We start from the raw sequence: 144,179 nt of genomic DNA on the forward strand, positions 1-144,179 counted from the left end.
AGTGACCCGAACAGGGGCACTTGTTTTAGAAGTTCTCAGGTTTTTCAGCCACCAGCCAGCTGGAGAGCTACTGCGCCATGAAACACACAGAAGGGGATGCTGAGTTCAAACCAGTAGGATGGGAGAGGCTCACAGAGCTGGTCATGTTTGTGCTGGACCTTCGGAGGCTGTGTGAGATTGGGGGATCATCTTTGGAGTAGTTATGCACACATGAAATAAAATTCAAAAGTTTAAAAGGATCTCTCTTGACAGGCTTATCTTCCTTTTCCTCCTGGCCCCTCCCCTGTCCTCCTCTCTGGGGCAAATACTCTTAGCAGTTCTTGTTTATACCACCGGAGATAGTCCACACAGTTGTCGATAAGGAACTTGTTGGTTTGGTAAGTGGGAAGGAGAAGAGAGGTGCAGGTGTTGTTTTCTTTCCTTTTTTGGGGGGGTGTCTAGCCACATGGCATACAAGATCTAAGTTCCCCAACCAGGGATTGAACCCACACTCCTTGCCTTGGAAGTGTGGCGTCTTAACCACTGGACTCTAGGGAAGCCCAGATGTCATTTTCTGTTGCACAGGTTTCCACCTGGCGCAGAATGGCATCTATGTGTAGCTTGATTGAGGAAGACCATCTAACAAAATAACACAAAGGTGATTTTTCAGAACAGTTTTCTTTTGTTTTTTTTTTTTGAGGAGTGAAGATTGTTCTTTCTTCCTGTCACAGTACATTCTGAGAAGCTTGGTGCTTTAAATCACACTTTTATTTTGAGATAATTGTTGATTCACATCAGTTGTAGGAAATAATACAGAGAGATCCCATGTACCCTTTGCCTGAGTGGTTTAATTTTAATTCCAGTATTAATCAAGGTACTTCAAATCCAATTCTCTTATGGTTTTGAAAAAACTGTACCCAGGAAATGAGAGCAAGCTTGCAGGGGACAGGTGGTGAGTAGAGAGGAACAAAGTATTTTCAGTTTGCCCTCTTGGTTGCTGGGAAATTGAAACTTAACATCTAAATGTGCTTTCTTCTCCGTGGTGACTCACACCCCTTCTTGATCAGAGTGAATGCTGGTGAATCAGGGCCACATCAGGTGAGAACACCAGGTGGAACAGAGACTGCTTTAGTGCAGCCCAGCAATTTCTAGACCAGGTTCTCTAGGTTGGAACTTGCAAGAGCACTGGGACTGCTTCTTTCAAAACTCACCTTCCTGGCTTTCAGATCCCAAGAGTGAACACACAGAGAACCATTCCACATGACTTTCTCTCGGGTTTCCAGTATCCTCTGTTAAAGGACTTTTACAAACAGATGACATGATAACAGTGTAGCTGTGATCCTTTCCTGGCCTCTTCCTCTCTGAACTGCAATGGCAGGGAGGAACAGTTAGTTGGCAAAATTGTGGGTGCTAAGTTGCTACAGTCGTGTCCAACTCTTTGAGACTCTATGGACTGTACCTGCCAGGCTCCTCTGTCCATGGGATTCTCCAGGCAAGGATACTGGAGTGGGTTGGAAAGACTCATCTTCCCTCCATTCTCCTTCCACTATTTACCCACGTCCTGCGTAGCAGGAGTTCTACTGATTGAAAATGCAAATTGTCAGGCTTGAGATTCTGTCAGCAAGAAGCTTCTGAGTTATACATTCTCACCCAATGGAAGAACCAAAGGCCCAGCTTTTGGTTCTTACACTGATGTCATTTGTATTCACACTTCTGGGTGCAATAATACTTCGTTTTATTAATACATGGCCTTCTTGGTGCAGGAGCAGCTACAGACATTGGTCTTCATCACGTATGTTTCTTAAGATATTTAAAGAATATAACAGGGGGAGACAGTGGATCACAATCATTAATAAACATGACCTGGGGCTTTGTAATTATGTGAAATAGAAGACTACGCATGTGTGTGAGATTTAGACACATTGTTTTCTATACTGATAATAGCTATCATTTATTGGATCTTAATATATTGGAGAAGACTCTTGACAGTCTTTTGGACTACAGGAGATCCAATTAGTCTATCCTAAAGGAGATCAGTCTCGGGTGTTCATTGGAAGGACTGATGTTGAAGTTGAAACTCCAATACCTTGGCCACCTGATGCAAAGAACTGACTCATTTGAAAAGACCCTGATGCTGGGAAAGATTGAAGGCAGGAGGAGAAGGGGATGACAGGATGAGATGTTTGGATGGCATCACCGACTCAATGGGCATGAGTCTGGGTGGACTTCGGGAGTTGGTGGTGGACAGGGAGGCCTGGCATGCTGCGGTTCATGGGGTTGAAGAGTCAGACATGACTGAGCGACTGAACTGAACTGAACTGAATATACACAAGCAGAATGTTAATGTTTTATATGCAGGATCTCATTTAATCCCCACAACATGTCTGTGATACTATTACTGTGTGCCTGCTAAGTCGCTTCAGTCATGTCCAACTCTTTGTGACCCTATGGGTGGTAGCCCACCAGACTCCTCTGTGCATGGGATTCTTCAGGCAAAAATACTGGAGTGGGTTGCCATGCCCTCCTCCAAGGGATTTTCCCAACCCAGGGATTGAACCTACATCTCTTACATCTCCTGTGTTGGTGGGAAGATTCTTTACCACTACCACCACTTGGGAAGCCTACACTATTATTATTTTTATCTTATTGTTGGATCAACCAGTGCTTGCAAAGGTGAAATAATTGCCGAAGGTCTGCATGGCTGGTAGGTGAGGCAGGGATTGAACCCTGATCTGTCTGGCATTAGAGTAGGATCTCTTAGCCTATATACATGCTACATATAGCTGGAGAAGGCTTTGGACCCTTTCTTAGAGTAACGATTTTAATGCTAAAAATAAAACACACTGAATTACAAAGAAAAACAATTGTGTTGAAATATGGTTATCAGTTATGCTAGGTTCAAGGGCTTCCCTGCTGGCTCAGATGGTGAAGAATCTGCCTGCAATGCAGGAGACCCAGGGTTTGATTCCTGAGTGGGGAAGATCCCCTGGAGAAGAAAGTGGCAACCCACTCCAGTATTCTTGCCTAGACAGTTCCATGGACAGAGGTGCCTGGTGGGCTATAGTCCACAGAGTCGCCAAGAGTTGGACATGACTGAGCAGCTCACTTTCACTTTCATAGTTATAAATTATGATGGCTTTCCGTTAGGGCAATCCTCAATGATCCTGCCCTTGGTATTTCATGCCCCCTCCCCTTATGTTTAGGGTGGACCTAGTGACACCCTTATGGCAGAAAGTGAAGAGGAACTAAAAAGCCTCTTGATGAAAGTGAAAGAGGAGAGTGAAAAAGTTGGCTTAAAGGTCAACATTCAGAAAACGAAGATCATGGCATCCGGTCCCATCACTTCATGGCAAATAGATGGGGAAACAGTGGAAACAGTGTCAGACTTTATTTTTGGGGGTTCCAAAATCACTGAAGATGGTGATTGCAGCCATGAAATTAAAAGATGCTTACTCCTTGGAAGGAAAGTTATGACCAACCTGCTGCTGCTGCTGCTGCTGCTAAGTCGCTTCAGTTGTGTCCGACTCTGTGCGACCCCATAGATGGCAGCCCACCAGGCTCCACCATCCCTGGGATTCTCCAGGCAAGAACACTGGAGTGGGTTGCCATTCTCCGGAGAAGGCAATGGCACCCCACTCCAGTACTCTTGCCGTATGGATGGAGGAGCCTGGTAGGCTGCAGTCCATGGGGTCGCTAAGAGTTGGATACAACTGAGCGACTTCCCTTTCACTTTTCATTTTCATGCATTGGAGAAGGAGATGGCAACCCACTCCAGTGTTCTTGCCTGGAGAATCCCAGGGACGGGGGAGCCTGGTGGGCTGCCGTCTATGGGATCACACAGTCGGATACGACTGAAGTGACTTAACAGCAGCAGCAGAAATGATATCAAATAACATTTAAGGCCTTTCATAGTGGTTTTTAAAATTTGCTATATTTATAAAAGAAAAATACAAATTTTCAGTTGAACTTAAACTCCTAAGGCAAACTAAGTTCTTAGACTCAACTTTAGTAAATTAACTATTAATTTTATAAACAGATGTAGGGACTTCCCTGGCAGTTCAGTGGTTAATACTCTGAGCTTCTAATGCAAGGGGTGCTGGTTCGATCCCACGTGTGGCATGGCGATAAATAAATGAAGATCACCATAGATCACGCACATTAAAAAAAAATGTAACCTCTGAATTTTTTTTAACACACAAAAAACAACCTCAAGAGCATCTACAGACTCACTGACAACTTATAATTTGACTCTGTGATCCCTGGATATTGTGCACAGCACGTCCTCTAGAATCAGAAGGACCAATGTATTGGGGTAAATTGCACTCAGGGGTCAGAAAAACATGGCATTCTTCTTTTCTATAACTATTCTCTCTTGTTCTGAGAGATGGTGTGATGGAATGAGGGTAGATCACCAAACATCAGCTCTCCATTTAAAGGTAACCAGAGGCAACTTTGTGTTCATCCAGTCTCTTTTGGGTAAGAGCTCAGGTTTTCAATCATGTTCCTCTTTCCCTCTTCCCCTAGCCAAAATGGTGCTTGGGAGAAGGAAGCTGTATGCATCCACATAGCATTGAGTGGAGTGGTGATAGGCCCACAGCAAGCTTCTGTCTGGCCCAGTGGGCCCTTCCTGGGCTCTGGTTGCAGGGTCTTGTCCCACTTAGCTCAGGACATGGGCATCTGCTCACACTGAATCCTCCTGGCCTCCAGCGGCATTTTTGCATTGACCTTACTAGTCTATTAGGTCTTCCGTGCTATTCCTGACTCATCCAAGGCACAAGGAGGCACTTTACCCAAGGATACATTTCATGGTCTCAGGGAGCTTTTCCAGGCTCTGCTTCCGAAATGCTCTGTCTGTCCTGCTTGTCTTCTACTCAAGACCTCTCCCTTAGGATCAAGTTCTGGTCTCCTTGGACTAGGCCCTTTATGTCAAACTGAAAGCTGCCTTATGTGGTGAGGGACTTAATTCTTCCTTGGCTCCCCTGCTGTAGCCCTGGGTCAGCCCTTCTCATTTCCAGCTGTCTTGGGCCCTGAGATTCTGGACTGGGTCTGCAGCTGGGCCCCTGTTTCTCAAGAAGTTGAAGTGAAAGACATCCAATCTGGGAATGTCCTGGATTGCTTAAAAATTCACACAATAGCTTTTGAAAATGATGCAATAAGAATTGTTAGGAACATGAAAGTTACAGGTACTAATTCTTTCAAAATAAAAATTTCTTCTTAATAAAATTTTTTCTAATAAAAGTTTAAATTTGAAATAATTTGGAAGAAAATGTAATCATAGATCAGAGCTACTATTAGCCAAATGATACTTTTATGAAAATTAGAGAGAAGTCCTTTCTTCTACAGAGGGGTATGGCCCTAAGCAGGACTCCTCTTGGCAAAGTAAGCAGCTGCTGCTGCTAAGTCGCTTCAGTTGTGTCCGACTCTGTGTGACCTCATAGACAGCAGCCCACCAGGCTCCCCCATCCCTGGGATTCTCCAGGCAAGAACACTGGAGTGGGTTGCCATCTCCTTCTCCAATGCATGAAAGTGAAAAGTGAAAGGGAAGTAGCTCAGTCCTGTCCGACTCTTAGCGACCCCATGGACTGCAGCCCACCAGGCTCCTCCATCCATGGGATTCTCCAGGCAAGAGTACAGGAGTGGGTTGCCATGGCACAGGCTAAATTCAGCCCCTATCCATCCAGCAGCTGGTTGCTTTCATGAAATGAACACCTGCCCAACAGTACAGGAGATGAGAGAGATGCTATTTCAATGCAGAGTTCTATTAACTGCCTGACTTGGGCAAACACATCAGTCCTTAAAAGCTTGGATGTCTCATATAACACATGAATGGGTCATTACTGATCTATAAGGTCCTTTTTATCTAAGAATGCCATGCTCCAGGGGCCACCAATTGTTTTCAAGTGGGAGTTTTCTCAGAGAGTAGAGGAAGTAAGTATCAAATGCTTGCCACAAGAAAGAACTGGGCAGAGAAGTGGAAGTGATATGAATTCATGGGAAGAGAATGACCAAGTTATCTAGAGTTCATGATAGTCAGGGAGAGTTGGATGTGGTCAGATAGATACTCTAGACTTTGGTAAGGCAGATCTAAAGTTTTTTTGATAAATGGTAGGACTTCTTGGATAGAGACCCCCAAAAGGAAGATGACAAATGTTTGGGAGAAGTACTTTGACATCCAATTCCAAATCTTGCAAACATGGATGATCTTGGATAGGAAGAAAAGGGAGAGTTATCTAAAGAGACAAACCTGGCAGTCTAGTAAATTCTCTACAAAAATCTAAGTTTAATTCAGATATCAAAGGACATGCACAAAAGATGGAAGAGGATTAAATTTAAAGTGTGGCCTTTTTGAAAGCCAAGTTTCAGGAAGCTCAATCTTCAGAAGGATATGATACTTGTGAAAATTTCCAAAGGCAATGGAAAGGAATTAAAAATCAAATTTATTGAGATACTACATACAAAAGAAGCATATTATTTAAATGAACAGCTTGATGAACTTCAACTAATGTACACACCTGTCAAGATATAGAATATTTTCAACAACCTCAGAAGTATCCTTGTGCCCCATTGCCATCAGTCAACCTTGACCCTGCCTTAGGTGTCCATGGATCTGATTTTTATTATAGATTCATTTTGCTGATTCTAGAATTCAATATACATAGAATCAAACAGTCTGAAATGGTATAGGTCATCTTATTTGGAAAGCAGAAATAAAGACACAGATGTAGTGAACAAACACATGGATACCAAGGAGGAAAGGGGGGTGGAAGGAACTGGGAGATTCTCTATTCATACTGAGATAACCTAGATAACTAATGAGAATGTACTGTACAGCACAGGAAATTCTACTTAATGCACTGGGGTGACTGGAATGGAAGGAAGTCCAAAAGGGAGAGGATATATGTACATGTATGGGTGATTCATTTTGTTGTACAGTAGAGACTAACAGTATTGTGAAGCAACGATACTCCAATAAAAAATTAATAAAAAAACCCCAGTCTGCATGCATCCTTGTGTTTTCTTAGAATAATGTAAAAGAACTATGAGCAAAGAAAGAGTAGAGTTTGTCCCTTGAGCTGAAGGATCCTGAGTAAATCAATAATGAGTGAATGTGGAATTCCTCTGTGATAGGCTAGAATGCTCTGCAATGAATGTTGACTTTTGGAGCCATGTGGGCAAAGCCCATAGACCTTAAAACTGGTGATCAATGTGTTCAACCTCTTAACACATCATCAGCCTATGGTCTCTGCTCCATAAACTTCATGATAAAGGAGAGGGAGGGGGAAGTAAGAGATTATTTATATAAAAAACAGGGTGGAACTACTAAAGTTGGCATTGGAGGGTTGGTTCGAGAGCTTTGGCTATAGACATCATAGAAGGAAGATGGCTGCCTAAGATTCACCAGACTTCAAGATCTGACTTGTTCTGTTTTCCTTTTTTGTCTACACTACTTGACCAAATCAACTGCAATTGAATGTGGACATTACTTTGCTATGAGTGTGTTCTAAGAAGTTGGAAAGTAATCTTGTGTTATGTCCCCTGCTCTGAGAGTAAGGACACTTAGAGTTGAGGAAACCAAGGTATAATCAGCTCTGGTGATGCTGGCTGAGGTAGCAAAAGACCTTGGACCTCCCTAATAGACTTCAAAGATTGTCAATGTGAGATTCAGCAAAAATAACTGCTATTATCCTGTGTGGTGGAGCAGGGGCCCTCCCTGTGACAGCTGGCTCTGATCTCAGGACCACAGGCCTCATAAAGGATTTGCTATCAAAAAAGTCAAAATATCTTCAAGTACAAGATTCAGGAATTTCCAAATATTCTATCCAAGTTATAGCATATCAATGAGAGGACTTTCCTTGAAGGAGAAAAATAAACAGACACCGAACAGAAATTCGTAAAAGTGTCACCACTGTTAAGTGTCTTGAGTCTATTTTGAGATCAGGAGACATGATTTTCTTATCTCACTGTCCCCTCTGACTTGAAGCGTGTGGTTAATGTATCAATGAGGACACGATGAACCATCTTGAGTGATGTGAATATCCTGCCATGATAGGAACCCAGACCTACCTCTGGACTAAGCATTGCAAGGAAACGGTAAGAGAATAATAACTGGGGATCAGGAATCTCTAAGATGTCCTTTGATAGAAAGAATTTCTCCTCCAATAAGTACTCATATGTGTGTAAGTGTGCTTCAGTTCAGTTCAGTCGCTCAGTCGTGTACGACTCTTTGTGACCCCATGAATCGCAGCACGCCAGGCCTCCCTGTCCATCACCAGCTCCTGGAGTTCACTCAGACTCACGCCCATCGAGTCAGTGATGCCATCCAGCCATCTCATCCTGGGTTGTCCCCTTCTCCTCCTGCCCCCAATCCTTCCCAGCATCAGAGTCTTTTCCAATGAGTCAACTCTTCACATGAGGTGGCCAAAGTACTGGAGTTTCAGCTTTAGTATCATTCCTTCCAAAGAAAACCCAGGGCTGATCTCCTTCAGAATGGACTGGTTGGATCTCCTTGCAGTCCAAGGGACTCTCAAGAGTCTTCTCCAACACCACAGTTCAAAAGCATCCATTCTTCGGCGCTCAGCCTTCTTCACAGTCCAACTCTCACATCCGTACATGACCACTGGAAAAACCATAGCTTTGACTAGACGGACCTTAGTCGGCAAAGTAATGTCTCTGCTTTTGAATATGCTATCTAGGTTGGTCATCACTTTTCTTCCAAGGAGTAAGAGTCTTTCAATTTCATGGCTGCAGTCACCATCTGCAGTGATTTTGCAGCCCCCCAAAATAAAGTCTGACACTGTTTCCACTGTTTCCCCATCTATTTGCCATGAAGTGATGGGACCGGATGCCATGATCTTCGTTTTCTGAATGTTGAGCTTTAAGCCAACTTTTTTGCTCTGCTCTTTCACTTTCATCAAAAGGCTTTTTAGCTCCTCTTCACTTTCTGCCATAAGGGTGGTGTCATCTGCATATCTGAGGTTATTGAGATTTCTCCCGGCAATCTTGATTCCAGCTTGTGTTGCTTCCAGTCCAGCGTTTCTCATGATGTACTCTGAATAGAAGTTAAATAAGCAGGGTGACAATATACAGCCTTGACGTACTCCTTTTCCTATTTGGAACCAGTCTGTTGTTCCATGTCCAGTTCTAGCTGTTACTTCCTGACCTGCATACAGATTTCTCAAGACTTAGCATGGATGAAACTATTTTTCTGTCACTCCAATTCTTTAGCATTCAAGTCTTTCTTAGAAGCAAGGTGGGGATTTTACTATCTTACTGAGAACTATCTTATTTTATGATACCACCAAAGATTACCCCAAAGATTAGTTTGTCTTTTAATTTTGCCATTAAGACCTCTACATCGGGGACTTCCCTGGTAGTCCAGTGGTTAAGAATCTACCTCTCAACACAGGGGATGCAGATTCAACCCCTGGTTAGGGAACTCTGCATGTTGGGCAAACTAAAAGCCTTTGAGCCACAACTAGAGAGCCCGCGTGCCACAACGAGGAGCGGCACCACCCCGGCCCCCAAAGACCTCGGTCTCATCTCCTTTCCTTCCAGTAAATGCCAGTAAAACGTGGACTTTTTATACAATTTGCCATCTCCCAAGCATACAAGTCTTTAAGGAAAAAAAAAAGCTTCCTCTTAACTCTCCTCAGAAAAAAAAAGAAAAAGAAGAAAATCTGGATGATGGCACAATGACAGGTAAGATATAAAACATAAATATAACTGTTGTTGTCCCCAAGGAGTTCATATAACTAGAATAGTAATACATATGGAAACAGTTTATCAGGTTAAGAACTGATATACTAACTGACAGAAGTACAATATTACTGACTTCCTTTCAAAATTATAAGTACTGAACATTTTAACCAATCCCTAGATTCTATTTACTACTTCTAGGGAAGCACTGCCAATCTTACATGAATTTATCCTAATACCAATCTTAAGTGCTGGATAAAGTTGATTTGGTAATGATCAAAAGAGATTGGGATCAAGCATTTATTAAGTAAATTAGCACCTACACTACTGGAAATGATGTGAATGGAAAGATCCAATGAGATGAAGGGGCTACTGGGACTTCCATGATGGTCCAGTGGCTAAGACTCAGTGCTCCCAATGCAAGAGGCCCAGGTTCGATCACTGGTCAGGGAACTAGATTCCACATGTGGCAGCTAAGAGTTTGCATGCTGCAACTAGGAGATCCTGCTTGCCGAAACTAAGACCTAAGGCAGGCAGAAAAATCAATAAGTATTAAGGAAATATTTATTTTTTAAAACTAAGGAACTATTTTTAAAAGTATATGCACTTGACACAAACTGAGATTAACATAAGTAACCTATGTCTCTTCCATCTTTATCCTCCCTCCACTCCCATCTTGGAGTGGGTAATCATCTAAAAATAAGCTATTTGCATACAACTGGGGGGGGGGGGGGAATGTAACACTAACAGAGGCAATTCTTTTTCCTCTCATTTTAGAAGCACAAAATCTGAAGAAGCCCGATGAGATAAATCTAAAGCAAACTACTAAATCTTAGAAAATAATAGACTTTGTCTCAGGTAGCTTGAGACAATTGAAACAAATTATCTTATTTTTAGAGTCTATCCTTGAAATGTGTACCAAAATGTTTAAATTCATAGGTAGATCTGCTTCAAAAGAGATATATTTACAGAAACATCATTATTGACTTATTTTTCAGTTCAGTTCAGTCGCTCAGTCGGGTCGACTCTTTGCGACCCCATGAATCGCAGCACGCCAGGCCTCCCTGTTCATCACCATCTCCCAGAGTTCACTCAGACTCACGTCCATCGAGTCTGTGATGCCATCCAACCATCTCATCCTCGGTCGTCCCCTTCTTCTCCTGCCCTCAATCCCTCCCAGCATCAGAGTCTTTTCCAATGAGTCAATTCTTCGCATGAAGTGGCCAAAGTACTGGAGTTTCAGCTTTAGCATCATTCCTTCCAAAGAAATCCCAGGGCTGATCCCCTTCAGAATGGACTGGTTGGATCTCCTTGCAGTCCAAGGGACTCTCAAGAGTCTTCTCCAGCACCACAGTTCAAAAGCATCCATTCTTCAGTACTCAGCCTTCTTCACAGTCCAACTCTCACATCCATACATGACCACTGGGAAAACCATAGCCTTGACTAGATGGACCTTTGTTGGCAAAGTAATGTCTCTGCTTTTGAATATGCTATCTAGGTTGGTCACCACTTTTCTTACAAGGAGTAAGCATCTTTTGATTTCATGGCTGCAGTCACCATCTGCAGTGATTCTGGAGCCCAAAAAAATAAAGTCTGACACTGTTTCCACTGTTTCCCCATCTATTTCCCATGAAGTGATGGGACTGGATGCCATGATCTTCGTTTTCTGAATGTTGAGCTTTAGGCCAACTTTTTCACTCTCCTCTTTCACTTTCATCAAGAGGCTTTTTAGCTCCTCTTCACTTTCTGCCATAAGGGTGGTGTCATCTGCATATCTGAGGTTATTGAGATTTCTCCCGGCAATCTTGATTCCAGCTTGTGTTTCTTCCAGTCCAGCGTTTCTCATGGTGTACTCTGCATAGAAGTTAAATAAGCAGGGTGACAATATAGACAGCCTTGTCTAACTCAATGAAACTATGAGCCATGCCCTGTAAGGCCACCCAAGACAGATGGGTCATGGTGGAGTGTTCTGATAAAATGCGGTCCACCGGAGAATGGAATGGTAAACCACTTCCATATTCTTGCCTTGAGAAGCCCATGAACAGTATGAAAAGGCAAAAAGATAGGACACGGAAAGATGAACTCCCCAGGTTGGTTGGTGCCCAAAATGCTACTGTAGATCAGTGGAGAAATAACTCCAGAAAGATTGAAGAGACGGAGCCAAAGCAATAACAACACCCAGCTGTGGAGGTGACGGGTGATAGAAGCAAAGTCTGATGCTGTAAAGAGCAATATTGCATAGGAACCAGGAATGTTAGGTCCATGAATCAAGGCAAATTGAAAGTGGTCAAATAGGAGATGGCAAGAGTGAACGTTGACATTCTAGGAATCAGCGAACTAAAATGGACTGGAATGGGTGAATTTAACTAGATGACCATTATATCTACTACTGTGGACAGGAATCCCTTAGAAGAAATGGAGTAGCCATCATAGTTAAAAAAAGAGTCCGAAATGCAGTACTTGGATGCAATCTCAAAAACGACAGAATGATCTCTGTTTGTTTCCAAGGCAAATCATTCAATATCATAGTAATCCAAGTCTATGCCCTGACTGGTAATGCTGAAGAAGCTAAGGTTGAATGGTTCTGTGAAGACCTACAAGACCTTCTAGAACTAACACCGAAAAAAGATGTCCTTTTCGTTATAGGGAACTGGAATGTGAAAGGAGGAAGTCAAGAAACACCTGGAGTAACAGGCAGGTTTGGCCTTGGAGTACAGAATGAAGCAGGGCAAAGGCTATTGAATTTTGCCAAGAGAATGCATTGGTCATAGCAAATACCTTCTTCCAATAACACAAGAGAAGACTCTACACATGGACATCACCAGATGGTCAATAGTGAAATCAGATTGATTATATTCTTTGCATGGAGAAGGAACTAGCAACCCACTCCAGTGTTCTTGCCTGGAGAATCCCAAGGATGGGGGAGCCTGGTGGGCTGCCATCCATGGGGTCGCACAGAGTTGACACAACTGAAGCGACTTAGCAGCAGCAGCAGCAGCAGCAGTAGCATATTCTTTGCAGCCAAAGATGGAGAAGCTCTAATCAGTCAGCAAAAACAAGATCTGGATCTGACTGTGGCTCAGATCATGAACTCCTTATTGCCAAATTCAGACTTAAATTGAAGAAAGTGGGGAAAATCACTAGACCATTCAGGTATGACCTAAATAAAATTCCTTATGATTATACAATGGAAGTGAGAAACAGATTCAAGGGACTAGATCTGATAGATAGAGTGCCTGATGAACTATGGACAGAGGTTCATGACTTTGTACAGGAGACAGGGATCAAGATCATCTCCAAGAAAAAGAAATGCAAAAGAGCAAAATATCTGTCTGAGGAGGCCTTACAAATAGCTGTGAAAAGAAGAGGAGCGAAAAGCAAAGGAGAAAAGGAAAGATATACCCGTTTGAATGCAGAGTTCCAAAGAATAGCAAGGAGAAATAAGAAAGCCTTCCTCAGCGATCAGTGCAAAGAAATAGAGGAAAACAACAGAATGGGAAAGAATAGAGATCTCTTCAAGAAAATTAGAGATACCAAGGGAATGTTTAATGCAAAGATTGGATCGATAAAGGACAGAAATGGTATGGACCTAACAGAAGCAGAAGATATTAAGCAGAGGGGGCAAGAACACACAGAACTGTACAAAAAAGATCTTTACAACTAAGATAATCATGATGGTGTGATCACTCACTAGAGCCATACATCCTGGAATGTGAAGTCAAGTGGGCCTTAGAAAGCATCACTATGAACAAAGCTAGTGGAGGTGATGGAATTCTGGTTGAGCTATTTCAAATCCTGAAAGGTGATGCTGTGAAGGTGCTGTACTCAATATGCCAGCAAATTTGGAAAACTCAGCAGTGGCCACAGGACTGGAAAAGGTCAGTTTTCATTCCAATCCCAAAGAAAGGCAATGCCAAAGAATGCTCAAACTACCACACAATTGTACTCATCTCACAGGCTAGTAAAGTAATGCTCAAAATTCTCCCAGCCAGGCTTTAGCAATATGTGAACTGTGAACTTCCAGATGTCCAAGCTGGTTTTAGAAAAGGCAGACGAGCCAGAGATCAAATTGCCGACATCTGCTGGATCATGGAAAAAGCAAAAGAGTTCCAGAAAAACATCTATTTCTGCTTTATTGACTATGCCAAAGCCTTTGACTGTGTGGATCACAATAAACTGTGGAAAATTCTGAAAGAGACGGGAATACCAGACCACCTGACCTGCCTCTTGAGAAATCTATATGCAGGTCAGGAAGCAACAGTTAGAACTGGACATGGAACAGCAGACTGGTTTCAAATAGGAAAAGGAGTATGTCAAGGCTGTATATTGTCACCCTGCTTATTTAACTTCTGTGCAGAGTACATCATGAGAAACGCTGGACTGGAAGAAGCACAAGCTGGAATCAAGATTGCTGGGAGAAATCTCAATAACCTCAGATATGCAGATGATACCACCCTTATGGCAGAAAGAGAAGAGCGACTAAAAAGCCTTTTGATGAAAGTGAAAGAGGAGAGTGAAAAAGTTGGCTTAAAGCTCAACATTCAGAAAACTAAGATTATAGCATCTGGTCCCTTCACTTCATAGGAAATAGATGGGGAAACAGTGGAAACAGTGACAGACTTTATTTTGGGGGGCTGCAAAATCACTGCAGATGGTGATTGCAGCCATGAATTTAAGAGATGCTTATGCCTTGGAAGAAAAGTTATGACCAACCTAGACAGCATATTAAAAAGCAGAGACATTACTTTGTCAACAAAGGTCCTTCTAGTCAAGGCTATGATTTTTCCAGTTGTCATGTATGGATGTGAGAGTTGGACTATAAAGAAAGCTGAGTGCCGAAGAATTGATGCTTTTGAACTGTAGTGTGGGAGAAGACTCTTGAGAGTCCCTTGGACTGCAAGGAGATCCAACCAGTCCATCCTAAAGGAAATCAACCCCGAATATTCATTGGAAGGACTGATGCTGAAGCTGAAACTCCAATACTTTGGCCACCTGATGTGAAGAACTGACTCATTGGAAAAGACCTTGATGCTGGGAAAGATTGAAGGTGGGAGGAGAAGTGGATGACAGAGGATGTGATGGTTGAATGGCTTCACTGACTCAATGGACATGAATTTGAGTAAAGTCCGGGAGTTAGTGATGGACAGGGATGCCTGTGTGCTGCAGTCCATGGAGTTGCAGAGTCAGACATGACTGAGTGACTGAACTGAACAAAATAAGAAGTTAAAAAAATCAAGAAATATGTTAAAAGAAACACTTTGAAAAACTAGTGAGGATGAACGGTTAAGACCCAAGGCGAGACTTGAGCAACAGAAGATGGCTGTAAAATTATTACCCATCAGTGAGGAGAAGTTATATTACTCCTGAGAGGGAGAAAGGAGAAAGGGGCTGGGGAGAAAGAGCAGGAAGAGAAAAAAAGCAAGCAAAATGGCACAAGGCAGGCCAGCCCAGCCCAGAATATTTGTGGATTGGGGCAGGGGTGTGGTGTGTCCCGGCCAGCTTAGGAAAGCCAGTTGTGCAACTCTGGCTGCGTCATCATGTTGTTAGCTTAAAATAACCCCTGGTGAAAGTGTTAGTGGTGTCTGACTCTTTGCGACCCCATGGACTATAGCCCACCAGGCTCCTCTGTCCATGGAATTCTTCAGGCCAGAATACCCATGGTAGAAGCGAGTATTTATTCCAAGGACACTGTGAGCACTGCACACCAGGGTCACCAAGCTCACCCCTCCTCCAAGAGCCTATTTCACAGCTCACGTCTGAGTGTGGGGCAAGTGTATGCAGGTCTACCCTCAGGGACATTGTGGCTTTGGTTACAGACCATCATAGTAAAGCAAACACGGCCGTAAAGTGAGTCACATGAATTGTTCAGTTGCCCAGTGCGTATAAAAGATACTTTTACACTATACTTTAGTCTGTTAAGTGTCCAATAACATTGCATCTAAAAAAAGTACTTACCTCACTTCAAAAATACCTTATTGCTTAAAAATGCTAACCATCATCTGACAACCCACAAGCCTTCAATTGTTTAAAAAAAAATGTAATATCTGTGAAGTGCTATAGAGTGAGGCACAATAAAACGAGGTATGCCTGTAAAGAGATGCCAACATAACATGTCTAAATATTTAAAAGCTATAAATCAAGGTAACAAACTATTACATAAAATATGTTTGACAAGTATACACTTACAATGACCTGAAAGTATAGATTCAAATTTAATTTCTGTCGGGGTTCACAGCAGAATAAAGAAACAGCTGGCTCCCTGACCACCCCTCCCTAGCCTAAAGCCAGTTCCTCTTCTAGTTTTCCCCGTCGCTTTGTCCCAAACCACAAAGTCCATAAAGCACGTTCCCCTTTGGCATGCATGAGGACTCTGGGCATGTATTTCAGCTAGCCATCTGCCCTTGGGAGGACTGAATCGGGAAACAGGCTGCACAAGTCCTGAAGGGCTGGTTCAGGGCTGTTGGGGCAGGTAATTGTAATTCTGGGTTCTCAGGCACCCTAAGCATTGTATAGAAGGGAGTGGCTCTGGGCCCAGTTGAGTATGTCTTCTGGGTCCAACAGGTTCCTTGTCCTGAAGGGAGGGTGTGGTCAGAGGAGGTCAGAGTACGTTTCCCTAAAGCGCAGAGCCCCGCCCAGGAGATCTTCCTATAGGTCTAAGGATTATATTATACTGGGCATTGCACAATGACTCTCTATGGATCCTCCAAATTCTAAGTACATTCTAGAAGAATTATAAAATATCTGGGTTACTAGATTTCCCCCACCCCCCGAACCAGTGCTGAGTCCCTGGTTGACAGAGAATGAAACAGGCCATGCGTCTGGGCATGATGGGCATGAGGGCTGGAGTGGCCAGCTGACATTTGGCTTCTGAGTACTGAGCTGAAAAAATTATTTCCCCTACCTGTGCTTCCGTTCCTGCTCCCTCAAGATCTTTAGTCCACCAACCATCTTCTCCTCCACATCTTCCACCCTAATTCTCTGATGGACTTTCCCATCAGTACTTAACATTTGCTCAAATTCCTTTCGTGTGAACTCACTACAAAATAACAACTTCTTTAGATAGAAAGTGAAAGTCATTCGGTCGTGTCCAGTCTTTGCGACCCCCTGGACTATACAATCCATGGAATTCTCTAAGCCAGAATACTTGGAGTGGGTAGTCTTTTCTTTCTCCAGGGGATCTTCCCAACCCAGGGACTGAACCCAAGTCTCCCGCGTTACATGTGGATTCTTTACCAGCTGAGCCACCAGGGAGGCCCTCTTTAGGGTTGGTCCTCCTCTATTAACTCTTTTCTTTTTTTTAATTAAAAAAATTTCTTTTTAATTGCATTGGGTCTTTGTTGCTTCGAGTGGACTTTCTCTAGTTGTGGCAATTGGGAGCTTCTCTTTGCTGAGAGGTGCAAGCTTCTTGTTGCAGTGGCTTCTCTTGTTGAGTAGCACAGGCTCTAGGTGAGCGGGCCTCAGTACTTCTGGTTCGCGAGCTCTGGAGCACAGGCTCACTAGTTGTGGCTCATGGGCTTCGTTGCTCCGTGGTATGTGGAATCTTTCCAGACCAGGGATCAAACTTGTATTCCCTGCATTGGTAAGCAGAATCTTATCCACTGTGCCACCAGGAAATTTCCTCTATTAACTCTTGTCCTATTTCTTTTCTCAAAACTCAGAGCCAAAATTCTTGAAAAGTAATCTCTCTTTCTTTTTCTTAATTCTCACCTTAAATCCACTGCAGCCAGGCTCTTGCTGCCACACCACCCATATTCAGCCTTTGCTTTGCTTACCCGCTCTCTGGCATCTGAAACTATTACCTGTTCTCTCACTCCTGATGGGTTCTCCTCTCTGGCTTCCAGGAAATCAATGTTCTGGTTCATCTCTAAATACGCCGCCTCCTCGCCATTTCCCCTGCAGACACCTCTTCTTCCCCCATCCACCAAATGCCTGCTCTCTGTAAGAGCCTAATCCTTCTGATCTCCTCGCTTCATGTCCTCCCCTAAGGTCATCTCCATATGTGGATGATTCTCAAACCTTTATCCCCAAACCAGATCTCTCTCTCTTCTGATTTCTAGGCCTAAAATATTTCACTCTAGATCCACCTGAAAATCTTGGTCATTTTCAACTCAGCATATCCCATACTGAACTCATCCTTTTTTCCCTTCATTTAGAAAATGTTGTTGTGTCCTTCAGAAACCTGAGTTAGTCTTGGTGTCTCCCTCTTTCTCACAGAGCTCTGAATGGGTGTGTTGCAAATTGACTTAAGTCTAACTGGCTGTTAACAACTGCTAGATTCTTACTGGGAGATGCTGGAGCCCTCCAATGGTTCAAGGTAGGTGAGGACTTCATGGGGCTTCCCAGGTGGCGCTAGTGGTAAAGAACCTACCTCCCAGTGCAGGAGATGTAAGAGATTCCGGTTCAATCCCTGGGTTGGGCAGATTCCCTGGAGGAGGGCATGGCAACCCCCTCCAGTATCCTTGCCTGGAGAATCCCATGGACAGGGGAGTACATATCTGAGATATCTGACATATGTCAAAGAGTCGGATATGACTGAAGTGACTTAGCACGCATGCATGCACCCTGTTACTGTGAGCTCAGCTCAATCCATTAGGCACTGTATTAGTTGAGGTAAGGCAGAGTTGAACAGATCCAAAAGCAGTCCAGTAGTTTAAAGCAAGAGCCTGAAAGGAACATTTCAAGTCAGCTGGTGGCTTCTATTCTGTGCAGTTACCCAGGGACTCGGGTTCCTTGTAACATGATTTTCCACCATCTCCAGGGCTTCGTCGCCTGCATGGTCAAGGTCGTAGCTACCGAAATGGCAAGAAGGGAAAGAGAACACGGAGGCATACTCATGGTCTTAAGGCTTAAGCTCAGAAATCTAGGTACACGTTCTCTGACATTCCATCAGACAAAACATAGCCATGTGATCATACCTATCCATTAGGTGGGCTGGAAGTATGGTGTAGCCATGTACCAGGAATGGATTTTTTTTCATGGATGACCAGTTGTTACCTTGCCTGTATAATGTGCTAAGTCACTTTAGTTGTGTTCAACTCTTAGAGACCCTATGGACAACAGCCCACCAGGTTCCCCTGTCTGTGGGATTTTCCAGGCAAGAATACAGGAGTGGGTTGCCATGCCCTCCTCCAGGGGATCTTCCTGACCCTGGGATACAGTCAGGTTCTTTACCACTAGTACCCCCTGGGAAGCCCTTTACCACCCCTGGCATATCGCCAAATATCTTACATGAAAAGGTTAATCAAGACAAGTGCAATAATATTCTAGAGGCAAGTTCAGCTCCTCACAAGTCAGAACAGGAAGCAGAATCTTCAGGTCTAGACCAGAACCAGAGCCAAGGGGGCTACTCTGAAATATTTGTTTTTCTCTTTCTGACTTACTTCCCTCCGTATGATAGACTCTAGGTCCCTCCGTGTCACTACAAACGACCCAATTGCATTCCTTTTTATGCTGAGCAATACTCCATTGTATTACATATATTATAGATATATAGCACATCCTCTTTATCCTTTCATCTGCTGATGGGCATTTAGGTTGCTTCCATGTCCTGACTATTGTAAATAGAGCTGCAGTGTAAACTGGGGTACATGTGTCTTTTATTTTAATTTTTATTGGCATATAGTTGATTTACAATATTGTGTTAGCCATGGGCATCTTTTTTCATAATTTTATTTTCGGCTGTGCTGGGTCTTCATTGCTGCTCGGGCCTTTCTTTCGTTTCAGCAAGCAAAGGCGACTCTCCAGTTGTGCTGGACAGGTTTCTCATTGCGGTGGTTTCTCTTGTGGAGCTCAGGCTCTCGGGCGCTTGGACTTCTTGGTTGCAGCACATGGACTCAGCAGCTGTGGCTCCCGGGCTCTGGAGCACAGGCTCAGTAGTTGTGGCAAAAGGGCTTAGTTTCTCTGAGGCATGTGGGATCTTCCCGGATCAGGGACTGAACCCTTGTCTCCTGCATCGGCAGGCGGATTCTTTACCACTGAGTCACCAGAGAAGCCCGCGTGCGTCTTTTTAAATGATGGTTTTCTCAGGGTATTTGTCCGGGGTTTCCTGGTGGCTCAGACAGTAAAGAATCTGCCTGAAATGCAGGAGATCTGGGTTTGATCCCTGGGTTGGGAAGATCCCCTGGAGAAGAGAAAGACTACCCACTCCAGTATTCTTGTGCTTCCCTTATCATTTTTAATATGTCACTCTCTCTATCTACCCATCAAAGAATTGCAGGGCCAGGTTCAGGCAGCTGTTGGGATTGTTTTGAAATTTAAGATGCTTAAGACTGCGATTCCAGCATAGGAAAAAAATTACTTTTTTCTTGCCGTTTATCAGTTGTCTGCCTTTTAGATATTTAACTGATTATCAGCCTTTCAAAAAAAGAGAATTGAAATAATTTTTTTGAAAGGAAAAAAAGTCAGTAGGCAGCTGTTGAAAGAAAGTCTAAAAGAGAGTTTTCAGATCACCCAGGCATTGAATTTATGTACATACTATTTGTTCCTCTCATTTTTGTTGTTTAGTCCCTAAGCCATGTCTGACTCTTTGTGACCTCATGGACTGTAGACCACCAGGCCCTTCTGTCCATGAGATTTCCCAGGCAAGAATACTGGAGTGAGTTGCCATTTCCTACTCCAGGGGATCTTCCCAACCCAGGGATCGAAACTGAGGTTCCTCTCATTACATTAACATTAGACTTTACTGATGTTAAGATATTCTGCAAATTCTGAGGTAGTTATTTTTAAGTCAGTTGTCTATGACAGATTTTGTAATTTTGAGCTTCACATTAACTATTTGTCCACCAAGTTTCTAGTAAATATTTTACCATCTTCTGACTGGAATCAATACTAATGGCCAAAAGATACATAAAATTTTTGTTGTTGTTGTTTAGCTGCTAAGTCATGTCCAACTCTTTGCAACCCCATGGGGTGTAGCCCACTGCAGGCTTCTCTGTCCATAGAATTCTCCAGGCAAGAATACTGGAGGAGAGGGCCATTTTCTTCTCCAGGGAATCTTCTTGACCCAGGGATTGAACCCATGGTAGTCTGCATTGCTAGGCAGATTCCTTACCACTGAGCCACTAGGCAAGCCCACGTAAAATTTGGAGGATAGTTTATTTTAAAAAGTTCCACATAGACTAACGTACTTGATTATATCACAAAGTGGAGCCAAAATTGGGTAAGCTCAATTCATTGCTTACCCATTGTTCAGGGAAGAGCAATTCATCTTTCTGTTTTCCTGTACTCCTAGGCAATACAGCTGCTAGAATATAGCTGGATTACTGGGATATCGGGATTCTGGTTTGCCTGGGATTTCCATAGTTGCAGCATGCAAAGTCCCAAGTCACAGGAAATAGCTCAGTTCTGGTCAAGCCAGGATGTTTGCTCATCCTAGCTGGGGGGTAAGGAAGTTTTATAAGCCTAGAAAGCCCTGAGTACTAGCAGCACCTCGAACACACAGGTGACAAGCACTATCCTCCATCTGCAAGCTCCTAGGAGCCTCTCCTCCCAGAGAAGAAGCAGCCCCAATCACTGTCCGACAGTTGCAGGTCTGCCGCTCAGCACCTAGAATGCTGTGTGCAATCCACAACACGCACAGCTCGGTGAGCTTCAGCTGGACTCACACGTCATTCAGACCAAGGCTGACTGTCTCATTACCTTGTGTCCCGTATGGAGATAAAAGATAATCATGGCTAAGAGTAGGAGCTGGGGCTTCCCTGGTGGTCCAGCGGTTAAGCATCCACTGGCCAACCCAGGGGCCATGGGTTCGATCCCTGGTCCTGGAAGACACCGTGTGCCATGGGACATCTAAGCCCTCGAGCTGCAACTACTGAAACCTGCGTGCCTAGAGCCCATGCTCCGCAACAAGAGAAGCATGAGAAGCCCATGCACGGCAATGAAAAGAAAAGCCCGAGAGTGCATCCCGTTAGCTGCAACTCGCAAAAAGCTGGCACAGCAACAAAACCCAGTGCAGCCACAAATAAATACATCTTAAAAAAAAAAAAAGAAAAAAAAAAGAGAGCAAGAGTAGGAGTGGAATTCAAGTCCCTGTTCTGCTCCTTACTGGGAGTGTTGGCCCAAAATTTCTTTCCCTGTGAAGCTCCGGTTAGAATGTGTCATAAGGGAGCTTCTTCCTTCAAAGATGTTCAAAGAAATAAATTTATGTAGGTCAAGAAACCCAAAGTGAAAGGCAATGACTTGGCAAGTTTTGGGCGACCAGTCCTAGAGTTTTCCCTGTGTTAGAAATCAAACCATATGGCAGGCTGTCCATTCTTTTCCATCAGTTAACCACTGCCAAAGACCTCTGTGAACCAAAGCATTCTGACTTCTGAGACATCACTGCCACCTTTTACCATGGGTATGCCCACACATCTTGTTTTTGATGGTTAAATGCTGTCACTTGGCCTCTGCTATCCTGGGGTGCCCTCAGCCCCATTCAAATCAATGGGCCCCTCTTGATGGTGACACCCTCTTCAGTCACACCTAGCCTATGAAAGAGAGCAAGGACAGAGATTGTCAAGGATGTAGGTGCCTTAGTGAAGGGACTGATCTTCTGGGCCTTTTCCTGGAACAGAGCTGGGAGGTGGATGTGACGATCACACGTGATAAATTAGGTCCAACATTCCTGTCTCCTTAAGCTTTTGCAGCCCCTCCTCCACATTATGCCAGGAAAGCCTTCTGGTAAGCATACTTGGGTCAATACATCTGGCCTGAAAAGTGAAAGTGTTAGTCGCTCAATCCTGTTTTACCCTTTGAGACCCCACGGACTGTAGCCCACCAGGCTCCTTTGTCCGTGGAATTCTCCAGGCAAGAACACTGGAGTGGGTTGCCTTGGCCTCTTCCAGGGGATCTTCCTGACCCAGGAATTAAACCCAGGTCTCCTGCACTGCAGGCAGATTCTTTACTGTCTCAGCCACCAGGGAAGCCCATTTGGCCTCACCTAGGGTTGTATCACATTCTTCTGGTTTTAACATCTCTAAAATAAATTCCCACATGTGTTTCTCAGGCTTCTGATGAGCTATATTAGAAAATGTGGCAGTTCTGTTGGCATGGAAACCATTTCTTCCTGGGTTATAATGTGTACCTGTCCTGTGGGAACATGTTGAGGTTCAACCTGACTTATGCATCTAGTTACAAAACTGGGCTACTGGGTCTTGAGAATGAAAGATCCCTTTCAAGACATCTTGAGTGGCCTCAGGTGGGTTTCCCACAGGTATTTAAGCAAGGGAAGGCTTGTTTGCTCGACTTAGTTTGCAAGCTGCTGTTATAGGAAAGAGAGGCTCAGAAACTAAGTTCCACCATTGTAATAATTCAGCAACTCAAACAATTAAATTTCTTATTTCTCAGTAGTGCCAGCATAAGCTTCTTTTAGGGCTGTCATGGAAGAGTTCTAGTTCTCCAAATGTGACTTTTTTGTTGAAGTTGTTATTTGGCTGTGCTGGGTCTTAGCTGCCACACACAGAATCTTCTATCTTCATTGGAGTACAAAGGATGTTTTAGTTGCAGCATTCGAACTCTTGGTTGTGGCATGTGGGATCTAGTTTCCTGACCAGGGAGCGTACCTGAGCCCCCTGTGCATTGGAAGCCCAGAATCTTAGCCACTGGACCAGGGACGTTCCTCTCCAAGTGTGACTTGAGCTCAGAGTTAAAAGATTTGAGTTGGCCATTTTCTTTCTGTAAAGTGCTCAAGTGTACTCTGAAATAATTGATATTGCACCACATTTCTTATTGTCATCACTGACTGCTATAACAGGTGCATCAACCACTTGGGATGCTAAGACATTTGTTACAGTTTGCACTTTGATACCGTCAACCACAGGTGAGAGTTTGGTTGTGCTATCTCAGCATGCCAGGAATTATTAGCTTCCTATACCCCAGTGGGCTGCAATGCAGGAGACCCCAGTTCAATTCCTGGGTTGGGAAGATCTGCTGGAGAAGGGAAAGGCTACCCACTCCAGTATTCTTGGGCTTCCCTGGTGGCTCAGCTGGTAAAGAATCTGCCTGCAATGCTGGAGATCTGGGTTCAAGCCCTGGGTTGGGTAGATCCCCTGGACAAGGGAAAGGCTACCCACTCCAATATTCTGGCCTGGAGAATTCCATGGACTGTACAGTCCATGGGGTCACAAAGAGTTGGACACGACTAAGCGACTTTCACTTTCACCCCACTGGCAAAGAGCTCAACACTGGGCTCAAATGCCAGGACATCACCAGACAAATTTCCAAATCCCATCTCTGCAGGTCTGCCTCTTAGGGCAGCTTCCAGCACTAATTCTGTAACAGACTGTAGCAGTGAGTGTCCACTTATAATATGAAAGTGAAAATTTAAGATCAAGAATTACTAACTGTAACAGAATAATAACTATGAGAGGTAAAGAGAACTCTACAGAGTACCCTGCTGCTGCTGCTAAGTCGCTTCAGTCATGTCCGACTCTGTGCGACCCCATAGACGGCAGCCCACCAGACTCCCCCGTCTCTGGGATTCTCCAGCCAAGAACACTGGAGTGGGTTGCCAGTTCCTTCTCCAATGCATGAAAGTGAAAAGTGAAAGTGAAGTCGCTCAGTCGTGTCCAACTCTTAGCGACCCCATGGACTGCAGCCCACCAGGCTCTTCCGTCCATGGGATTTTCCAGGCAAGAGTACTGGAGTGGGTTGCAATTTCCTTCTCCAATGCATGAAAGTGAAAAGTGAAAGTGAAATTGCTCATTTGTGTCCAATTCTTAGTGACCCCATGGACTGTAGCCTACCAGGCTCCTCCGTCCATGGGATTTTCCAGGCAAGAAGTAGAGTCGGGTGCCAACGCCTTCTCCGAAGAGTACCCTAGGTCTGAGAAAAGTACCTGAGGAGGAAGCGAACTTGGAATGGTCCCTGTTCTCAGGCTGGGACTCAAACCTGTGGAAGCCTAACCCTAACCCTAGAGGAGTGGCTGCAGCCCATGGGATGGCCTTCAGCATAAGCATCAGACAAGCAGGAGGAGGGCTAGCCAGGGAATCATGGTCAGCAGGACTGGCAAGAAGAAACACCTCTGGGATACAAACAGGCAAGGCTGGCAAAGACTCTGGCATCCAGGAGGACAGAGGCTGGCATGTGGGTCTGTGTGGAGATTTAGGGCACAAGAACCCATTTTCCAGCCAGCAGCCATGAGGCCTGTTGTCAGGAGGGCTGCAGCTTAGCTGTGTTGGCACCGAGAGCTTACCTTTCTGTGCACAGCTGGTGTGTTCATTCACTAGGACTGCCACAACTGGGTACCACAGACTGGGTGGCTTCAACAATAGATATGTATTTCCTCACAGAAAATGTGTATTTCCTGATCGCATGCCACTGACAGCCACATGTATTGAAAGCAAGAAGCAAGCAGAAACACACCTGAATCAGGAAAGGGAGCCCCTTCCTCCTGCGATGTCCCTCCAGCACCCTCTACTGGCAAAGTTTAATATCAGGCTGACTGCCAAGGAGAAACGCTTCCAGGGTCCAGCTCCATTATTGTAGAGCAGGTAATGCGGGTTGAACTTAGAGCTGGGAGGCAATAACTTAACTAGCATGCCAGTTCTTCATTTCTGTGAGATTTCTGATGTTCTCTCGACAAACTGTCTGATGAGATTGACCCGTTTGCAACTAAGAACTGACACCCTTGTGTTTTTGACTTTTTTGACAGTAGTTGGGCATGATTGTACCTTCAAGTTATCACTTTGGGATAAATTGATCAAATTTCCCCTAGTATATTATTATTTTGATAAGTGTAAATTAAAATGATCTGAATTCATAACGGGGCATGATTATGGACTATGGAAACAAGACCAGAAGTCCAGCAATCTGGTTGCTCCTCATATCTGCTTGATTTCTCCAGTTTCAAGGCCGATACTCTTGCTGTCCTCTCTTCCTGGAGCAATTGTCCTGCAGCTATTACATAGTTCCTCCATCACACCATTTAATCCTCTGTTCAACTACTGCTCAGAATCTCCTCCCAGACATTCTAACAAAAATAGCCTCCTTTACCCTTAACCCTCTTTCCCTTTACCATGCTTTATTTTTCTTTACAACTTCACCACTATGCCAAATTATATTATTTTAAATAGTATATTTATTTCTTTACCTATGCATTCCTTCATTTATTTGTTATTAAAATGCAAACTCTACCTAGGTAGGGAGTCATCTTGTTCATTGACAGTGCATGGCATATAGTAGGTATTTGAGAAATATTAATTAAATGAATGACTCTAGGTGTTAACAGGTGGTTCTTCTGGAACATAAATCCATATGCAGACAGATAGAATTTTAGCTTCTAGCTTAATTAGCATAACAACAATGTGATTGCATTTGGATTATTTTCACCTCAACTTGATAAAAATGACATTCGTTTACTTTGTGTGTGGTATAATTAACAAGTAAAATTCACCTTGGTGTGTGTGCACATTTCTATGAGTTTTGACAAATGTATACAATTGTGTAAAATCTTTGCAATCAAGATATAGAAGAGGGACTTCCCTGGTGACCCAGTGGTTAAGATTTCACCTTCCAATGCAGGGAGTGCAGGTTCAATCCTTGGTCAGAGAGCTAAGATCCCACATGTCTTGTGGCCAAAAAACCAGAACATACAACAGAAGCCATATTGCAAAAAATTCAATAAAGACTTAAGAAAATGGTCCACATCAACAAAAAGTTTTAAAAAAGATATAGGACAGTTGCAGCATCCCTCCAAACTCCCTCATGCCTTTTTATGCTCAACCTCTCCCCTGACCTCCAGTTTCCAGCAACCACTGATCTGTTTGCTCTCCCCATAGTTTCACCTTTATCAGAATCTCATATAAATGGAATCCTTACAGTACATTGCTTTTGGAGTCTGTTTTCTCTCACTTGAAAGTGTTAAGTCTCTCAGTCATGTCTGACTCTTTTGTGACCCCATGGACTGTAGCCCACCAGGCTCCTCTGCCCATGGAATTTTCCAGGCACGAATACTGGAGTGGGTTGTCCAGGGGATCTTCCCAACCCAGGGATCGAACCTGGGTCTCCCACACTGCAGGTAGATTCTTTACCATCTGAGCCACTAGAAGCCCTTCTCTTACTTGGGACAATGCATTTGAGAGCCATGCCTAGATCAGTAATTACTTTTTATTGCTGAGTAGTGTTCCATCATGAATACGTGCCACAGATTGTTTACCTTTTACCAGTTGAAGGACATTTGTTTTTTTTTTTTTTCCCAGTTTGGGGCGATTATAAATTGAGCTACTGTAAACCTTCATGCACAGGCTCCTGTGTGAACCTGTTCCCTTTTCTCTTGCGTAAATATCTACGAATGGGAATGCTGAGTCAAGTGGTAAAAGCCGAGTTAACTAGCAGAAAGTGCCAAACTGTCTTCCAAAATGACAGCGCCATTTGCAAGTCCATTGGCACGTGGGCACCATGAGTTATAACGCAGCATGGCACTAGGGATAAATAAGAAATGTGACCTTCTTGTTCCTTGGATTGGCTTGGTTTTTCTCTACTTCCAGGCTTTGCCCTTGCTGTTCCTTTTTCCTAGAGCACAGTCACATCTGTCGCTGTAACTTCATGCATGTCTGACTTTGGAGGAGGGTCTAGCTACACACACAGTATCTACCAGCCAGGAACAAACTGAAGAAGCTCAGAAACATGAATGCAGGAATGGGGAAAAATTATGAAACTGTATGCCTTTTTCTTACAATCTTCTGCACATCGTGAGATCGTAATAATTTTCAACTAGAGGTTAATTAATCTGCTGAAAACTTTGTTTTCAGGAATTCCCTGGCAGTCCAGGGGTTAAGACTGTTCTTTCACTGCCAAGGACCTGGGTTCCATCCCTGGTCAGGGAACTAAGATCCCACAAGCCATGTGGCCAAAAAAAACACCTTTCTTGTTTTCAAGTGAATTTATTTAAAATATTCATTGAGAATTCAGTATGTTATGTCAGAGACATAAACTCATTCTTGATGCTAAAGTGTTATGGTTGCCCTTGTCTCTCTTCAAGGAAATAACACAAACAGAAAGGAATTAGTGTTTATGAGGCATTCCTGAGAGAAGACGTGAACTTGGATCCCAGTAGTTTTCACTGATACAGTGCAAGTATTTCTGATGCCTAAGCATAAAGGAAGTAAGAGTCACGACCATGTATTTTTGCTACAATGCTCACTGTTGCCTAAGGAAAAATTAAATGATACTTTTAATTTAATTTTGTATTTCATTATTTTAAAATGTTATATACAATTTTTAAAGGTTACTTTCCATTTACAGTTATACAGCCGGTATTTTGTAATAACCAACAGTATCTTTAATTTTTACAAGAAGATTCCTAGAATTTTAAACTCTGAGTAAACAAACAGAAATCCAATTAGCATTAGCATAATTACTTTCCATTTCTTTACACTTGTACTTTATTAGTGGGTAGGATATTTCCTTTAAATTTTATCTATAATTTCAACAAGTTCTCTATTTTCTGTTCCCTGTTCTCCCAACCCTGAAAAATTGAAACCATTTAAGAAACTCAGGCTTAGGAACTGAATGTGAAAATCATTCTCCTAGAATAGAACTTTAAAATCAGCTATCTCTTGAGTAGTTCCTCCTTGATGATTTCGAGAAAGAGGGAGTTCAGGAAGAAAAGGAAAGCTGAAGATGCCTGCAAACAGTCACAATATTTAATAAACATGTTCCATGCTATAAAAAGCTTTACATACATGATTCATCCAACAAATATTTATTGAGGGCTTGCTCTGTGTTAAACACCCTTCCAGGCATTGGATATAAGTACTGGTAAAACAGGAAACATCCTTGCCCTCATGAAATTTAAATTCTAGATGATGAGGACAGACAATAAGTAAAATCAAATTATGTATGGGGTTTCCCAGGTGGCTCAGCAATCAGGAATCCACATGCAGAGGCAAGAGACACAGGTTTGATCCCTGGGTTGGGAAGATCCTCTGGAGAAGGCAATGACAACCCACTCCAGGACTCTTGCCTGCAGAATGCTATGAACAGAGAAGCCTGGTGGGTTACAGCCCATGGGGTTGCAAAGTGTCAGACATGACTGAGTGACTAACACTTTTAGGTGGCTCAATGGTAAAGAATCCACCTGCCAAGTCTGGAGATCCCTGGTCCAGGAAGACCCCTTAGAGAAGGAAATGGCAACCCACTCCAGCGTTCTTGCTTGGGAAATCCCATGGACAATGGAACCTTGTGGGCTCCAGTCCATGGGGTTGCAAAACAGCCAGCCATGACTTAATAACAGCAGCAAATCAAATTACATTGTGTTTTACTATGGAGAAAAATAAAGCAAGAAAAGAGAAAAGGAAGTTTGTCTATTTTGAGTGTGTACTTCGAGAAAGGGAAGACAAACATGTAGGCTTCACTGAGACGGCGATATTCGGGCAAAGCCTGAAGGAGGTGAGGGAGCAGCATTGATGGAACCCGGGGGAAGAATTCCAGGAACTGCAAGGAGGCCTGCAGAGCTGGAGCAGGGGAGCAGGGAAAGACCGGAAGGAGAGTCGGGAGGAAACAGGCAGCCTTATCACACAGCACCAGAGGGCCATGTTTAGGACATTGGCTTTACACTGAGATAACTCGGGCACCCCTGCAAAGTTCTGAGAGGCTCAACAAGGGCTAGCTTGTGTTGTCATAGGATCACCCGGTGAGAACAGAACGAGACGGAGCAAGAGGAAAGGAGGGAGGCCAGTTGGGAAGTACCAGTATATTCAGGGTATATCACAAAATACTTGTAGCCTATAAGTATGTAGTTCAGAAAAAGATGGTGCCGTGGACCAGGGTGGTTGAAGTGGAGGTAAGGAAAGGTGGGCTTCTGCACCAATTTTGAAGGTGGAGCCCAGAGGTTCTTGTGATGTCTTGGATGTGGAATATGAGAGGAGAGGAACCATGGGCAATCCCAGGGTTTGGCCAGAACTGGGAGAGTGGATGCCATTACTGAGGCGGTACAGAGGGTGGGAGGAGGTTTGAGAGGGAAGACGGACAGCTCAGTTTTGAACATGTTGAGCTGGAGGTACCTATTTGGAACTCAAGGAGTAGCGTCAAGCAGGCAGTTTAACAGTCAATTCTGTTCAAGTTCAAAGGGAAAGCTTAGGCTGCAAGTACATTTAGGAATAATCAGTATACAGATGACATTTAAAGTCACGAGACCAGATGAGATTGTTTTCTTGTGCAATCCTTATACCACTGCCACGAGGTAGGTAGTATTTTACTCATTTTAGATATAAAGAATCTGAAGCTGGAAAGGTTTAGTTGGCTCTTGGGCAGTTAGTAAACATGTGGACTTAAATGTTCATTCTTATCTCAACTTTCATCTGGCAATAAATTGTTCTGTTGCTGCTTAGTCACTAAGTCGTGTCCAACTCTTTTGGAACCCTGTGGACTGTAGCCCACCAGGCTCCTCTGTCCATGGGGTTCTCCAGGCAAGAATACTGGAGTGGGTTGCCAATTGCCTTCTCTAGGTGGTCTTCCTGACCCAGGGATCGAACCCATGTCTCCTGCATTAGCAGGCGGATTCTTTAACACTGATCTACCAGGGAAGCCCTATGGGTAAATCACTGTAGTTAAATTCTTTCTTTTCCTAGTTTCCTTTCTGTAGAATTAGAGGAGAAACAGTTTTCTTACTGGATGGTGTGAAAATCCCAAAATCTCCCCAGAAGTATAGCAGGGACGCCACTGAATGAAAAAGGGAGGCTCAGAGGAAGGACTCAGGCACCTTCACAGGTCAAAGGGCCAAGTCTCTGTTTTAATCTGTAATTTATATATTGGGACTTTATGTAAGCTTCTATTTGCAGAATGCATTTCTGTTGCCTATTTAACAAAAGTTAGAGTCACTGGGCTAGGTAGTCTCTATGGACACTGCTGCTGCTGAGCTGCTTCAGTTATGTCCGACTCTTTGTGATTCTATGGACTGTAGCCTGTCAGGCTCCTCTGTCCATGAGATTCTCCAAAGAATACTGGAGTGAATTGCCCTGCCCTCCTCCAGTGGATCTTCCTGACCCAGGGATTGAATCTGCGTTTCTTACATCTCCTGCATCGGCAGGCGGGTTCTTTACAATTAGCACCACCCGGGAAGCCCTTCTATATCCCCTACCTATTCCAATAGGTCCCATTTATTCATCCAACAAGCAATTAGTGGGTGTTCCTACTGTTCTGGGTTCTGTGCACTGCTTTTATGTTTCTAGCTCAAGGTTGAGAAGGGAAGGAAAGCTAGGAAGTTTTTTCCCATTTTCTGATTAAAATGTCAGTAGATGAGGTGGACTAACTGAAGATGTATGTTTCTACTGGCCGGTTTATCCATACGTCCATTATCAATCTTCTATGTATCATCATCTCTCTCAACTAATTCAAGAAAAAGCATCCAGACAAATAGAAAGACAATACTGCTGGTAGCACTGAGCTTTGAAAGCGCTGACATACTGGTTCGCTTCAGTGTTTTTCTTTTTCCATAGCTGCTTACCTTTCAAACAAGGGGATGGGGGAGAAAGGAACTAACGTTCTTTGAGTTTTTACCATGTGCCAGGAAATTTATCAGTTTTGCCTCACATCAACCAAGTGAAGTTAAATTTGTTCCCGTGTTTAGAAGATAAGGAAACTAAAGCTGAGTTTATGTAATTGTTATAGATCAAATATTTTGCATATGGATGATCCCATATAGTGTGTTACTGTATATCAGAAATACGTTAGTGACTAGTACAATACAATGTTTTTCTAGTAGCCACATTTTAAAAACAGGTAAAATTAATTGTAATAATATATTTGACTCAATACAAAAAAATGTGATTTCAGCTTGAAATCAGTAAGTTACTAATGAGATATTTTGCACCTTTTATACTAAGTCTTTGGAGTCTGGTGTGTATTTAACACTTACAGGATATCTCAGTTAAGCCACGTGTCAAGTGCTTGAGCATCTCATGTGGCCAGCAGCTACACTGGGCAGTAGAGCATACACAGCAGAGCCACCAGTTAAGCCCAGAAATAACATCTTGCTGTTGTTGTTCAGTCGCTCAGTTGTGTCCAACTCTTTGCGACCCCATGGACTGCAGCATACCGGGCTTCCTTGTCCTTCACCATCTCCTGGAGCTTGCTCAAACTCATGTCCATTGAGTCGGTGATGCCATGCTGCTGCTGCTGCTGCTAAGTCGCTTCAGTCGTGTCTGACTCTGTGCGACTCCGTAGACAGCAGCCCACCAGGCTCCCCCATCCCTGGGATTCTCCAGGCAAGAACACTGGAGTGGGTTGCCATTTCCTTCTCCAATGCATGAAAGTGAAAAGTGAAAGTGAGGTTGCTCAGTCGTGTCTGACTCTAGTGGGGTGCCAGCGCCTTCTCTGCGGTGATGCCATAGAACTAACGTTTACATTCATTTATTAGTTTAAAACATGAAATTTAAGACCAGTGCCTATCTAATGTTATTATAAAGCCATATTATAATAACCTATTACCCATGACATATCTTTCTTTAGTCTTAATTATATATATGTTTATGTAGTTTAATCATGTGTACATGACAATCTGAGCTTCCCGGATGGCTTAGCTGGTAAAGAATCTGCCTGCAGTGCAGGAGACCTGGGTTCAATTCCTGGGTCGAGAAGATCCCCTGGAGAAGGAAATGGCAACCCACTCTAGCAGTCTTGCCTGGAGAATTCAAAGGACAGAAGAGCCTGGCAGGCTACAGTTCATGGGGTCGCAAAAGAGTCAGACATGACGAAACAACTAAACAACATGAAAATCTATGTTTTTACTATGGTGCCTCACATTGTGAATTTTTTAATGTGTTGTTGAACAGCATTCATAATTTCTAACAGTGGCAATTAACCCTGGTTCTGGCATGTATTCAAATGTTGGCTCACTGATGTATGATAAAATACAATTATTTATTGAATGCCTACAGTGTGCTATACTGGGGCTATTTTAGTGGATAAGACAAAGTTCCAGTTATCATGGACTCTGCTTTCAGACAGATGATTCTGAAATCTACAAGATTACTTTTAGCCCCGTTTGGGAAACTGAACCGCAGGAAGATCAGGTAACTGGTGTGTGTTAGAGGAGAGACTCAAACCCAGGTGAGCTGTCACCTGGACTTGCATTCTCAGCCACTGCTCCAATGGTACCAAGAGTTCGGAGGACAGGTCAATAGAGCTCAAATAATTGTTCTATTAGTTTACATGTTGAAGCGGCAATAAATTACCAAAAATTTAGAGCTTAAAACAACACAAATTTATGATCTTACAGTTCTGGAGGTCAGAAGTCCAAACTCGGTCTCATGGTGCTAAAGTCAAGGTGTCAGCAGGGTTGGGATCCTCAAGGGGCTCAGAGCGGACAAGCTGTGTCCTTGTCTTTCTCTGCTTCTAAAGGTCACCCACATTTCTTGGCTTGTGAACCCTCTATTGCTTCTGTCATCACATCTCCTACTACTGACTTGACCTTCTTGCCTCCTTCTTGTAAAGATCCTTGTGATTACACTGCAGCCGCCTGGATAAGCCAGGATAATCTCCCTGCCTCAAGATCCTCCTCAATTATATCCGCAAAGCCCCCTTACCATATAAGGTGATATATTTTCTGGCTCTGGCATTAGGACATGGACATCTTTGGAGGGTTGTATTCCGATTACTACTACTATGGGTACCATATGAGTTAACACTTGTACTTTGAGTGAAAAAAGTCACGGTTGGGGTGGAAAAGGGAGTGCTTTCTAGGAACTGCATTTGTAAAGTATCTTTTCTGTACAGTTCAGTACTACAGCTTGGTATGAAGTTTGCTTGGGCTGCCATAACAAAAGGGTGGTTAAAAACCACATTTGCTTTCTCATGTTCTGGAGGCCAGAAGTCTGAGGTCTAGGTGTTGAACGGGCTGGTTTCTGAAGCCTCTCTCCCTGGCTTGAGGACGACTGTCTTCTCCGTGTGTTCAGTCATCTCTCTGTGCCTGTGTCTCTGTGTGTATCCAGATTTCCTCTGATAGGGACACCAGTCACAGTGGTTTAGGGCTTACCCCAACAACCTCATTTTCACTTACTAACCTCTTTAAAGACCTTGTCACCAAATATGGTTATGTTCTGTGTTACTGAGGGTGGGTTACAAGTTTACGATATGAATTTTAGGGCAAAACAATTCAGCCCTTAACAGGTTTTAACATATACCAAACTCTATCTAATGGGGGCTTCCGGGTGGCTCATATGGTACAGAATTTGCCTGCAATGCAAGAGACTCGGGTTTGATCCCTGGGTTGGGAAGATTCCCCCGGAGAAGACGAGTCATAGATAAGGCCAGATCATGGCGGGCTTGCCAGGTACTCGGTGCCTGTGAAGGTCCTGGAGGGTTCTGAGCAGAGCAATGACATGATCTGATAGAGGACTTAAAAAAATGATTGTGGCTCCTGTGTTGAGAATATTCTGAAGGGGGCAAGGAAAGAAAGAGTTATTACACTTAACCAATATACCACTATCCTATAAATTACAATCAGCTGAGATAAAAAATAAACAGAAACTAAAATAGTCCCTGGTGACCGCCTGCCCATTCTAGTCCCTATGGCTGCACATAGAGGCTTTGCAAATAAATGTCAGGGTTGAAAATAACATCAGCATGTACAGGTAGTGTAGGTAAAAACAAATTTTATTTACTTACTTAAATTCTCCTAAAATATAAAAACCAGAATGGTTTCCTGAATTATAGCTTTTGGCAGTAAGTAAAGGTCAATGCAAAGAACAGTAAGCCCCAACTTTCTGTAACAGTTTTTATTCTTTCCCCTAAAAAGTGCCCACTTTCCTAGAGACATTCATTTAGATGAGACATATATGAGTTTTTATTGCTAAAGTGCTAAAAATCATGTAATTCCTGTGACTCTAGATGAGGATTACAACAGGAAGAAAGCATTAATTTAAATACTCCAGGTCACTGCATATCCTAAACAGCCCCTGGTTCCTGTGACAGGAGAAGAATCTGACATGTACATACTTGAACTAAAATCTAGGCCAAAATGCTCTAAAACTTCATCCACCGGTCTGTAATTCAGTTACATACCATAAGACTTATTCAAATCTAATTATGTGGTAACAAGACCTGAAAGTGTTTTGTAAAAGTTTGTTTTAAAAATCCCTAGATAAACTTAATCTGCTAATTTTCTATTTTCTATATTTTTATTTGTTTTATCTGTCTCCTTTGCTTTCCACAAGTTCCCAAGGACAACCCCTAAAAAAATTATAAGTCCTATTGTTCGGTTGGAGGTGAACTTTTCCCAACAGTCCTCAGGTCTGTGGATGTCCAGAGTGTAAATCTAGAAGGAAAGAGCACACGCCATGTGAGACCTCAGCATCACAGATACACATGTCACTATGAAGAAGATAACGTTGTAGAATTTTAAGCAATAGGAAGCCTTTAATGCACCTGAGACTATTTCCCAACGTAGAAAACAATCGACCATATCTTTCAATGGATAGCCTCTAAGCTGTCCTAAAAACCAGCTCTTGACAGGTGGAGGAACACTTGGAGAGGCAACACATGCTATTTTTAGTTCTTCTTAGAAAGTTCTTCCTTACACTGATTGATCTAAGATCTGCTTCCCCCAGCTCCTACCCTCCATTTTAGCTTTATCCTTTGGAGCAATGTTTCTCAACAGAAGAGCAAGTTACATTTGGGCAGGACAGCTCTCTATTGTACAGGGCTGTCCAATGCATCAAGAGATGTTTAATGTACCTGGTGGCCCTCACTGTCTACATCTTAACATTTCGTGTCTTATCTTGCCTTGGTCTCAATGCCAGTGGGACCCGAACATGTGAGTGATTAGTTTGCTAACCATCAATAGATGCCCACATTTAAAAAACGTGGTTGTGTTGATCAGTTTGCTTTCAGAGTAATTCAACTCAAGTCACACCCTTAAGACATTGCTCAAATTTTTCTAGACATGCAACAGAAATAATCCCAAGAAAATCAGAAGGAAAAAAATATCTAGGTTTAGGTTCATACTGTTTCTCTAAAATAATACAGCTAGCTTTTTTATATGGCATACTAGGGCAAAGAAGGGACAGTCAAATCGGTATAATCCAAGCAATTGTTTTAGGAAGTGTCTTGCTTGGTAAAACACAGAGGGCATTTTGTTTAAATGATTTTTATAATTTACGCCAAGGGAAAAAGAGGGAAAGGAAAGAAAAAGACCAAACCTGGTGAGCCAGATGGGCTCCTACAGCAGCCAGGGCAGCGTAGTAGGGCGCAGTCTGACCAGTGTTCACTCCCACCAGGCTCAGAGCCCCCAGCATGGCCACACCGAAGCCACTGAGCCACTTCTTGGTGTCTTCACGGAACCGCAGTGCCGTGGACTTGAGCCCAATCAAAGCATCATCTTTCTTATCCTAACGTTGGAAAGCAGTAAGAAATTGATTTTGCTGAGATTTAATTCACATACCGCAAAGTTCACCATTTTGAAGTACACAATTCAGTGCGTGTGTGCGTGCTCAGTCACTTCAGTCATATTCGACTCTTGGCAACCCTATGGATTATAGCCCACCTGGCTCCCCTGTCCATGAGATTCTCCAGGAAAGAGTAATGACGTGGGTTGCCATGCCCTCCTCCAGGGCATCTTCCTGACCCAGGGATCGAACCTGCATCTCCTGCACTGGCAGGTGGGTTCTTTACCATTAGGGCCACCCGAGAAGCCTTGTGCAACCATCACTAACATCTAATTCCAGTAGAAACTGTGTTTTAAAGACCACGCAGGGACTCCCTAGTGGTCCAGTGGTAAAGAACTTGCCTTCCAATGTAGGGCGTATGGGTTCAATCCCTGGATGGAGAACTAAGATCCCACATGCTGCACGGCAACTAAGACCATGTGCTGCAATAAGAGAGCCCGTGAGCCTCAACTAGAGAAGGCCACGTGCCGCAACAAAGACCCAGCATAACGAAAAAATAAAACCATAGAAACCATGCAGATATACCGTAAGTTGTAAAAAATGGCAGTAACTCAGAAACACAGTTGACCAAATATGAATGTGCAGGCCAACTCGAAGTTAAATGTAACTGCTAAAATGATCTTCCAGGTCTATGCATCACTGTACTTCTACAATCCTACACTGACTTTTACTAAATTAGAAATCAAACTCAAGTCTAATTCTTCACATAGCTCTTCTTTACTTCAGAGTTCTCAAACCTCAATGATTTCCTATATATTTCAATCTTGCGAAAATCAAACATGTAGAAAAATAATCACTTGCTACAGCCATTCAGATTTCACTTCCGGCTCAGTTTATTCCTTGCTTCTCCTGTCAAACCCTTCCTGTTTAAGTAGAGCTAGGTCTTGATGAAACACTCACACGTGGCAGACTGGTCTCTTCTAGCAACTTTATTTGTAAGCATTTCTATTGATTGTTGTAATCACAGTCATGTGACATTAGAGACTGCATGCAAAGTGGGCATGGAGGGAATGTACCTCAACATAATAAAGGTCATATAAGACAAATCTACAGCAAACATACTCTATGGTGAAAATCTGAAAGCTGTCCTTCCAGGGTCAGAAAGCAGATGAGGATATCCATTCCTGCCACTTTTATTCAACATAGTACTGGAATTCCTCGCTAGAGCAGTTGAGCAAGAAAAAGAAAAGACACCCAAATTGGAAAGGAAGAAGTAAAACAATCACTGGTGGCAGATGACATGGTTTCACATATAGAAAACCCTAAAGACGCTGCCACGAAACTATTAGAAATTATAAATGTGTACAGTAAAGCTGTAGGGGACCAATTTGATATACAAAAATTTGTTGTATTTCTATACACTGAGCATGCAGAAAGAGAAATTAAGAAAATAATCTCATTTACAGTCACAACAACAAAATACCTGGGAATAAATTTAACCACGGAGGTAAAAGACCTATAGTCTGAAAATATGAGATATTGTTAAAAGAAACGAAGACACAAAGAAATGGAAAGTTGTTCCATGCTCATGGATTCAAAGAATTAAAATTACTAAAATATCCATACTTCCTAAAGCAATCTACAGTCAATCCAACCTCTATCAAAATACCAACAACTTTCTTCATAGAAACAGAACAAAAACTCCTAAAATTTGTATGGGACTACGGAAGACCCTAAAAAGCCAAAGCAATCTTGAGAAAAAAGAACAAAGCTGGAGATATCATATGTCCTGATTTCAAATTATACTACAAAGCTATCGTAGTCAAAATCACATGGTATTGGCAGAAAAACAGACACATCTCTGTCAGAATTGAGAATTGAAACAGAATTGAGAGCCCAGAAATAAGCTCACCTGTACATGGACAATTAATTTACAACAAAGGAGCAAAGAACATAAAATGGAAACAACTTTCTTTAATAAATGGTGTTGGGAAAACTAGACAGCCAGGTGCAAAAGGAATGGAACCAGACCACTATCTTATATCATACATTAAAAATTAACTCAAAATGGATTAAAGATTTGAATGTAAGACCTGAAGCCATAAAACTCATAGAAGAAAACATAGGCAGTACACTCCTGACTGATGTCAGTCTTAGTAATATCTTAATGGATATATCTTCTCAGGTAAGCAAAACAAAAGCAGAAATAAATGAATAAGACTGCATCAAACTAAAAAGCTTCTGCACAGCAAAGGAAACCATCAACAAAGTGAAAGGACAAACTACCAAATGGGAGAAGATATTTGCAACTCATATATCTGGTAAGGTGTTAATATTCAAAATATATAAAGAACTCAACAACAACAACAAAAAACCCTAGTTAATAAATGGGCAAAGGGTCTGAACAGACATTGCCCTGGAGAGGTTTTCTAAAGAACACATACAGACGGCCAACAGGCATATGAAAAGATGTTCAGCATCATTAATCAATAGGGAAATGCAAACCCAAACCACAAAGAGATATCACCCCATGCTTGTTAGAATGGCTATCAGAAAGACATGAATAACAAGTGTTGACAAGGTGAGGGAGAAAGAGGAGCCCTCGTGCACGGCTGGTGGGAATATAAACAGGTGCAGTCACTGTGGAAAAACAGAAGGGAGATGCCTCAAAAAGAACAGAACAGAACTGCTGTATGGTCCAACTAGTCCACTTCTGGGTATCTACCAAAGAAAACGAAAACACTAATTCAAGAAGATACATATGCACCCCAGTGTTTATCACAGCACCATATACAAGCTAAGATATGGACGCAACCTCAGTGCCCATCAACAGATGAACTGACAAAGATGTGTTATATACACACACAATGGACTACTATTTAGCCATAAAAGGATAAAATCTTGCTATTTGCAACAACATAGATGGATCTTGAGGGTATTATGCTAGATAAAATATTATATTACATAAAAAGTCAGACAGAAAAAGACAAATACCATACAATTTCACCCACATGTGGAATATTAAAAAAATAAATGAACAAACAAAACTAAAACACATAGATACAGAGAACAGATAAGTGGTTACCAGAGGGGAAGGGGCTGTGGGCAGGGCAAAATGGATAAAGGGAGTCAACAGTACGGAGATGGGTGGAAACTAAACTTCTGGTGGTCAGTACCCTGACGTGTATACAGAAGTCAAAATACAATGCTGTACAAATGACACACATAACGTTATAAACCAATTACCTCAATTTTTTTTAAAAAGCCTAAAGAAAAAGCTTTCCTTTTAATTTGCTTATTTTAAAGTTCTTAAACAAAACAAAACAAAACAAAAAACAACCAACAGTTAAACCAAAGTTACAAAAAAGGATATTTTTTTACCTGATGGGCATAGATAGTATCGTATATCAGAGTCCACATAATTCCAGAAAAATAGAGAGGAAGGCAAACAGATGGATCACAGGAGCCCTTGACAGCAGACCATCCAAGCAATGCTCCCCAATTAAATGTCAACCCTACAATCAGTGAAACAGAAAGAGAAGAAAAGTCTAAATGTACTTTAGAATCCACAGGGGAGGAAGGCGGCATCTGCATGTATGAGGCGCTTCCATGTATCAGGCTCTGCGTGTGCTGCTTTCTCACGCTTCTTTCTTAAATCCTCCCAAGTGTCTGGTAGTTATTAGCAACACTTTACAAAACAGGAAAACAGAACCCGAAAGGGTAATTAAAAATTACATTGCTAACAGAGAGAATAATATCCCGCGATAAACGGGGTTTCGTGGGAAGAACATGTGTCCTACCTAGTATGACGCCTGGCACAACCAATAAACAGGAGATGCCTTAGGGTTTGCACTCAGACCTGTCTGAGTGCAAACTCCTGTGTCCTTTTCTTTATTGCTGTATTTCCCCTTCAAGTTACAGAAACAAAGAGCACAGACAGAAACACTGGTTCCTTACCCCCTCTCTAAGGACTATAAACAAACATCCGCATGGCGACAACTCCTAAGTATCTCTGTGTCAGCCTAATCACTTCTCTCAGCTTCAGATCAGATACTGAGCTGCCTGCTAGACATCCAACCTGCAAGTCCCTCAGGCACGCCGACACGCATGCTCTGTGGGACCGCAGACGAGAGGCACTTCATCAGCTGAGGAAGAGGGATTCTAAGTGGAAATAGGCAACGTCGGAGGGAAAAAAAAAAAAGGGTGTCTGAGCAAAGATGTCTGGGACTCACTGAGTCTGAGGCACCTGAGGGACTTGCTCCTTCAAGATGGTGAATGTGTTTCAGTCATTTTTATTTTTCTAGCACTTAGGATGATTCCTGACACAAAGTAAAAGTCACGGTTTCAAGAAATACTTAAATATACTAGCTTTCTTAATACTCTTCAAGATTATTCTAGGAATAGAATAGAAAAGTCGAGGAACCGTTCTTTTTGCAATAGATTTTGTTACGTACCTATCTTCCTCTTTCTACCACCTGATGTGCCGAGTGCTACGTTAGACGCACCACCATCCATATATAGAGAATACTCTATGCCCCAGGCGTCTACAGTTTATTAGCGGGGACAGAGGGCAGGCTCTCAGCGTCTTCCTGTTGAACTGCTGCTGTTGAAATGAGTCGTGCCACATGACAGTGCTGTGAGAGAGACTGGCTAAGTCTAAGGAAGCGTCACAGAGAGGGAGGGAGCTCTCACAAACTGTGCCCCTTCTTCTCAGTCCACGGCGTCCTTAGGACTCGTGGGCTCGAGGCAGCTCGTTTTTTTCTTCATGACATACCCAGATTTTTAAGACCATTTCAAGAAATAATGACGATGACCTTGGTAAACGTCCAAGATTTTTTAGCCAAAAAAGCAGCTAATTGCCCTTATTAAAAATATGACAATTTATTCCTGGTTTGGAAAATTTCACGACTGACCTGACATGTTATCTCTGTCACATTACACACATGTGTGTATGATATTATATATAAAAGCATAGCTTGAGGGTATTGAAGGAGATACTTAAGTAGTTATTTCAAGCTCACCCAAGGCTAACTGAGGCCAGTATGTAATTCGTTTCATTAGTGGGTAGGTGATGACAAGAAGTAGGGATGCTGCTCCAAGAGCTATACTGAAATCAAGAAAACAACAAAATTAAAAAGATTAGTGTCACCATCTCTTAAAAATCACTAAAAGATAACAACAGTAACACTAATTAGGAAATGATTTATCTTAAATTATACCTTTTTATTTGGTAAAATTTTCTTCCTAGACCTGGATTCCTGAACTTTAATTAGTATAAAGGATGATTAGAAAATACTTAAAGTGCTATGCACAGGGAGCTCAGCTCAGCGCTGTGATGACCTAGAGGGGTGCAATGCGGGGTGAGGGGTGAGAGGGAGGCTCGAGAGAGGGTCTATATGTATACTTGTGGCTGATTCGCATTTATGGCAGAAACTAACACGACATTATAATGCACTTATCCTCCACTCAAAAATAACGTAAAATACCTTCAGTGTTATAAACAACCAAACAAAATAAGAATGGCTAACACATATATTGCTTTCATGTATTAGACTTCCCTGGTGGCTCAGATGGTAAAGCATCTGCCTACAATGCGGGAGACCCAGGTTCAATCCCTGGGTTGGGAAGATTATCTGGAGAAGGAAATGGCACCCCACTCCAGTACTCTTGCCTGGAAAATCGCATGGACGGAGGAGCGTGGTAGGCTACAGTCCATGGGGTCACAAAGAGTCGGACACGACTACTACTCTAACGGCTCTACATATGGTTAAGTCATAATAATCTTCACTACAACCCTAAGAGATGGGCAGTTTTATCCTTCTTGGTTGGTTGGTTTTTTTTTGGGGGGGGGGGCATAGGGAAAAACTAAAGCACAAAGAGAAAGTAATTTGCCACGTGTCCTAACAGCTAGTCAGCAGCGGGGCTGGACTCAGGCCTAAGGCATCTGGCCCCAGTATCCAACACGATATTCCCCATATGCTACTGCCTGTCCAAATTTCACTTTAAAACATCGAGACAGCAGGTAAACTGAGATGTCCTAACAGAGAATGGGAGTCCAAATACTCCTCCCTGTATGCACGACAAGGCATTATTTCTCTGGAGGATAAGGTCACAAAGCACCTAGGAAAGGAGGAAGACATCAGATGTTCTCAGGATGCTCACAGCTCACCCGGCATTACCCCTCCAGGAATAACCTTTCAAAGTGTTATCACTCGACTGGTAAGATACCACTAGACTATCAGGATAAGATATGCAGTAAGTCTTGTCTCCATATGCTTACTCGCTGAGCTCCTCCTCTTTTCTGTCTTATTGAAGCACTATGTAGTAAGCAGCCATCTGATACACAAAAGTTTAATTCTGTCTGCGTTTAAGAGGTTCACAAATGAGTCCTTTTTCTTCTGTCGCTGATTAGGAATACGACTCTGGGAAAGACCTTTTTTTTTGCAAAGTGAGTACAATCGTTCCTGCCTCTCCTGCCCCTACCACTTCAGAGACACTACGTGGACAGGAAAAATTCCACAAATGGGTTTATACACACACTCCCATGCATGCACCTAGAAAACCTAGGAAAGTGCCTTGAGTCCTTGAGGGGACACACAGCGCAAGTCCTGGAGGTGGTGTGAGCAAGTGAGTGAGTGACGTCGCTCAGCCGTGTCCGACTCTTTGCGACCCCATGGACTGTAGCCTGCCACACTCCTCCGTCCACGGGATTTTCCAGGCAAGAGTACTGGAGTGGGTTGCCATTTCCTTCTCCAGAGAATCTTCCTGACCCAGGGATTGAACCCCAGTCTTCTGCATTGTAGGCAGATGCTTTACTGTCTAAGCTACCAGGGAAGGATAAATGACATTGCTGATCTCATCATTCCTTTGGCCAAAAGCATTCCTGACTTTATACAACATGCGGTGATTTACTTAGATTGTTAACTTTACAGATGTTTGATTAGGTACTAAACAACTTTGTGATTCAGGTATTTTGATTCTATCTTATATCTACTTCTGCACCAAATGAGAGATTTTATGCATGATTATGAAAAACACATTTACTGTACCTGTAGTAATTCAGACACAGAAGAATGCCCAGGGCCAAGGTCAGCTGTCCCCCAAGAAAAACAAAGGATTGAAAAGTTGAAATGTCTCCAGCAGCTATTGGGCGACTTGCTGTTCTTGTAACCTTAACACATAAAACAGATCCCTTAGCGTTGAGAAATAGCTCAATTATTTACTTAAACATTGACTCAAGAGACTGGCTCATGGTACCCACTAACACAGATACATGAATAAAAAGTGAACACTGGAAGTACTGCCAAGAATCAAAGTTCCTATTTAAAACAGCTTTGAAAAGAACTAAAAACTCCCACCGTTCATTCCTCTTTCTGTCGCCCATCCCCAGCTACAAACAAAACAAAGCAACTTCCCGATCTAACTATTGAGCTACCCAGCTTAGCAAGTATATGCTCAATTTCCAGAGAGCAATGAGGGACAAAATTAACGGGACTGTCAGGAAGGGAAAGTGCAGAGCAAGTCAGATAAGGGTGCTATCATGTGAGTATGGGGAGCACTACAACAGATGTCAGATACGAAGAAAGAAGACAGATTATGTGAATCTGAAAGTGGGAATGGGGCTTCCATGGTGGTCCAGAGGCTAAGACTTCAAATTTCCAATGCAGGGAGCCAGGGTTTGAAACCTTGTGATTATTCTAAACTCAACCACAAATAAACAGCATAACCAAAATTTTCAGCACTGCTGGAAGTTGAGAACTCAGGGTCTGGTATCAGAGAGCCTAGCATTTGAATCCAATTCCATCACTTATTGGCTCTGTGGATTCTGGCAAATTACTTGACCTCCCACAGGTTTAGGTTGCTGCTGCTGCTGCTAAGTCACTTCAGTCGTGTCTGACTCTGTGTGACCCCATAGATGGCAGCCCACCAGGCTCTTCTGTCCCTGGGATTCTCCAGGCAAGAACACTGGAGTGGGTTGCCATTTCCTTCTCCAATGCATGAAAGTGAAAAGTGAAAGGGAAGTCGCTCAGTTGTGTCCAACTCTTAGCAACCCCATGGACTGCAGCCCACCAGGCTCCTCTGTCCATGGGATTTTCCAGGCAAGAGTACTGGAGTGGGGTGCCATTGCCTTCTCCAAGGTTTAGGTTACTTACTTACTAAAGGAAAAAGAGAAAGAGAGGGAGAGGTAATAATAGTACCTACTTCACAGTGCAATGTCTGATGCCATAAATATAATTAATATATTTTTGTATGACTTATATCAAGGGTTCAGCAAACTATGGCCTGTGAGCCAAATTCAGCCTTCTGTTTTTATATGGCACTATGAGGTCCAACCAGTTCATTCTGAAGGAGATCAGCCCTGGGATTTCTTTGGAAGGAATGATGCTAAAGCTGAAACTCCAGTACTTTGGCCACCTCATGCGAAGAGTTGACTCACTGGAAAAGACTCTGATGCTGGGAGGGATTGGGGGCAGGAGGAGAAGGGGACGACAGAGGATGAGATGGCTGGATGGCATCACTGACTCGATGGACGTGAGTCTGAGTGAACTCCAGGAGCTGGTGATGGACAGGGAGGCGTGGCGTGCTGCGATTCATGGGGTCGCAAAGAGTCGAACACGACTGAGCGACTGAACTGAACTGAACTGATGAGCTAAGAATGGCTTTTACTTTTTTTGGTGATTGAAAGTAAATCAGAGAAAGAGTAAAGTATTGTGCCACATGCAAATAGGCTGAAATTCAAATTTCAGTATCCACAAATAAAATTTTATTGAATCAGTGAGATGCCCATTTCCTTACATACTGTATGTGTCTGCTTCCATGCTGCAACAGAATGCAGCAGTTACAACAAAGACTACATGGCCCACAAAGCTAAAATATTTACTATCTGGCCCTTTAGAGAAAAGTTGTGCTGACCAGATTTAGAGCATGCCTCACTGTGCAATGAAACAGTTTGTCAGAAACTGTAATGATTCATCTTGGTCAGTGCCAGAACTGGATATTTTATCCTCGATTTGTAGTTTCAAGTAATAATAATATTTATGTTCTTATATTTGACTTAGGATATTATGCTTATTCCTGCCAGTATTTGAGTGTTACAGTAGGCTACTTAATCTAAGAGTTATATACGCATCGCATTGTTGAGTCCTTATAACGACCGTTTTTAGCCACTTGAAGTCCTTGCCACTTCTAAGTTTTGGGAAACTGAGACAGAGAGGCTCAGGAACTCCCCAAGGTCACAGACATGAAGGCAGCACAGTCAGTCCAGTCCCACCAAGCACGGTACTAGTCACAAGATTACACTGCCCCTTCAGGACAAGGGAAACTGCCTGGCTACACGTGAGAGCTGAAAATAAAGCACCCATCAAAAGACTAAAAATGATGTAACATGATAATCAAAAAACATATTCTATGTGGTTTTTATGAAACTAGAATGCTCACAGCTGACAAAACCAAATCATTAACACCTGTGCACTGAGATTTTTGGACATAATGTTTATCACATGACTAGCAGACTACATCCATTCTGAAGGAGATCAACCCTGGGTGTTCTTTGGAAGGAATGATGCTAAAGCTGAAACTCTAGTACTTTGGCCACCTCATGCGAAGAGTTGACTCATTGGAAAAGACTTTGATGCTGGGAGGGATTGGGGGCAGGAGGAGAAGGGGACAACAGAGGATGAGATGGCTGGATGGCATCACTGACTCGATGGACGTGAGTCTGAGTGAACTCTGGGAGTTGGTGGTGGACACGGAGGCCTGGCGTGCTGCGACTCGTGGGGTCGCAAAGAGTCGGACACGACTGAGCGACTGAACTGAACTGAACTGAGCAGACTACATACCTTATCAACAAAACACATTTGGTCCATATAACCTGATAGCAATTCACTTATCATTTAATGTATCAGCAATTTACTTAGTCATCTACTATATTAACCAAATGGAGAAGGAAATGGCAACCCACTGCAGTATTCTTGACTGGAGAACTCCATGGACAGAAGAGCCTGGTGAGCTACAGCCTATGGGGTCGCAAAGGGTCGGACACTGAGCAACACACACACACACGTATTAAACAAAACCTTCAGCCATAAACATATACTTATAGATATACAGCCTTTAAGAAACTGTAAGGTAAGCATTACAATTTGACCAAGCTTTTCAACCCACTCCCTCAAAGAGATGCTCACAATATTTTAAAATTCATGTTAGCAAAACCAGAGCTATAAAACACTCACTTAAGTGCTCTGCTGTATGTCAACACAGACTCTGGATTCTTCTAATCAGTGAAAAAGGCATGGGGGAGATGTAAGATATCTAATCAATTCCCTTTTACCTAGGGAGAAAAAAATTCACTTAAGAGAAAACTAAAATGGCTCTATTTTGTTAATTTTAGAAGCAGAAAATGTTGGTTGGTTTGATTATGTTATTTTAAAGTTAATTATGTTATTTTTAAATTAAATTTTTAATTAAACTTTTAGAGATAATTTGTGGATTAATATGCAATTTAAAGAAAAACTCTGTATTTTAAGAAATATAGAAACCCTTTGTATCCATTATCCAGTTTCCTCTAAGGGGAATATTCTGTAAAGCTTTACAATATCACAATCAGGAAACTGACACCAAGCTGCTCGAAATGTGTTCAATAATTATTCGAAGGGATATACACTAGTATATCCTTGTTCATACGGTTATACAGAATGAAAAATCGACCAGGAAGCGCAACCTCCCAAATTAAGAGAGTATGCATCGCTTGGCATGGATCACGGCATCCCAACCGGGTCAGTGAGACATAGAGATGCCTTTACTGTGGATCAAGTGACTCTCTGCTACTGTCCTACCCTCCAGCCACACACACAAACCCACAGTTGCAGCCATCAAGCATCACAGACTTTAGCTCACAGCCATGCCTCTGGATCTGCTATTCCCTCTATCTAGGGTGGCCTTCACCTTCCAGCCAGCCTTTATTTTTGGCATTTTATTCTGTCATAGTTTGAAGGTCACCTTACCCTACCTGAAAAAGTCTCTCTAACCCCATGCACGATGCTAAGGTAAGGTAGGTGGTCTTCAGTAAGTTTCTTTATGGACACTATCTCTTGATAGCTAACAGTACTAAACTGAAGTTAGCAATGTTATCTTTCATCCATGCAATCCCAGAATCTGTCACTGTGTCTCATTCACAATAGGTATTTGATAAATGTTTTTGTATTAAAAAATATACTAATGTGAACTAAAAATCTAGATAGCATATTAAACCTAGATAGCATATTCAAAAGCAGAGACATTACTTTGCCAACAAAGGTCCATCTAGTCAAGGCTATGGTTTTTCCTGTGGTCATGTATGCAGAGAGTTGGACTGTGAAGAAAGCTGAGTGCCAAAGAATTGATGCTTTTGAACTGTGGTGCTGGAGAAGACTCTTGAGAGTCCCTTGGACTGCAAGGAGATCCAACCAGTCCATTCTAAAGGAGATCAGCCCTGGGTGTTCTTTGGAAGGAATGATGCTAAAGCTGAAACTCCAATACTTTGGCCACTTCATGCGAAGAGTTGACTCACTGGAAAAGACTCTGATGCTGGGAGGGATTGGGGGCAGGAGGAGAAGGGGACAACAGAGGATGAGATGGCTGGATGGCATCACTGACTTGATGGATGTGAGTCTGAGTGAACTCCGGGAGTTGGTGATAGACAGGGAGGCCTGGCGTGCTGCAATTCATGGGGTCACAAAGAGTCGGACACAACTGAGCGACTGAACTGAACTAAAAATCATTATAGGTATGCTTTACTTAAGGAAAACTCAGACTTATAGGAAAGGCAAACCCCAGAAGATTATTCACTTTATGTGTTATATGATTATTTACTTTACATAATTCATCCTGGATTTCTTACAAATTGAATATTTATTTGATTATTTACTCAAGCATTTAATGAGCTTGTACTTGTTATAGTATGGCTGCTGGAATAAAAGGCAAACAAAATGGACCTTTCCCTTGGGAAAATAAATATAATGTATCAAGTTTTAAATGAAGTTTTCTCTGGGGGCTTGGGGAAGGCAGATAAGGAACACTGGCATTTTCTATCCTTTCTATTTTTTGTATTGAGTGTTTCAGAGTAAGCATGTATTGTTTTTTCTAAGGAGGAAAAAAAGATGAAATTATGTTTTGCAAATGCTAGTAGGGCTGCCTTGGTTCATTTAAATTAAGGTTTGATTTACACAAGAATGGTTATGGTCCCAAAAGTTCTCAAAGGAAGGGCTGACAGTTCTTTCAGGCACCCCCAGGTTCAGGATGGAATTTTCACTTTCACTTCCAATATCCTTACTCTGGCCTTCCAAGTTTGAATTCATGTTGTAAAAAGGAAGTGCACACGGCCCCCGCAGCTGCTCCTGGGTTAAGAAAGGTAGCTCTCTGCACTTTACAACACCAGCTATTCAGAGGATACCGGCACTTGTTATTTCAGTGAGGACACTAAGTCATCCTGTCCCTTTGTGTGGCATTCAAAAGGCAGGCCACGGTCTTACTCTGCAGAACTGAGAGGAGTCCCTGTGCCTTTCTGGGATGAATCTACCTTTTTATCATAGTCCTGGTCCCACATGTCGTTAATAGTACAGCCGGCTCCACGCATCAGAACAGCTCCAGTGCCAAACAGAGACAACATGTACCAATCTGGGAGACAGCCTGGGTCTGCTGCCAGACCGATGCTCCAAGTACATGGCAGATACAGCAGCCAGGTTCCTGAGCAAAAATAAAGAGACAAAACAGGGTACAGATTCAAGTTAGTTAACTGCTTTCGTTTGCTTGAACGCTGCAGCCACAAGAAGTAAGGAACACAAAGTCAAAACCACATGACAAAACTGGGAAAATAAACTTGAAACTCATGTCACGGAGCGCTATTCTCCCTAACATGTAGGGTTCCCAGAAACTGGAGAGACATCAACAGCCCAACTGAAAAAAATGGACAAAAAACATAATGGAAAATGCAAACGGCTTTTATACCAATGAAAAGATACTCAACCTGCTAAACACACATCAAAACTACATTGAGATAATATTTTTCACCTATCAGGTTGACAAAAACCAAAGTCTGACATACTCTGGGGATTTGGATACTCATGTATTTCTGATGAGGTTACCAACGATTCTATGGAGGACAAGCTGAGAATTTTTACTATATATGTGTGTGTATGTGTATATATAGGCACATGCATACACATACTACACAAATATATACATTCGAATGTATGTTCATAAACTATGCCAGGAAGCACACATTAGAAACTGATACTAACAATTGCTTTCAGGGAAGAGAACTGGTACGGAAAAAGGAGCGGAAGACTTAGTTTTCACTCTATATACGCCCTTGTACCTTTTGAATCGTGTCATACGCATTATTATATGCGTGGATTACCTGCTCAAAAAAGTGAATAAAACTATTTATTGTTGTTAATACAATATAATAAAATGACTTGGGGAGAGAGGGATTAACCTACTTTTTTTAAATAAAATATTTTGCTAGAACAACACATGCACAAATATGAGTAGTTCTGGTACCCAGCTCCTAAACTAGATGAAATTAAGCTAAAACCAAGGAGACTATAGGGATGGATATTTCACACATCAACTTTAGTAGATATCCAATTTTCAAAAGAATAGATATCCAATTTTCAAAAGAAAATCTTTCAATGACTGTTTGGATATAGCACCTATTAGATAAGTTCTAACAATAAACTGTGGAAAATTCTGAAAGAGATGGGAATACCAGACCACCTGACCTGCCTCTTGAGAAACGTACATGCAAGTCAGGAAGCAACAGTTAGAATTGGACATGGAACAACAGACTGGTTCCAAATAGGAAAAGGAGTACGTCAAGGCTGTATACTGTCAGCCTGCTTATTTAACTTCTATGCAGAGTACATCATGAGAAACGCTGGGCTGGAAGAAGCACAAGCTGGAATCAAGATTGCCGGGAAAAATCTCAATAACCTCAGATATGCAGATGACACCACCCTTATAGCAGAAAGTGAAGAGGAACTAAAAAGCCTCTTGATGAAAGTGAAAGAGGAGAGTGAAAAAGTTGGCTTAAAGCTCAACATTCAGAAAATGAAGATCATGGCGTCTGGTCCCATCACTTCATGGAAAATAGATGGGGAAACAGTGGAAACAGTGGCTGATTTTATTTTTTGGGGCTCCAAAATCACTGCAGATGATGACTAGAGCATGAAATTAAAAGACGCTTACTCCTTGGAAGAAAAGTGATGACCAACCTAGATAGCATATTCAAAAGCAGAGACATTACTTTGCCAACAAAGGTCCGTCTAGTCAAGGCTATGGTTTTTCCTGTGGTCATGTATGGATGTGAGAGTTGGACTGTGAAGAAGGCTGAGTGCCGAAGAATTGATGCTTTTGAACTGTGGTGTTGGAGAAGACCCTTGAGAGTCCCTTGGACTGCAAGGAGATCCAACCAGTCCATTCTGAAGGAGATCAACCCTGGGATTTCTTTGGAAGGAATGATGCTAAAGCTGAAACTCCAGTACTTTGGCCACTTCATGCGAAGAGTTGACTCATTGGAAAAGGCTCTGATGCTGGGAGGGGTTGGGGGCAGCAGGAGAAGGGGACGACAGAGGATGAGATGGCATCACTGACTTTATGGACGTGAGTCTGGGTGAACTCCGGGAGTTGGTGATGGACAGGGAGGCCTGGCGTGCTGCAATTCACGGGGTCGCAAAGAGTTGGACTCGACTGAGCGACTGAACTGAACTGAATTGAAGCTTTCCTTTCCTACTAAGAAATATAAGAGTACAACACCCACCCCTCCCCCCTCCCCAATCCCTCAAATGTGTCCCTCTGGCATGACGATTAATTTAGGCTTATTATCTTCAAGAAACAGAAGATTGAGGAAGTTTTCTTGTTATAGAATAGTGCTATCATCAGATAACTGCCAAAAACATGGGCTAGGTGTGCTGTGGGAAACTTGGTAGGACCTGGAGACCAGAGATAACTGTTTTATTACACATTTGCTTTTCTATCTCCAGTGAATTATCTTCCTCCCCACCCCTTTGAGGTTCCAAACCACTACCCGCAATATCCTGCCATATCTTTAGCTGAAAATGTTATTTACGATGAGGATATTTTGACCATTTTGGTGAGCTGCTCAGTCTTCTTGGGTCTCTCTCCTGCATTCATACAATTAAACTTTTGTTTGATTATCTCCTATTAATGTGTCTCATGTCAACTTAATTCTTAGACTTAGAAGGGTGGAGGATAATTTCTTCCTCCTCAAAAAGTGAAATAGGACATGTGGCTAAAGAAATCAGATACTGCACAAAAATGGTCAGATGGCAAAGTCCTTAGGATCATGTTTAAGCCTCATTAAATTCAAGCTTTATTCATCTGCAAATATTTATAAAGCACATATTTGTACTAGAGATGTTCCAGGAATTGTGAATACAATGGTGACTAAGAGAGAGATGGTTTCTCCCTTCCTACAGCTTGTAAATCAAAAGGGAGAAACCCAGTTAAGCAAACAGTAACAATAAAATAGACCAATTCAACAACAGGGCAAGTACAGGATCCTACAAAGGCATAAGACAGTGCCATCCAAGTTAACTGAGGACGGAGCAGGGAAAAATCAGGAAAGCTTTTCCAAAAGGGGTATAAACACACATTGCAGAAAAGGCAAGGCAAGGAGAGGCTAAGACACAGGAAGGACCAGTCTAGAGCTAAATTTAGGTTGTCCTGGATAGACTCACATTCAGTATGTCCCATCTCAAACAGTAACAACAATAACGTTCGGTAAACATTTGTGGAGTGTCAGGCAGTGCTCCTGATGCTCTCTCCATACAGACTCATTTAATCGTCAAAGACACCCTTATAAAGCAGGCACTGTTATTACTCCCATTTTACAGATGAGGAAACAGATGCACAGAGAGGTTAAGTAATACACAGTGGGTTTCAGAACTTCCTTTTCCCTGCACCTACCAGTAGAGTTCAGAGGGACAGGAGTGGCTAGCTGAACCTGTTCTGATAGAAAAGAAAGGCCACTACTCCACAGGCATTTTCCTGATGCAATAAGAACTGAAGGTTTCACTTAAAGAAGAATTCTAAAGACAAAGATGTGTAACCACCTATAGCATTTCATGTTGGTGTCAAGATTTCCTTGGCCGTAAGTCTGTGTTATAGGTTCTGCATGCACTGATGGGAAGCTGTAGGGTACTCCTACAGATGAGGAAGGTTTCTGTAATGAAGGTTCTAGTGTCTGCTCCTACCAAGTGATACCAGACACAGAAGTATATTAAATTTGAATGTTCAGTCTTTCTTATCTAGAAAAGAGGGGAAGGAACACCTACCTCTTAGAGTTGTTACGACAATGCTAATGACAGTGATAATGGAAAACAATTACAAATTCAGTGTTTACCTGCGACAGGTGCTGTCATCTAATACTTTTGATTCTCACAATAAACATATGCTGTAGGATATTATATTTACTTAACAAACACAGAAACTGAAGCACTGAGAAAGTAATTTGCCCAAAGCCACACAGACAAACCTAGCCAAACCTGAAAGTGAAAGAGTCAGTCGCTCAGTCGTGTCTGACTCTCTGTGACTCCATGGACTAGCCCACCAGGCTCCTCTGTCCATGAAAATTCTCCAGGCAAGAATATCGGAGTGGGTTGCCATTCCCTTCTCCAGGGGAATCTTTCCAACCCAGGGATTGAACCCAGGTCTCCTGCACTGCAAGCGGACTCCTTACCTTCTGAGTCCCTGCTGCTGCTGCTGCTGCTAAGTCACTTCAGTCGTGTCCGACTCTGTGCATCCCCATAGATGGCAGCCCACCAGGCTCCGCCGCCCCTGGGACTCTCCAGGCAAGAACACTGGAGTGGGTTGCCATTTCCTTCTCCAATGCATGAAAGTGAAAAGTGAAAGTGAATCAGTCATGTCTGACTCTTCGCAACCCCATGGACTGCAGCCTACCAGGCTCCTCCATCCATGGGATTTTCCAGGACTAGAGTATTGGAGTGGGGTGCCATCGCCTTCTAGGCAGCACATTAAAAAGTAGAGACAACACTTGCTGACATAGGTCCCTAGAGTCAAAGCTATGGTTTTTCCAGTAGTCATTTACGGGAGTGAGAGTTGGACCATAAAGAAGGCGAGCGCTGAAGAACTGAAGCTTTCAAACTGTGACATTGGAGAAGACTCTTGAGAGTCTCTTGGACTACAAGGATATCAAACCAGTCAATCTTAAAGGAAATCAACCTTGAATATTCATTGGAAGGACTGATGCTGAAGCTGAAGCTCTAATGCTTTGGCCACCTGATGCGAAGCGCCGACTCACTGGAAAAGACTCTGACGCTGGGAGAGATTAAAGGCAAAAGGAGAAGGGGGCGGCAGAGGATGAGATGGTTAGATAGCATCACGAACTCAATGGACATGAATTTGAGAAAGTTCTGGCAGATAGTGAAGGACAGGGGAGTCTGGTGAGCTGCAGTCCGTGGGGTCACAAACAGTCCAACACAACTTAGTGACTGAACAACAACATAGATAAAACATGGCAGAATTCAACGTGGCTGGAATTCAAATCCAGGCAGTTTGCCTCCAGACTATCACTCTGGATATCTAAATCTCTACATAACCATGAATTCCTTCTTTTTCTTTTGCCCTCCTGATACTCAGCAACATGTCTTTGTCTTCCCTATGACACTTTTGCGACTGACTGTCAACATGATATTTCCATTCTGTTCTCTCCCATGAAGAAAGGTAGTGAGAATACAAATAAGTTTTAGAAAGACATATTCATTACATAAAAAGTAAAAACTCTCTGCACAACAATGTGAATTTACTTAGTTCCATTGAACTGTACAGTTAAATATGGTTAAAATAGTATGATTTATGTTATGTGACTTTTACCACAATAAAAATTTTTTTTTTAAAAAAAGAAAAGGTAAAAACTCTCTGGGAAACTACAAATAAATTGAGCAAGCATTCTGAAAGGTGATGAGTGGACCAGGAGCTTGTATAAACTGAGTCTAAGATTCATGTGCTAATAGATAGTATTTCAAGACACCACCAACAGCCATAAACGCAGTAAAACCAGTTACACCAATTGAGTGCAAAGAGCGCCACCTGCTGAAACTTCCTGAAATAATGTAGTCTGTGACATGGTTGTAGGAAGTTGTAATCCTTTCCGAAAAACAGTGAAACCCACTTTTTAACAATAGCAAACTTCAGCAAATTAAAACATCACACATAGGGGCTTCCCTGGTGGCTCAGTGGTAAAGAATCCACCTACTAATGTAGGAGACGTGGGTTCGATCCCTAATCCAGGAAGATGTCACGTGCCACAGGGCAACTAAGCCTGTGCGCCACAACTACTGACCCTCGAGAACGCCCATTACTGAGCCCACGTGCCGCAACGACTGAAGTCCGTGGGCCTAGAGTCTGTGCTCTGCAACAAGAGAAGCCACCACAGTGAGAAGCCCCCGCACCACACCTAGAGAGTGGCCCCTGCTCGCTGCAACTAGAGAAAAACCCACGTAGTAACCAAGACCCAGCACGGTCAAAAATAAATAAAATTATAAAACCATACACATAATACCCACAAAAGAAGAATTTAAGCAAAGAAAAATCAAATCTGGAATTCTACTACTGTCAATTTATCATTCCTGGCATACAGTAGGGGCTCAAAACGATGCTTGCTGAATGAATTCTAATAGTACTGAGAGTGCCCAGGTGGGGCTACTGGTAAAGAACCTGCCTGCCAATGCAGGAGATGAAAGAGACCTGGGTTCAACCCCTGAGTCAGGAAGATCCCCTGCAGGAGAGCATGGCAACCCACTCCAGTATTCTTGCCTGGAGAATCCCACGGACAGAGGAGCCTGGCGGGCTACAGTCTACAGGTTTGAAAAAAGGCAGACACGACTGAAGCGACTTAGCACACGGCACAGTACTGAGACTGTTAATAGGTTGTCTGAAAAGTCCTACAGTCATCTTATTTAGAACCAAAGCAAGCAGGCAGGTATCCTCCTAACATACTTAATACTACTTACCCAATCTTCTCCAATTCCAATTTCTCAAGTAATGGCTAACATTCTCATGCATTTATTATGTCAAGCACTGTTCTAAGGACTTGACACTTATTAAATTCTCATGACAACTTTACGAAGTCAGTATTCTTAGTATCCTCATTTTACAGATGAGACATGAAGGCCCAGAGGGGTAAAGTAACTTACCAGAGGTCTCTCAAGTGAGCAGAGTGAAGATTCAAAGAAGAAGTCTGGCTCTAGAGTTTTACTCATATATAAACTCTTTACAGTCTCTTATTATGTGGTTGAGCCTCTAAGGGAGAAGCCAGAGATTTATGGAAATGGGACTTAGAGCAGTTGCTGATATTAGATGCCCATAAGCCTACACTACGTACGGCTCTGTGACACATGTCACAACAGAATAACGATTAGGCTTCAGGTTAGAATTAGGCTTAAAATTTTATGCCTATCAACTTGAATCTGGCCCCAAATGCCATGGGTCATGATGACAGGACTGTGCCTACCATTTAAGTGACTTTTTCACTTTAACTGCTGATTGCTATAAATTCTTAGTGCTCTGATCTCAAATTGGTAGTGCATAAATTTAGAATACCAAAAACAAGGCCTAATTTGGGGGTCTTAGCTGAGCAAAGGTGGAGGGACTATATCTAGGCATTTGAATGTATTTACCATCCACTGCTTAAAAAAAAAAAAGAAAAAGTTGGCTTAAAGCTCAACATTCAGAAAACTAAGATCATGGCATCCTGTTCCATCACTTCATAACAAATAGATGGGGAAACAGTGGAAACAGTGGCTGATTTTATTTTTCTGGGTTCCAAGATCACTGCAGATGGTAATTGCAGCCATGAAATTAAAAGACGCTTACTCCTTGGAAGGAAAGTTATGACCAACCTAGACAGCATATTAAAAAGCAGAGACATTACTTTGCTAACAAAGGTCCGTCTAGTCAAGGCTATGGTTTTTCCAGTGGTCATGTATGGATGTGAGAGTTGGACTATAAAGAAAGATGGGCGCCGAAGAATTAATGCTTTTGAACTGTGGTGTTGGAGAAGACTCTTGAGAGTCCCTTGGACTGCAAGGAGATCCAACCAGGCCATCCTAAAGGAGATCAGTCCTGGGTGTCCATTGGAAGGACTGATGTTGAAGCTGAAACTCCAATACTTTGGCCACCTGATGTGAAGAGCTGACTCATTGGAAAAGACCCTGATGCTGGGAAAGATTGAGGGCAGGAGAAGGGGACGACAGAGGATGAGATGGTTGGATGGCATCACTGACTCAATGGACATAGGTTTGGGTGGATTGCAGGAGTTGGTGATGGACAGGGAGGCCTGGCATGCTGCAGTTCATGGGGTCACAAAGAGTTGGACACGACTGAGCGATTGAACTGAAGTGAACCATCCACTGCAATGGTACATGCCGTCAGCCAAATTACCTGGAGTTCAGCCTCCACCCCACCCTCCCCTCTGTGTATTCTTATTCCATCCAGCTCTTATCCAGCCTTGATGCCCACTATTTTCTATGCTCAACTGGGGTTCCAGATGAGCTTATATCCTTAGTGTACCAACACTCTATACTTGAGTCTTTGCAAAAATAATTCCCCCACCAATGAGGAACTCTTTCCTCCTCTGCAAAATCTACCTGTCCTTTGAGGCAGGGGTCCCCAGTCTCTCGGATCTAATGCCTGATGACCTGAGGTGAAGCTGATGTCATAATAATAGAAATAAAGTGCACAATAAATGCGATGCGCTTGAAAAGTGAAGCGAAAGTGAAAGTCGCTCAGTTGTGTCTACCTCTTTGCGACCCCATAGACTAAATAGTCCATGGAATTCTCCAGGCCAGAATACTGGAGTGGGTAGCCCTTCCCTTCTCCAGGGGATCTTCCCAATCCAAGGATAAAACCCAGGTCCCCACATTGCAGCTGGATTCTTTACCAGCTGAGCCACCAGGGAAGCCCAAAATGCACTTGAATCAACCCAAAACCATGTCAGTCCCCCACAACCCCCAACATTGGGAAAAACTGTCTTTCTTGAAACCAGTCCCTGATGCCAAAAATGTTGGGGACCACTGCTTTGAGGTACACTTTCTTCTCAACTTTTTTCCAGCAATGAACATTCACAATAATTACTCTTTTCCTGCTGTACTTACTATCTGTATCACTTATATTTGATCCCATACTTTCCCAACTCACCCAATACTGTTACTTTTTTTTTAACCAGACTGGGAGTTCTCTGAAAGGACAAAGTTGCCACAGCTCTTTCTATTCCTAAGGCTAGACGATGTATTAGGACTTCAATCTTTCAATATTACTGCCAGGGTCTTCTAGACACTAGAAATAAAAGTCCCATATAAGTGGAGTTTATGCTGTATTGGAAAAGTGTATCAACCAATAAACGCATAAGGCTAGCAGCGAAGGTTATGAAGAAAAATGAGAGGTAAAGAGATAGAGACTGCAGTGAAAGGTGAATATGTTACACAGAAAAGTCAAGGAAATCCTCCCTTAGGAGGCGACCGTGAGCTGATAAGTAGCAGACAAGTACAATGCCTGCAGCATTCGAATGAATTAAATCTTTGTGCTACAAACAGTGCAGGGCAAAGAGCTAAGAAACTCAGCATCATCCGATCTGCTCTCCAGAGAGCCTTGGTTTCCTCTGCATTTGCTTTGGGGGCCTTGCAGCATTATGGGAAAGATGAAATATAATGAATGTGGAAATGCTTGCACACTGTGCTACTGCTAAGTCGCTTCAGTCGTGTCCGACTCTGTGCGACCCCATAGACGGCAGCCCACCAGGCTCCCCCGTCCCTGGGATTCTCCAGGTAAGAACACTGGAGTGGGTTGCCATTTCCTACTCCAATGCATGAAAGTGAAGAGTGAAAGTGAAGTCGCTCAGTCGTGTCCGACTCTTCGCGACCCCATGGACTGCAGCCTACCAGGCTCCTCCGTCCATGGGATTTTCCAGGCAAGAGTACTGGAGTGGGGTGCCATCGCCTTCTCCGCTTGCACACTGTAAATCTGCGCAAATGCAGGGATGCGGGCACGGAATTTCCGCTCGATTCACAACTTGCAAACACGGTCTGTAGGATGAGCGGAGTTTCTGCCCCGCTCAGGCGCCCAGGATTCAGGGAGCGGGTGACAGCCGACCGGGCACTTCGGAGATCGCCCTGTTCGGGTTTCCCGAGGGTAACGAGCACCTGGAGGCCAAGCCGCGGCTTTCGGGCTTCATTTCCAGCCCCCGGACCGCCGCGTCCGTCCGCACTCACCTATGGGCTTGTCCAACCGCATGAGGCGCAGGTAGGGCTGCAGAGGGCGGGGCGCCGAGTTCACGACCGCGGCGGCCGACAGGCTCAGCGGACGCCCGCGCGGCCCCCGCCCGGCCGAGGGCTGCCAGTTCGCCGCGTGGAGCCCGCGGGCCGCGTGCACCAGGGCCAGGGAGCGGCCGCGCGCGCCCCACAGCCATGCCTGCGTCCCAGCCCGCAGGCTCTGCACGAGTCTCGCGCCGCCAGCGCCCAGCATGGCGCTCGGGAGAGCCTGGACCCGCAGGGGCCTGACGTCATTCACGAGCGTCAGGTCAGCGGCAGGCTGCGGGGTGACGTAAGCGGGATGACCGCCCGCGCCGGTCCGGCTCCATGGCCCAGTGGCCTGATCCTTTCGAGTAACGTGAAATGAAAAGTGTCGCGGTCACCTAGCGCTGTGAAGGAGTTCCTCAGAGGAAGGAATTCCTGGTATCAAAATACGTAGCAGTTGTTATAGGGAAAAGTAAAATAAAATAAAACCACCTGAGAAAAACCTACGGAAGCCCAATACTGGTTTGCAGTAGAAACTACGGAAGCCCAATACTGGTTTGCAGTAGAAACTGTTTCCTTTTTAAAGCTAAAAGGTCACCAAACGGCCAAAAGCCAAGAAGGTAAACTAAAGCCATATTCAGGGTTAAGGGACGTTCACTGCGCAAATGAAAACCTTAAATTTGATAGTCAATTCAGAGTTCGCATAACCCAGAGGCAGCGAGTGTGTGGGGTCCTGTGAGCTTGCAGCTGGAACATCTGGTCTGAGCACTTCATTCTAGTCAACTCCTGGGTGGCCCTCTGTGCCAGGCCCCTTGACAGGCACTTTACATGTATTATCCCATTTAATCATTACTGAGTGACTGTGGGCAAGTCTTGCGTTTGAATTTTAGTGTTCCAGGGAATTAGGTTAGTCTTTAAGTGCCTATCTTTAAAACCCTGATCAGTAATTCAGTGATATCTTGAGTCTCCAGTGGTGGTGGTCAAGGAAGTGTCCTTAATAAATTTAGGAAACTAGTTCACACTAGTTCAGTAACTACCGAAGCTTGCTCAGACTCATGTCCATCCAATCGGTGATGCCATCCAACCATCTCATCCTCTGTCTTCCCCTTCTCCTCCTTCCAGCTTTTTGGGGAAGAAGAAACATAATGAATGTGGAAGGGCTTCCATACTGAACACTCTGCTTAGTTGTAGACAGTGGGATCCAGGCACTGGGAAATGTTATTCTATATTTGTAAAGGAAAAGACACATTCTCCTGTACCTATTTATTCTCAACTACAGCACTATATGACTTGTGACACCAGACGTGTGGATTTTCCACACATCAAACACTTCTGCAACACTCAAGTGTCCTGAAATTTTACTCAACCCTGGCGCTATCTAGCTGGAGTTTGCATCAGCTCCCACAGGTTTTAGGCTGAGTCCTGTAAGATTGTTGATAGTCCCCTTTCAGTGAAAGTGGCTCAGTTGTGTCTGACTCTTTGGGACCCCATGGACGGTAGCCCACCAGGCTCCTCCTTCCATGAAATTCTCTAGGGAAGAATACTGGAGTGGGTTGCCATTTCCTTCTCCAGGGGATATTCCCAACCCAGGTACTGAACACAGGTCTCCTTCAGTGCAGGTGGATTCTTTACCTTCTGAGCCACCAGCAAAGCCCGTCAAAACTCTGGATTGTTACCTGTGCTTCTGAGCTATCCTTGTGGGGGAGGAAAAAAGCTTTCCTCTGCCTCTCTAGGTTCTTTTGACTAGTCTCAGACTTAATTGACATGAGACAGATTAATAAGAGAAAGTGAAATTTAATTACATTTGTAGGAGGAATCCTAACATGAGAGCCCCCAGAGACAGGTAAAATGAGGTATATATGATCTCCTGGACTAAAGAGAAAGGGATAGGGGTCTGGGACTTCAAAGAGAAAGAAATTTCACAGAGGGAACAAGAAGAGCAAATGTTTGGTAAACAAATATTTGCTGGCCATATAGAAATAATAGGACACAGAATTTCATTTTTTTTTATCAAATGTTTTTTAAATGAAGTTCTATTTATTTATTTTTATTTTATTTTGGTCATGCTGCATGGCTTGTGGGATCTTAGTTCCCTGGCCAGGGATTGAACCTGTGGCCCCTGCAGTGGAAGCTGAAGTCCTAACCCCTTGACTGCCAGGGAATTCACCAGACAGAGAATTTTAACAAACAGATTTTGCTAGGTTCCTCCCTGTCTACCAAACCTAGCTCACATTGTACTGTACTTATCTATGGTGATAGCTCCCTTCCTGGAACAAATCCTCTTTCTCCAGTTTGTAGGCAATTGAAGAGGGAAGGAGATAAAAACTCTTCCTGATCCATTTGTTTTTTTTAGAAAACAACCAGTCTACAGTAATCTTCACGCCAAAGAGACATATTTTGGGGTGATAAATTTTGCTCCCAGGTGGCACAGTGGTAAAAGAATCCACCTGCCAACGCAGGAGACTCAAGAGACACAGGTTTGATCCCTGGGTCAGGAAGATCTCCCCGAGTGGGAAATGGCAACCCACTCCAGTATTCTTGCCTGGAAAATCCCACGGACAGAGGAGCCTGGTGGGTTGCAGTCCATGGGGTTGCAAACAGTCAGACATGACTGAGGATGCATGCATTTGCCATCCAGATTAATTTACTAGAGTGACTCAGAGAACTTAGGAAAACATTTCACTTACCAATTATCAGTTTTGCTTTTTTTTCTTAATAAAAGAACATAACTATGAAACAGACAGATGCAAGAGATGAACAGGGCAAGCACAGAGCTTCCACTCTCTCTAGACAGATACCACTCTCCCATCACCACCATGTGTTCCCAACCCTGAAGCCCTTGAACCCTGTCCTTTGGGGTTTTTTGGAGGCCTCATTATATTGGCATGATTGACAAAATCACTAGCCGTTGATGACTGAACTCAGTCTTTTGTCCTTCTGCCCCCTCTGGAGGTCTGAGTGGGAGTAAAAATTCCAACTCACTAACAGGTGGTTGGTTCTTCTTGCTGCTAGCCTCCATCCTGCAGGACGTCCCACTCCAGTATTCTTGCCTGGAGAATTCTATGGACAGAGGAGCCTGGCTACATACACTCCATAGGGTCACATAGAGTCAGACACAACTGAGCGAGTAACACAGTCACTTCTAAAAGTCCCCTCTTTAGTATAAATTCTGCTGTGCTCAAAGGGGGTTCCTTATGAATGAGATAAGACACTCTTACCACTCAGGAAATTCTAAGGATTTCAGGAACTTTGTGCCAAGAACTAGGGGCAAAGATCAAATCTTTTTCTTATATGACAATATTATATAAATATTCATACATATGTGTTCCATATGTAAATGTTATAAACCCACTCCAGTGTTCTTGCCTGGAGAATCCCAGGGACGGGGGAGCCTGGTGGGCTGCGTCTATGGGGTCGCACAGAGTTGGACATGACTGAAGTGACTTAGCATGTATATAGAAGTCAGAGGGGGACTTAAAGGTATAGCCATTCTAGTCCTAATAGAAACTTAACCTGCATAAACTTCTTCCTTCCTTAAAGAAACAAACAGGCAAGTGTTTGCAATCAGGTCACTAGACTCAGCTTAGGACATTTTCTGTGAAAATAAAAGACATGCTCCAAGGACGAGAGAGCAGTAGCGTGCTGAAGCGTACTTGTTCCAGCTGGCTATGCAACTTACTCTTTCAGAAGCTGGAAACAGATGAGCTCACTGTTAAAGACACATAACTGGAGGGCAGTGATAAATAGCAACCTAGAGACTGCCATTCATTTGCAGCCAAAACAAATAGACTGAGACAGATAAGCACTTCAGGTAAAGGGTCATACGCTTGCCTCTGGGGATGAGGTACATTCTAAAGTGGCTGCCTTTGCTGATCTAGCCATCCAAGATGGACTTTTCCTACCTATCCCCCCGCCCCCTCCGCCTGCCCCCAGTTATAAATGTTACAATAGTTTGCCAGTTGGGATCTGCTACAGAGGGATAGGCGTTCTTGCAACCCTGATTCAGTGGAGGACAACAGAGAGCTTCTGAGGATGCACTGACCCTAGGATAAGGGTACTCTCTGAGGATGTGAGTCTTCATAGGGTTTCTGGGGCACAAGTATGATGTTTAGGCCAAGGGTCAGCATTGCCAGAGAATACCTCGTGATCACACAACCCTCCTCCTCCATGTGTTCTATTACATTGATTCAACAAGGAAGTTATTAGACTGATGTGATTCTGTGCTGTGGTGGTCTAAATGCGTACCTGCTCAGTCATTTAATTGGTAATTACCTCAGGGTTAGGCGATCAAAACACTAAGGATAACCAGTCACAAACAGCCAAACTAAGTTTCAAATGATAGCCAGATAATTTCTTTTTTCCTGTTTCCACACTTTCTTTGTATGTCGTTCCCTTGGCTCCTCTCTGAAGAGAGTTCCTAACCGCTTTCAGTTTGGCCTTAAAACTATTTTATGTGAAGCAGATGTTCTTTGTGAAAATTATAATTGACAATAAAGTGAGTATGAAATGATACCTGCTAGGAAACATGAGAATAATAAGAGAAAAATTATGAAAGGCATCCCTGTTTCTCAGTGGTACTGGTGGAGCTGAACTCTCATTGCCTATTGCAGCAAATTCAACAACAAACTTCAATACTGGCTTTTCCTTTTCCTCCATCTCACTCTCCCTGGTCTCTCATGCCTGCTTCCTGAGATCCCAAATAAACTACTGGACCCCCAAGTCCTTATCTCAGACTTTGCTTTAGATGACCCCAACATCTGCTACCTAAGCATAGGAAGGGGTTGAACCCAACACACTAGTGGTTCTATATCCTGTTTCTAGATTCTCTAATCAAATGCTAATGGTTACCGTACTTGGTATAGAGCCCCTGAACTGGTAATTCTGTTAACTCTGGCTAGGATAGTAAATTTGTAACTTTGGCATGAGAAAATGACATTTTCGTACAAATTGTGTTTATATAGGTTTTGTAATTAATGTTGTTTTTAAGGTGTTTAAATGCTTAGGGAACTTGATCTACTAAATTTTTGTGTGATTTTTTTTAGATGTATAAGAACTTTTTTTAAATTGTGTTTTAAATTTTTTAAGGTATGTTTAGAATTGTTTTGTTAAATATGCAGATTTGCCTTATTAAGTTTGTTGTGCTGCAGTTTCAGGTAAACTAGCCTTGTTAGTGTCCTTTGCAAGGTCTATGGGAATGTAAATAAACATGTAAGTTGCATTTGATAAAGTAACCTAAGAACTAATTTAAAAACTAGTGGACTATCATCAACCATACAAAAATAAATGTCTAAACTGCTATAGGAGGAAAGAAATATGACTAAAGCTACTCATATGATGGGGAAGGCACTGAAACTGCTGTTTGAGCTGGGTCTTTTTCCTTTTTTAAATATTTTTAAATTTGATGTGCCAGGTGTTAGCTGCAGCATGGGGGATCTTCCATCTTTGCTGTGATGTGTGGGATCTTTGGGCTTCCCAGGTGGCACTAGTGGTAAAGAATCTGCCTGCCAATGCAGGAGGCATGAAAGACTCGGGTTCAATCCCTGGGTGGGGAAGATCCCCTGGAGGACAGAATGGCAACCCACTCCAGTGTTCTTGCCTGGGAAATCCATGGACAGAGGAGCCTGGTGGGCTATAGACCATAGGGTCGCACAGAGGTGGACATGAACGACCCTGAAGCAACTTAGCACGCACGTGGGATCTTTAGTTGCAGCATGTGGGGTCTAGTTCCCTGACCAGGGATCGAAGCTGGGCCCTCTGCCCTGGGAGCTTGGAGTCTTAGCCACTTGACCACCAAGGAAGAACTTGGGTCTTAATAAACATAAAAGTTTGCCGCATAGAGAGGACGGTTAGAAGAGTCCAGATGCAGAGCAGAAGGAGCAGCACTAAAGGTCCAGAAGCAAAAGGTGAAGGAGGCTGTTTGTCCAGATTGTTCAACCAGCGTGTGGGCGGGAGAACAGAATTCATGGGGCAAGCAGCAAGAATTGAGGCCAAAGAGAACAGCCCGTGCTGTTCTGGAAGGGCCTATCTGCTAAGGGAATGGAGAGCCATTTTAATTTTTAAGCACATTTTAAGCCCATTTAAGCCCATTAAAATTTTTAAGAATTTTAAGCAAAGTCAAAGAGACCAATTAGGAGATTATAACAATACCAGTGAAAAATTGGGCCTTGAATTTATTAAGTGGCAGGAGGGACAGGGAGAAGAAAAATAGACTGGATTGAACTTTGATCATGATCCGATCTCCATGATGAGGGAGGGAATTATGTTTGTGCCTGATGGTCTCTTTTCTTCAAGGTCAACTCTTGGTGTAGGGAAGGCTGAAAGGACAAACAAAGGTTGGGTGTAAACAAAGTGGTGAAGGAAACAAGGGATCTGTAGGCTTATGCTTTATTAAAAGAATAATCATTGTAACATTAGGTTACAAAAATTACTTTATTTCAAATGTGAAAATATAAAAACCACTGACATATAAAATTTAAAGATATTAAAGCATCCAAACTTTAGGTACCAGCTTTAGCTCCTTATAAACGTACTTAAATGAGACAATATTCATAACAGGCATAAATATAATTATAGGCTGCAGTCCATGGGGTCGCTAGGAGTCGGACACGACTGAGCGACTTCACATTCACTTTTCACTTTCATGCACTGGAGAAGGAAATGGCAACCCACTCCAGTGTTCTTGCCTGGAAAATCCCAGGGATGGGGGAGCCTGGTGGGCTGCCATCATCTATGGGGTCGCACAGAGTCGGACACGACTGAAGCGAGTTAGCAGCAGTTAGCAGTAGAATTAAGATACAGGAGAAAATAATACATTCTGTTACTGATAAAAGCAGGGAGCTGTAGTGGTCAATGTCACAGACTTCTCAACACCCTTCATTCCAAAAGATTATTAGGAGACAACTGGAGGACTCTCACTGATGTTGGCAGTTGGAGACAGTGGCTATGCAACCCTCTCTTGGCCAATATGACACAAGGACACAGGAAGAGAGGTTTGGTGAGAGAACCTCTGAGACGTTCAAAAGTCTATGAAGAAGACAGAAAAAGGGCTCATCTTTCTCTGGCTACTTCCAGGTCTGAATGGGCCCATGGAATAGCTGCAGACATCATGCCTCCAGCTTGAGAATGAAGCTGGTGACAGAGCAGAGAGATACAAGCAACCTGTTTCTTTGGTGACATTTTCAGCAGTGGAGCTCACCCAACTTGAACTTCTCATTATGTGGGATTATGAATGTCTGGTGGTTCAAGCCACTGGAATCAGGGTTTTCTGTTACTTGCAACCAACTAAAGCAAGAATTTAAGGTAAAGTAAAGGTAAGCATGGGGCTTCTCTGGTGGCTTAGACAGTAGAGAATCTGCCTGCAATGAGAGAGACCTGGGTTCAATCCCTGGGTCGGGAAGATCCTCTGGAGAAGGGAATGGCAACCACTCCAGTATTCTTGCCTGGAGAATTCCATGGCCAGAGGAGCCTGGTGGGTTACATACAGTCCATGGGGTTACACAGAGTCGGACACGACTACGTGACTAACAGAGATAAACATGAACAGATGGTTGTAATGTATGGAGTTAAATTTTCTCCTCCTGGTAAATCAATTTCATTTGCAGTCATTTTTTATTTCATTTGAAGTGTATATAATCCCTTCCCTCTGAATTGTCATTAATCTTTTTAAAAAATACTATCACATCGAGCCATCTGTCTTCTCACATGGTATTACTGACAAAGACAAACAGAACAAAGGGAAGGGAAACAGCAACTGAACTCAGTTCTCCGTTAAGATGTAAACAGATTGTCTCTCTTTCATAGACGATTTGGAGCTTGTAATAGCAAACTTTTTCTATAGCAGTCAGTAGAGATAGCATATAAGGGAAGAATCTGACAGTTTCCTAGTAACTGTTTTATTTTAAATAAAAACAACTAAATACTTTCTTGAAACTAATAATATATCCTTCACATACTTGGCTCCTGGCTGTATTATATTATGTACATTTTTAATAACTTTAAAATACTACATGTAAACATATAACCATGGTGTTTGGCCTTATTAGCAGGGGTCCACTTAGAACAAAATTCTGTGCTAAATCTCATACTGAGTCTCTCAAGGACTCGAAATCTCCCACCCATTGGGTCCGTAATACATCTGCTCGCCTTCCTATAGTTTGAATTTTGCTTTTCTCTTATCAATACACTCAAAAATTCAATCTCCAGGCTAGTACATGTCTTTCACTTTCAGATACAAGCAGCAACTTTGGCATTTCTTATCACAAAAAATCCGTATGAGAAAGGTGGCATGCCCAGTGAACTTCCTGGGTGGAGAGGTTTTCCTGTCAAAGCTGGCAGGGTTTGTTCGTCCACCATCTTCAGAATTTGGTCATTGAGCTGGACAGATCTGCAAAGGGGAAAGATGCATCCAGGTTAGCCAAGCTGTACATCTTCCATCTACTCTATAAAAGTCCTGAGAACTTTTTAAGGCCCCAATTTTTTTCCTGTGGCAGTTTATATCATGTAACTTGTATTTGAACACTATGTCAGGTAGGTATTTGACCGAGATGACCTTTAAGCTGCACTGGTAGAGCTGAACAGTTGTGACAGAAACCATATGGTCTGCAAAGCTCCCAAATATTTACTATCCGGCCCTTTACGGAAAATGAAGCACATACAATCCATACTAGGCAAGATGACAGAGGTGTAAAAAGGATGAAGATGACATACTTCTGGATTTGTGGCATTTTGGGGGGGAATGGTAAGTAATTGTAAACATCTAGATATGAAGCAAATATATAGGATGGAATATGACTTGCACGAATTTAACATACAAAGTGATCGTCAATTTCCCACTTGTAACTATGTCTGTAAACCCTCTTACTTCCATCTCCCAGGAGGTATGTATTCATTTTCTTAAGCTGTTAAGCTACTTTGGTAGAATATATATTGCTGTGGTGAAGAAAAATGATTTTCTCTAGCTAAACCATGGATTTAAAAAAATAATTGTTTTCTTTGCATCTCACTATTAAAATTTAAATTAAAAACTGAGTCAAAAATAGAAAAAAATCAAGGACAAGTGTTATGTATATTTATTATTATTGAAATCAAATTAATATATACTTGTGCTTCCCTGGTGGCTCAGACGGTAAAGAATCCGCCTGCAATGTGGGAGATTGCAACCCAGGGATGCAATGTTCCATCCCTGGGTTGGGAAGATCCCCTGGAGGACGGTATGGCAATCCACTCCAGTGTTCTTGCCTGGAGAATCCCCATGCACAGTGGGGCCTGGTGGGCTACAATCTATGAGGTCACAAAAAGTCGGACACGACTGAAGCAACTAAACATAGCAATATATTCTTACGGCAACAAATCTTATATAAGTAAGAGCTTAGGAAGAAAAGCTTTAGTCTACTTTTAGTTTTATTGATACTTACTTCCATAATTCTAAATGATATTTTTATCTCTTTTATCTTTTTATTAAGTGGTTTTTATGTTATGAATTTTTTATAAAGAAAAAGTTTTATATTGTTGAAAATTTAGGTTAATGCCAGAGTTTATGTCATACCTGTAATACATATATTATATGTAGAATACTTATAACAGTGCCTTGTACATAATAAGCATGTAAAAGTATTATCTATCATCATCCTTATTATGCAGATAAATAAATATAACAGAAGCAAACTATCTCATGACCATTTTTAAGATTTTGATGTATATTTCTTCATCTCTTTTTAATGTATGTATGAACATACATATTTTCATATGGACAAAAATGAGCATACAGTATATAGTCTCTTAAAACTTGATTCTTTCCCCCTTAACATATCCTAACATTTGCTCACACCATTAAACATTCATCCACTGCATCATTCTAATGACTGCACAAGATTCCATTGTACCAGCATTTTATTTACTAAATTGTCTAGTGTTAGACACTTGTTTGTTTCCAGTTTAGCATTGTTATAAAGTTTTCATTTTTAAAGAGCTCTCACACTCTATCCTTACCAAGTATCAGTCAGCAGAGAAATTAGTTTCCATTATTCCTTGCTTAAATGCCCAGCTGTGGGCTCTGTACCTAAAGATGTAATAAGATAACCATAATTGTGCTGAAGGCTAACAAGCCTGCATTGCAGTTACACTCAGCTCACATGCACCCGAGCTTTGTCTCAGCACCTATATCACAGCACTTCCTGCAAGGGGTGGAGGAGGAAACACCACGACCACCATCAGGAAACCGCAAACAAAAATAGGTCTTGACAACATCTCTAAATGGTGATAGTTAGAGCTCTTCTGCAAGAGATTGAGGACTGTGACAGAGGTGCACAAAAACGTTTCAGAAAGTCTTTGAGAGAGGTCACAGGGTTTAAAGGTAAGTCTGATCACTGTAAATTAATGCTGCTCTGGGTTAAGATGATGAAACATGGGCAAGATAATATCTAATCTACCTGTCTACACTGTTTAATCAGCTATGAATATAGCTAAAAGGTGTTATCCGCATACTGAGTGTAAGCTTAAAGCATGTGGAATATTTCCTTATTGGGCGGGCCAATAAGGGTAGGGTTTTATTTGAAGGTAGTGTCTTATTTCCTATTTCTAAGTTAGTAATATGGTGACAAGAAATAGAAGACATGCTTGTCAAGTTTCAGACCAAATAGAGCTGGAAGGAATTAGCAAGCAACAGATTTGGTAGAATTGGAGAAGGTGGGCAAAATTCATCTGAGATAACTATAAAATACTGCTTTTATGTTAACGTATATTCAGTTCAAATATTTATTAAATACTTATGATACAGGACCTTATATGGGCACTATAGAAGTTATATAAGAGAAAACTAACTTTTTAAAGGTAATCATTATTTAACCCCCTGAGGTCGTTAGCATGAGCATGTGTGCAAACTGTGCATTCATTAAACATATCTGGGATACTTTTGCAACATTTTAAAGAGAGAAAAATATAAGTAATATATAGTCATCAAGAAGAACTTAGGGTAATACAACAATGTCCACAATTTCACCAGTTTTCCAAGTATAAAGCATGAAATATATGATCAGAATGCAACAGGGTCTGGTAAAAAAGCATAGAGAAGAATCACTGAAAAAACTGGGCATATTGAGCCTGGAGAGAAGACAGTCCAATTGTCCCTCAAATATCTGAGAGTTATTCTGGAGAAAACAGAGCATTCTGTGTTGTTTCAGATTAAGAGTAGCAAACTCAAATGCCCTCGGGGTCAAGGATGTGATGTACCAGCAGTAGGACAGGCCTATGACAGCAGGGTCACATAGGAACTAAGGGGAACAGAGAGCTAGATGAGTTGCCTAAAGTGAATAATCCCAGTTCAGCTCCATCGAATTGGGAAAACACCCCAGAGTTGCCAGGGCACCTATTTTCAAAGGAAAGCTAGAAATCCAGATATTTTAATACTTGTCAATTTTTACAACATTGACACCTAATTGGAAATAAAAATTAACACAGAGTGTATGCTACTCTCCCCTACCAGAAAGAGAAGAAAAAAAAATCCTCTAAACCCACTTGTCCGCAGGCATGAAGTGCAGATTCCATCCTCTGCTCCAGAGAATAGAACTAAGAGCAGCAGATGAAAGGTCCAAAGGCACCTTCTCCTTGCCACAGAGAACAGTCACCAGCAGAGGCTGTGAGATCCAACAGAGAGGAAACAAACAGGGCTAAACGGCCCTAGATACCCATCTAAGGCTAAACGAAAATGATCTCGAAGACTTTGCTTTTTGCTGTGCCACTCAGGATCTTAGTTCCCCAACCAGGGATCGACCCTGCGACACCTGCATTGGGAGCACAGAGTCTCAACCACTGGACCACCAGCGAAGTCCCTCTTAAGATACATCTAACTCTACAACTGTTATTCGGTAACTTCAGAGTTTTTCCCTTCTTGGCGTCAGACACAAATATGCTAAGAACTTTAAAAAGTGTCAAAATCCCCAAAGAGAGAAGTATCTGTTATTCAAATATACATTATTTATAACGGGGGAAAAAGTATGGGAGAAAACAGTAGGAAAATGAGTAAGCAAACCATGGTATTTTATAAAACATGCAGCCCATTAAAATGTCTACAAAGACTATAAATGGAAAGATACTTGGGAAAACTTGTGGGTTCTCCTTCAATTTCTCCTATTAGAAATTGTATGATTACAGTTATATATAGTAAAATAAAGGACAGGAAAAAACTCATGGAATGATAGCCATTGTTAATGATGTTTGTCTGTGGGGATAGGCGGAGAAGGCAATGGCACCCCACTCCAGTACTCTTGCCTGGAAAATCCCATGGATGGAGGAGCCTGGTGGGCTGCAGTCAATGGAGTTGTGAAGAGTCGGACACGACTGAGCGACTTCACTTTCACTTTTCACTTTCATGCACTGGAGAAGGAAATGGCAACCCACTCTAGTGTTCTTGCCTGGAGAATCCCAGGGACGGAGGAGCCTGGTAGGCTGCCGTCTATGGGGTTGCACAGAGTCGGACACGGCTGAAGCGACTCTGCAGCATGGGGATAGGACTTTGGAGAAAGCACGTTTATGGCCCTTTTTCAGGTTCTGATGCTGTCACTGAAAACATCACTCATAGAGCATTTGCAGAGATGGGAGAGCCACTAGAAGAGGAACTGGCAACCCACTCCAGTACTCTTGCCGAGATAATCCCATGGACAGAGGAGCTTGGCGGGCCAGAGCCCATGGAGTGGCAAAGAGTCAGACACTGAGCAACTGAGCACACACACACATAGTATGAGAATAGCCATGAAGAAAAGAGATCCTTCCAACACACGCTGGACAGAAATATTTGTCATGCCTAACTCATTCTTGGGTATTCTGGTTTTAGAAGACTGTTTATTTATTTGGCTGCACCTTATTTGCACATGCAGGGTCTTCAGTCTTTGTTATGGCATGCAAACTTTAGTTGCAGCATATGGGATCTAGTTGCCTGACCGGGAATTAAACCCAGGTGCCTTGCATTGGGAGCATGGAGTGCTAACCATTGGACCACCGGGAAAGTCCCTTGGGTATTCTGTTGCATATAAGCTTTTTAAGACATATTCAATCATGGGCTTTTAGAAGTAAAATGTTTAAGAACCAACTTTAAATAATTCACCTAAAAGGCACATTTCTGACCACTCTTTTTCTTCACTCTAACCAATAGAAAACTATTCTGATACTGTAAGAGAATCACATCCATGACACATGATATTTTATAGCAACTCCTATGCCTTTATATAGCAATTACATACAGGTATTTTTGCTTTAGTGACTGTATTACCAAGGATTATTTTTTTGGAGCAAATAATCTAAATGCATTGAGTGGATCCTGATATACACCAAGTTGTCTTGAAATGAAAACATTTCTGTAAGATAACTGCCATTTGTCTTCCCATCCTTCTGCTTTGATTCTCCAAATGAGTTACACCTGTATTGGTGTGTATTCACATATAACTTCCTGAATATTAAGAATTGTTAGAACTTGAAATAGTTGATTTTTTTCTTTTGCTCCCTGTCAACACACAGTATTCTGGCAAATACCAATAAAATTCACTTTGGGTGAAAGTTGGAAATGAACCAAGAAAATTACTCACTTAGAGAGTAAGCCATCGGGTCCTGAAGGTTTTACGAGGTATTTATCCACTTGATTGTTAAAAAAGTGACGTGGTAAATTCAAGTGCTTGGTGACATTATGGAGGTTTAAGGCATAGAGAGTTAAATCTCCTTCTTTATACCTAGGGCTGAAAGCAAATACATGAACTCAATAAAAGTGTTTATTTAATTTAAGCAATTAAGTAGTTGGTTACAATATAATCACGGATAATACCAAATGTATTTAGTATTTTTAGTGATGCTGCACCCTCTTTGCATCTTCCAGTTATGATAGTATCAGACTGCTGATGTGGTCCTGTTTTGAAAATGTGATAAAAATATTGCTCTTTACACAACCATTTCCTGGGCTTTAGCACTTTGCAATCTTTGCTGCTTTGCCAGACTGACTTGTGAGGAAGTCAGTCAGCTCATACATGTTCAAACTTAGGAAAGCTAAATGATAAAAGGAAAATTTTGTGGGCTCATATGAATTCATATTACAAACCATATAAACCAAGACTTTTTCTAACCTTATGAAAAGACCAACACAAATAAGAAAGTTAAATCTACCAACATTTTACAGAATTTATCCACCTAAGTCATTTCCCACCAGTCCTAATGGGGCCACTCACCAAAAATAGAGTTCCCACTTAGTGAAATAGGAAACCGTGGATAGCCTTTGTAGTTAAAATTAATATTTTAGTATTATTCTATCAGGAAAGACAAACTGAAACTAATAAGAGAAAAATTTCAAACTTAGGAATATTTTTTGCTACCTAAAGCCAGAGTACTATAGTATAAAAATCTCTATGGCTTCTCAATTCCAGAAACTGGGTTAAAACTTCTGAAAACATGAGAGTTGTTATCAGTCACCTTTTAATTTTTCTTCTTTATTAAATTAATCAGATATGATTCAAAATGATAAGTATAGTCACATAATTATTCACTCATATGAATTCATATTTATATTCATCCATAGTCATTCAATTGATTAATCATGCATATGAAATCTGTTTTATGTGCTTATATTTGTACTATTCTTTATTTAAATTCAGGATATATTTTTATTATGTATTATGTTAAATCATTGTACAAATCTTTGCTGGACTGTAAATGCCTACATTTAACCTCTTTTTTTTTTTTAGCTTGACTCTGGCACCATATCACTATGAGAATGAAAACAAATAAAGGACAATGAGACACCTTAGATCCACTGTATAAACAGAAGACAGCAGGGTGTTAGAGTAGGAAGTTGTGTGCTTACTTATTAAAACTTGATTGGTAAATGGTGTGTTACACACTTACTGGTTGATGTTTGTGCAATGAAGATATACTCGAAGTTTGTGTCTGTCTGGACCTTTCACACTTGCTGTTAACACTTTGTTGCCCACCAGTTTCTTGAACAGAAGAGAGAGCCAATAATCCTAGTTGGAGTGATTGGAAAGGGGAGGGACAAAATAGATCTTTACTTACTTTTTAACAAAAACAGTGTCAAACAAATAGCTATCCTACAAACAGTGTGATTGTTATCCTGGAGGTATTTAAAAAGGATTCATCTTTTGGTCTGTGTTGCCACCGTGAATCTGAGGGCAGTATCTTGTTGCTGCTGTTCATCACCAGAGGACTATATTTCCATGATTCAGAGGGCTATGTCTGCTAGGAGGTAGATCTCAAGAATATAACTGATTGCTCAGAGGCAGTTTAAATATTCTGTGTTGTCTGTCATCCAAAAATTCAAAACTCAAAGCAAAAATTTTAGATACACACTCACATACACATTTACACATACAGAGCCAAGTTTGAAAGATAAAAACTTCTATCTGTGGAACAGAACTGCCTCTGAAACCTTAGTAAAGTGCAGAATGTGGAAAACATTATAGAACAAATTACCTGGTTTGTTTAATTAATCAATTCCAAGGAACAAAAAAAGGAGGGAGGGAGAAGTTAAAGATTAACAGACTTAAGAGATATAATAAATGCTTAAAAAAGAGACATAATATACGCAATATATGGACCTTGTTTGGATTCTGATTTGAATAAACCAACTGCTAAAGACAGTTGAGACAGTAAGGAAAATGTGAAACACTGACTAAATATTTAATGATATTAAGAAGTTATTGTCAATATTTTAAAGTGTGATAATTATATTGTGTTATGTTTTTCCAAAGGAGAAACATACTGAAATACTTACAGATAAAATGATATACCTGAGGTTTACTTAGAAGTAATCCAGTAAGTGGGAGGTGAGGGACAGGTAGGATTATGGATTAAACAAGATTAGGGCTTCATATATTTTTCCCTTTACTTTGAAATTTTTCATAAGAAAGTTATTTTTTAATTCACTAGATATATATAACGTCAACCCTTCCTCCCAGGTCTCCCACATTGCAGGTGGATTCTTTACCAGCTGAGCCACAGGGAAGCCCTTGAACTGAGATAAAGCAGATTTAATAGGCAAACAGCTTTTGTTTCTCTGCTTAAGATTTTACACTGGAGACTTGAGATTTTACAGAGAAGAATCAATTAAATGCTTTCAAAAGAGGCATAACTTTAGCACAGTTCTGTGAGGGGAGGTGGGTGGGTGGATAGAAAGCAAGCAGGTTAAGAGCCAGGATTTGTATAGGATTCTTTAGAATAACAAGACAGTGTGACCTCCAGCAAATCCCACAAGCATCCCTTAATTTGAACGTCCCTGTGTGAAAAATGAGAAAGCAAATCCACCCTGAATATTCGTTGGAAGGACTGATGCCAAAGCTGAAACTTCAGTAATTTGGCCACCTGATGCAAAGAACCAGCTCATTAGAAAAGATCCTGATGCTGGGAAAGATTGAGGGCAGGAGGAGAAAGGGACGACAGAGGATGAGATGGTTGGATGGCATCACTGACTCAATGGACATGAGTTTGAGCAAACTCCAGGAGATAGTAAGGGATAGGGAGGCCTGGTGTGCTGCAGTTCACGGGGTCACAAAGAACAGGAAACAACTTAGCCACTGAACAACAAAAACATTTGAAAAATGGGGAGTCAAGCCTGGCGTCTTGTGATGACCTAGAGGGGTGGGATGGGAGGAGAGAGGGAGGTTCAAAAGAGAGTGGATATATATATACACACATACATAAAATTATGATTTATTTGCACTGTTGTACAGCAAAACCCAGCACATTATAAAGAAATTATCCTCCAATTAAACAATTAATAAATAGAAAGATGAATCTAAGACACCTGTGTTGCCACCTTCCAGGACTGTTATGCAAATCAAATAAGAAAACAGACATGTACAATAGCTTTAAGGCTGATTCCCTAGGATCCTGCAGATGTCAATGGTACCATTTACTCCTTCAAGTTTTTCTAGCTGACTTGTAAACCTTGAGGAAGAAATATATTTAGCATATATACAAAGAATTCTTAAGTCAAAAGTTTGTGTTTGAAGCTTTAGACAACATTATAAATAGCTGGCATTAGTTATAAAGAGTGACAGGGTAAGGTAGCGAACTTCCAGATATTGTACTTAAAGCACATCGTGAAGAAATTATTAATTTCTCTTCCTTGTTCAAGGTCCATTTAAGAAATGGCCAGTAGTAGATTTTGGATATTTGTTCAATGAAATGATCATACTTGGTTTAACTCATTTTATAAATGACTTGGGGAAGAGATTCCATTTTGTAGAAATGTTTTATTATGAACAGTGTGCTCCATGAGCTTGGACCACTATAGATTAAAAGCAATTTTAGGGGGATATCTATAAACCACAAAAGCCTAGCTTATATTTGGCATGTGCTTTTTGCAGACCTTCTTAGCTTTCCTACAGTGTTCAAATAATTCCCGTAGGAATTATTCTTAGAAAACAGATATTCTCAAATGATATTTTAGACAACAAAAATCAAGGTCATACTTCTCAGAGCTATATCTATACTATTCATATATATATCTTCAAGGTGGTTTTTATATGGAAGGCTACAGTTCCTGATTTAGCACCAGAAGTAGTTGGAGATAGGGTGGAAATGAGACTTTATTTGTAAATATCTTGAAGATTATTAACAAAATAGCCAATCTGAGGGTGATATTTTTGAACACATACATGGTACTAGCTTACCTAAAAGTTAAATAAATGATGATTTCATAACATAAAAACATTTTGAAACTTTGGATACTAATGGCAATTTCAACTTTGATTTACTTTGAAAAATAGTTGATTCAACTTTGTTATCGTATAAAATTGAAGTCATAAAATTTCAAATTACCCCCTTTAAAAGAAAAAATCTCATGACACAGCCCCAATGACTCATGTTGAAATCATTATTTCTGGGTCTCTATCTCTTGAGACACAAAAATGTTACAGTGGGTTTCTTCTAAGAGTTCTTCCAGTCCACCTTTCCATGGTTTGGCTACTTACTAAGAGCCCTGAATTTAACGAGAGAATTGACTCCTCATAAAAGCTTAAAATGGGCGACCTCAGTAATTTAAATGACTCACAATAATAGGAAAATAATGGTCACTTACAGGCAAAGGTTCAAAATTTCCATCCACTAGGTGGTAGTTTCCGGCTCCAAACAACACTTGCCTCATCACCACTTCTATGCCCATTCTGGCCGACAGGCCCAATTTATCCAGCCACCTGGAACAGAGTGAGGCCAAGCTTTCTTCAGATTTGGAAAACAAAATAACTCAATTTTACCTCTACACTGTTCTGATTTATTCCTCTGTGTGGGAAGAGTTGACAGAAAACCAGAAAAGTGGTATTAGTCATGAATAAGACATTCCGATGAAATAGAGACTATCCTTTTCTTCATGTGCTCTCACACTTCTGCATGATAACAAAGTCTTGAAGACTGTTAATATGCCATAGGAGTCCCTATCAGGGTAGGACAACGTCTACAAAGCCATAGATGCCCACAGCTATAGACAATTAGACAATACGGACAATTGTTCTCCATCCTGTTGGATCCATGCTCCTCCCACCCGCCACCTCTCCACCACCATCCCCATGTTGAGGATAGAAGTAAAGGTTGCTGGTGGTCAGTGAAATGCAAAATAATAAGCTTCTATGGACACCTCTTTCCTCCATCTTTTGTTTTTTTTAATGTGGACCATTTTTAAAGTCATTATTGAATTTGTTACAGTATTGCTTCTGTTTTACGTTTTGGTTTTTTCTTTTTTAATTTAATTTTTATTTATTTTAATTGGAGGCTAATTACTTTACAAGATTGTAGTGGGTTTTGCCATACATTGACATGAATCAGCCATGGGTGTACATGTGTTCCCCATCCTGAACCCCCTTCCCACCTCCCTCCCCATCCCGTCCCTCTGGGTCATCCCAGTGCACCAGCCCTGAGCGCCCTGTCTCATGCATCGAACCTGGACTGGCGATTGGTTTTTGATCTAGAGACATGCGGTCCCTAACCAGTTAATCGAACCCACACCCCCTGCATTGGAAGGCAAAGTCCTAACCACAGGACCACCAGGGAACTCCCCCCTCATCTTTATTTAGTGGCAAAACAAACACTTCCACTGTTTTCTCTGTTCCTCATGCCCCTACATAAGGATAAAGATGTGTGCTTTATTCGGGCCTTCTAAGAATGAGGGTAGGAAAGGAAAGAGAATAAAGCTCAGTGAGGATACAGAACGTTAGGTTAAGAGCTTTAACCGAGTAATAGAATGCAATTCATGGGGTTGCAAAGAGTCGGACACGACTGAGCGACTGAACTGAACTGAAACAAGTTGGTTTTCAGGCAATCAAGTTTGTGGAGGTTGGACAAGGTGGTGATTTAGTAAATCTTTACATTCATTGGCAGCCCCTCGGGTGTGACCTGCTACTTCCAGGCTCTAAACGGTCTTGAGAATCTATGAATAGAGCTATAAGTACTCAGCATCCTTCTCAGGGTCAAGGCTCTTGATACACTCTTTTACCATGTACTTCTTTAGAGAAAGGAATGCGTCACATAGTTTTGGGCCATAATTAAGGAACAAAACTTCTAAAGCAGTTCAGTCATACAATGATTAATCTGGGGCATGCATTAAAGATGTCCAACTAATTTAGTAAATCACTTTATTGGAAAATCTGGCATGAATTTTGGAGTTCTGCCATAGAAATTGTCCTTGATTTTTGGCCGATGAGTTATTTCAGCTGAATAGAAGAACAGGAGAGTACTATATGGTCCCTGAGACAAGTGCAGGGTCACTCACATAAAGCCAGCAGCAAAGGTGTTGGACAGCAAGGGTGCTCCACCCCCAAATGCAGAACTGGTCTCTCCTAACCAAACCTTCTTGTGGGGTCTTATCTTCTCAACAATCTGTGGAACAGAAAAGTCTCCTTTGTAATTGCAAGTGAGAGGGCCAAATATGATGCTAAAGATTACTCCACATTCAAAACCTTGCATTCCCAAGACCCACCATCCAATACAGTTATAAAATATTTTATTTCACAGTCATTTAGGTTTGGGGCAATTAACTTTTATTGGAATACTTGGTGTGGAAGGAATGCAAATAACCCCATTCTTACAGACTATGAGAGTTTATTCTACCGAGCGGCTGTGGGAAATATTTTTAATTTCTAATCAATATACATGGGTAAGACCCAAGAGGAAGGAACTGAAGGTAAATAAGACCTAGTGCCTGTTCTCTTAAACTGGAAAAACATGTAAATTTATATACCCACAGAATTTAGGACTAGCTAGACTACAAAGTACTTTGGTTTTACATTAAAAAGAGAGGGGGAAAAAAAAAGACTATTACCTGGAAAGTTTTTTGCACAGATGAAATAAAAGTGTCCAGTATATCAGGGTTTAGGAAATCTTCTTTGGTAGCAATTCGCCCATTCACATAGTAGCTGAATTATTCAGAACATATTCAGGAAGAAATACCAAACTTTACTTTCTGCTTTTAAGTTAACTAGCAACCTTTGTCCTCCTTTCTACTTCTTCCCACCCCTGTGCTATTAAAAAAAAAAAAAGGCAGAGGTTCTACTAAGGAGAGAATAAGATGGGAGGAGCCCAGTTACTCTGTCTTGAGAAAACATAGTCATAAGTGTATGTATTGTGGGTTATCCATTCATTGGCAAGTATATTCATTTTAGCCACATATCGGTTCTATGGCTTAAATGAAAGTGTGCTTTGATCTTGTAGAAACCACCATGTTACTTAAAATTAGTTAAAATTGTTGCTTTATTAATATTAAAATCCTAGTACAATGCTGCTTGAGACACTATAAAGTCAATTAGCACTTAATGAAAACATTGTTTTAAGAACTAGGTCATAAGTAAAGCTAGCTGTACTTTCTTAGTATTAACAGTAGGAGACATACTTACTGATGCCAAGTAACTGAATCAATCACTTCTCCCCCAGCTTTTAGGAAACTAGAAAAAAAAATCTATTATATTATCACTTCATTCTTATATGGATAATATATGCACACAAGTTATTTTCCCTAGAAATGGGCTGGTTACTACTTTAGGATAAAGCAACACAAACTTCCTAATTCTAATACAAATTTTTAATCACAGGTGCCATTTGCCCCCAAATCTTTGATATTCTGAGCCAGTCAGTGTTTGCTCTTTTGGTAAACCATCTAGTCAGGCAACAAAATGGCTTACTTATTTATTGGCTGTACCATGTGGCACGTGGAACTTCCCTGACCAGGGACCAAACCCAGGCCCCTCTGAAATGGAAGCACAGAATCTTAACCATTGGACCACCAGGGAAGTCTAAAGATTATTTAATAACAGGTGGTTTATGGAGGATCCTCCACCGAAGAAAAATATTTTTAAGAAAAGTGGTTCTGCTTCCTCTAGCTCTTACCTCTTCAGCATCTTAACAGTACTTCTTCTAGGCTGGCCAATATCAGGACCATAGAGTTTTGCATTTTTGAAAGCAGATTTTCCTAGAAGTTTACGCAACTCAATAAAATCTTCTCCTAACTGCCGTCCATTGATGAAAATACCAGCTTTCCTCTGGAAACTGTTAGGTTCTGAAAGAGCAATTCTCAAAATAAATGCTCACCTAGAATTTTTTTCTATTTAGAGGCAAACATAAAAGCAACAGGGCATTTTTCACATTACAAAACCTTAGAATCCAAAGTCAAGAAAGGTAAAATACCTAGTTATAAAGGAGATGTTACAAGAAAACAAAAATTTAAGTTATATAACTGAAGTATGAGGGGGTAATAAAACAGCTGGAAATTAATGATGGGTATATTAAACCAATGGATATTCAGGAAATAGTCTGTATCCAGTATTTAATAGCCTAATTTACTTTTAAAAAAGATTGTGCGAGGAGAAGGCATTTAAAAACCCATTTCTACAATGTAATTAAAAGTCTTGTCGAGCTTATATTGTTTATCTGTGAAATGCCATACGCATGTGTCATCTTCACTAATTAGAAGTTTTTGAAGCTCTGCCTTGCCTCTATAATGTCAAAAGTTATCTTAATAGCAGATAAAAATTAAGACAGATTCTTTAAAAAAAAGTCTTATTGAGAGTTATAAGGGCAAATTATATATGAAGTAATCTGGAAGTAACAAAACTGAAGAGATGGGAGGAAGGCACAGGAAATGTCTAATCTACTTCCCAAATTACTTTACTCTTCTTTACCCTGAAAACCAGACCTTCTCTTTGCAAAATGGAGCCTAAGGAAGAGGGACACATGATGACATTACTGTTTTATCTTGCCCTGAAGATCAGAAGGACTTGGGGATGGGTAGGGTAGAAAAGTTGGGAGGCAGGGATGTACAGAGACAGGTAAGGATGACCTATGGTTCACATAGTTGCTGCAGGAAGCCTGGTCAGCAGCATCTAGCTAAGACATGGTTGCCTCTATCCTTCCATTTTGCTTCAGTGCTTCACCTTGTTAGTTATCCTTAGCCACCGAGCCCCCAAATCTGTGGCTGGAGTTTCTCATAACACATGCCACTATAGATATGTATCACTTCTTTGCTTGCTTTCTGGTAGGTCTGGCTCCTTACCTCCAGAACAGAAGTCTCAAGAGAGCAATGACCTCGTTCTAGAGCCAGACTGCCTGGGTTCAAATCCTAACTCCTCTAAGATTTCTCTAACTCATAACTGCCTAGCGTTATTAGTAAAGAATCTGCCTACAATGTAGGAGACAGGAGACATGGGTTCAATCCCCGGGTTGGGAAGATCCCCTTGAGGCGGAAATGGCAACCCACTCCAGTATTCTTGCCTTGGAGAATCTCATGGACAGAGGAGCCCGGTGGGCTACTGTCCATGGGGTCACAAAGAGTTGGATATGATTGAGCAACTAAGGACAGATGTACACACACAGCTATATATTTAGCTAACACTTTTCGTGCCTCTTTGGTCATCTATGAAATGAAGGTCAAAACTGTATTCACCATCTCACTTTCCATTTTATGTTTAGTTCCATTAGCTGATGTATAGACAAAGCACTGTAAACGCTTCAATGAACGTGGCTAATTAGCACTTTAAAAGTGAAAGTGTTAGTCACTCAGTTGTGTCTGACTCTTTGCAACCCCATGGATTGTACCCACCAAGCTCCTCTGTCCATGGAATTCTCCAGGCAAGTATATTAGAGTGAGTTGCCATTTCCTTCTCCAGAGGATCTTCCCCACCCAGATATTGAACCCGGGCCTCCTGCATTGCTGGAAGAATTCTTTACCATCTTAGCCACCAGAGAAGACCCACTTTAATTAGAATTTATAAGTTCTTGCAAAAAGAGAATGAAGAAGGAGATACTCAAGAGCTTGACCCAGAGGGAATTCAGTCCTGGAACTTCTAGCTTGAACCTATGATGAATGTCAGGATGGGGTTGCCGAGATTAAATGACAAGCGGAGAACAGAGGAAGAGAAGGAAAGGCAGAAGCAAACTGCTTGAGTCCAACCTGCCAAGCGACCTGACAAGTAACCCCAAAGATCTCAAAGGAATCAGGGAGCTGTGTGTGCTAAGTTTCTACAGTCGTGTCCAACTCTTTGTGACCCCATGGACGGTAGCCTGCCAGGCTGCTCTGTCCATGAGATTCTCCAGGCAAGAATACTGGAGTGGGTTGTCATTTCCTCCTCCAGGGGATATTCCCGACCCAGGGATTGAACGCTCATCTCTTACAATCTCCTGTACTGGCAGGCAAGGGAGCTGTGGAAGTGCTCGAATGTAAACTGGGATGAGCCATAACATCTGGGCTATGTAAGGAGTTTTCTGCCACAATTCCAAACTTATACCATTGAGCACTTATACAAATATTCCAAGAGAAAAGTCATATTTACTATCATTAAAAAGGTCATAAATAGGAACAAATAATGCCAAAGGGGAGTCTCCTTATTACTGAAATGTTTCTGGAGGTGGGAGGCACTTACCGTTGCCTAGTTCCCAAGAAATGTCATAATTCTTGGAAGAGCAGTAGTCCAGGAGTAACTGAGCGTTGGAACTGTCCCAGTGCATATCTGCAGTTCGTAGTAATGCATTTAGACCAAAGATCAAGTTCAGTCCTGAGCAACTGGCAAAAGTGTACAGCATATCCACTGAGTGTTCTAAAAGAAAAATGTTGCCATTTCATAGTTAGGTCGGCATCTGAATGTCAAAGTGATGAAGGCTTCCAGATTTGCTCCTCGTAATGAATTACTATTTCTGTAGTTAAATGGAAGGAATTCTAGTCCTAATGAGTCCTTATAATTATGAATAGGAGTCCAGAAAAATTGGACTAAAAAAAAAAAGCCAATATGACTTTGTTTGCTTTAGCTGCTGAATCAAGTCCAAGGAAGGTACCAGAGACTCTGGTCTGACACTTGGGTTTTGCTCAAGTGACCTCAGGTGAACTGGGGAAACTCAATGCTCAGCACGCACAGGCCAGACTTTTCATTAGTCAAAACAAATCCCACTCTTCATAACCTAAAAATCTTCACTCACAAAATAACTTGCTTATTTTGATTAGCTTTTTAAAACATTGTTTGAAAAAATCATGTATATAATTTATTAATCCAAAATATTAACAAATGAAATTTTACATTTAAAAAACTGGTTTGGGGCTCTAGGGACATGGTTTCCAAACTCAGTGCCAAGGTAGCCTTTCGTTGTTTTTCAGTCGCTAAGTCGCGTCTGACTCTTTGTGACCCCATGAAGTGCAGCGTACCAGGCTCCTCTGTCCTCCACTATCTCCTGGAGTTTGCACAGATTCATGTCCATTGAGTCAGTGATGCTCTCTAACCACCTCAGCCTCTGTTGCCCCCTTTTCCTTTGGCCTTAAGGCACCCTGAGGAGTGAATTTACTGAGACAGTTTGGAAGATAAATATACAGGACATCTGACATCAGTTAAATTTGAATTTCAGATAAATAATGAATAGTTTTTAGTGTATGTCAAATACAATATTTGAGAAAAACCTGCAGTAAAGAAATGATTGTTCATTTGAAATTAAAATTTAACCAGGCAACTCGACTTACAAGGGTACTGCAGGATCTTTTAAATTTGCAAGGGAACACATCAACATCTGTTGGACATGATGAAAACTATTACTATTAGGTTGTTCAGATCTAACAGTTTAATTGAAAACTCTTAGGCATTTCTTTTGGGCTAGATGTGCTGTGAAAAAAAAATTACAGCATCACTAAGGGATTATTAAAGCTTTGGAACTTTTGAACTCAGTTTTTTAACGATTAGCTAGCCTCTAACCTCTTTCTGTGGAGAAGGCAATGGCACTCCACTCCAATACTCTTGCCTGGAAAATCCCATGGATGGAGGAGCCTGGTAGGCTGCAGTCCATGAAGTTGCTAAGAGTCGGACATAATTGAGTGACTTCACTTTCACTTTTCGCTTTAATGCATTGGAGAAGGAAATGGCAACCCACTCCAGTGTTCTTGCCTGGAGAATCCCAGGGATGGGGGAGCCTGGTGGGCTGCCGTCTATGGGGTCGCACAGGGACACGACTGAAGTGACTTAGCAATAGCAATAGCAACTTCTTTCTGAGAGTGGCAACAGTGTATTTATTTTATTTACTTATTTGTTTTTATTTTTGGCTGTGCTGGGTCTTTGTTGCTTCGAGGGCTGTTCTCTAGCTGAGGACAGGTGGTTACTCTCTAGCTGTGGTGAACTGGCTTCTCACTGCCGTACCTTCTCTTGTTGTGGAGCTCCGGCTGCAGAGAACTGACTCAGTTGTTGGTGCACGTGGACTTAGTTGCCCCGTGACATATGGAATCTTCCCAGACCAGGGATTGAATTCCGTGTCTCCCACCTTGGCAGGCAGATTCTTTATCATTAATCTACCAGGGAAGACTGCCAACAATTTTTGAGTGTCATCTTTAAATCAGTTAGTATCTGCAAAAATCTGGTGATCTTAATGTATATTTAGAGTTATCTATTAAACAGAAATTCACTCCTTTAGTTCATTTTCCTTTTTTAAAATTTCTATCTTTTCTGGCCATGTCCTCTGGGTTCCCTGACTAGGGATTGAACCTATACCCCTATATTGGGAGCTTGGACTCTTAACCATTGGACTACCAGGGAAGTCCCTCCGCTAGTTTAAAAAAAATCTGTATCTGGCAAATTTACCACCTTTCTCCCCAAAAGCGGTTTTGTCTTGGTTTTGTTTCTGAGTCTGGACTTCCCTGGTGGCTCAGAGGTTAAAGTGTCTGCCTGGAATGCAGGAGACCAGGGTTCGATCCCTGGGTCAGGGAGATCCCCTGGAGAAGGAAATGGCAACCCACTCTAGTACTCTTGCCTGGAGAATCCCATGGAGGGAGAAGCCTGGTGGGCTACAGTCCATGGGGTTGTAAAGAGTCGGACATGACTGAGTGACTTCACTTCACTTTCACTTCTGAGTCTTCAGGCTGAACTACTTGGGTTACCATAGCAGTGAAACCATAGATTTAATACTGCCCATAATAGCTGAGGAGCGGTAATGACACTAGCAAGCTATTTTCGGTGTTTTTGATATTTGCTCTGTCACCCGCTTCCACGAAACTACTGCCTATCATCAAGGACTTGCAGACATCGGGGGCTGAAAAGCTCTCTGAGTCTTGCAGCTTCTTCCTGGGCTCTTGGGGCTGCAGTGGAGGACAGTGTGGGCCTTCATGGCCTTATGGAGTCTTCCCCAAGTGTGGCAACGTCCATGAGCTTGTTAGATACTTACTCCTACAATGAGTTGGGGCCCATCCTCATTTTTCTATGAGGAAACTGACACCCAAAGAGATAAAGAGCTCTGCCCAATATCACAGAACTATCTGGGGACAGTGCCAGATTACTAGAGCCTGTTATAAAGGCCCTCTGACTGTCATTCATGGTCACAGCTGTATTTTACACATCTATAGCAAATCAAGCGGAGAACGTGTCCTCAATCAAGAATCATATATCTGGGTTTGGGCCTTACCCTCCCACTTAAAGACTGAGTCATCAGCAATGACCCTTCAACCTGCATGAGCCCCAGGTACTGATCTACAGACCTGGAACTAGTCCCGTCATCCATCTGCCTCACAGAACCAAGCTGAGATAGCACATGGGAAAACCCTTGGTAAACCACAGAAAACTCTTATAGATGTAAAGCCCTGTGATTGCCTAGAACCACAACAAAGCTTATAGCGTTTTCAAGAAACCTAGAATGTTTACATTTTCAAGTATTTATTCAGTTCATACCTTACTCTTCCTCTATCTCCTCTTTCCAAATACACTTTAAGTAGCTTCAAATTCTATAGCAGTAACTCCTCCTAGGATAAGGGCTGTATCTTACAGAGTTCAAATCCACTCTTGACCAATAAAACTGCAGGAGTTCTCTGGTGGTCCATTGGTGAAGAATCCGCCTGCCAATGCAGGAGACACAAGTTCAATCCCTGGTCAGGCAAGATCCCACATGCTGAGGAGCAACTAGGCCCATGTGCCGTAACTATTGAGTCTGCACTCTAGAGCCTGAGTCTAGACTTCCGAACCCCTACCTCACAAGTGCTGTAGCCCTCGTACCTAGAGACTGTGCTCCCCAACAGGAGAAACCTCTGCAATGAGAGGCCCTCGCACTGCAACTAGAGAAAGCCCTAGTAGAGCGCAAAGACGCAGTGCAGCCAAAGAATAATTAAATAAAAAACCCACCAAGTGGCGGGGTGGGTGTGGGAGGGTTGTGGGGGATGGGGTGAATTAAGAGACTGAAATTGACATATAGACACTGTTGATACTTTGTATAACATAGATAACTAACGAGAAAATATTGTGTAGCTCAGGGAACTGGATGCACTAAGGAGAAAATATTGTGTAGCTCAGGGAACTCGATGCAGTGCTCTATGGTGACCTAGATGGGAAGGAAATCCAAAAAAGAACGGGTATATGTATACACACAGCTGATTCACTTTGCTGTACAGTAGAAACTAACACATTGCAAAGCAACTACACTTCAATAAAAATTAATTTTAAAAATAAAATAAAACTCACCCAACCTATTCCCTCCTCAAAATAAAAATAAGAAAACTCATAGTTAATTATCCAATTCCCAGACATTATCCAGTCTCTTATCTCTCACTGTCTGAGAGGGTGGACACCTCCCCGGGACCAAGATAATCTAAATGAACTGTTAAACATAGGCACTGACTATTGTACCATTTCCATTTGTGTAAGTGTATCCAGCATCCAGTCTGGGAGTGGAACAATGCGGAAGGTGGAGAAGAAAGAGAGAAAAAAAATAGCTCGTTAAATATGATTATTTTAATAAAGGAATCCTCCTTTCTGCAGTCACACCCAAAATCACACCTGTAACACTGCTTCCTTTTCCTGCCCAGACAGATTTACAATGTGAATTTATATTCTCATGACAAATGTTATTGTCATCTTCTACTTAAGTAAAACACAGCATCCGATGTGGCCTGTAATTAGAAAACTTACCTAGAGCTTCTAGGACACCTGTTTCAAAGGGACAGGCCATTAACTAAGCAAAAAACAAAATAGACTTTTGCTACCTCTTCCATCACATGATACCACTCTCAGTTACTCAGAAATTACCAGCCTTGGCCATGGATACAGAACCAAGTGTAGCAACATCTATGAGCTTCTTAGATACTTATTCCTGCAATGAGTTGGTGCCCAGACCAAATGCAGTAAATTTCCTATCTGTATGTTTCTAAGACATGCAGATTAAAATAGAAATTTTCAACTCAGAAGTCAAAATCTTTCTAAACACAATTAACTATCTGTAGTATTTGTTATACACTGTAGCATTGCCAACAGGGTGGCTGGGATTATACTGACCCTGTGACACAGTTAGTGAAAGAAGGGCTTTCCCCTGGTGTAGAAACTAGGAAGGTCCAAGTTCCAGAGGCAGGGAAAAGATGTCGAAAACCTACCTATGGTTCTAAAAAGATCATGTGAGGCAGCAAACACTTTTAAAGAAAAATTTAAGGTAAATTGGAATATGTTTAAGATGACCAAGAAAACATGTGTGACTCTATATGCCTAATACTGTGGCATCTTCTCTAGCAGGCCTATATCAGATGATTTATTACAACTGAGATCTTACTGCGTGGGCCTCTTGGACTTGTGTCATTCTTTAATGGGATCTGAGAAGGCCCTGTTATGCCAAATTTTGTTCAACCATGGATCATATTATTTTTTTAAATCTTTTTTTAAAATATATTTTAATTTTTGACCACACCATGAGGCATGTGGGATCTTACTTTCCCAACCAGGGATCAAACCAATACTCCCTCCGTTGGAAGTACAGGATCTTAACTACTGGACTGCCAGGGAAGTCCCATAGGTCATATCAGTAAAAGATTAGAATATTTCCCCCACAGCCCTCTGCTTCAAAATGCAAAGAATAATTTAGAGGACTACATTTTCTATTAGCATATAACCTATTTTCTCATTTCTTACATGTTAATTTCCTCCTGTACCTTATATATTAAAAATATTTTTAAAAATTCATTGAATACACTGGAATTCAGATAGTTTATAGTAAAATCTTACAAAGAAATAATTTAATGTCAAAAATATACTCTTAGAAATGTTGACTACCCAATTTAACTTCAGTTCAGTTCAGTTCAGTTGCTCAGTTATGTCAAACTCTTTGTGAGCCCATGAACCACAGCATGCCAGGCCTCCCTGTCCATCACCAACTCCCAGAGTCCACCCAAACCCATGTCCATTGAGTCAGTGATGCCATCCAACCATCTCGTCCTCTGTTGTCCCCTTCTCCTTCTGCCCTCAATCTTTCCCAGCATCAGGGTCTTTTCCAATGAGTCAGCTCTTTGCATCAGGTGGCCAAAGTACTGGAGTTTCAGCTTCAACATCAGTCCTTCCAAAGAACACCCAGGGCTGGCCTCCTTTAGGATGGACTGGTTGGATCTCCTTGCAGTCCAAGGGACTCTCAAGAGTCTTCTCCAACACTACAGTTCAAAAGCATCAGTTCTTCAGCACTCAGCTTTCTTCACAGTTCAACTCTCACATCCATACATGACCACTGGAAAAACCATGGCCTTGACTAGACAGACCTTTGTTAGCAAAGTAATGTCTCTGCTTTTTAATATGCTGTCTAGGTTGGTCATAACTTTCCTTCGAAGGAGTAAGCGTCTTTTAATTTCATGGCTGTAATCACCATCTGCAGTGATTTTGGAGCCCAGAAAAATGAAGTCAGCCACTGTTTCCACTGTTTCCCCATCTATTTGCCATGAAGTGATGGGACTGGATGCCATGATCTTCGTTTTCTGAATGTTGAGTTTTAAGCCAACTTTTTCAGTCTCCTCTTTCACTTTCATCAAGAGGCTCTTTAGTTCTTCTTCACTTTCTGCCATAAGGGTGGTGTCATCTGCATATCTGAAGTTATTGATATTTCTCCCAGCAATCTTGATTCCAGCTTGTACTTCTTCCAGCCCAGCGTTTCTCATGATGTACTCTGCATATAAGTTAAATAAGCAGAGTGACAGTATACAACCTTGACGTACTCCTTTTCCTATTTGGAAGCAGTCTGTTGTTCCATGTCCAGTTCTAACTGTTGCTTCCTGACCTGCATGTAGGTTTCTCAAGAGGCAGGTCAGGTGGTCTGGTATTCCCATCTCTTTGAGAATTTTCCACAGTTTATTGTGATCCACACAGTCAAAGGTTTTGGCATAGTCAATAAAGCAGAAATAGATGTTTTTCTGGAACTCTCTTGCTTTTTTGATGATCCAGCAGATGTTGGCAATTTGATCTCTGGTTTCTCTGCCTTTTCTAAAACCAGCTTGAACATCTGGAAGTTCACGGTTCACGTATTGCTGAAACCTGGCTTGGAGAATTTTGAGCATTAGCCTGTGAGATGAGTCCAATTGTGTGGTAGTTTGAACATTCTTTGGCATTGCCTTTCTTGGGATTGGAATGAAAACTGACCTTTTCCAGTCCTGTGGCCACTGCTGAGTTTTCCAAATTTGCTGGCATATTGAGTGCAGCACTTTCACAGCATCATCTTTCAGGATTTGAAATAGCTCAACTAGAATTCCATCACCTCCACTAGCTTTGTTCATAGTGATACTTTCTAAGGCCCACTTCACTTCACATTCCAGGATGTCTGGCCCTAGGTGAGTGATCACACCATCATGATTATCTGGGTCATGAAGATATTTTTTGTATAGTTCTTCTGTGTATTCTTGCCACCTCTTAATATCTTCTGCTTCTGTTAGATCCCTACCATTTCTGTCCTTCACTGAGCCCATCTTTGCATGAAATTTTCCCTTGGTATCTCTAATTTTCTTGAAGAGATCTCTAGTCTTTCCCATTCTGTTGTTTTCCTCTATTTCTTTGCATTGATCGCTGAGGAAGGCTTTCTTTTCTCTCCTTGCTATTCTTTGGAACTCTGCATTCAAGTGAGTATATCTTTCCTTTTCTCCTTTGCTTTCTGCTTCTCTTCTTTTCACAGCTAAGGCCTCCTCAGACAGCCATTTTGCTTTTTTGCATTTCTTTTTCTTGGGGATGGTCTTGATTCCTGTCTCCTGTACAGTGTCACAAACCTCCATCCATAGTTCATCAGGTTCTCTGTCAATCAGATCTAGTCCCTTAAATCTATTTCTCACTTCCACTATATAGTCTTCAGGGATTTTATTTAGGTCATACCTGAATGGTCTAGTGGTTTTCTCCACTTTCTTCAATTTAAGTCTGAATTTGGCAATAAGGAGTTCATGATCTGAGCCACAGTCAGCTCCCGGTCTTGTTTTTGCTGACTGTATAGAGCTTCTCCATCTTTGGCTGCAAAGAATATAATCAATCTGATTTCGGTGTGGACTATCTGGTGATGCCCATGTGTAGAGTCTTCTCAAGATCATTTATTTTTCAGAAGTCAAAAGAAGACAGGTGTAGAGTATCTACACAGGACATTTTCTTAACTGAGATCTGGGGCAACATCATCCCTTAGTTGGGTATAAAGCATCAACTTTCAGGTTTCACAGTTAGATAAGGACTGCTTGTTTGTTTTAGAGACCTGCATAAGAACATCAGGTGGCAGAGTGGTAAAGAATCTGCCTGCCAGTGTAGGAGATGCCAGAGACATGTGTTTGATTCGTGGGTTGGGAAGATGCTCTGGTTTAGGAATGACAACCTGCTCCAGTATTCTTACCTGGAGAATTCCACAGATGGAGGAGCCTGGCAGGCTACAGTTCATGCGGTTGCAAAGAGTCAGACACAATCGAGCACACAGCACACCCACAGATACACGTGACAACATCATCCTGTTTAAACACTGGAAAACTTTTTCCACGAATGGAAATAAATTCCTGGTTAGCTGAGCTAGTCCTGTGTTTTCAAAGCCATGCAGGAAAGAAAATGAGAAAGCTGTCCTGCCAGTGATACACAGTTCATCACAGGGGCTGCTTCTGAGAGGGGAAACAGTATGGACAATGAGGTGTGAATGATTCCACATTTCACTCTTCACACTTTGGTATTTTACTTTTTCTCAAGAAATGTATTCATGTCTTCCTTGACTTCTTAATTCTTCAGAGCAGTTAATGTCATTATTAGCTTGTGAATGAATGATTCATTTTTAAAATTGTTATTGCTTTACCATGTTGTGTTAGTTTCTGCTGTACAGCAACGTGAATCAGCTATACGTATCCAGATACTCCCTCTTTGTTGAATTTCCTTCCCATTTAGGTCACTACAGAGCACTGAGTAGAGTTCCCTGAGCTATACAGTAGGTTCTCATTAGTTATCTACTTCAAAAAGCAATATGCGTGTGTGCATGCATGCTAAATTGCTTCAGTTGTGACCAAATCTTCGCGACCCTATGGTCTACAGCCTACCAGGATCCTCTGTCCGTGGGATTCTCCAGGCAAGAACACTGGAGTGGGTTGCCATGCTCTCCTCCAGGGAATCTTCCTGACCCAGGGATCGAACCTGAGTCTCTTATGTCTCCTGCAGTGGGAGACATGTTCTTTACCACTAACACCACCTGGGAAGCCTAGAAAAATGGTATAGATGATCTCATTTGCAAAGCAGAAATTGAGGTACAGATGTGGAGAACAAATGTATGGAGAGCAAGAGGGGAAAGCTGGGGCTGGGGAGGGATGAACTGAGAGATTGGGATTGATATATATACACTACCGATACTATGGATAAAATAGACTGAATGACTCCCTGGCTAGAAGGCAAAGTCAGGTAAAGAAAACAGAAACTTGAGGTTCAAGATTGTCCACTAACTCTTGCTAACATTTGAAGATTATGCAGCCTTCAATGACTGCTATAGGGCTTCTTAAATTTTAGTCCAAGTTCAAGCCATCCAAACATTTCGGGGGCTGGGACACCAGGAGGGTGCCTTTCATTTCTTACTTGAGTAGGTATTGTTTGTGAACTTTTTCTGATACTGTTCTCTGAGCAGCACTTGCTCCTGGAAGGGCCATTCCAACTGCAGCTTCTTCTCCACGTCAGAAGGGATGGATCCGGATTTGCAAATATCTGCAAATGAAATGAATAATTCAGAGAATCTACTTTTACAATGATAAGGTTGAAATCCCATACGCTTATTTACCTAGCTATATATGTGAACTAAAGCAGGATAGCTGAGTTTCTGGTTTTGGGGTCTAAGATCAGAGAAAGATGTATTCTGTTATATATGTCAAATTTGCTGCTTGACCAATCACCACAAAAAAAAAAAAAAAAAAAACAAACCAACAGCCAAAGGCATGTTTCCTAAGAAACACCGCACATATACTGGACACAGATACACTGCACATAACTTCAAGTTATTTGGCAATTCAGGAGGCTCCTCCGAAACTTGAAATTACTAGATAACCCCTCTGGAAGACAGAACATTGTTCAGTTCTCTTAAAGTTCACTTTCAAAATACATAGTAATTTGCTTTGCATGGATTATATCTGCTTTGTGGCAATCTCCTCTTGCCAAAATGGTAGGACAGGGAATGCTGACTTATATTCCTTCATATCTGGTATCATCAGAGCTCCCGAGACCACAGCGTGTATACTTGGACAAATCCACCCCATCCTGTCCGGCAGGACAGTACTTGTTATACTTCTTTATCATGAGGCAGCAGGGCTGCCAGGCTCGGGCTGCCAGGACTGGCTGGCCCCCCGTGACTTCCTTTCTTAGAAGCTTCACATTCTGGCTTCCTGACAGCGGGTGCCTCATTCATCCTGTGTTCATAAAAAGGATGTTTCAGAAAGTGTTGGTCGCTCAGTCAGGTCTGACACTGTGACCCCATGGACTGTAGCCCATCAGGCTCCTCGATCCAAGGAATTCTCCAGGCAAGAATACTGGAGTGGGTTGTTCAGTCGCTAAGTCGTGTCCAACTCTTAGAGACTCCATGGACTGCAGCATGCCAGGCTTCCCTATCCTTCACCATCTCCCGGAGCTTGCTCAAACTCATGTCCATTGAGTCAGTGATGCCATCCAACCATTTTGCCCTCTGTTGTCCCCTCCTCCTCCTCCCTTAAATCTTTATGCCTACCATAGTTTGGCCTCAGGCTGAACTATAGGGAAGGAACAGAGCCCCACCCATTGGCAGAAAATTGGATTCAAGATTTACTGAGCATGGCCCTGGCCATCAGATCAAGACCCAGTTTTCCCCACAGTCAGTCCTTCCCATCAAGAAGTTTCCACAAGACTCTTATCCTCATCCATCAGAGGGCAGACAGAATGAAAACTACTGGAGTGGATAGCCATTCCCTTTTCCAGGAGATCTTCTTGACCCAGGGATCAAACCTGGGTCTCCTGCACTGCAGGCAGATTCTTTACAGTCTGAGCCACCAGGGAAGCCCCTCATAAAGGGTGTTTCAGAAGCACTTGGATAATCCCAGTGATCCTCTCTCCCCACCAGGATGAAGAAAGCTGATGAATGAAGGACAGTCTCCTATGTAAACTTATGAGAACTTCAAAACGCATATGACTGACTGGGGAGAAAGGGCCAGGTCTAAACATATTCCAGTGTGTTATTCCAGGAAAACCCTCCTGGCTTTTGTTCATTTTTTCTAATTACTATTTTATCAACTTTGGCCCAGTTACTGATTAACTGTTCTAAACACTTCCTAAGCACAAAAAAATGTAATATATAAAATAGCAAAATATTGTTCATTAATATATATATAATACATTGTTGTCATTCAGATGTCATTCAATAATTGTTAAGATACTAATTTAACTTCCATTTGATGTCTGTATAGCAGTTATGAAAGACAAGGGCAAATCCTCGTGGTGCCTTAGCGTGTTTCTCAGATGAAGCCCACAGACTCCTAATATTTAGAATCACAAGGAGGATCTGGCTCAACTTGTAATCTAAGGTTGGCGCCCAGGAATTCAAATATTCAAACTCCCCCTGGGTGACTGTGTATAGTCAGTAAAGTCTGAGAACCACTGCCCAACAAATCAAGCCTTAAAATCCATTCTTAGACGCAGAGCATATCTCCACATCCCCTTATTACACCTTCCATCCACATTTTCTGGAATACATGAGCTTCAATCAGTGCTGTCTCTTCAGCAGGGAATACTCTCTGTTTTGGTGCATTTCTCCCCACAGGTTCCTCTAGGCAGCTCTGCCTTTAGCTACAATCTTTGTTCTGTTTACAGCACAATTAACTCTCTTAAGGGCTTCCCTGGTGGCTCAGATGGTAAAGAATTCTCCTGCAATGCTGCAGACCTGGGTTCGATCCCTGGGTTGGGACGATCCCCTGGAGGGCTGCAGTCAATAGAATCACAAAGAGTCCAACAAGACTGAGCGAGTGACACTAACTCTCTTACAGCCGTGTCCAGCACCTTCCCAGTGCCCCCCATGTCTCACATTCCTGAGAACATCAAGAGGAGGAAACCTGCCCACTGCTTCTTCCTTTTGTGTAGGCATCCCCACAGTTCCACTGGGAGCCCTTCATCTCTTATCAATTGGTGATATGACAAACCACTCTTCTCTGAGAATGCTCGTGACCGACTCAAGCGAACTCAAATAAATGGGTAATCTTTAAAAAATTTCACCCTGGTTGACTTGAGATAGCCAGTAACTTCTCTCTTCAAATGCTGGTTCCTTCTTGGGGTCAAAAATGAGAAAGTCTGCCTTGGTGCCACCAAATCTTAGGTATGCAGGAGACAAACCTCTGGCCAAGGTACGAAGCTTTGAAGAACTGTTATGAAGACAAGCAAGAAATTAAAATTATTTTTTTCCCCAAGACAATTACGTCTACACATTGACTCCCCTCTCTCGGTGGACCCATTTTCTAACATCTAGCTGTAAGGGCATTGGAGAAAGAAGTCATAGCACTCTATCGGGGACATCGTCTCAATTGGAATCTTCCTAATTGCAAGGCTGCTCTTATAAGCATCTGAAGGCAACTGGGAGTGCTGACTCAGCCAAGAGCTTATATTTCAACCTGACTAGCAGGATAGTGTTTAGTGCTTTCAGAGAATTCATAATCTTCTGTGACTGATGGAGGAAAAGACATAAGAGAGTGGAAACTACAGGAAAGATGACTCTGTTTCTTTGAAAAATATATTGTCTTCAAAAATTTCTGTTCCCAGAGAAGTTCATAAATGACTTACGAGTGCTTTTCCTCTCCCTCACCAACCTCCACCTCCACCCCAAGGAAAACTATCCTTTTCAATATAAGTCAAATGACTTAGAATAGTGTAAGATTCTAATTCCTACCCACCAAGGACACTTCCAATTCAAGCAATTCTAAATGCATAAGTCATCAAGCCAAAAATGTTCCTGTTAGGTGCTCAGAATAGTACAGAATGTTATAGAACCGAATTCAAATGATTTATAATACATTCTCTCAGAAAGATGAAGATGTCATGAATCCTTAGTGAACAAAACTAAGAAAACAGAAGACACAGGTAACAGGAACAAGCTGCCATGTATTTCTGAAGCCTCGCATATGGGATCCTGGCCACCATGCTCTCTGGATAGCTCTTAAAATACACGGGACTGACTCTGTGTGTTCTCAAAATGGCCCAGTTAATTAGTTTGCATGTGGGTTTGTTTCAAATTGGAAAATCATGCCAGAGAACTATCTAATTGCCAATATTTCTTGACATCCTGTTCCCCCTTCCTACAGTTTAGTTTCATTTGGGTTCATAGCAAAGCGGAAATGACTTTCTTCTGAATCCTTACTTGGTGCGAGCTAACATTCCCATTTGTTTTCAAGAGGTTCTGAGGATTTCCTGGCAGATGCCACCGTTCCCTGAGTTCTCTCGTGCTGTCAGGGATTTCAATCAATTCCTCATTGGTAACATCCTTGAATGAATTTCACTCTGCGCTTCATCTCCTTGTGCCAGGACCCACCGTAGGTTCAGGGACCCTTGAAAATACTTCAAGTTCTTTTAAGATGCTCAAGGTGTGGCTTGAACCTAGGATACTGGGGGCAGGGAGGTGCTGGGAGAGGATAGACTGGCAGGGCAGGCAGGTCCATATCATGGATGGCTGGTGAGCTGCCATGCCCTGGAAGGAGATCTGGTTTATAAGATGGCAGCCATGGGAGGATTTAAAGCAATGGAGTGGCTGCACCAGACTTTTGTTTTAGAAAAGAATCCCAGGCTGCCATGTAAATCACTGAATAGAAGGACCAAGACTGTGGTTGTGTTAATATTGAAAGAAAGTGACGGGCTGAGGTCAGGTAACAAAAGTAGGGATGAAGCAAGGTGGATAAATTCAAGACACGAGTGGAGATAGAAATACTAGTGTGCATGCATGCTCAGTCATGTCTGACTCTGTGACCCCACAGACTGTAGTCCACCAGGCTCCTCTGCCCACAGAATTTTCCCAGCAAGAATACTGGAGTGGGTTGCCATTTCCTCCTCTGGGGGATCTTCCTCACCCAGGAATTGAAACTGCACCTCATGCATTGGCAGGCAGATTCTTTACCACTGAGCTACCTGGGAAACCCAGAAATACTAGCTTGAGTATTTAATGGAATGTTGGAGAAGCCAAGATTACTCCTGGGAAGCATCTTGGAAGATGGAAATATCATTTGATGAGATGAAAAATAAATAGGCATTAGACTGGAGGCAGGGATGAAGGCAGGCATGGGGCTCAGTGTTGCAAGATACCAGTGGGGCACCAATAACCATTTCCATCAGGCCCCTGGCCATGTGTGTCTGGAGCTCAGAAAAGACACGTAAAGGGGAGGTGAGTCCTCAGTCCAAAAGTCAGTGAATGCTTAGTGTGAATCACTAGTGTGGTTACCCTTTTGTTGCTGTTCACTCAGTCATGTCTGACTCTTTGCAACGTCATGGATTGCAGCATACCAGGCTTCCTTGTCCTTCACTATCTCTTGGAGTTTGTTCAGACTCAGGTCTGTTGAGTCAGTGATGCCATCCAACTGACTCAACGGACCTCTGTAGTCCCCTTCTCCTCCTGCCTTGAATCTTTCCCAGCATCAGGGTCTTTTCCAGTGAGTCAGCTGTTTGCATCAGGTGGCCAAAGTCTTGGAGCTTCAGCTTCAGCATCAGTCCTTCCAAGGAATATTCAGGACTGATTTCCTTTAGGATTGACTGGTCGGATCTCCTTGCTGTCCAAGGGACTCTCAAGAGTCTTCCCCAGCACCAAAAGCATCAATTCTCCAGTGCTCATCTTTGGTGCTTTGACTAATATGGTTCCACTAATGTGAACCACTGGTGTGAACTAGTGAACCCCTAGCCCGCGGGTAGAGTTGCCCCCCTAAACCTGATACAAGGAACTTCTGCAGAGTCACTTCGGGCTGGCCCTGCCCCACTGCTTTTTGGCCAGGCACTGATACTGGTCCTAGATTTTGATTTTGGTTGTGTGTGGTGACAGAGGAAGTTCTTTTAGATTTGTGGGGCTGATGTCTGTAAGCAATCGAGATGGGAGAACAATTGAAATGGTGCTCTCTGGGAAATGAAGGGAACACGAATGCAGGCAGGAGCTGTGGGATCTCAAGGCAGGCGTCTGTGTACCGCCTGCCTCTGAAGTCGGAGCACCACAGCCTGGTTCCCGGAGGTGGTGGCTGTACCCCCTCAGGTCACTCTCAACCACAATACTCTGCCTTTGTTTTCTTCTGAGCATCCAGCAGTCTCTGAAATTAGCTTTCTATTGCATTTGCTTGGTTTACTATCTATCCCCACCCCCATCTCGAGCTAAGCTCTGTGAAAAGGAAGGACTCTGTCCGGATCATCAGAATCGCCTCAGCGCCCAGATGAGAACCTAGACAAGTACCTGGCACACAGCCGGTGCTTAATAAAGGTTCGTATTCTTGCCTGGGGAATCCCATGGACTGAGGAGCCTGGTGGGCTACAGTCCATAGGGTTGCAATGAGTCGGACACAACTGAAGCAACTCAGCAAGCACGCCCAAGTGCATGAACAATCTAGTCCAACCTGACAACAGGGCATGAGGGGTCAGACATAGACCGTTTCCTGAACAAAATTAAAACCCAGTGCTATGACTTCTGCCAAGTAAACAAAATCACATGTTTCAGAGTATTGTATCAAGGACCTTTTTGTCTGTCTCCTTTGCAATGGAATCTTTTCTTGTTTTGAGAAACAATATTGATGCTCTCTGACAAAAGCCACATTTAAAACACCTGCGAGCTTGCCTTAAAAACAAAACTGAACAAAGGTACAGTATTTCTATCACACATGGAAAAAAGAAAGGAGGAAAATAATTCACCACCACCACCATGACATGGAAATAACCAAAGAGCACACGAAAGCTGTGGCAGGTGTTGCGTTTCTGGAACAGTTCGTTAGTGGAAAGAAACGTCTGCAGGTATTTTTATTTTACTGTATGTGTAAAAATAAGTTACTTATCTCTGACACAAAAGCGGAGGTGTGTGGGAGTCACCTTGCACTAGCTGGTACCAGCTTGTGAGCGCCAACTGTTATGTTTTGAGAACCAGTGTTTAACTGTTGGCAGTTTGAAATCAGCCATGGCGGGGGTGTTTAGACTATAGAAATCAGAAAAAAAAAAAAAAAATCAGTCTCCTCTCAGAGAGCCAGTTGTGAAACATTGCTTGACACACCACTGCCTGAACAGTAATTTAAGTGATGAGATGAAACCACTCAGGAGATTATGTAAAGTGAAAAAAGAAGGCCTCGGGATTTCCCTGGTGTCCAGTGGCTAAGACTCCATGCTCCCAATGCAGGGCGCCCGGGGTTCAACCCTGAAGAGTTTGCATGCCACAGCTAAAGAACCTGCATGCTGCAACTAAGACCCGGCACAGCCAAATAAATAAATAAATAAAATAAAAAAAGAAGGTGAAGGCCTAGGTCAGAAGCCTGGGGAACAGCACCACTGAGACAAGCTTGAGGAAGAGGTGATGAAGAACCTTAGAGTGATGGCAGGGACACCGATCTGAAGGGATGAGAAGGCATTTCAGTTTTCACTCTTGCCAAATGCTTCTGGGAGGCTGAATTGGTTTGCTAGGGCCGTAGTGGCAAAACACCACAATCTGGGCAGCTTAAACAATGGACCTGTGTCATAGCTCTGGAGGCAAGGAGTCTGAAATCAAGATGTTGGTAAGGCCACGCTCCCCCTGCAGGTGCTGGGGGAGGATCTACTGCAGGCCTTTCTCCCAGCTTCTGAAAGCTTCTCAGAGCAGTACAGCTCCAAGGACACATGGTGTTCTCTGTGTGTTCGTGCCTGTTTCCAAATTCCCCCTTTTTATAAGGTCATCAGTCCTGCTGAATGGGGGCCCACTCCACTCCAGTAGGACCAATTCTTAACTAATTATGTCTGCGTGTGTGCATGCTTAATTGTTTCGGTTGTGTCTGACTCTTTGCGACCCTACCAGGCTCCTCTGTCCATGGAATTCTCCAGGCAAGAATACTGGAGTGGGTAGCCATTTCCTACTCCAAGGGATCGTCCCGACCCAGGGATCCACCCCAGGTCTTCTGCATTGGCAGGTGGGTTCTTTACCACTGCACCACCTGGGAAGCCCAACTGTGTCTGCAATGACATTATTTCCAAATAAGGGCACAGATTGAGGTGCCAGGGATGAGGACTTCAACATAGGAACTGTAGGGGGGCCATCCAGACATTCAACCCATAATAGAGACAAGTAAGACAAGGATTGATTTCTCAATAAATGAAGGTCAGTGATCATATATTGAGCTTCCCTGATAGCTTAGGTGGTAGAATCCGCTTGCAATGTGGGAGACCTGGGTTTGATCCCTGGGTTGGGAAGATCCCCCGGAGAAAGGAATGGCTACCTACTCCAGTATTCTGGAGAATTCCATGGACTGTATAAATTCCATGGATCTTATATTAAGTGAAACTTAAAAATGCATTCCAATATACATTAGGTGCAGACAAATACTATTTGAATCCACTTAGACAAAGTACCTAGAATAGTCAAAATCATAAAAAGTACATTGGTAGATGCCAGGGGCTGAGGAGGTGGGGTGGATGGGGAGTTAGTGTTTAATGGGGACAGAGTTTCAGTGTAGGAAGGTGGAAAATTCAGGAGACAGATGATGGGGAGAGCAGCACAATCACATGTATATACCTAGTGCCACTGAACTGTGCAGTTAAACATGGTTAAAATCATTGTTTAGTCGCTAAGTTGTGTCTGACTCTTTTTTGACCCCATGGACTGTAGCCCTGACGGCTCTTCTGTCCATGGGATTTCCCAGGTAAGAATACTGGAGTGGATTGCCATTTCCTTCTCCAGGGGATCTTCCCAACCCAGGGATCAAGCCCGCGTCTCCTGCATTGGCAAGTGGATTCTTTACTTCTGAGCCACCAGGGAAGCCCCATGGTTAAAATGTGTGTGTTAGTCACTCAGTCGTGTCCGACTCTTTGCGACCCCATGGACTGTAGCCCACCAGGCTCCTCTGTCCGTGGCATTCTCCAGGTAAGGATACTGGAGTGGTTTGCCATTTCCTCCTCCACATGGTTAAAATAGTATGTTTTATATGACTTTTACCACAATTAAAAAAAAAAGCTTGGAAAAGTAAGGTCACTAATGATGCTGGAGAGATTGATTTTTTGACACGATGATGGGGTCATCATGTGGGTGGAACATGGAAAGCACGAGCAGTAAGAAAGGCTGCAAATAGGAGAAAGAGCAGTGACTGCAGAGGTGCTTGAGAAGGGAAAGACTTGATGTTTCTAGGCTAAGAAGAAGGATCCAATAATAAGGGAGGGGTAAAAGATACAGGAGAGAGAAGAGGTGAGTGCTAGAGCAGAGTCCTTGGGGAGGCAGGAGTGGACAGTAGCAACAGCTGAGCTGGAAGAACTGGCCTGAGAAGAGAGAAAGGAAGAAAGCTAGACACATCCATGCTATACCTGCAGGTTCGACGGCAGGAAGAAAAAGAAGCTCCTGTCCGAAAGTCAAAGTCGCTCAGTCGTGTCTGATTCTTTGTGACCCCCATGGACTATATAGTCCATCGAATTCTCCAGGCCAGAATACTGAAGTGGGTAGCCTTTCCCTTCCCCAGGGGATCTTCCCAACCCAGGGATAGAACCCAGGTCTCCCGAATTGCAGGTGGATTCTTTACCAGCTGAGCCACCAGGGAAGCCCAAGAATACTGGAGTGGATAGCCAATCCCTTCTCCAGCAGATCTTCCCGACCCAGGAATCAAACCAGGGTCTCATGCATTGCAGGCGGATTCTTTATCAACGGAGCTATGGGAAGCCTAAGTTCCTGTCTAGTGACTTCATTTTCTTTGGGAATGAGAAATGTGGTCATAGGCTAAGAGTGATGAGTTGGAGGTGGGATCAGAGATTTGAAGGAAGTGGAGAATGAGAAAGGCAGGGAAATAGAGCATGACGGAGTAGCATTAAAGACCAAATTAGTCTGAGGGCTTCCCTGGTTGGTTCAGTGGTAAAGACTCCACCTGCCAATGCAGGAGACACCTGTTCGATTCCTAACTGGGGAAGACTTCACATGCCTCGGAAGAACTAAGCCACAACTATTGAGCCTGACCTCTAGAGCCTGGGAGCTACAACTACTGAAGCCCACGCACCCTAGAGCCTGTTCTCTGCAACAAGAGAAACCACCACAGTGAAAAGCCTTCACACCACAACTAGAGAAACATCTGTGCAGCAAGGAAGACCCAGCACAGCCATAAATAAATAAATTATAAAGAAACCTCAGCCACTTACTTAAAATTGTTTTTAAAAAAGAGCAATTAAATCTGGAGGCCAGGAATTTCTAATGCAGCATCAATCCATGTGGCTGGGAGATTCCCCTTTGCCCCTAAGAGTGTAACAGCCCAGCTACACAGGGTGTCCATTGAGACAGAAAGAAGAGGCAAATACCTAAAACTGGCTTATTAATACACATGACTATTCATGATTAGATAATATTTTCCATTTCCAGACTTTATGGCCACCTTATAGATTCCCAAGAGGGAAAATATAGCTAGACTAAGCTAGGTTTGGGTTTTAGCAAGAAGAAAATGAGACAGGAGTTTGGGGGTGTTATCATAAGAATGACTCATGGAATAAACCAAGAGGCCTAAATCAGATATGAAAGGAATAGAAAAAGAGGCTGTTCAGTAGAGGTACTTAAAAAATAGTTGTACTGGCATCCACAGACTCAAAAAAAACCTAAGAGAGTGGAGAGTATAGTCCAAGAATAGAAGTTTTAAGAGTTCAGATGTTGAAAGGCTCTTAGTGATGGGAAGAGTCAAGCCACGGACATGGCATCAGGTGGCTGAAATGAAGCGGTGTGTGCTAGAAAACTGGCTCCCATCTCCCAGAAAACTGCCGCCCCCCCTTTTTTTTGGCATTTAACAATTGCCATGATGTAAATATTCCCTTCAGGGCTATATTTCAAGATAATGGTACTGATGTCACTGAATGTGGAGTTGGGAAGAAACGAACACATTTCACAAGCCAGTGGAAGCTGGTTCCAATAAAACACCGAGTGAAGATTATTAGAAAATGCAGATGTGAAGAAATTGAAAGACAGTATTCAAGTGGACTTGAAGTCACCTAGGAAGGTGGCGGGGCGTGGGAGTGCAGAGGAGACAGATCAGTGCTGATCATCAATAAGGAGGAGAAAGAAAGAAGGGAGTGGACGCAGTGGCAAAGAGCAGACGAGGAGAGCCAGACATGAGACAGTGACCCTCACACAGATCAGGACAGTCCTCTCCAGCGGGCAGCAGTTGTCCAAACTGAATGCTTTAGACACTTTGTGTAGATTATTTCACTTCATCCCCAAACACCCCAAAGAGGTAGGTGTCTTTATTACCCTCATTTTACAGACAAGGAACCTGAACAAAACGAGGCTAGGTCATCTGCCCAAGGTAACAAGCCACTGGGGATTTGAACCACAGCAACTGGAGTTCAAACCAGTGGGCAATGATCTAGAAGCTGCCCTGGGTAATGGGAAGGGGCTGCAGTGTTGGACAAGGCACAGCTTCTACTCTGGTGGGCTACTTCAGAGGAGAAGTGGCATCTATTTCTCCACTTTGGTCTTCAGAGAAGAGCTCAGTTTGAGCTAAGGCAAAGAAGAAGCAGGAATTTTCTCCAAGGAGGATGGAGCAGGGTTACCATGCAAAGGGCTGCAGGCTGCACGGTGAATGGTTTGGAGGGAAGGGAATAGTGAGCACTGTTCAACCAGAGGGGAGTCTCAGGGGTCAAAACATACGAGCCTATGGCTTGTGATTACCCTCAGTTGTTTTGTTGGCTGTGGTTCTTTCTTTCAGCAACAGGCACACAGAGTGAAGTCAAGTGTTAGTCACTCAGTCATGTCTGACTCTTGGCGACCCCATGGGCTGGAACCGGCCAGGCTCCTCTGTCCATGGAATTCTCCAGGCAAGGATAATAGAGTGGGTTGCCATTCCCTTCTCCAGGGAATCTTCCCAACCCAGGGATTGAACCCAAGTCTCCTGCATTGCAGCGTTCTTTACTGTCTGAGCCACGAGGGAAGCAAACATCAGTTGTCCAGACCTGCATTTGGCATTGCTGATAAGTGCTTTTCCCAAGATGAAAAGCAACTTTGTCAATGAAGACGAAGGAACCTGATTATTGGAAGTTACAAATAATAAGTATTTGTCAAATTGGCAAAAGGAGGTGTATTTTGCTGAAATAAAACAAGCAAACCATTTTTCTTGTTTCAGTCATGCCATGAAGCATGTGGGTTCTAGTCCCTGATCAGTGATGGAAGCTGGGCCCCCTGCATTGGCAGCTTGGAGTCTTATTTTTACTGCATGGTTACTGTGTAGCACCACTGTTTTTTTCTCTGTAGCACTCCTGATTTCTACCACTGGCTCAGCACTCTAATTTTTATCTTGAATTAGTGAACTGTGCTTAATATGCATCTTGATTGAAATGTGGCGGCACTGCCAAGATGGTAACCACACGCGGTAACCCTTGAAATGCGGCTAGTCTGAACTGAGACATGCTGTGAATATAAGATATACACCAGATTTCTTTGAAGACTTGGCTTGAAAATCAGTGTAAAATATCTCATTAATATTTTGTATTGATTGTATGTTGAATGATAATAATTTGGATACTTTTGTATTAAGCAAAATAGAATATGAAAATAAGTTCTTCCTGTTTCTTTTTACCTTTTTAAAGTATGGCTATTAGAAGAAACTCCAATACTTTGGCCACCTCATGCGAAGAGTTGACTCACTGGAAAAGACTCTGATGCTGGGAGGGATTGGGGGCAGGAGGAGAAGGGGATGACAGAGGATGAGATGGCTGCATGGCATCACTGACTTGATGGGCGTGAGTCTGAATGAACTCCGGGAGTTGGTGATGGACAGGGAGGCCTGGCGTGACCGACTTGATGGACATGAGTTTGGGTAGACTCTGGGAGTTGGTGATGAACAGGGAGGCCTGGCATGCTGCGATTCATGGGGTCGCAAAGAGTCGGACACGACTGAGCAACTGAACTGAACTGAATTAGAGAACTTTAAATTATATTACGAGGCTTGCACATGAGGCCCACATTCTATTTCCATTGAGTTGTGCTGGCCTCTGTCCTTCCGTCTTTGAGAACCAGATCTTCGGGTTTAGGAAGTCTTTGCCTGGGTTGTTGATGAGTTTCCTCTGGGAAGAGGACAAACTGAAAAGATGCTCCTTTCTGATTCTAGATTGTTCTTTCAGTGTCATTGAAGTTCTATGTACTCCATGTTCTTTAATTGCAAATGTGGGAAACAAACAAACAAACCCCCAAACACATCTGTTTGCCATTATGGGAAACTGGAACCAGAACCACCTGACTGAATTTGCTGCGATCTCCTTGGAAGTACCGTCGAGGTATGGACCTTGAGTTTTCTATTCTCAATTCGGTCCATCAGTCATCTCAGTTTGTTTCCAGACGATCTTTTTCTCCCACCCCTCCTCTGCTGCCTTTAAAAATATATAAAATGCTTTACTTTCTTTTTGTGTCCTCGTGTCTGTGCAATTAGCATCTGGTTTCAAATTCTGCTCCTTCATCTCATAGCTGGCTGACCATGGGCAAGCTGTTGAATCTCCCTAAGATTCAACCTCTTCATTTTAAAAATGGGGATAATAATATTCCTGACCTTAGAGTTTTGTAGCAAGGACTTAAATGAACTAATACCCAGGAGATGCTTAGAATGGGGACTGGCCTGTGACGACGGTGCAATGAGTGTCAACTATTTTTATAATCCTTTCCTTCTTAGTATTTCAGCTTTCATCTGCTCAGCTCTTCACCCAAGCAGTTAACTTTTGAGGAAATGAAATACAAAAATGCCCATGTGACTCTCTGCTCCTGTGACAGATAAGCCCTGGGTTGTCTTCCGAAATGGAAGCTAAATATTTTGTCTTCTGAGATGACAAGGTCATTTTGGGCACTGTGCCAACCCTCCTGGGGAGATGGACCCACCAGAAGCTCTAATTCAGAAGCTCTGTCCTAGGTGAAGGGGAGGGAGCTTACGCTTCCTGAGCTGGAATCTTTAAGGTCTCAGATGAGAACTGCATGGATATTCCTGCAGATACCTCTGGGAGTAGACATGGAAGATGAGCAGCAGCTCATCTGGGAGCCAGCCTTGGAGCCCTTGGGAACAACAATGCTCTGTGTTTTGTAAGCAAACAGTTTTATTAATTGCACTCTATACTGTTTTGGTTTTCATTATCCTTCAGCCTTTAACAAAAAGGTGGAGATCAGTGGGGAAAGAAAGAGTGCTATGAGAAATTAAGAGAGGCATTTAAGAAGAGGAGAGGGTATTCCACTCACTAAATCACAGGATGGAAGTTGTGTGTGTGTGTTTGGGACTGGGACTGGGGTGGGGGCGTGGGGGTGGGGGGAGGGTATTGCTTGTGAGTTGGTTAGCTTGATTGCAGGGTGATCAGACCCAAACCCCAAAAGTCATACTTCAGGGGTTTTTTGGACTTGTTTCCCCAGGAAGGGATCCTCAAATGCCCTTCTTTGGGGAGGGGTGGGGTAGGGTATATGCTGGCCACAGTAGCAGAAAAGGACTTAAGTTCTCACATTTCAGTAAATGGTTATTTGCTTAGTCTTTCTGTTTGCAGTAAGGCACCTTCCATTCTCTCTTCCCCTATCACATCCTCCCATCACCACTCCTCACATCCCTTCTAAGCCTGGGGTCCTCACATATGGAGCCCTGTAGCCCAGTGTTTCTCCAGAGTAATCTTTCTCTCAACCAGCACCAAGGGCTGCCCAATATCAGCTCACTATGGGTGAGGGGAAGGGCTCAAAGTGGGAACTTCTTCCCACAAGGAAACATTTGACAGAGGTTAGTGACCATTGAAAGAAATCCACAGAGAACTGATGAATGGTTAGCAAATACTCACCAATTTCTAGGAAGCAATTAACAAAAAAGCAATTAAACAAAAAACAATTAAACAAAAGTAGCAATTAAATTTTGAGCACTGTCAAATATTATGTTAAGTACTTATTTATTATCTCATCAAATGCTCATCACAATCCTACAAGAAGGTTTTAGAAGTTCCACTCTAAAGTTGAAGTTGCCAAGCAACCTGTAAAGACCAAGCCACCGGGTTTTGACAGAGCTGGGAATCGAGGCTCGGCTCAGTGTCAGTCGTGCGACCATTAGACTATGTGCTTTTATTTGCGCAGTGCTGCTGCTGCTGCTAAGTCACTCAGTCGTGTCTGACTCTGTGCGACCCCATGGACTGTAGCCTTCCAGGCTCCTCTGTCCATGGAATTACCCAGGCAAGAATACTGGAGTGGGTAGCTATTCCCTTCCATAGGGATCTTGCTGACCCAGGGATCAACCAGGTCTCCTGTATTGCAGGCAGATTCTTTACCTCTGAGCCCTATTTGCACAATAAATAACTAGAATTAGCAATGACAGCAGAAGGCTAGACTGTAGGTGTTTGGTAATGGCAGGACTCCTAGTTGTTTTGAGTTGGGTGAGAGGCGTGGCATTCTTTGGAGGCTCACATGAACCAGATGAATGGCCTGGATGACCTGGGTCTGGCAGTGCCCTATCTCAGGATTAGCCCACACTCACTGGCAGGGGCCAGGGAACCTGCCTACACCAGGCTCAGTCTTCCTCAAAGGAGAAAAAAATTCCAGCTGATAAAGCAGTGCCACATTTTGCAGCCTCATCTTGGAGAGAAAGCTTTTTGTTAAGGCTCTGTAAGTCACTGTAATAATCTCCCAGGTATCACTGCTGCTGCTGCTGCTAAGTCGCTTCAGTTGTGTCTGACTCTGTGCGACCCCATAGAAGGCAGCCCACCAGGCTTCCCCGTCCCTGGGATTCTCCAGGCAAGAACACTGGAGTGGGTTGCCATTTCCTTCTCCAATGCATGAAAGTGAAAGTGAAAGTGAAGTCACTCAGTCGTGTCTGACTCTTAGCGACCCCATGGACTGCAGCCTACCAGGCTCCTCCATCCATGGGATTTTCCAGGCAAAAGTACCGGAGTGGGGTGCCATTGCCTTCTCCGAGGTATCACTGATGTAATGGGAAATTTCTGTACCTAGGGCACGATTTTGCTGTGAACCTAAAACTACCCTTTAAGTTTTATTGGGACTTTCCTGGTGATCCAGTGGCTGAGACAATGGAAGTGGCAGACTCACTCACGATGTAAGGGGCTGATGTTCCATCCTTGGTCTGGGAGCTGGACCCCCACACGTGGCAACTAAAAATCCTGTGTGCTTATGCAGTCAAATAAATAAAAATTTAAAAAATTAAAGTTTTATTATAGGATAATAAGTAAGCTTATTCTCCTTGATGACCTTTTCCACCTCCTCCTTCTTTCTTTAACCTTCCTACTGAAAGAGGAAACAGGCAGAACAGGCTCCATCTTGGAAGCAGGGCTCCATCTTGGGCCGGACTGTGGACTTTGACCTATATGCCCAGTATCTACGGAAACGACATATCAACTGGAAAACCAGGCCCCCTGCATGGAAGAGGCTCGTACCTAGACTCTCTGTTGCCTAAAAGAATACCCTAATTATCTGTGTAACCGAATAGAATCATAAATTCTATTTTGCTTATTGGGGTATGACCATAGGCCTAATTGTTCCCTGTTAACTACCCAGGCTTAAGGCATATGAAGCCCAAAGTTATCTTTGATTGTATCTTTCTTTTCCTTTGTTCAGACTAGTTTCAGAGAATTTGGGAAGGTGGGTTTGGCATGTACACTTAGGGTATATAAGGTTTTCAGAAAAACTGGTCAGGATCCTTGGCTAAGAAAGAGGAGATTCTGCCTTGGGCCACTGGTGTAATAAACTGCACTCCACTATCTGCATTGTCCTGAGTGAGTTTGTTTCCCACGCGTTCCGGGAAACATGGCTACAACATTTGGTGCATTGGCCAGGAAACTCCTCACTTTGAGGAGACAAGTCCCATCTGGGACTACTCCGAGGCCTCACAGCTTGAATCTTCTAGTGGGGGGAAGGCGCCTCGCCCTTCTGGAAGGATTCTGCTTCTCAATGCCCGGACCTTTCATGTTAGCAGGTAGTGGACGGTAGCAGGGGAACTGAGTGCTTAGGTGAGGAGGAACCCACCCGGCAGGGTGGAAGAGGGGGCTTGATCACCTCCCTGGGAGGGACTAAGAGGGGCACAGACCCACAGGAGCCTGGAATAGGAAGGTGGCAACGATTGCTTGGTACGCAGGTTGACGAGTGTGTTAGGGCTTAGAAAGGAAATTTGTGAAGGTCATTTAGGAGGTGGTGTCCACGCTGTCTTGGGGAAAATTATTACCAAGCAATTGCCAGGGGATTTTTAGAAGAAACTTGTTTTTTGTGTGCTCGTATTCTGCTCTCCCCAAGGAGGTGTCCCATCTGCTTTGAAATTCTTGACCCCCAAGGAATTGTCAGGCTAGAAGGAGGGGGATACATAAGTGAGTACGAATTGGCTTTTCTGGAGATAGCCTGGGATGTGGGATATTTAACCCATCTGTATTTTCATCCGCACCTGATCAAGCCCACCAAGGCAGAATGGACTTTAAAAGTTAAGGGAGAAACAGTCTTGGACCACATGGTGTTCTGGTTCAGCTGTGCTGACTGGCAGGTAAAGACACGCTGATTCCCCTTCTCCCTCTGGGATCTGGCAGGTAAGGCTCTTCTCACCCCAATTAGGAAGGAGGCAGAATGGTAACTTAAGTGTCTTGAGTGGAAATATCAGAAGTACATAAGGTACTGAGAACTTCGTAGACAGAACGAAAAGGAAAAGTAGAAGAAGTTCCGAGAAGGTAAACAAGATGGGTGGAAGTGAATCTAAGGCAACTGTATTAGATACATGTTTAAAATTTTAAAGAAGAGATTTGGAGGAGACTATGAGGTGAAGATGAAGCCTAACCGCCTCCACATGCTCTGTGAGGTCGAATGGCCCCCTATGGGAGTAGGATGGCCACCAGAGAACACCATGAACTTAAAAATAGTGGAAGCAGTCTATACAGTAGTCACAGGAGGGCCAGGACACCTGGATCAATATCCATATATTGACTCGTGGCTAGGGTTAGCTCAAGACCCTCCTACTTGGACAAGGTTCTGCATGCAGAAGGGAAAGGGGAAAATATTAATGGCACAAAAATTGACTGATGATAAAAAACGAAATTCTACAGGATTTGGACGGGGACGACCTGACCTCTCCCCCATAGTGGATAATGATGGGCCTGCCTCCCAGTGCTCCACCAGGACCGAACGCCACCTTACTGCCCAATCCAGGGCCAGGTGAAGTCCTGCAGCAGCCACTGCTCCTCCGCCAGCTCTCCCGGAGTTTGTAGAGCCACCAGGCTCCAATCACAGCAATGGAGACCTCTGGTCAATGCCCCCAGAACTCCGCCTCAGCTAGACCTTCTAGATTGTATCCACATCTCCCAGTGAGTACTGATGGGAAGGGGGAAGAAAACACAGCAATTAGACAGAGGCTGCACTCCGCTAAGCAACAGGGGGAAGAACCCCACTACAGATGCCCCTCAGAGAGCTACAAGAGCCTCCAGTTCAGGACTCAAGGGAACTACCATCAGCCCCCTGTAGCCTAGTATTACCAGCCATTTTCCTCTACGGATATATTAAACTGGCAGAGATACCCTCCACCGTACTTGGTGGAGCCACAAGCCATGATTAGGCTGCTGCTGCTGCTAAGTCGCTTCAGTCGTGTCCGACTCTGTGCGACCCCATAGATGGCAGCCCACCAGGCTCCCCCATCCCTGGGATTCTCCAGGCAAGAACACCGGAGTGGGTTGCCATTTCCTTCTCCAATGCATGAAAGTGAAAAGTGAAAGTGAAGTCACTCAGTCGTGTCTGACTCTTAGTGACCCCATGGACTGCAGCCCACCAGGCTCCTCCGTCCATGGGATTTTCCAGGCAAGAGTACTGGAGTGGGGTGCCATTGCCTTCTCCGATGATTAGGCTAATGGAGGCTATTTTTCGAACCCACCGCCCTGTATAGGATGACATAATCCAACTACTAGTCTCCCTTCTCAGCAATGAGGAAAGACACAGGATTTTTTTTTTTTAAAGACACAGAATCCTAACTGAGGCCAAACAATGGTTAAGAGAAGTGGCACCTGAGTGTACTGCAAACCCACAGCGGTTGACAGAACTAGCCACCCCCAATGAGAGGCCAAGTTGGGACTGTAACACAGAAAAAGGGACGGGCCACCTGGAGAGATATCAGGTGACTATTTTACAAGGTCTCAAGAGGGGGGCCCAAAAAGCTATGAGTATCTCAAAACCCTCCCAAGTGATTCAAAGGGAAAGCAAATCACCCTCTGAGTTCTCAAAAAGACTGTGCAACCCTATAGACTTTATATGCCAGTAGACCCAGCGAGAGCTGGATCTCAGATGGTGATAAATGCAGCCTTTGTGTCTCTAGCCTACCCTGAAAATGTCAGATGGGGGGACACCAAGTGACTCATGAGTTTTTATACATCCCTGAATGCCCAGTACCTTTGTTGGGAAGAAACTTGCTGTCTAAATTGGGGGCACAAGTGACCTTTCCCCCCACGAAAGACCCACTGTTCGAGTGGGCTCAACCACCTATTTACTCTTCCTGTCAGTAACCCTTCAAGATGAATGGAGGTTGCATGATCTCCCGGAAGGGAAACCGGATAGGCTAAACAGTCAAGAAAGTTAACTTAACAATTCCCTGAGGTCCGGGCAGAAGACAACCCACCCCAGGCTTGCAAAACAAGTCCCACTGGTAAGAGAACTCAAACCCGGTACAATTATGTCAGCACCCGCCTTGGGCCTGACAGACCTTGCTAAGCCATTTATTCTTTATGTGACTGGAAAGGACAAGGTGGCCACGGGATTGTTGTCCCAGACTATGGGGACATGGGACAGACCAGTGACTTATCTCTAATCAGCTGGACCATGTTGCCACTGGGTGGCTGGGACACTTACAGGCTGGTGCTGCAGTTGCCTTACTGGTCCGGGAGGCAACCAAGCTGACTTTGGGCCAAGATTTGTTCCTAAAAGTCCCACATGAGGTCAACACTCCCCTGCGAGGGGACTCCCATAAATGGCTGGCAACATCCCAGATTACTCAATACCAGGGACTGTTATGTGAGAAACCCATGTTACTACTGAGCCTTGTCAGGCCCTGAATCTGGCCGCTCTCTTTCTTGTGGGAGAAGGTGGGCCCTCACGTGACTGCAAGGAAATAGGCCAGCAGTCCTGACTTGAGAGACCAGCCAATCCCGGACCCAGATTGGGTCCTATACACCAACGGCACCAGCCTGGTGAAACAGGGACAATGACTCTTGGGATATGCAGTAGTCATGGAAGAAACCATCGCTGAGGCTAGCTCTCTGCCATCACACTGGTCCGCTCAATGGCCGAACTACATGCTCTAATCAAGGTCCTCCAGCTCTCAAAAGGGAAGAAGACAAACATTTACAGACTCCAGGTAAGCTTTTGCCACACTACAGGGCTCTGTATAAGGAGGCCTTTGACAGCCAGTGAAAAAGATATTAAAAATAAGGAAGAAATGAAGACCCTATTAGATGCTGCCTGGGAACCAGAAAGGGTTGCAGTCATACACTGCTGAGGACGTCAAAAAGAGGGTACCCCCTGGGCTCATGGAACAGACTGACAGATAAGACCACTAAACAAGCAGCCGAGGGCTTGGGGGTGACAAGAGGGGCCCCTGTTAAAGCTCTCATTTTGGCAGAGCTGCCTGAGCTAATGCTAGACTCTCCAAAATACACTGAAGCCCCAAACCAACTAGCCAAAGTAGAAGGGGCCAAGACTGAAAAGGGATGGTGGGAATTGCCAAGTGGCAAATTATTGGTACTGGAGGAGCTGGAACCCACTCTGGTAAGCCAAACACACCAAGCAACCCATCTAGGCCATGATAAACTGGAAGAGCTAATTGGAAGCTATTTCTTGGTTCCCCGCCTCTTTTCCCTATGCAGGACAAAATCTCAGAATTGCGCTGCCTGCTCACAGGTCAATGCTGCCTCTCAGCACAGACAGAAACCTCCAGGGATTCAGGTAAAAGGCACACTGCCCTTTGAACACCTGGAAGTGGACTTCACTGAAATGAAACCTCACTGGCACTACCATTACCTGCTGGTCATAATATGTACCTTCTCGGGATGGGTAGAAGCTTTTCCTACCTGGACTGAGAGAGCATCAAAGGTAGCCTGGTGCCTGCTTAGGGAGACAGTTCCCAGATTTGGATTTCCTACCAGCACTGGATCGGACAATGGCCCGGATTTCGTAGCTGATTTAGTATAACAAGTAAGCAAAACTTTAAACGTCAAGTGGAAATTACATACAACATATAGGCCCCAGAGTTCTGAGATGGTGGAAGAAACCATCCGGACACTTAAAGAGACACTCTCCAAGACACTCTCCAACATTCATCCTAGAGACTGACTGTTCCTGGATGGACTTGTTTCCAACGGCTCTGCTCAGACTCAGGATGACCCCACAGTCCCATGGCTCTTCTCTGTACAAATTGTGTATGGGAGGCTCCCTCCCTTAATAAAACAGGTGTCAACAAATTTGCCTCAGGTAAGGGGAGATGAGATTTCACAGCAGATGGAACAACTGGGGAAGGTAATAAATCAAGTAACTAAGTTTGTCCAAGAAAGGGTGCCATTCCTCCTTGGGGAACAGATTCACTAATTTGTGCCCAGGGATCAGGTGTGGTCAAGGACTGGAAACGCGACTCCTTGGCCCCACAGTGGAAGGGTCCATATACTGTTGCTCTAACCAGCCCTGCTGCAGTTCAAGTTGCAGGTGTCACTCCCTGGATCCACCACATGAGGGTGAAGAGAGCACACCACGAGACCCGGAGGATGCTGTGCGGACTACATAAAAGGACCCCACTGATCCCCGTGAAACCAAGATCACCTTAGAGAAGACAAAGAGATGAAGCTCTACAATCAACTGCTGCTACAAGGACTTGCTGGTATCATCTTGTGACTGACCATAGTTTCAGTACAAAGAGGGACCCGTGCTATAATTAAAGTTGAATGTTGTGTATATATTCCTGATTTATCTGGCTATGTATCAGCCACCCTAGATGACATGGAAGGTCAGGTAAAACTTATGTCTGATGATAATCTTCCTTTTTGGACTTCAGTCCTATCTTGGGTGAGGGGTGATTGGTGGAACACTATATTTACCATTGTTATAGTTGCCTTGATAGTTCTGCTTTGTGGACCCTTTATTTTACAATGTATTATGAACTTTGTAACGCAAAGGTTGATGTGGTTCTCCCAAATTAGAGGTTGGAGAGTCAGGGTGCATACAGCCCTATGAATGATGCTCATACTATGAGTTAAAAGCATCAAGGGCGGGGAACGAAGGAGGAAACAGACAGAACAGGCTCCATCTTGGGCCGGACTGTGGGCTTTGACCTATATGTCCAGTATCTATGGAAACGACATATCAACTGGAAAACCAGGCCCCCTGCATGGAAGAGCCCCAGGGCTCCTACCTAGACTCTCTGTTGCCTAAAAGAATACCCTAATTATCGGTGTAACCGAATAGAATCATAAATTCTATTTTGTTTATTGGGGTATGACCACAGGCCTATTGATAACTGTCTGCTGTTAACTTCCTAGGCTTAAGGCATATGAAGCCCAAAGTTATCTTTGATTGTATCTTTCTTTTCCTTTGTTCAGACTAGTTTCAGGGAATTTGGGGAGGTGGGTTTGGCATGAACACTAGGGTATATAAGGTTTTCAGAAAAACTGGTCAGGGTCTTGGCTAAGAGGAGGCTCTGCCTTGGGCCCGCTGGTGTAATAAACTGCACTCCACTATCTGCATTGTCCTTCTGAGTGAGTTTGTTTTTTAGAACGTGTGGCTACAACATTACCAGCGTGTAAGAGACTGGAGCCTGGCACAGCGTTACTTGTCCTACACTGGGCAGTAAATTCAAGCGCTCAAAGCCCTCCAGGTGTTCTAGGTGGGTACCATCCTGCAGGCAAGTTTCTGGGGCAGATGGAAAGTTTCTTTTCTCAATTTCTACCCTAATATCTAGCCGTCAGTTGGCGCTCAGGCACCACTTGCTGAATGAATGAAGGCGGGAAAGGGCGGTTCGGGGAACCCAGCAGCGGGGGTGGGCTGGGGAGAGACAGAGAGAGAGAGAAAGGAGAGAGAGACAGATGGTGAGAAGGTCCCGGAGTAAAGAGAGGAGGAGTGGCCGGCGGGCAGGCCGTGGACGTCAGGAGACCAGGAGCGAGGAGGCCAGGGACCCGCAGGCCGGCACTTACCCCAGGAAGGTGAAGAAGCGCGGGTCCGTGGCCAGGTTGGCGTCGATGGTGAAGGACAGGAACGCGGGACTCACCAGGTGCAGCGGCCGCTCGGTGGAGAACTCGAGCTTTGCGGCGTCGTCGGCCGGTGCGGCTGCGGCTGGGGCGCCCGGGGAGCAGGGACCCAGCGGCCCCAGCAGCAGCAGCAGCAGCAGCGGCGGCCGCAGCCCTAGCTTCCAGCACGCCAGCATCCCCGGCTTCCCGCACGCCAGCATCCCCGGCTCACCTGGCCGCCCCTCCAGCCGGCCGCGCGCAGGCAGCCGAGACCTTGTGCACTTCCTCACGCCGGGCGCGGCGTGCTTTCCGCGGTCCTCCCCGTCTCCCTCCTCCCCTCACCCCTCCCACCGCGCCCGCCTCCCGGCTCACTCCCGCTTCCCTGTACGCTTTCCCCCACGGTGGCTGTGTCACGTCCACTTACGAAATCGCCCACACCCGTTCGAAGGGTGCGGACGTGGCCCGGAGCCAAGTGTCCGGGAGGCCCGGGGAGCTCCCGGGGAGGAGGGCTGGGCACCCCGGACCTGGCTCCCTGAAGCATGAAGTCCGTTAGCGAAAAGGCCAGCGGTTCCTCCTGCCGGGTCCTCCCCATGGCGCCCACCGGGTCTTCTGACTTCAACTAAAGCCTCCAGTGAGCATACATCGCTTCACTCTCGTCTGGCTTTTGGAACACTTGCCTGTCACTCCGTGTCCCACTCTTTGGAGCCTCATAGCCTGGGGCCGCCAGGAACCTCTGTCCTCTGTCCGTGGGATTCTCCAGGCAAGCATAACTGGAATGGGTTCCCATTCTCTTCTCCAGGGGATTTTCCCTACCCAGGGATCAAACCTGAGTCTCCTGAATTGTAGGCGGATTCTTCGCCAGCTGAGCCACTGAAAGTGAAAGTTGCTGAGTCTCTGTCCGACTCTTTGCGACCCCCACGGACTGTACAGTCCATGGAATTCTCCAGGCCAGAATACTGGAGTGGGTAGCCTTTCCCTTCTCCAGGGGATCTTCCCAACCCAAGGATGGAACCCAGGTCTCCTGCATTGCAGGCAGATTGTTTACCATCTGAGCCACAAGGGAAGTGCAAGAATACTGGAGTGGGTAGCCTATCCCCTCCTCTAGCGAATCTTCCCCAAGGCCTGAATCCAACGGGGGTCTCCTGCATTGCAGGAGGATTCTTTACCAACTGAGCTATGAGTGAAGCGCTTAGAGCTTGCCAGAATCTGATGAACTGTGTGTTCTCTGGCTGGAGTGCTGTTTCCCAGTCATCTCAGTTTTGCCTGACAAAAATCTGACCTTGACATTAGCTAACCTACACCTGGAAATAGATCAAAACTCCAAATATTTCTTATCAATTTCTCATGAAAACTGTATTTAGCAGAGCACTGAAGTATTCCGTGCTCCAACATCTGAAACTCAGGACGTAAAGCCATACAATATGTTCAACACTGAAATCATATTGATTATATTCTTTGCAACAAAGATGGAGAAGCTTTATACAGTCAGCAAAAACAATTCCTGGAGTTGACTGTGGTACAGGTCATGAACTCCCTATTGCCAAATTCAGACTTAAATTGTAGAAAGTAGGGAAACCACTAGACCATTCAGGTATGACCTAAATCAAATCCATAAGGATTATACAGCAGAAGTGAGAAATAGTTTTAAGGGACTAGATCTGATAGACAGAGATCTATCAGAGATCTGATGAACTATGGATGGAGGTTCATGACATTGTACAGGAGACAGGGAGCAAGACCATCCCCAAGAAAAAGAAATGCAAAAAAGCAAAATGGCTGTCTGACAAGTCCTTACAAATAGCTGGGAAAAGAAGAGAAGCAAAAAGCAAAGAAGAAAAAAGGAAAGATATACCCATTTGAATGCAGAATTCCAAAGAATAGCAAGGAGAGATAAGAAAGCCTTCCTCAGTGATTAGTGCAAAGAAATAGAGGAAAACAATAGAATGGGAAAGACTAGAGATCTCTTCAAGAATATTAGAGATACCAAGGGAACATTTCATGCAAAGATGGGCTCGATAAAGGACAGAAATGGTATAGACCTAACAGAAGCAGAAGATATTAAGAAGAGGTGGCAAGAATACACAGAAGAACTGTACAAAAAAAGACCTTCATGACCCAGATAGTCACAATGGTGCGATCACTCACCTAGAACCAGACATCCTGGAATGTGAAGTCAAATGGGCCTTAGGAAACATCACTATGAACAGAGCTAGTGGAGGTGATGGAATTCTAATTGAGCTATTTCAAATCCTAAAAGATGGTGCTGTGAAAATGCTACACTCAGTATGTCAGCAAATTTGGAAAATTCAGCAGTGGCCACAGGACTAGAAAAGTTTTCACTCCAATCCCAAAGAAAGGCAATGCCAAAGAATGCTTGAACTACCATGCAATTGCGCTCATCTCACAGCTAGCAAAGTAATGCTCAAAATTCTCCAAGCCAGGTTTCAACAATACACGAACTGTGAACTTCGAGATGTTCAAGATGGATTTAGAAAAGGCAGAGGCACCAGAGGTCAAATTGCCAACATCTGCTGGATCATCAAAAAAGCAAGAGAGTTCCAGAAAAACATCTATTTCTGCTTTATTGACTATGCCAAAGCCTTTGACTGTGTGGATCACAATAAACTGTGGAAAATTCTGAGACCACCTGACCTGCCTCTTGAGAAACCTGTATGCAGGCCAGGAAGCAACAGTTAGAACTGGACATGGAACAACAGATTGGTTCCAAACAGCAAAAGGAGTATGTCAAGGCTGTATATTGTCACTCTGCTTATTTAACTTCTATGCAGAGTACATCATGAGAAATGCTGGTTTGGATGAAGCACAAGCTGGAATCAAGATGGCCAGGAGAAATATCAGTAAGCTCAGATATGCAGATGACACCACCCTAATGGCAGAAAGTGAAGAGGGACTAAAAAGCCTCTGGATAAAAGTGAAAGAGGAGAGTGAAAAAGTTGGCTTAAAGGTCAACATTCAGAAAACTAAGATCATGGCATCTGGTCCCATCACTTCATGGCAAATAGATGGGGAAACAGTGGAAACAGTGACAGACTTTTTTTTTTGGGCTCCAAAATCACTGCAGATGGTGACCGCAGCCGTGACATTAAAAGACGCTTACTCCTTCGAAGGAAAGTTATGACCAACCTAGACAGCATATTCAAAAGCAGAGACATTACTTTGTCAACAAAGATCCATCTAGTCAAGGCTATGATTTTCCAGTAGTCATGTATGGATGTGAGAGTTGGACTATAAAGAAAGCTGAGTGCCAAAGAATTGATGCTTTTGAACTGTGGTGTTGGAGAAGACTCTTGAGAGTCCCTGGGACTGCACGGAGATCCAACTGTAATAGCCACGCACTCTGGGAAACAAACTCACTCAGAAGGACAGTGCAGATAGTGGAGTGCAGTTTATTACACCGGCGGGCCCAAGGCAGAGTATCCTCTTAGCCAAGGACCCCGACCAGCATTTGTGAAAATCTTTTATACTCCATGTGTACATGTCCGAACCCACCACCCCAATTTCCTTGAGACTTACATAAAACAAAGGAAGGGTAAATACAATCACAATAACCCCATCATTCCTGTGTTATGTGTTCAGACAGTTAATAATAATAATTTATGACCTATCTGGAGGCAGGGGTGATTAGAGTATGTTTTCTCTTAGGCGATGACTAACCTGGATGTGATCTTCAAGATTCCCCTGTCCAGAGGGGGTCTTATCCTTCTATTGTCGTTTCCATAGGCACTAAGCACAGAGTTCAGAGTCCATTGGAGAGGTGGCCGAGCGTGATCAGCATGAATAGGCCTAAGATGGAGTCCAGCTGTCTGTTTCCTCCTTCATTCCCAGCTCTTGATGCTCTTAACTCATATTATGAGCATCATTCATAGGGATATATTGCACCCTGGCTCTCCGACCACCAATTTGGGAGAATGACGTCAACCTTCGGGTTACAAAGTTCATAATACATTGTAAAATTCAGGGTCCACAAAGCAGAACTATCAAGGCAACTAACTATAGCAGTGGTAAATTTAGTTTTCCACCAATCGCCCTTCACCCAAGATAGGACCGAAGTCCAGAAAGGAATGTTTTCATTTGACATTGCTTTTACATGGTTTTTCATGTTATCTAAAGCAGTGGATACATTGCCAGATAAGTCAGGAATGTATACACAACATTCAGTCTTAATCATAGCACAGGCCCTTGAGTAGCTGTGAGTATGTCCAAAGCCATTCTACTATGAATTACCGCTTTTCTCATTTGGATTTGCTCTTCATTTAAGGCTTGGATGGCTTTTGTTCTATCTAGAAGGGCCTGTTTTGTGAAATTAGTCAAGGTCTCTGCTTTAATCATGATATCTGTTGTCCCTACAGAGGGTACGAAAAAGGCAGCAATATACTCATACCATTGAAACACGGATCTTGTCCACCTAGCATGTAAATAAGGTAGATTTACCGGGGCTTGTTGTATGCCAGCAAATTTGAAAAACTCAGCAGTGGCCACAGGACTGGAAATGGTCAGTTTTCATTCCAATCCCAAAGAGAGGCAATGACAAAGAATGCTCAAACTACCACACAATTGAAGTAATGCTCAAAATTCTCCAAGCCAGGCTTCAGCAATACGTGAGCCATGAACTTCCAGATGTTCAAGCTGGTTTTAGAAAAGGCAGAGGAACCAGAGATCAAATTGCCAACATCCGCTGGATCATTGAAAAAGCAAGAGAGTTCCAGAAAAACATCTATTTCTGCTTTATTGACTATGCCAAAGCCTTTGACTGTGTGGATCACAATAAACTGTGGAAAATTCTGAAAGAGACAGGAATACCAGACCACCTGACCTGCCTCTTGAGAAATCTGTATGCAGGTCAGGAAGCAACAGTTAGAACTGGGCATGGAACAGACTGGTTCCAAATAGGAAAAGGAGTACATCAAGGCTGTATATTGTCACCCTGCTTATTTGACTTCTATGCAGAGTACATCATGAGAAACGCTGGGCTGGAAGACACACAAGCTGGAATCAAGATTGCCGGGAGAACTATCAATAACCTCAGATATGCAGATGACACCACCCTTATGGCAGAAAGTGAAGAGGAACTAAAAAGCCTCTGGATAAAAGTGAAAGAGGAGAGTGAAAAAGTTGGCTTAAAGGTCAACATTCAGAAAACAAAGATCATGGCATCTGGTCCCATCACTTCACGGCAAATAGATGGGGAAATAGTGGAAACAGTGACAGACTTTTTTTTTTGGGCTCCAAAATCACTGCAGATGGTGACCGCAGCCATGAAATTAAAAGATGCTTACTCCTTGGAAGGAAAGTTATGACCAACCTAGATAGCATATTCAAAAGCAGAGACATTACTTTGCCAACAAAGGTCTGTCTAGTCAAGGCTATGTTTTTTCCAGTAGTATGGATGTGAGAGTTGAACTGTGAAGAAAGCTGAGTGCCAAAGAATTGATGCTTTTGCACTGTGGTGTTGGAGAAGACTCTTGAGAGTCCCTTGGACTGCAAGGAGATCCAACCAATCCATTCTAAAGGAGATCAGTCCTGGGTGTTCTTTGGAATTGGAAGGACTGATGCTAAAGCTGAAACTCCAGTACTTTGGCCACCTGATGTGAAGAGCTGACTCATTGGAAAAGACCCTGATGCTGGGAAAGATTGAGGGCAGGAGGAGAAGGGGACAACAGAAGATGAGATGGTTGGATGGCATCACCGACTCAATAGACATGGGTTTGGGTGGATTCTGGGTGTTGGTGATGGACAGGGAGGCCTGGCAAGGTGCAGTTCATGGGCTCGCAAAGAGTCAGACATGACTGAGCAACTGAACTGAACTGTTGTAGGTTAGGCTTTTGTTACACTGGCATTTATATCAAATGTAACCTCATGACCTGAGTCTATTGACTCTAGGTCTTACACCAAGAGAGCAAGGAGAGGTTATGATTGATAAGAGAGAGGAAAGTCTCTTTTTGTCATCCCAGAAAAGAGCAGAGTGGTTGTAAATCTCCTTGGCAGAGCAGTGACACCCACCAAGGAAGTCCATCCATCACTTATGGAGGCATAGCCCTACATACCCAGCAGTTGGAAATGCTGTGGAAGTCTGCACAGGAATGTGCCCATGAGATGAAAACATTGTCCTGAGTTGAAACGGAAGTTAAATTCAAAATCACGTTAATGAGGCCAAGCAGCAGGAGTTGATTGTGCGGTTTCATCCTGAAGAGGCTCATCCAGGATCTTCTTTTCCTTCTTCTTAAGGATGGTCTTAGTCTCTCGAGGGTCAGCGGGGTCCCTCTGTGCAGTCCACTGAGCGTTTTTGGGGTCTGCGTGGTATGTTCTCTTCACCCTTGTATGATGGATCCAAGGGACAATACCTGCAACTTTAACTGCAGTAGGGGTAGTTAGAATAACATAAGGGCCCTTTCACCAAAGGGCTAGCAAATCATGTGTCCAATCTTTGACCCATACTTGGTCACCAAGCATAAACTCATGAATCTGTTCCCCAACCCTTTCTTGTACAAACTTAGTTACCCGATTTATTACCTTACCCTGTTCCATCTGCTGTGAAATCCTATCTCCCCTTACCTAGGCAAATTTGTTGACACTTGTTTTATTATGGGAGGGGGCCTGCCATACACAATTTCGTATGGAGAAGAGCCATGGGACTGTGGGGTCATCCTGAGTCTGAGCAGAGCTGTTGGAAGCAAGTCCACCCAGGAGCAATCAGTCTCTAAGATACACTTGGAGAGTCTCTTTAACGTCTGGTTGGTTCATTCCACCATCTCAGAACTCTGGGCCTATATGCAGTGTGCAGTTTCCATTTGATGTTTAAAGTTTTGCTCACTTGTTATACTAAACCAGCTACAAAAACTGGGTCATTGTCTGAACCAATGCTGGTAGGAAGTCCAAGTCTGGGAACTATTTCCCTAAGCAAGCACCGGGCTACTTCTGATGCTCTTTCAGTCCAGGTGAAAAAGCTTCTACCCATCCCGAGAACGTACATACCATGATCAGCAGGTAACGGTAGTGTCACTGAGGTTTCATTTCAGTGAAGTCCACTCCCAGGTGTTCAAAGAGCAGCGTGCCTTTCAGCTGAATGCCCAGAGGTTTTTGTCTGAATACCCAAGAGGCAGCGTTAACCTGTGAGCAGGCAGCATGGCCTAGGTGGGTCGCTTGGTGTGTTTGGCTTATCAGATTGTGTGCCAGCTCCTCTGGTACCAATAATTTGCCACGTGGCAATTCCCACCATCCCTTTTGAGTCTTGATGGCCCCTTCTGCTTTGGCTAACCTGACAGCCGTTGTCCTTGTTTTATCAGACTAGTGCCATCAGTGTATAGGACCCAACTAGGGTCTGGAACCTTGTGTCCTTCTTTAAAACAAACCCCAGATATCTTACCGCCTCCTTGCAGATCTGTGCCTTCTTCTTTGACACCCGGTAACCTGCTTCCATCAGCAGTGGAGCAGTGCTTTTGTCCCTTCCGAGCATTTTTTCTTGGTCTCGGCGGCCAGCAGCAGGTCATCCCTGTATTGTAGGAGCCAACATCCATACTCTTTCGGATGGAATGAGTTCAGGTCAGAAGTAAGGCTTCCCCAAAGATGGCTGGGGACTTCTTAAACCCTTGTGGGGGAGTCCAGATGAGCTGCTGCTTGGTGCCCCGCACTGGATCTTCCCAATCAAAGGCAAAGATGGGCTGTGATGCTGGGGCGAGGCATACGCAGAAGGCATCCTTGAGATCTAGGCGAGTATAAACTTTAGTCCTCGGCGGGAGGAGGCTAAGTAAGGTATAGGGGTTTGGAACAGTGGGCTGGTTGACTAGCCTGAGATTCTGTACAGGCCTAGAGTCCTGTCCTCCTTCCTTTTTGACTGGCAGGATCGGTGTATTCCAAGCCAACTGGCACTCTACTAGAATGCCCGCTTGTTTCAATCTATTGATGTGGGGCAGTATGCCGGCCCAGGCCTCTATCGGTAGCAGGTACTGGTGCTTTCTAACTGGGATTTGAGTTCTACTTTGAGTTCTGTTATCACTGGGGCTTGATGTTTAGCCAGCCTGAGGGGAGAGGGGTTTGTCTTCCGCCCAGACCTCAGGGAATAATTGAGTTAGCTCTCTCTCATGCTCTTCCAGCCCACCCGGTTCTTCCTCTGGGGACTCATGCAAACTCCACTCATCTTGGGGTGGTATTGAGAGAGAGAGCTAATAAGTCATAGTGTCCTTCCAGAAGGTGGGCCTCTCCTCAGGGGAGAAAATCACTTGTGCTCCCAGTTTGGAGAGCAAGTCTCTTCCCAGCAGGGGTACTGGGCACTCAGGAATGTAGAGGAATTCATGAATCACTTGGTGCCCCCCATCTGACATTTTCTGGGCTGGCAAAACGATTTAATCATCACTTCTCCCAATACCCCAGTCACGGCGGTAGTCTTTTTGGACAGTGGTGCCACAGGTTTTGTTACTACCGACAGTTCTGCTCCTATATCCACCACGAAGTCAATGTTTTGGTCCCCCACCTTTAAGGTTACCATGGGCTCTCAGGGACCTGATATCTCTGAGCCTCGGCAGCCCTATTTAATTTCCAAGTCAGCAAGCCCCACAACTGCGGGAACTTCCTCTTCCTTCCTTGCCTTAGGGCATTCATTCTTCCAGTGGCCAAAAGCTTGTCACCAGGCACACTAATTTGGCTGTAACGGGACCGGGACCAGCTGAAGGACTGTCCTGTCCCTGGGGCAGATGAGGTTTTCCGGAGGGCCGAGATAGACTTTTCCAGAGCAGCAGCTAGCATTGCAAATCTCTTATCTGTTCTCTTTCGTTCCCTCCGGCTCTCTGGCAAAGCGCAGTCTCTGCTCAATTCCAACGTCTCCCTCCCCTTCTTGTCAGTACTCACCGGGAGAAGTGGGGGATATAGCTTGGGCAGTTTGGCTGGAGCTGGATCCTGGAAGTTCTGGCCAGAGGCTTCTGTCACCGGGATTGGAGCCTGCTGAGGTGGCGGCTCTAGCACCTCAGGGAGAGCTGGTGGAGGAGCAGCGGCTGCTGCAGGACTTCCCCTGGCCCTGGATCGGGCAGTAAGGCGGTGTCTGGTCCTGGTGGAGAACTGGGAGGCAGGTGCGTCATTATCCAGTATGGGGGAGGGGTCAGGTCGTCCCCGTCCAAATTCTGTAGAATTTCCTTTTTTATCATCAGTCAATTTTTGTGCCATTAATATTTTTCCCTTTCTCTTCTGGATACAGAACCTTGTCCAAGTAGGAGGGTCTTGAGCTAAGCCTAGCCATGAGTCAGTATATGGATATTGATCCAGGTGTCCTGGCTCTCCTGTGACTACTGTATAGACTGCTTCCTCTATTTTTAAGTTCATGGTGTTCTCTGGTGGCCATCCTACTCCCATAGGGGGCCATTCGACCTCACAGAGCATGTGGAGGCGGTTAGGCTTCATCTTCACCCCATAGTCTCCTCCAAATCCCTTCTTAAAATTTTTAATCATGCACTCCAATACAGTTGCCTTAGATTCACTTCCGCCCATCTTGCTTATCTTCTCAGACCTTCTACTTTTCCTTTTCGTTTTGTCTACAAAGTTCTCAGTACCCTATGTACTTCTGATATTTCCACTCAAGACACTTAAATTGCCATTCTGCCTCCTTCTTAATTGGGGTGAGAAGAGCCTTACCTGCCAGGTCCCAGAGGGAGAAGGGGGATTGGCGTGCCTTCACCTGCTGGTCAGCACAGCCGAACCAGAACACCACGTGGTCCAAGACTGTTTCTCCCTTCAAGTCCATTTTGCCTTGGTGGGCTTGATCAGGTGCTGATGAAAACACAATTGGGTTACATATCCCATGTCCCAGGCCATCTCCAGAAAAGCCAATTCATACTCACTTATGTATCCTCCTCCTTCTAGCCTTACAGTTTCGAGGGGGTCAAGAATTTCACAGCAAATGGGACACCTGGGGGAGGGCAGAATATGAACATACAAGGACCAGTTTTCTATCCTAAAAATCCCCTGGCAATCGCTGGTAATAATTTTCCCTGAGACAGCGTGGACACACCTCCTAAGTGACCTTCACAAATTTCCTTCCTAAACCCTAGCACGCTCGTCAACCTGTGTACAAGCAATCGCTGCTGCCTGCCTATTCCAGGCCCTTGTGGGTCTGTGCCCCTTCTAGTCCCTCCCAGGGGTGTGATCAGGCCCCCTCTTCCACCCTGCCAGGTGGGTTCCTCCTCACCTGAGTGCTCAGTTACCTTGCTGCCGTTCACTACCTGCCAAAGCGAAGAAACCGGGCTTTGAAAGGCTGAGTTCTTCCAGAGGGGCGAGGCGCCTTCCCCTCTCTGGGAGATTCAAGCCGCAAAGCCTCAGGGTGGCCTCAAATGAGACCTGTCTTCTCAAAGTGAGGAGTTTCCTGGCCCATGCACCAAATGTAATAGCCACACATTCTGGGAAACAAACTTACTCAGAAGGACAATGCAGATAGTGGAGTCGGGCCCAAGGCAGAGCCTCCTCTTAGCCAAGGACCCTGACCAGCATTTGTGAAAATCTTTTATACCCCATGTGTACGTGTCCAAACCCACCACCCCAATTTCCTTGAGACTTACATAAAACAAAGGATGGGTAAATACAATCACAATAACCCCATCATTCATGTGTTATGTGTTCAAACAGTTAATAATCAATAAGAATTTATGACCTGTCCAGAGGCAGGGAGGGGTGATTAGAGTGTGTTTTCTCTTAGGCGATGACTAACCTGGATGTGATCTTCAAGCTCCCCTGTCCAGAGAGGGTGTTATCCTTCTCTTATCGTTTCCATAGCCACTAAGCACAGAGATCAGAGTTCATTGGAGAGGTGGCCGAGCATGATCAGCATGAAGGAGTCCAGATCTGTCTGTTTCCTCCTTCACAACCAGTCCATCCTAAAGGAAATCAGTCCTGAATATTCACTGGAAGGACTGATGCTGAAGCTGAAACTCCATTATTTTGGCCACCTGATGCGAAGAGCTGACTCATTGGAAAAGACCCTGATGCTAGGAAAGATTGAAGGAGGGAGGAGAAGGGGATGACAGAGAATGAGATGATTGGATGGCCTCACCAACTCAATGGACATGAGTTTGAGTTAACTTTGGGAGTTGGTGATGGACAGGGAGGCCTGGTGTGTTGCAGTTCATGGGGGTCGCAAAGAGTCAGACTCAACTGAGTGACTGAACTAAACTGAACTGAAAGCCTTACAAATAAGGGGTAGCGACTGTCCCTTTAATGTGGATCCTTTGCCAAGTTTCCTCCTGATGCATTTATCTTTAGCTGTCGGCCAAAGTTTTTTTCAGTTTCCCTTTGATCCCTACACTGATAATTCATTATTTAAGGAGGAAACAGAACAGGCTGTCTTGAAAGCAGGACTCCATCTTGGGCTGGACTGTGGATTTTGAGCTATAGCCCAGTATCTATGGAAATGACATACCAACTAGAAAACCAGGCTCCCAGAACCCATCACCTAAAAGAATACCCTAATTATCTGTGTGACCGAATAGAATCATACATTCTATTATGCTTATTGGGGTATGACCACAGGCCTATTGATAATTGTCCACTGTTAACTACCTAGGCTTAAGGCATATGAATCGTGGGTTAACTTTGATTGTATCTTTCTTTTCCTTTGTTCAGACTAGTTTCAGGAAATTTGGGGAAGTAAGTGGGTTTGGGTACATACACTTAGAGCCTATAAGGTTTTCACAAAAACTGGTCGAGGTCCTTGGCTAAGAGGAGACTCTACCCTGGGCCCATCGGTGTAATAAACTGCACTCCACTATCTGCATTGTTCTTCTGAGTGAGTTTGCTTCCCAGAACGCATGGTGACAACATTATAACAAGCCCCATGTGCTTGTGTGGGTGCCTGCTCAGTTGTTGGACTTTTTGTGACTCCATGGACTGGTCTTCTCAGGCGGCACAGTGGTAAAGATTCTGCCTGCCACCCAGGCGTCTTGGGTTTGATCCCTGGGTTCGGAAGATTCCTTGAAGGAGGAAATGGCAACCCACTCCAGTATATATGCCTGGAAAATCCCATGGACGAGGAGCCTGGCTGGCTATAGTCCATGGGGTTGCAAAGAGCTGGAGGTGACTGGGCACACCTGGGAAACCCAGCCATGCACTTGGGACTGACTGTGCCGGGTACCATGAGAGATGCTTTACCTGTCTTCTCACTTACTCCCACAACACTGATAAGTGAGTATTATCCTCATTTTACATGTGAGCACCCAAGCTCTGAGACATTGACATTTCCAAGTGTCAGAATCCGGATGGGAAAGCAGTTATAGAACCCAGAAGAAACAGCAGCCTGTCTCAGCTGAAATGGTAACTTCCTCAAAGACTCTTTGCCTGAATCTCCAGGCAGCTGAATTCCCCCATGACACACTCTCACAGCATCCTGAACTTGATAGAACTCAAACCACATCTGTTAGTATTGCTCCCCTGTTGTCCTCACCTGCCGGATTATAAACTCCAGAAGTGGGGTTTATACTACTACTGCATTCATGGAAGCTCAAGTCACCCTCACATCAATCAAAGCTGAGTAAGCAAATGACATCAAAACCCTTAGAATTTTCTGCTTAGATTGTGCCTCCAATAAAGCAATAAATACAAATGAATTATTCTGAAATTTATATCTGATTTTCACAGATCTATCTATTCTTAGATCCCCAACCATAGATGAAACCCGGGCCCCAGTAGCAAAAGTTCTAACTCCTATCCACTGGGCCTCCAAATTCTCATTAAAAATTAAATGTATAGTCAATTGAGGAAGGTTACAGTTTGGATATTTTACATATGTATGTATCCGTGACTCAGTAATTTTGCAATCTGAATCAGGTTTATATCCTTCAGCAATCCATAAGAAAAAAATTCCTGCATAAGCACCAGGTTCCCAGGAGATCATATGGCCACAGACATGGAGGTGGAAAAGCAGACGTTTGGCTCTTTTTCTGCCTCTGCCATGACATTGCTTCTACAACCACCCCACCTCAAACATGCCCTTGTCGTCATGGGGCAAAAGTAACACCGGTCTCTCTGGAATATTTGGGCTATTTGAAAAACTGATCATCGCAAGTTTCTTAAAGAGTAAATCCTCGTGACATCCTGAGATGTGGGTCAGTGCGGTCCACATGTGAGTTACTAATAGGGAAACTGGGAAAACATAAATGAGGAAGTGAAGAAAACTGACTTGCATAAATGATGGTTGCGATCCAGTGAGTTCCTGGATCCTGACCTCAGTTGGTTTGATCCACTATGCCAGATGAGAATATATTAATAACATAAGAGTATACAGGCACACGGGAGGGAAGCTATATGGTGATATGAATAGATCTTGTCTTTTCAGAGACACTTCATAATTAGACTCCTTACAGTTTTGTGGCATGTTCCAGCTTACATACATTCTAGCTAGAGCGCTTTAATTGGGTTGGCCAAAAAGTTCTTTTGGAGTTTTTTTGTGAACCCCTGTCTTACGGAAAACCCCAAATTAACTTTTTGGCCAAACCAACAGAAGCATCCTAGCCCTGCCATTCGGGAGGGTGTGAAAGTTTGGGCCAGTTGTTCAACTTCCCAGAGCCTCGACTTCCTCATTGGGAAGCTGGGTGTAACAATGCGTAGTCCACAGTGCTTGTTTTGAGACTCAGGTACCCTTACACATGTAACACAATCCAGCTCCATGTGCAATACGAGGTATGTGTTCAAGAGACGAGTACTTATTATTGTGACTCATTTAATCTTCATAATAGCCTTATAAAGTAGATTTGGACCCGGCTTTCTAAGTCTAGAGATTTCCCCCTATTTTCTCCCAGACTCAGTGACTCCCAAATTTTGTGATTATCATGATTAGCAGTACATGCGAATCTCAATAATTATGCAGGGGCATCATTTCTGTGTGACCTTGGATTGACTTCAGTTGTGACACTGGGTTTTTAGGGACTCACAGAAGGGTTACCTGGGTCTACAACTGCAAACAGTTGTAGGACAACAGCTGATTTCAGAGCATCATCAGAAAATAATGTTTTCACTTGTCTGTCTAGAAAAATTAAGATTTTCCTAATGCAGAAATCCCTTAGTGAGAGCAATCTCTCCGACATTTGTGGCTCCCTTCAGATTGTGATGCATGCGTGCTAAGTCACTTCAGTCATGTCTTTGCAACACTATGAACTGTAGCCCTCCAGGCTCCTCTGTCCCTGAGATTCTCCAGGCAAGAATACCAGAGTGGGTTGCTGTGCCCTCCTCCAGGAAATCTTTCCAACCCAGGGATGGAACCCATTTCTCTTTATGTCTCCTGCATTGGCAGGCAGGTTCTTTACCACTAGCATGGTACACAGCTACTATGTTGTTGTCAGTTATTGGGTTAAGATTTACTGAAGTTTTAAAAAATTTTTTAATGATCCCACTGCAGTCTAAAGCAAAGAGAAACTAAAAGCAAGTATATGTCAGAGGTTGGAAAGAAGGAAGTTAACATGTACTGAGCATATGTTATTCTTCGAGGAGCTCTTGCATGTTTATTAATTCATCTAGTCATTCCAAGTTGTGTGTGCCTGTGTGCTAAGTCACTTGCTGTGTTCAGCTTTCTGCAGTCCTATAGACTGTAGCCCACCAGGCTCCCCTGTCCATGGGATTCTCCAGGCAAGAATACTGGAGTGGGTTGCCAAGCCCTCCTCCAGGGGATCTCCCAACCTGAGGATCAAACCTACATCTCTTATGTCTCCTGCATTGGCAGGTGGGTTCTTTACCACTAGCCCCATCTGGGAAGCCCCTCAAAGATGACTGGGTGCCTATAACGTGTCAAGCACTGGGCAGTAGGAAGCAGCAAGCAGAAGGAGTCCCTGTGCTCTGCAACTCTGTCTCCCTGGGGAGGCAGATGGTATTAAAAATAAAAATCGCACAGAAGTGAAACTGCAAGTGTGGCAGATGCTTCAAAGATGATCACGGTGCTTTACATGCGTATGTTGAAAGATTTGAATTTGGGTGGGTGGGGTTGTTCCAACGGAGGTAAAAGTTAAGTTGAAAGCTGAATGATGAGTAAACAACATGGCAAAGTTGGGGAGTGGGAAGTATTTGAGGCCAAGGAGATAGCTTGTGCATGGGTGAAGGTGCTGGACTGAGAGAGTGCAGGGACTGGCACTGCAGGGTCTTGCAATATCCCTGCAGCAATAGGGCTAGAGAGGGCACTGGAAGGGCTTCAAGCTTTTGGCAGGCAGAGAAGGGATGTGATATGACAAGGTTTACATTTTATATAACATTTAAAATTTTTTTTAAATTTTGGTCTTCACTGCTGCATGGGGGCTTTCTTAAGTTGCAGCAAGTGGGGGTTCCGCTCTAGTTGCTTGGGCTTCTCACTGCGGTGGTTTCTCTTGTTGCACAGCATGGACTCTAGGCATGCAGACTTTAGTAATTGTAGCATTGTACTTGTGGGCTCAGCATGTGGGATCTTCCCAAACCAGGGGTTGAACCGATGTTCCCTGCATTGGCAGGCAGATTCTTAACCACTGACCGCCAGGAGAGTCCTAGATTTATATTTTAAAAAGCAAACGGTAGATATTCTGTTTCCACTCTTGGGTGGATGTCTGTTTATACAACTTGGATGTGCATCTCTCTACAGCTCTAGGCTAGGTTCCCAGTTTGTTTTTATTAGCTTTATGTCGATGTATACCTGTAAATGTGTATTTCACTCTATGTCTATAGGAAAGTAGGTACTTGGAGCCAGGAAGTAAGCCTAGGGGTGTCAGAGAAAGCAGGAAGTATTCCTAGAATAAGGACCTATAAGTCGCAGTGGTCACTCACAGTAACCAGGTAGGTTATTGTGGTGCGAGCTGAGGATTTGTTCAGAGGTCCCCAGAGGAAACAGACTGCTCAATTTTGGTCACCAGTCTCTGGGATGATGAAGGCCCTGGGCGTGCATGCATGCTCAGTTGCTTCACTGGTGTCCAACTCTTTGTGATCTCATGGACTGTAGCCCACCAGCGGGCATTATTTCCACTCCACTTCATAGCACTTATTTCTTAAGAGAGCCCCAAGCTAGCTGATTGTTTAGTCACTAAGCTATGGAATTCTCCAGGCAAGAATACTGGAGTGGGTTGCTATTCCCTTCTCCAGGGCATCTTCCTGACCCAGGGATTGAACCTGGATCTCCTGCATTGCAGGCAGATTCTTTACCATCTGAGCCACCAGGGAAGCCCGAAGAGCCTGGAAGACCCTGATAATTATTATACTCATGCCAAAAAAGCACAATAAAGTGAATTAAGTGGGACATTATTCATTGTTATCTCTGGTTCTATAAACAGTATAAACAATGCAAACATGGGCAAAGAAATGCCCTGGAAATAGGGAAGTAGTTGGAGAGATAGGGAGGAGGTGTCTATCCCACATTACATGTAGCATATGCTATCTATTGTGTTCTTGGTTTGGGTCCAGGCATCAGGTAACTGCCAATGCAAGAGACATGAGTTTGATCCCTGGGTTGGGAAGATCCCCTGGAGAAGGAAATGGCTACCCACTCCAGTATTCTTGCTTGGAGAATCCCATAGCTTAGTGACTAAACAATCAGCTAGCTTGGGGCTCTCTTAAGAAATAAGTGCTATGAAGTGGAGTGGAAATATTGCCTGCTTTGTTGACTCCAGATAAGGAGTTAAGGTGGCCTGTGTAGGGAACAGGCCTTGTGTTGGAACTGATTTAGTGCTGGTGACTTGGGCCTTGTAATGGTAATTGTTTGCATCCAGACTGTGGCCAAAGTGCATGTTGGAATGCTCAATCAGCTGGATGGTCAGTGGCTTCTACAACTCTCATTGAACAGTTATTTGGGCATGATTGTGCAATTATTTGAATATTGCATTAGACTTTGTCATCTATTCATAAAATGAATAGAAAATGGAAAACACTGTGGCTGAGAAACTTGGGTCTTCTTAAGTTATTTCATTTGCAACCAGGTGAGAAATCATTAGGTGTGGTGATAGAGGCAAACCTTTTTTTTTTTGCATTAAAAAAATCTGAAGTATAGTTCACTTACAATGTTGTATTAATTACTGCTGTACAGCAAAGTGATTCAGTTATACATACATACACACATATATTCTTTTCCATTATGGTTTATCATAGGAAATTGAATACAGCTCTCTGTGCTATACAGTAGGACCTTGTTATCCATTCTACACATTGAAAGCTTACATCTGCTCACCCCAACCTCCCACTCCATCCCTTCTTCAACCTGCTCCCTTTGGCAACCACCAGTCTACTCTCTGTTTCCATGATTCTGTTTCTGCAGAATAGATTGATTTGTGCCATATTTTAGATTCCACATATAAGTGATATCATATGGTATTTGTTTTTCTGATTTACTTCACTTGGTATGACAATCTCTAGTTGCATCCATGTTGCTGTAAATGGTATTATTTAGTTCTTTTTTATAAGTGAAGTGAAGTAGCTCAATTGTGTCCGATTCTTTGCGACCCACTGGAGTGGGTTGCCATTTCCTTCTCCAGGAGATCTTCCCCATCCAGCGATCGAACCCAGGTCTCCCGCATTGTAGACAGACGCTTTACCATCTGAGCCACCACTGAGAAGTATTCCATGTATCAGTTCAGTTCAGTTCAGTCGCTCAGTCGTGTCTGACTCTTTGCAACCCCATGAACCGCAGCACGCCAGGCCTCCCTGTCCATCACCAACTCCCGGAGTTCATTCAGACTCATGTCCATCAAGTCAGTGATGCCATCCAGCCATCTCATCCTCTGTCGTCCCCTTCTCCTCCTGCCCCCAATCCCTCCCAGCATCAGAGTCTTTTCCAGTGAGTCAACTCTTCGCATGAGGTGGCCAAAGTACTGGAGTTTCAGCTTTAGCATCATTCCTTCCAAAGAAATCCCAGGGCTGATCTCCTTCAGAATGGACTGGTTGGATCTCCTTGCAGTCCAAGGGACTCTCAAGAGTCTTCTCCAACACCACAGTGCAAAAGCATCCATTCTTCGGTGCTCAGCCTTCTTCACAGTCCAACTCTCACATCCATACGTGACCACAGGAAAAACCATAGCCTTCAGTAGATGGAACTTTGTTGGCAAAGTAATGTCTCTGCTTTGGAATATGCTGTCTAGGTTGCTCATAACTTTTCTTTCAAGGAGTAAGCGTCTTTTAATTTCATGGCTGCAGTCACCATCTGCAGTGATTTTGGAGCCCAAAAAACTAAAGTCTGACACTGTTTCCACTGTTTCCCCATCTATTTCCCATGAAGTGATGGGACTGGATGCCATGATCTTCATTTTCTGAATGTTGAGCTTTAAGCCAACTTTTTCACTCTCCTCTTTCACTTTCATCAAGAGGCTTTTTAGCTCCTCTTCACTTTCTGCCATAAGGGTGGTGTCATCTGCATATCTGAGGTTGATATTTCTCCCGGCAATCTTGATTCCAGCTTGTGCTTCATCCAGCCCAGCGTTTCTCATGATGTGCTCTGCATATAAGTTAAATAAGCAGGGTGACAATACACAGCCTTGACGTACTCATTTTCCTATGTGTACCATATCTTCTTTGGGGCTTCCCAGGTGGTGCTAGTGATAAAGAATCCACCTGCCAGTGCAGAAGATGCAAGAGATGAGGGTTTGATTCCTAGGTTGGGAAGATCCCCTAGAGTAGGAAATAGCAGCCTGCTCCAGTATTCTTGCCTAGAAAATTCCATGGACAGAGGAGCTTGGTGGGCTACAGTCCATGGGGCTGCAAATCATCAGACATGACTGAGCGACTAAGCACACACACACATGTTTTCTTTATCCAGTCATCTGTTGATGGACATTTAGGTTATTTCCATGCTTTGGCTGTTGTAAATAGTGCTACTAGGAACATGGGGGTGCAGGCATCTTTTTTAATTATAGTTTTCTCTGGGTTTTATGCCTATGAGCGAGATTGCTGGATCATATGGCAATTCTATTTTTAGTTTTCCGAGGAACCTTCACGCTGTTTTTCACAGTGGCTGCACTTAGAGACACATGTTTATCCTCAATCTGAAGTTCTTCAGACAGATGCAGGCCAAATGTGAATTCATACTGAAGAATCTATCCAAAAATGCTAGAAATAACCTGATTCCAATCCCAATTCAAACAAAGAAACTTTGTTTTAAAACATTTGTGAGCCAATTAGGGAAATACAGACTGGATATTTAATGATATTAGACAAGTTGTCAATTTTTTTTTTTTTTTTAAGTAGGACAGTGGCATTGTGGCTATTTTTCAAGAATCTTTATCTTTTAAAGGTGTATGCTGAAATGTTTATGGTTACTGTGATATGATGTTTGCTATTTTCTTCAAAATAACACTCAGCCAGAGGAGGGTTTGGGTGTGGATGAAACAAGATTGACCCTGAGTGAACAGTTCTTGAAGTTGGGTGATGGGGATGCAATTTTATTTTCTAAATTTAGAAGTAACAGTATTTCCCAAACCACATGTCCTCTGTAACTTGACCTTTCCATCCTCCCATAGAAAGGTGAGGATCTGTGCTTCTTCCCTTGAATATTAGCAGGCTTACAATGACTTTGATCAATATGGCATAAGATAGTTGATCCACTTTGCTGTAGAGCAGAAACTAACACAACATTGTAAAGCAACTATACTCCAATAAAAATTTAAAAAGAAAGAAATATAAAGGTGAATGGGAAAGATTCACATTTCCTTTAGGTATGAAACTGACTGAAGAGTATTGTGACTTCCCTATTCAGAGCAGATAAGAATTGTCAAATACAGTTAACCATGTAAAATATTCTAATTTTCAATTAACTAAGAATAGAAATTGGAGAAGGGAATGGCAACCCACTCCAGGATTCTTGCCCGGAAAATTCCATAGACAGAGGAGCCTGGTGGGCTACAGTCTATGGGGTCGCAAAGAGTTGGGCATGACTGAGTGACTAACACACAAGAATAGAAATAACCTATTTCCTTTTGTCCAAAATTATGGTGATTTTCATTTTCGGCCTTCCCTACATTCATAAGGATTAATGATTGTCAATAGTGTGACCAATTTATAAAACACATGGCATAAGAGAAATGACAGAAGGTGACTTCTGAGGCTAGGTCATGAAGGCCACGCAGCTCCCACCTGATGCCCTTGGTTCTCTTGCTCAATCGGGTTGCTCCCTCTGGGCACCCAGCTGCCACGTTAGGAGAAACCTAAGTCAAAGGGAGACACTCCAGTCAACAACCTTGGTTAATTTCAGCCTTGCCGTCACCCCAGCACAGGCACAGACCTGTGAGTGAAGAAACCTCCAGATGATTCTAGCTTGGGTGATTCAAATCACACCACTCATTTTGCTCTTTTCAGTTGAGGCCCCAGACACTGCGGAGCAGAAACAAGCCACGTCTGCCATGTGCTGTCCAAATTCCTGATCTTTAGATGCCAGGAACGTAGTAAAATGGTTCTTGATTTATATCACAAAGTTTGAGATTATGTAACAACAGAGGAATGAAATAGAGGGGCGTTTGGTTCTTTATCTACTTTTGTATATATTTGAAACTGTCCATAATAAAAAGTTTTCAAAAGATGTGTATGGGCATTAAAAAAAGAATGCTCAGAGGGTCTTCTCTGGTGGTCTAGTGGCTAAGACTCTGAGCTCTTAATGCAGGGGACCTGGGGTTCGATCCCTGGTCAGGGAACTGGAATCCACATGCTGTAACTAAGACTTGCAGCCAGATAAATAAATTTTTTTAAAAATAAAATGCTAGAAATACAACATCAGGTTGTCTAAAAGATATGATGCCATGAAGGGTTTTACAATGGTTTTAGCTCTCTGGGGATAGAATACATCTTACAGTATGGTAACTTTTCAGATTCCTTGATCATGTACACGCAGCATATGAGAAAGTCAGAGTGTCTAGATGAGATTTTTTTGTACAAATTTGGAGAGAAGAGAGTTTGGGGAGACAGTGGGCAGGGGAGATTCTAGTGTTCAGGGTAAAAGGGTCAAATTAGAGTAAATTGCAGCTTCTAGATAGGTTTCTACATTTTATGTGCAGAGAAGCTGTCCAAACCCATATTTCTTCTTCATTAATATTTGGATTATGAAGTAAAATACATATTTTATGGCAAGACAAGAAAAATTTACACATGAGAAATGTTATCTACCCTTTAGTTTCCTCTCTTCCCACACTGTGTATTGTGTATCTCTGTTACTGCATGGAGCAAACCTGTAGACAGAAATATCTGCTCGGCTGTAAGGTGCAACATTCTTCCAGCATTGGTAAGACGACTCCTTAAAAGGTAGCATTCCTTCTCGATCTTATAAGGGGTCATGATGACACTTAGATCTGGATTGTATAAACTGTCAATACTACATCATCTGGAGAAAAATAGATATCATATGATATCCCTTATATGTGTAATCTTAAAAAAAAAAGCTACAGATGTACTTATCTACAAAATTGAAATAGAGTTACAGATGTAAAAAATAAACTTATGGCTACCAAGGGGTAAGGGAAGGAGGGTTAAATTAGAAGATTGGAACTGACAAAAACACACTACTGTATATAAAATAGATAATTAATAAGGACCTCCTGTATAGCTCAGGGAGCTCAACTCAATTCTCTGTAATGGTCCATATTACAAAGAATCTAAAAAAGAGTGGGTATGTGCATTTGTATAACAGATTCGCTTTGCTGTACACTTAAAACTAACACAACACTGCAAATCAATCATACTCCAATAAAAATTAAATAACACACAAAGAAAGTAAATATTTGACAATTTAAAAAATATGTCATCTAATGTACAGCCCTCTGTCTCAGAAAACTGATACAGTTCTGCCTTGCCTTTTTTTTTTTTTTTGCTTGGCTTCACCACAAGCTGGAGAAGGAAATGGCAACCCACTCCAGTACTCTTGCCTGGAAAATTCCATGGACAGAGGAGCCTAGTAGGCTACGGTCCATGGAGTTACAAAGAGTTGGACACGACTGAACGACTTCACTCACCACAAGCGGCATGGGGGATCCTAGCTCGCCAACCAGGGGTCCTACCTGTGTGCCCTGCATTGGGAGTATGGAGTCTAAACCACTAGACCATCCTCTGCCTTGACTTCTAAAAGGAGGAACAGTTCTTGGAGCTTTTTGAAATCCTCAAATTTAGTTCAAATAAAATTTTCCATTTCTTTCTTTCTTGATTAATTTTTCAGTGACAGGATTATGGATAATCTTTTTTTTTCCTTAGTCAGTTCAGTCGCTCAGTCGTGTCTGACTCTTTGCAACCCCATGAATCGCACCATGCCAGGCCTCCCTGTCCATCACCAACTCCCAGAGTTCATTCAGACTCACGTCCATCGAGTCAGTGATGCCATCCAGCCATCTCATCCTCTGTCGTCCCCTTCTCCTCCTGCCCCCAATCACTCCCAGCATCAGAGTCTTTTCCAATGAGTCAAGTGTTGCACAACAGGCTGATCAACTAAATTAAGGAATTCTGAAACCTCCCTTTCCTTCTGTTTGTTCCCTGTGCTTTTTAAGGGAGAATGTGTCATCTGTTTCCAAGAATGGAAATAGCCTTATTTTATTTCTATTTCTAAAGTGAATTCATGTTCTTTAAAAAATTAAAAAATTAGTATGCTTAGAATCAACTCAAATGTCTACTGGTGAATAAACATGTAAACAGATGTGGTATATACATACAATGAAATATTATTGTCTTAAACAGGGAGGAAATCCTGTCACAAGCTATAAGATAGATGAATCTAAGGGATACGGCTCAGATGGTAAAGAATCTGCCTGCAATGCAAGAGACCTGGGTTCAGTCCTTGGGTTGGGAAGATCCCCTGGAGAAGGGAATGCACTCCAGTATTCTTGCCTGGAGAATTCAATGGACAGAGGAGGTTGGTGGGCTGTAGCCCACCAGCAGTCGGACACGACTGAGCAACTAACACTTTCGCGTTAAGGGATATAATTCGATGTAAAATAAGGCAGTCACACACACACAAATAAATAGTGTATGTTCCATTTATATGAGGTGCCTAGATTAGTGAGATTCATAGAGAGAGAAAGTAAAACTGTAGCTGCTAGTGGCTGGGAGTTTGCAGGATGGGGAGTGGTTGTTTAATGAGTGTAGACTTTCAAATTTGCAAGATATAAAAGATCTGGAGATATGGTTCACAACAATATGAACATACTTAGCACTACTGGATTGTACACGTGAAGAGGCTGAGATGGTGAGTTGTAAGTTATGTATTTATTACCACAATAAAATGCTTTATATTAGTACATAAAGAAATGAATAAAGAAAATAGGTGTCTTCATAATCTTACAGCCTAGAAATAATTAGCATTAATCGATATATATCCTTCTGTACATTTTTCTTATGGTGACACACATACACACGTATTTTAATTAAATATGGGATCACATGACTTCCCTGATGGTCCAGTGGTTAAGACTTTGCCTTCCAATGCAAGGGGTGTGGGTTTGATCCCTGGTCAAGGAGCTATGATCCCAGGTCTTGTGGACAAAAACTCAAAGCCTAAAACAGAAGCAATACTGTAACAAATGCATAAAGACTTTAAAAATGGTCCATATAAAAAAATGCTTTAAGTAAATAAATATGAAATCACATCGTATCCACTTTCACAATAAACAAGCTATCTTTTCATTCAACAGATAGGTTTCCATGTTCCATTTCAGTGGTTGCAAAGCTTCCTGTCATACTAGGTGTGTGACAGAACAAAACTTTGGCAGTGATTCTCAAAGTTTTTGACCTCAGGACCACTTTACACAATTAAAATTTATTGGGAAGTCAAAAAACATTTTTGTGCATTTATATCTGTGATATTTAATGTACTAGGTATTAAAACTGAGGAACTTAAAATGTTTAGTCATTTAAAAATGATTATATAAACACACTTAAAATTAATATAAGTAACACAATTTGGCCTTAGAGCTATGGCTCAGAGGTTAAAGCATCTGCCTGGAATGCTGGAGACCTGAGTTCGATCCCTGGGTCTGGAAGATCCCCTGGAGAAGGAAATGGCACCCAGCTCCAGTATTCTTGCCTGGAGAATCCCATGGAAGGGAGGAGCCTGGTAGGCTACAGTCCATGGGGTCGCAAAGAGTCGGACACGACTGAGCGACTTCACGTTCACGTTCAAGACACCTAATATGAGACCCGACTCATTGGAAAGGATCCTGATGCTGGGAAAGATTGAGGGCAGGAGGAGAAGTGGGCAGCAGAGGATGAGATGGTTGGATGGCATCACTGACTCAGTGGACATGAGTTTGAGCAAACTCTGGGACACAGTGAAGCCTGGCGAGCTGCAGTTCGTGGGGTCGAAGTCAAACATGACTTAGCATCTGAACAATAACAAAGCAAGACAATTAGTGAGAAGGGTGGCGTTGTTTTACATTTCTGCATATCCTTTTCATGTCTGGCTTAATGGAAGACAGCTGGATTCTCTATCAACTGCTAAAGTCAGTCTGTTATGATATTACATGTGTAGCTTCTGGAAAACTGCACTGTTATCTCCTAAGAGAATGAAGAGAGCAAATAACATTTTAGTATTATTATGAAAAGAGTTTTGACTTCATAGACCTCCTGCCAGGATATTGGGATCCTTTATGGACTATGGGCTGCATTTCAAGAACAGTTATTTTATCAATATTATTCTGGGTCTTTTAAAGAATACTTTTAAAATTTCAGCTTTATTGAAGTATACTAACAACATGTTAAGATTTTTAATGTGTACATAATGGTGATTTGAAATATGTATGCATTGTGAAAATATTCCTCAATCTTGTTAATTAAAATCCATCACCTCACATATTTAGCATGTGTGTGTGTGACAGAGAGAAGACATTTAAGTTCTACTCTCTAAGCGAATTTTAAATATTCAATATAATGTCATCAACTACAGTCATCATGTTTTACATTAGATCCTCAGACCTTATTCACTTACAGTTGAAATTTTGTTTTACCAACTTATACTTTTTTTTTCTTCTTGTCTTCCCTTTATAACAAGTGGTCCACCAGACTGATTGTCCCATGGGAAGGATGTAACAAGGCAAAAAAAGAAGAAAAAATTTTAAAAATAAAAAACTTTCATTTCCAAAAGCCTAATGCTCTAAGGAGATTGTGTGAGGTGCATCAGAGGTAACATGTCACCAGAGTGCAGTTGCCCAGCCTCGTACACTTGGTGAAAAAAATCATTCCATTTTGTGTATTACATAATTATGATAAGAAAAATAAAATACAGAGCATGTAGTTGCTAAATATTTGATTTGTACACAACTTCCAAATACTGTCTCTTCCATTTTCTTAACAAAAGACTTGAGCTTGATTCCATGAACAAAACTTTTTAATATCTAGTGTTGTGCTTAAAATGGTTGGCCATCATCTTGATTAAATTCTTTGTTCATACAAGTATATAATAAACAGCAAAACATTTTAATAGTTATAATTCTATTATAAGAATCTTACAGCAATTCCTTTTTAATTTCATGACAAAGATAATGTTGAAATCTCCCATGATAAAGTGAATATATTTTTAGATATAATTGAACTTTTTCATAGTAAGTATTTCAAAATTACTGATGAAGTTGTAATTGGCAGAAAGGTCTTGACAATGACCAAGAGGCAGGTGGACCAATAGGTGTTCCAGCTGACACCAGAGTTGATGGTTACCTGGAAGCTCAGTTCGGTCCATTACCTGCCTGCTCCTTACAAATACTACCCCTTGGCACCATGCAAGTGCCCCTCCTCAAACTCAGATATAATCCCGCAAGGTAGGAAAAATTTCCTTTTTAAAAACTCTTTATTCTGTATTGAGGTATAGCCAGTGAACGATGTTGTGATAGTTTCAGGTGGAAATTTTTTACAATTTTTTTCTATTTTAAAATGTTTATTTTTCTTTTCCATGTTGCTTTATTATAAGCTATTGAACGTAGTTCCCTGTGCTGTACAATAGGACCTTGTTGTTTATCTATTTTATATAAGTAGCTTGTATCTGCTAACCCCAGACTTCCAATTCATCCCTCACCCCACCTCACCACAAACCCCTGGCAACCAGAAGCCCATTTGTTGTAACTGTGAGTCTATTTCTGTTTCACAAATGTATTCATTTGTGCCATGTTTTAGATTCCATGTATAAGTAATGTTATAGGGTATTTGTTTTTCTCTTCTTGACTTACTTTGCTTAATATGATAATCTCTAGTTGCATCAGTGTTGTTACATTATTTAATTCCTGAGTAATATTCATATATATATATATATATATATATGTATACACCATATCTTCTTTATCCATTAATGAGTCAATGGACATTTAGGCCATACCTTGGTTATTGTGAATAGTGCTGCTATGAACATAAGGGTACATGCATCTTTCCAAATTAGAGTTTTGTCTGGATATGTGTGCAGAAGTGGAATTGCTAGATCATATGGTGGCTCTATTTTTAGTTTTTTGAAGACTCTCCATACTGTTCTCCATAGTGGCTGTACCAAATTACATTCCCACCAACAGTGTAAGAGGGTTCCCTTTTTTCTACACATGAAGAGGGAAAATTATTAATTGACTGAGATTGTTACACTTCCTATGGAATGGGCTCAAAGTAAAAATTGAGTTGTCATAGAAAAAGTATTTACAGTTTTATACTTAAGGCATACCTCAATTTGTGCTCTGAGATTCATCTCTGCCACAGTGTTTATTTACTGTGTTTCCAAAGGTTGTGTTATGATAAACAACACTTTGGGAAACTTCTTCCCACATACATTTTTTCAACTAACTTGTCATTATTTCCTTAGATTAACTTGCTGAAGCAGACTTGCTGGGTCTCAGGTTTGCAACACTTGTTATTTTCTGTCTTTTTAAAAAATTATTATTATCATTATACTTATCCTAGGAGCTGTAAAGTGATATTTTATTGGGATTTTGATTTGCATTCCTCTAACGAAAAATGATGCTGAACATACTTCATGGTCTTATTAGCCATTTGTACATTTTCTTTGAAGAAAAGGCCATTTAAATTCTTTGCCCATCAGCTTATTTATTGATATTGCAATGTAAGCTATAGTCAGTATACCCTTAAAGACTTCAGTTCAGTTCAGTCGCTCAGTCGTGTACGACTCTTTGCGACCCCATGAATCGCAGCATGCCAGGCCTCCCTGTCCATCACCAACCCCCAGAGTCCACCCAAACCCATGTACATTGAGTAGGTGATGCCATCCAACCATCTCATTCTCTGTCATCCCCTTCTCCTCCTGCCCTCAATCTTTCCCAGAATCAGGGGCTTTTCAAATGAGTCAGGTCTTCACATCAGGTGGCCAAAGTATTGGAGTTTCAGCTTTAACATCAATCCTTCCAATGAACACCCAGAACTGATCTCCTTTAGGATGGACTGGTTGGATCTCCTTGCAGTCCAAGGGACTCTCAAGAGTCTTCTCCAACACCACAGCGCAAAAGCATAAATTCTTCGGCACTGAGCTTTCTTCGCAGTCCAACTCTCACATCCATACATGACCACAGGAAAAACCATAGCCTTGACTAGACGGACCTTTGTTGGCAAAGTAATGTCTCTGCTTTTCAATATGCTGTCTAGGTGGGTCATAACTTTCATCCCAAGGAGTAAGCATCTTTTAATTTAATGGCTGCAGTCACCATCTGCAGTGATTTTGGAGCCCAGAAAAATGAAGTCAGCCACTGTTTCCACGGTTTCCCCATCTATTTGCCATGAAGTGTTGCGACTGGATGCCATGATCTTCGTTTTCTGAATGTTGAGCTTTAAGCCAACTTTTTCACTCTCCTCTTTCACTTTCATCAAGAGGCTCTTTAGTTCCTCTTCACTTTCTGCCATAAGGGTGGTGTCATCTGCATATCTGAGGTTATTGAAATTTCTCCCGGCAATCTTGATTCCAGCTTGTGTGTCTTCCAGCCCAGCGTTTCTCATGATGTACTCTGCATAGAAGTTAAATAAGCAGGGTGACAATATACAGCCTTGACCTACTCCTTTTCCTATTTGGAAGCAGTCTGTTGTTCCAGGTCCAGTTCTAACTGTTGCTTCTTGACCTGCATGTAGCTTTCTCAAGAGGCAGGTCAGGTGGTCTGGTATTCCCATCTCTTTCAGAATTTTCCACAGTTTATTGTGATCCATACAGTCAAAGGCTTGGGCATAGTTGATAAAGCAGAAATAGATTTTTTTTTGAACTCTCTTGCTTTTTCAATTATCCGGTGGATGTTGGCAATTTGATCTTTGGTTCCTCTGCCTTTTCTAAAACCAGCTTAAACATCTGGAAGTTCACAGTTCATGTATTGCTGAAGCCTCGCTTGGAGAATTTTGAGCATTACTTTACTAACGTGTGAGATGAGTGCAATTCTGTGGTAGTTTCAACATTTCGACATGAAAATTATTACCTCTAGCTCAATATTTGTTTATAGTTTCTTGTTTCTAGGAAAAATTTACATACAGTGTGTTAAAAACAAGACAACAGGCCCTGGATGGAGTCACTTCGGCAAAGATTCATGTCACTAAACTGAGATAGGACAGTTTTAGCACTGAAATGGAATCTTCAACCAGTCAATCAGGAATCACTTGCTCAGCACTAGTTAGGTAATTGGCCTGTTAGACCCCTGCCATCCTCTAAGGCAAGTGACCTTGCAATAACTAGTCTGCTATTTTGCCTGCTACAACTTCCTTGTTCCATTCCCTTTTAACTATAAAAGTCTTGCATTTTGTCCAGCTCCTCAGAACTCCTTTCTGACTGCTGCATTTGATGCTGCCTGGTTCATGAATCACTGAATATAGTCAATAAAATCTTTGAAATTTCCTCAGTTGAATTTTGTTTTTAACAAGTGAAGTGCACAAATTCTACATGTAACATTGGATGACTTTTGACAATGTGTGAATCTAAATCTCTATCACTCTGGAAACTTTCTTTAAACCCTTCCTCAGTAAATCCCTTCCCCCATCCCTCAAAGCAATCACTGTTCTGACTTCATTCATCAAATATTACTTCAGTCTGCTCTAAAACTAAAAATAAAAAACAAAAAAATCCCACTAGAATCATGCATTATGTACGGTTGCATAATACTCGTTTTAGTCAGCATGATGTCTTCAAAATTAATTCAGGCTGTTGTATATATCAGAATTCATTCTTTTTTTCTAGGCAGTTTCCATCCTATGTGGAGAAGGAAATCGCAACCCACTCCAGTACTCTTGCCTGGAGAATCCCATAGACAGAGGAGCCTGGTGGGCTACAGTCCATGGGGTCACAAAGAGTCAGACACAACTGAGAGACTTCACCTTTATTCTATGAATACACCACTGGTTGTTTATCCATTTTTCTATCAATGGGCATTGCCAATTTTGGGCTAGTATGAATAAAGCTACTTAGAAGATTCTCTTTTCTTTTTAAAAAATTCTTATTATTTTATTTATTTTTATCTTTTGACCATGCTACAAAGAATGTGGAATCTTAGCTCCCTGACCAAGGATTGAACCCATGCCCCTGGCATTGGAAAAGCAGTCTTAACCACTAGACTGCCAGGGAAGTCCTCAGAACATTCTTACCTTAGTCCTTCTGTGGACATATATTTTCATTTCTCCAGGGTAAATATCCAGGAGTGGAATTATTTGGGTCATAGGACCTGCCAAAATTTTTTCCCAAGTGACTGTACCACTTCACACTCCTATAAACCATGTTTGAGTGTCTTGGTTTTTTCATACCTTCGCCAACATTTGGCGTTGTCAGTTTAAAAAATTGTACCCATTATATGCCCATATAGGGCACTAAAAACCTATCTCATTGTGGTTTCAATGTTCATTTTGCTGATGACTAATGACATATTTTATGTGCTCAATTGTCATTTGAACAGCTTCTTTTATGAAATGACTGAATTGTATAGCATTTTAACATATGTAAGTGTTGT

The 144,179-nt window shown here is 43.0% G+C and overlaps 2 protein-coding genes and 1 non-coding gene across 3 annotated transcripts; 1 reads left to right on the top strand and 2 right to left on the bottom strand.

Annotated features, from left to right (window-relative positions):
• Positions 1–34,278: 34,278 nt before the first annotated feature.
• COQ2 (coenzyme Q2, polyprenyltransferase) lies at positions 34,279–58,517 on the bottom strand. The gene is made up of 7 exons (XM_052642144.1): positions 58,265–58,517; positions 48,535–48,701; positions 43,028–43,149; positions 41,000–41,085; positions 39,360–39,493; positions 35,793–35,981; positions 34,279–34,909 (listed from the first exon to the last, which is right to left on the bottom strand). Exons 1-7 carry the CDS (start codon positions 58,515–58,517, stop codon positions 34,742–34,744), a joined length of 1,119 nt encoding a protein of 372 aa, XP_052498104.1. The 3' UTR covers positions 34,279–34,741.
• TRNAC-ACA (transfer RNA cysteine (anticodon ACA)) lies at positions 41,534–41,605 on the top strand. The gene has a single exon. It is a non-coding gene; the product is annotated as a tRNA-Cys (tRNA).
• Positions 58,518–66,511: 7,994 nt separating the features above from the next.
• On the bottom strand, positions 66,512–114,557 carry HPSE (heparanase). The gene is made up of 12 exons (XM_052642245.1): positions 114,304–114,557; positions 94,228–94,373; positions 91,579–91,704; positions 82,180–82,353; positions 79,652–79,820; positions 79,162–79,209; positions 78,591–78,684; positions 78,042–78,148; positions 76,359–76,473; positions 73,166–73,284; positions 71,863–72,009; positions 66,512–66,671 (listed from the first exon to the last, which is right to left on the bottom strand). Exons 1-12 carry the CDS (start codon positions 114,555–114,557, stop codon positions 66,512–66,514), a joined length of 1,659 nt encoding a protein of 552 aa, XP_052498205.1.
• Between the last annotated feature and the right edge of the window lie 29,622 nt (positions 114,558–144,179).

This window comes from Budorcas taxicolor, chromosome 6 (assembly GCF_023091745.1).
Source record: "Budorcas taxicolor isolate Tak-1 chromosome 6, Takin1.1, whole genome shotgun sequence".
Classification (NCBI taxonomy): Eukaryota; Metazoa; Chordata; class Mammalia; order Artiodactyla; family Bovidae; genus Budorcas; species Budorcas taxicolor.

Bases quoted from the DNA above. Each gene is read 5' to 3' on its own strand.
- HPSE (XM_052642245.1), bottom strand. From the start codon at position 114,557: ATGCTGGCGTGCGGGAAGCCGGGGATGCTGGCGTGCTGGAAGCTAGGG. The intron at 79,821-82,179 runs GTAAGTGCCTCC...TTGCTCTTTCAG, and splicing joins TTCTTGGGAACTAGGCAACG to AACCTAACAGTTTCCAGAGG. The intron at 72,010-73,165 runs GTAAGTGTGTAA...ATTTGCTTTCAG, and splicing joins CATTGCACAAACATCAACCA to CCCTAGGTATAAAGAAGGAG.
- COQ2 (XM_052642144.1), bottom strand. From the start codon at position 58,517: ATGCTGGGCGCTGGCGGCGCGAGACTCGTGCAGAGCCTGCGGGCTGGG. The intron at 48,702-58,264 runs GTGAGTGCGGAC...ATTTTTGCTCAG, and splicing joins GCGGTTGGACAAGCCCATAG to GAACCTGGCTGCTGTATCTG. The intron at 35,982-39,359 runs GTAAAAAAATAT...TTCCAACGTTAG, and splicing joins ATACTATCTATGCCCATCAG to GATAAGAAAGATGATGCTTT.